Genomic DNA, 144179 nt, shown 5'->3' with positions numbered 1-144179 from the left:
CATTCTGCTCCACCCTGTCTTTCCTAGCCTGTGCTGTCCTTCAGACTGTTTCACCACCTCCTCCTTTCTCTATTTGGAAAACTCTGACGTTTAAAATCCATCTGTTTTTTTTTTTTTAAAGACTTTCACCTCTTTTGAGGACTTAGAGAATTATTCCACTGCAAGTGAGATCACTTGATTCCTAGGAGACCCCTAAGTCCTTATCAGGTTGTGTTAGACATTTATATCGGTTTTGTTCTCACAGTCATATTGTTCCCCATTCATCTGCTTGTCTTAAGGAAAATAAACATTCATTTTCTTTCCCCATCATGACTTTGGCACTTCTCTGGATCACACACTGGGCCTTTTCACCTTTGTAGTCATCACACTTGGCATCACATATTGGTTCAGGGGATGAGGCAAACATTTGGTCAGGTTTAGTTAAATGGATGATCAGTGGAACAAATATGGCTCAAAATTTGAAACTCTGACCAGTAAACTAGACAAGAAGAGTTAGCCTGTTAGACAAACCATAGTCTTTAATAAGCCAAATGCCACCAAATGATAAGAATGAATCAGGATGAAATATTCTTGACAGAATGAGTCAAAAATAACTTGGGACTGTATTTTATACCTTACATATACACAGAGTCCTTATTTATACCATCTGGGCAAGAGAGATACTTCTGACTTTCATCATCAAAGAAAAAAAGGAGCCGATTAACTAGAAATAAAAAACATTTGTACAACACAGAGTCACATAAGGGAACAATTATCCTGCCAAACACAACTGATAAAAGCAAACCTTGTAGAGCACATTATTTTTAAAAACAGGAAGGTCAGGCTCCAGTCTTCTCAGGGGTCAGGAGACACGAACACACAGTTTACATTGGGAAAGTTTGGTGCCCAGATTCATTCATGTCCATTCAACAGTTTTATTATTTTTTATTTTTTTTCCAAGACAGGGTTTTTCTGTGTATCCCTAGCTGTCCTGTAACTCACTCTGTAGACCAGGCTGGCCTTGAACTCACAGACATACAGCTGCCTCTGCCTCCTGAGTGCTGGGATTAAAGTTGTGTGCTCCCACTGTCCGACTCAGAGTTTTATTCTTAGGTATATATTGCCAGTACCTAAAATTAGCAATTCTGTTGAGTGTGTCCTCTGAGACTTCACAGCAATAAGTCTTTGATATGAATTGTTTCATCCTGAATCCCAGAGACAGGCATTTGTTATTAGCCTTTTATGGATGATAAAAACTAAAGCTTGGAGAAGCTGGGCACTTCAGGATGTGAGTACAGGTTTGCCTGACTTCAAAAGCACAGTGGAACAAAGTGCTTAGTGGTTTAGAGAACTGACTGATCTTCCAGAGGACCTAGGTTCTATTCCCAGCACCCACATGGCAGCTCACAAACACCTGTAACTCCAGTTCTAGGGGCTCCAGTGCCTCTGCAGGCACCTGCATGCTTGTGGTACACATAAATGCATGCACACATACACATAAGTTTAAAAAATAGAATCCATTATACCAAAGGGAATGCTACTTGATGAGGGTACGTATTATGAACTAGACTGTGGTGCCGATTAAATGAATGCAACCTAAATCACTTTTTAGATGTCTCCGCATCTGTGTGTGGTGCCCCACACCTGTAATCCCAGCATTCAGGAAAACGCAGGAAGATTACTAGGAGTTTGAAGCCAGTCTGGGCTACTTAGTGAGTTCCAGGCTATTGTGGACTGCACAGTGAGGCACTGTCTCAAACAAAGACATGTCTATTAAGTCGTTAAAAATTTTAAATAAAAGGTACATGCCCGTTAGCCAGATGTAATTTACTATAAGCCACATCAGTTAATTCATTCTTCTTGGACCCATTGATTCAAGTTTTTTCTTCAACAGTTGACTTGCCCGGCGTTGGTGGCACACACCTTTAATCCCAACACTCAGGAGGCAGAGCCAGGCAGATCTCTGTGAGTTCGAGGCCAGCCTGGTCTACAGAGAGAGTGCCAGGATAGACTCCAAAGCTACATAGAGAAACCCAAGACAGGGTTTTCAAGACAGAAAAACAAAAACAAAAAAACAACAACAACAAAAAAAAAAAACCAAAAAACAAACAAACAAAAAAAAACCAACAAAAAAAACATGTTGACCATTATTTCAGGTGTTTTCTCCAGCACTGGGTTTCTTTTGGTCCATGAAATTCCCATTGCATGTCTTTGGTTCCTGCCATTGTGTCGCAGGTCACTGAGGCTATTGCTTTCAGAGTGTGGTACAGTGAGGTTGTATCTTTTCCAGTGTATGTGGCAGCTGCTGATAGCATTTTTTAAAATGTGTATTGGTGTTTTGCCTGCATGTGTGTCTGTGTGAAGGTTGTCAGATCCCCTGGAATTGGAGTTACAGACAGTTGTGAGCTGCCATGTGAGTTCTAGGATTTGAACCTGTGTCCTCTGGAGGAGCAGCCAATGCTCTTAACCACTGAGCAATCTCTCCATCCCTGCTGCTGCTGTCTTTAGTTGGCTTTCTATTCTAGTTTTAATTTTCAACTTTTGAAGCTTGCTCCCCTCTCGGGGATGGTGACTACAATGTCTACAAGGTCCATAGACTTCTGATACCTACAGATGGACTTGTGCAGGGGCTGGGAAGCACAACTAGTTTGGGACAAGTCTCTAGTCTCCCTTAGCTTTTATATTTTTCCAGACATTAGGCCTTCCCAGTCATCAATGGAAACATGGGAGTTACCTGATTCTGCCATATCATTTCATCCCTTTCCAGGCTCTCCCATTGAATTTCTAGGCTAGCCAAGTCTACATCCTCACATTAGCAAAATGAAGGAGTGATAGCATGCCCCAAATGTTTTTCCATTGCTCATCATATTTAGCTTAGAAAGCTGACTCTTCTCCCTGATCCAAGTTCTTTGTCCCTTCTGGAAGCTTGCAGCAGGCAGGAAGGCCACCGCTACAGCAATTGTTTGTTTGTTTTTAAATGTTTTAAATTTATTCTTTGATAATTTTATACATGCACACAGTATGTCTTAATCACATCCAGCAGATTTTTGGTTTGGTTTTTAGTTTCCTTTGGTACTTGGGATGGAACACACAACCCTAAACATCCCAGGCAAGCACTCTACCACTGAACAACAGCCTCAGCATTGTTTTTACTTTTTATTTTGAGACAGGGTCTCACTAAATTGCTCATGCTGGCTTTGAACTTGCAATCCTCCTGCCTTGGTCTCCTAAGTATATGAGACTACACTCTGCTATACTACAGAGCCCTACACTCCAGCAGGTTTTGACAAATGAATGCTTTTCAATTATTTTCCTTAATTTGTAAGTTCCTGATGCCCTAGGATAGTTTTTTTTTTTTGTCTGTTTTAACTTTTTTTGTATTTTACAATTATTGCGGGGGGGGGGGGGGGGGGGGGGCGACGACTCACTGGTCTCTTCATATTGTCATAGCTGAAAGTCCCTCAGGTTCTCTGGCCATGGAAAGTGATCTTTGAAGATGTAACAAGAATTAGAAAATTGTATAATTGACCTGGCTTGGAAAAATCTGTTTGGGGAATTGTGGGTCAGGGGAACACCCAATCCAAGCAGCAAACCAAAAAAATGTGTTCATGATTGTTATGGCGACATTGTTTGTATTGATGACAAATTAAAAATAAATGTCAGCATTTGGAAAGTAGCTGAGCAGATTGTAATATCAATATGACAAAAAATATCATGTGGATTTTATACGTAATTCTGTGCAGACTGCAACAGCTTAAATCTTTGGTTTCTATATGCTGCTTAGGACCCTAAGCAGCATATAGAAACACAGAGTGGGAATGTCAGTGTATCTTAGTAGTAGAGTACTTGCTCATCACACACAGGCCCTGGATTTGATCCCCAGAACCACAACAAGAGGGAGAGAGGGAGGGGGAGAAGGAGTCAATTTTCAGAGATGGTTTAGTAGAGATTTTAAGTAATTTCTACAAAATTACTTAAATTCTTGACTGAAAAATGGACAAAATTAGGTTCCCCTCTGCTTAAAATATCTGTATGTGCATGAGTTTCATGAACATAAAACGTCATAGACATGCCACTAGATTTTACATCAGTACTAGGTATTGTTTATGGAGTAGCTATTTTTAATGTGTACTATGTGCTGCTTTGTTCACTTGTTGCTTTCCAACTGTATGCTCGATATAGTACAGCTGCCTTCCTGGTTATTACTCCCTAGGATTGCTGGCATGAGCAACTATCCTCTCCCCCTCAATCATTTGTAAGATTTGCTTCATAGTCAAATCTGTCAAGATGAAAACCTCCCTTTAGTCAGTCTATAAGGGTACGGGGACCTGGCCATTTAGAATTATAGGTAACTTTGTTTTGTTACACTTGTGCACAGTCATTGAGAAGCCTGCTGTGAATTGTCCCTTCCATGGCTGATGAATACAGGGACAGAGTGATGCACACCCCTACTCCAGCTCTTGAGAGGGAGAGACAGGAGGATCATAAGTTGAAGATCAGTCTTGGTTAATCAGTGACTTTGAAGCCAGCCTGTGCTATGTGAGACTTTATCTCAAAATAACAAAATCAAAGCAAGGCTGTCCACTTGCCAAGAGAATAAACCCCTTGCTTCTCCTCCTCATGTATTTGGACACCCCCTGCACACCCCACACACATACACACTCCACACATACACACCCACACGCATACAACCCCCCCCCCACACACACACACTTCCTTTAGGAGCAAAACAGATGCTTCTTTTGGCTTGCTGTAGAAGTGTGTCCTGATAAGCCATTAGTAACTTGAAGATATGGTAGGTGGAAAATGCTTGGAACACACCCAACCTACTGAATACCAAGGCTCAGCAGCCCAGGCCTGTTAAATGTCTGTTGTTTCCCTTCATGATCATGGGATTGGATGAAAGCTCTGGTCCACTGTACTACAAGAGAGAAACATGCTGACCTAAAGACCAAAACTCCCCCAAATAAAGCCCTGTTTCCACTGGATGCATATCATCACTTCTGCACCATTTGGAGTCAGGAACTAATTATGTAATTGAAGTTGTACAAGATCAAGTGTTGGGAAAGAGAGAGCTTAGTATCTGACACATCTCAGAGAGGCAAAAATATGCATTTTTGGCCAATACTGTTTCTTCTGAACAGAAAAGGCAACTGTATTTCATTAAGCCTGTGATTGAAAAGAATGACTCATGCAATGACATGTTAAAATTACACGTCTTAAGTCATAGCACTCATAACCAGATTCCTTCTTTAAAAAATATAAAAGTAATGGAGCCAGGCATGGTGGCTCATACCTGAACTCCTGTACCCAGGAGGCTGAGGCAGGAGGATTCTGAGTTCCCTGCTGACCTGACTTTCATAGCTAGAATCTATCTCAAAAAGAAAAAGCAATAGAGCCACCCATTCAAACCAATGGCAACTCTCGACAGACTTTGTTTAATTCACAATTAGGAGATTTATTGAGTACTTCTTATGCACAAACTCTTAAATGCCTGGAGGTTTAAAAGTAGCCATTTGTCATTCAAATATGGATGTGTAGAACTCCAAGTATAGTACTTGTAAGCACACAATGAAATCAAATGGGATTTGAGAGCATGAAGATGACATCTTTGGGGGTGAATGGCTTATTTGTTCAACCACATGCATGGAACATTCCCATTCCGTGGTCCATTTTAAGTGTTGGAAAAACATGCTGAGCAGATACAGGACGGTTTTGGTGTCATGGAGCTTTCTTTCTTGTGGGGGAAGATTCATGATTAGCAAACATACATTGCAATGTAAGCTGTAAATACGATAAAGAGTCAAAAACAGAGTCTGCATCCTGGGATGTAGACTGGATTGGCATATCAGTTCCTTTACATCTTGCTGAGGCAAAGACACCTTACAAGAGCAACTCATGGGATAAAGGGCTTATTCTGGTTTATAGTTCAAGGGTGGAGTCCACTGTGGTGGCAGGAACTTTGAGGAGGCAGCCAATCACCTCAGTCCACAGTCAAGCAGCCGAGAGTGATGATGTCAGTTTCTCAATTAGCATTTCTATTTTCCTACAGTCTGATATTCAAGCTCAAAGAACAGTGCCATCCACTTTTAGGGTGGGTCTTTGCGATTCAATTAACCTAATCTAGAAGCTTGTCTCCTAGAGATTCTAGATTCTGTCAAGTTGGTAACCAATGCTAACCATCCCTGGTAGGAAGGTGTGGTGTGTCACACACATTTATCAGAAAAGATCTTGTTGGGAAGCAAACAGGCTAAACTGTTCTAATGCAATAAAAACACAGTAGTTTGTATATGACAGAAGGTGGTTTCTCACTGGCATTAACAATCTAAGAAGGGTGTTGCAAGTCTGTGAGAGGTTGGTTCTCTTCCATGCACTGCTTTAGGGAACCAGATTCCTTCGAAGATCTGAAGACACACAGACCCCAGGACCTTGCCATGCCAATGCCGTGGCTGAGTTACACCTTCACATCTCAGGCAGAGGAGAAACAAAAAAAGGCAAAGCCCTTGGCTCAGAAGTGACACTCTCCAGGGCTTTCCTCTCTTGGTGAGATCTTGGTCATATGGCCACATAACTGCAAACAACCCTTAGCATTAGGTAGCTGTGATGTCAACAGATTAAAGTGCTGTGTATCTTAGACCAGGAAGGCAGCCACGGGGATGGCAAGGAATGGGCATATTCAGAATCAACTGGACTGACCGCTGGAATGAGGTAGAAGTGGAAGAGAAGTCAGCGCAAATACTAGCTATTTGTGGAAATTGTATCATTGACTCAGTCTTCAATGAGTTTTGGGAAGGATAGATTTCTATTTTAGCCATGTTAAGTTTGAGGTGCTTAGCAACCTACCCAAAAGAAGTATTAGCAAGGCAATTAGATATTGAAAACTTAAGTTCAAAGATGATCCAGACTCAGAGTTCTCGTGTGGCTAGCACTTACAGCACAGGGCCAGATGAGCTCTCTTAGAAGTGGGCGCACAGGGGAAAGGAAGGGTGCTGAGGGCTGGACATGGCAGTGCTCCAGTGTTTTTGAAGGAGGAAAGGAAATAGCCAAGGGGACTGAGAAGGGGTGGAGAGGAAACCAGGAAGGTGGTGTCCACAGCAGAAGGAAGCATTTTTAAGGAGACCTAATGAGTCAAACATAATGAACAGGGCTTGAGTTAGATTCAGATCTTTGGCAAACTTGGTAAGAGTGCTTAGTGGAATCGGCTATCTCTAGAGTGGATGAGTGAAGCCCTATGTGATGGTACATGCCTATAATATCAGGCTTTGGAGGCTGAGGCAGGATGAGTGCAAGTTTGAGGCTAGCCTGGCTACACAGGCTGTTTTGAGGCTACCCTACCTCAAAAACAAATGAAGAATGGCTTGAAAAAAATAATGGGCTGTAGATACTGAACAGATAAAATTGTAAAGAAGGTTTGCCATAAGAGAAACAGAGGAACAGGGCAGTAACTAATGAGTAACCTGGTAGTATTTGTTTAGGTGAGAGAAATGGCATTGTAGTTGTATGAATTAGGACTGGTTTCCGAGGGGATAGATAAATTGACAACGTGAGAACAAAGCTCTGAACAGACCAGAAGCATGGGATCCAGGTTTTAGGTGGGGTGGGGCTGGGGTATGTGTCTGGGGTAAGAGAGGCACTGAGAATGTGCTGTAGAGAAAGGGCAGTAGAGAGGAGGGTTCGGACACAGGTGGGCTGGAGATCCCGTGATTGGAGGGCATGGAAGTTCTGTTTGCTCTTTCAGCACTCAGGAGAGTGAGTTGAGTGGACATAAGTTGGGAAAGCTAACATGGAAACAGATGTGTGTGCTAGGGAGCACCGGCAGTCTTAGACGAGTAACCTGTGTTAGTCAGTGTTGCCTTACTACAATACCGCATTACTCTAACACTGCACCGCTGTAACACACACCTGCACCGCTGTGACACACACACGGGCCAGGCCACAGGAGAGGAGGAGGCCAGGTCCCTTTTTTGTTTTTTTGTTTTTTTTGGTTTTTCGAGACAGGGTTTTTCTGTGGCTTTGGAGGCTGTCCTGAAACTATCTCTTGTAGACCAGGCTGGTCTCGAACTCACAGAGATCCGCTGCCCCTACCTCCCGAGTGCTGGGATTAAAGGCGTGCGCCACAGGGTCCCTTTTAAGAACATGCCTCAGTGACAAAAGACCTTGCACTAGAGTCCTCCTGATGCTTGTTATGTTGAGCTTTGGGAGCACTAAATGTCTAAACTATAGCTGCATCTGGGCTAGGTGAGCTAGTAGTGAAAACAGGAAGTGATAAATGGAAAGCAAAGTTATTCCAGGGTCCCTCTATGGACCAGGAGTGAAAGATGGCAGAAAAAGTGAACTGAAAAAATATGTGTATGATACAGCTTCTCTCTCTCTCTCTCTCCTGCACATGGGTGTATGTGTTCTCTCTCTCTCTCTCTCTCTCTCTCTCTCTCTCTCTCTCTCTCTCTCGGGCTGTGTGTGTGTGTGTGTGTGTGCGTGTGCGTGTGCGTGTGCGTGTGCGTGTGCGTGTGCGTGTGTGTGTGTGTGTGTGTGTGTAAAATGTTAGGTTACCTGTGCTGACAACCCTCAAGTGTGTGGCTAAGGGAGGAGAAATCAAAGTGAGGGAAAGAAGAAAGCTTTGCTGGAGCGAAGCTTTCAAGGAACTGAGAGAGGAGGGCGTTGAGTGTGTTGTTCGTTCATATAGAAGCCACCGAGTATGACGGCCGAGTGCTGACGGTGGAAGATGGCAAGGCACGGGCTGAAATCTTTACTCAGAGAAATGCAAGAGATAACCAGGAATATGGTAAAAAGAGAACGCAAAAAAAAAAAAAAAAAAAAAAAAAGGGCAAACTGTCGGACTTCCTGTGCTGTTACAAATACCCGAGGAAAGTGAGTGGGAGGAGTGAGTCTTTGCTCTTTGCTGTACCTTTTAATGCTTTCAGTCTCCAGGTGTCTGCTCTGTTGCTCTGGGCCCGTGGTGTTGCAGAATGCTGTGGTGGCAGGAGCATGTGGTCCAGGCTGCTCATCTTATAATGGATAGTAAGCAGTAAGAGAAAGAGAAGAAGGGACAAGGGACACCACACACCCCTCAGAGGCACACCCCCACCCAGGGACCTCCTTCCTCCCACCAAGAACCAGCTCTAATGGTTCTTTCACCTCCTAACAATGTTACCAAGTTCTGAAACCGTCAGTGGTTAATCCATTTATGACACCATAGTCCTCATGATTCAGTTTGAAAATCCATCAACAGGCAAATAGTTCTCCAGTACATGTCACACGCATGACATGGTGTGACATAATCTGATTAATCTGCCATACTTCGGAGGGGCTAGGTCTGTTTTGGTTTAGTCTGGTTTAATTTTTGCTTTTAAGTCATAGTCCCTTTGTGCAGCCCAGGTTGGCCTAGAATTTGTGGTCCTTCTTTCTGCCTTAGATTCTTGAGCACTGAGATTACGGATTCCACCACCAATGTGGTCCAGAGGGACCAGTTCTAAAAGGCACAGAGTCCAGAGAAGATAGCAGACTGGCACTGAAATGCATAGCGATTGCCAGCTGTAAGCCCTAGCCTCAAGACCCACCTGGATCCTGCCCCCAAGATGCATGTGCTCCAGGGGGCATAGGAAGATATAAATAGTACATCGGACTGCAGATGCAAATGATAGCAAATTCTGTGGCAGAAAGGAGGTAGGGCAAAGGAAATGTGAGTACTGTGAGGAATTAAATTGTTGTGGTAGGCATGAACTTTTGTGAGGCAGTGATATGGGCTGTGACCTGAGGAGTAGTTGACAGGCAAGCAGAGAGATACGGGATCTATGAGAAGCGGATCCTGGCAGGATTCCAGAGACCTACCCATCAGAAGCAGTCCAAGGAAAGAAGAAAATTGGGAGGAGACAGGCTCAGGACTCGGAGTAAAGAAGGAAGGGCTGGGCGTGGAGGATCCGGCACTTTCAAGTATTTTGGCTGAAGAATGAACTTGAGGCTGGGAAGTAAAGAGTTAAGGGGTTGGCATGTTTCCTGAGCAGCTAGCTATGAAAGTTTAGTGTCACAATGAGGCACAAGCACACAGCAAGGTTAATCCAACATTACCAGTTGTTTGAATCACCTTGCACAGCTGGGCTCATGGTGATTAGAACACACAGTGAAACCATCTATATATGCATTTTCGTGGTTAAATGAGCATGTCTGGAATCACGTAAACTGAGAAGGCAGAGAGCTAACTAAATCATGCAACTCCAAGAGGCTCCCATGTGCTGAAATCTGTGGTGAAGGGAGTGGAGCAAGTATGCCCTTGTGCTCAGATCTTTTTGTCCCCTCGGCCTCTTCAACAGCCAGGGGAAGAGGGAAGGGAGAGGGTTCTCCTCCCCTGTTGCCTTTGTCAGCTTCTGGTCCACATCTGAGACCAGGTTAACTTAAATGCCCAGACATTAGATGGTAGCAAAAACTATCCTGATGTAGACAAAAGCCTGCCTGGCCCATGAGTTCCAGTGGTCACATGGGGACCCAAACACCAGGGTCCAGCTCCTGGCTCCTGACCCCTCCATCTGAAAGAGAGGAAAGAATAGGACTTTGGGTGCCCCAGATGACAGATCTGGACAAATGTGCAGCAGGCGTGGGGCGGCTTCCATTCCTACTCTGGCCTTTCTTCCCATTCTTTTCAGGTCTGTGCGGGCATGAGGCCATAAGTCCTTCTCCGTTCCTGCTCCATGAGCAAGTGCTTGGAGCTAGTATTAGGCTAAATTTCGAAATCAGGGGACATGAGCTTGTAGATATTTCTTTATAAAAATAGAGATGGATTGGTAGTGAGTCAATAACAAAGGATTTGGCTAATTCATTTTTTTTAGATTTCTTTCTGAAATGCCAACTTCAGGAACAAGAGGTCCAGAGGAGACCCAGTGCTTTCTCCACTTGCATGTGTAACCCCTGGGTCTCCCTGTTTGGGGTGAGTAATTTCTTCTTGATCTCAGTGTCCTTAAGAAATGATTCAGATAAATGTATGTGTGTGAGAGAGATTTAAGGGAAGAAAAAGGTATTAATTACCATCAACATGATTGAATTGCTTGCTTTATTAGAATTAAGATGAGACCACTATGACAAGATTTACATTTAATCAACCACTCATTTTAATCAATTATCCACTATTTAAATAATCGTATCTGATCACTCTGGGTTACTAATTTCATGCTAATTTGTTGATTGTAGGGAGGAGTGTAAAACAGTGTGATAGTTAATCTCAAATGTCAACTTGATACCATGTAGAGTGGACAGGGGAGACAGGCTTTGGGGAGTGTCTATGGAGCTTATCTTGGTCAATTGGGCTGGGAAGAACTGCCCACTATGGGTGGTACCATTCCTTGGGCTGGGATCCCGGACTGAGAAGGTGAGCTGTGCAAGCATTCTTTACTCTGAGCTCTAAAGTGTGGATGCAGCGTGACTGGCTGCCTCAAGTTCCCACTGCTGTGACTTCCTACTATGATGGACCATGACTATGAGCCTCTGACTGTGAGGCAAAATAGACCCTTTCTCCCTTGAGTGGCTTTTGTCAGGATAGCATATCACAGCAACAGGGAAAGTAAATAAGACAGAGTGTCTTCTTGCTGGTGGCTTTGATTCAAGGGTTATCTTCAAAGGGTATTCCCCCACCCCCAAACTTGCTTGAGTAAGTATATAGTTACTCTTTTCATTCCAGAATCAGGATTCTAGATCCCAATTTTAATGGTGACAATTGACACTAACCAATCAGAATTCTACCTCTTGTCAGTTTAACAACCAAACCATTAACTTTTAAGCCATACTCTTTACCCCTTGTCCTCATGCCCATGGCCATTCATAATGCATGGTGTGTTTAGTTTACCTAGAGGCCCCCATATCCCTTAACAGTTTAAGCATTTAAAGCCCAACATTAAAGTCTCATCTGAGATGCAAGGCAGTCTCTTAACCATGAACTCATTAAAACAAGTTAGCATACTTCCAACATGCAATGACACAGAACACATAGTCTCATTTCAAAAGGGAGGAATGGAGGCATAGCAAAGAATGACCAGAATGAAGCAAGCCCAAAACTCGGTAAAGCAAACATCAAATCCTGCAGCTTCATGTCTACCATCTTGGGACTGTGGAATCATATGGGATCAAAAGGGTTTGATAGCCTACCCAGATAGCTCCTCTGTCTGTGGGAACATAGTCTTTTTTCTCAGGCCCCCTGTCCTTTATGCCTATAGCTTTTCTCAGCAGATATCCCATGGTCCAGGTATCACCAATATCCTGGGATCTTTATCATAATGTAGACTTCACCTCACAGTTCCACACCATGGCCTCTCAAGGCCTCCTTATGGGGGCTCCAACCTTGCAGTACATTGGCAGGTCTCAGTGACTCTCTGAAACTGTGATTCAAGATGCCACAACACCTTCAGCCTTGCATCTTGCATACAGAACCAGTACCACACTGATGATTCTTCCAAATCCTGCTGCCAGCTAGGGATGCAGCCTGGCCTCCTTGGACCATAGTTGTACCAGTTTTTGTGTGCTAATCCTGGGAAAATGTGTCTTTAGGCAGGTACCTCTGAGGAATGGGGAACACCTTTCAGTGGCAGTCTGTATTTCAATTTAGGCTCTCTCCTTTCCAATAAATTTCTGTTTTCAAAAAATGGACCCTTTAATGGGTAGGGTCTTGCCCTGGGAACATCTTTCCTGTTGTCCCATTACAAAGCAGAATGCTTCTCTTTAACAGCTATAGCCTCTTTTTCCGCATGCTCCTTGGTCTCATAGTTTAACTTGCCACTCTTATCCATGACAAACCATACTTTATTTCTACCTTTATGCTCAACTTTTTATACCTTTTCATTGAAGACCTGAACAAGTGCATCAGAAAGCCATCATACCATAGCCTGGATGCTCTCCTGTCCTGTAGTTCCTCTACCAAACAAATTAATCTATCATCTTTACATCAGCTTCATTTACTTAAGTCCTTAGGACATGGGCAGAATGGAGCCACAGTATTGTCCAAAATATCACACGAATGCCTTCTAGCCCAGTTTCTGACAGAGTCCTTGTTCCCATTGGAAACTTAAGGAGCTAGGTCTCCATTGTCTACATTTCTATTGGCATTCTTGTCTTCCACACTCATACCAGAGTGGTCCACTAATCTTTACTTGCTGTACTCAAGGGCTTTAGCATCACAAAGTTCCAAAGGCTTCTACATTCTGCCTGTAATACCAGTTCCAGAGTGCTAAGAGCCGTGTGGTCAGGTTCATTACAGCAACAACCCCACTTCTGGTACCAGTTTTCTGTCATAGTTAGGTTTCTTGTTACTCTGACAAAAGCAACTGAAGAGGAAAGAGGCTTATTTTGTCTCATTGTTTAAGGGTGTAATCTGTCATTACAGAGGAGTCCTTACAGCAGGAGCTTGAAGTATTTAGTCACATTGTATCCACAGTCAGAGAGCAGAGAAAGATGAATACCTGTGCTCAGCTTGTACTTCCTTGTAATGCCTGTACTTCTTCATTTCCATGCATCAAGGACCCAAGCTCAGGGGATGGTGTCACCTTCCATTGGGTCTTAACACCTCAATCTAACCAAAATCGACTCTCACAGCCATGCCTAGGGGCTAACCTAATCTAAATAAATTTCTCACAGATATGCCTAGAGGTTTGCCTCCTGGGTAATTCTTGATCCTGTCAAGTTAGCAACCATTCTACCTGTCTTAGTTGGCTTTCTATGTGATAAACACTGACCAAAGGTACCTTGGGAACAGCTTAGAGTCCACCATGAGAAGAAGTCAGGGCAAGAACTCAGGGCAGGAAATGGGATGCAGGAGCTGAAGCAGAGACCATGCTTACTGGCTTGCTCCCCATAGCTTACTCAACCTGCTTTCTTATACACTCCAGAGCCACCTGCCCACTGATGGGCAGTTGGATGGGCCTTTCTCCATCAATCAACAATAGTTTTAAAAAAAATGCCTAGAGGCCAGTCTGATGGGGGCATTTTCTCAAATGGATTCCCTATTCCCAGATGACCCTAGTAGAAGTTGACAAAAACAAAACAAACAAATTAAAACAAAACCTAACTAGCACCATACCAGTAAGTAAACTTTATCTATTATTTATTTAATGTAAGTAAACTTTAATTATTCAGACTTTTATTATAAGTATTTTTATTTATTTATTATTTATTTACTTTTATTATATTATTCAGAGCTCAGAGGCTGTTTAAAGATCACTGTCTCCTAAGGTCTTACTTAGTCCTGTGTTTTGATCACCTTGTACAAAGATGTTAGGTGACTTACTCTTCCTATCTATTTCTGTAGGCTGTTGCTTCCCTTCTCATCATGTTTGTGATCCAGTGGGTCTATACCCTATTTAGCATGGGTGTTGCTGTCATTGTGTATTTCTACATTGGCCAGGCCAGTCCAGGTCTTTACCTTGGTAAGTGACTAAATCATTGTGCTACTATTTCCCTTATTTTTTTTCTCACTCTCACTGAAGAATTTTGTGTTAAAAATATGACATACACATAAATAATAAATGAAATACACTAGCAATTAATTTGAGATTTATCAGACCTATAGAACTACACAATGGTGGTATAGTTCTACAACAATGGTGAAAGAGGCAAGAATAAAATAATATGTTGAAATAAAGTATACTGATGTAGCATAATATTATATATTTCCTATGCTATGGGTTAATGCTGTAATGTCATTTGACCAAGGCAACTTAGAGGAGGAAGGGTTTATTTGGGCTTAGGGTTCCAAAGGAGTAAGAGTCCATCACGGCAGCAAGCAGCAGGCATGGAGGCGGGAACTGAATGCTGAGAACTCACATCTTGAACAACCACAAAGTAGAAAGAGCACCAAGAACAGAGGGAGGCTTTAAAACCTCAAAGCCTGGCCCTAGCGACATACCCCTTCCAGCAAGGCCACATTTCCTAAACACTATCTGAGGACCAAGTGTTCAAACACTTGTGTGCATGGAGGATATTCTTGTCAGAAGGTCAGTAAAATCAGCAGGCTTCTGGCCAGAGCCATTAGAATAAGATAAGATACAAATGACAAGGAATAAAAAAAGATTATATCATTGGAGAACCTATACATACGAAGAAGAAAATAGCCCAGTATGATGGTGCACACCTTTAATCCCAGAACTCAAGAGACAGAAGTAGGCAGAGCTCTGTGAGTTCAAGGCCAGCCTGGACTATATAGCAAGTTATATAGTCTAGCCAAGGTAGCTTAATAAGACCCTGTCTTAAAAAATACAGAAAATGTCTTCTTTCTAACAGTAAAAACAGAATACCATAAACTGAACAATTTATAAGAAACAAAAATTTATTCAGTTAAGGATTCTGGAGACTGGGAAGCATAGGTTCAGAGGGTACTTAGGTTAAGGCCTAATTGATGCATTATAACATAGAGAAAGACATCCCGTGTGGATATGGAAATGGGGGCAGGGAAGAGAAGGAAGGAGAGGAAGAGATGAAATGATCTTTTAATCAGGAATCCACTCCCTAGACAACTAACCAACTCCCTAGATAACTAACCCGCTCCCTAGCTGACTCACCCACTCCCTAGATAACTCACTCACTCCCTAGATAACTCACCCCCTCCCTAGATAACTTACCTCCTCCCTAGATAACTTACCCACTCCCTAGATAACTTACCCACTCCCTAGATAACTCACCCACTCCCTAGATAACTCACCCACTCCCAGGATAGAGCTTTACTCCAGAGAACAGAGCCACCATGGCTGAACCATCTCAGCATCCTGTCTTTCAACAGTTACACCAGAGATTAAGTTCCCACACATGAACTTTGGGGGACACATTAAAACCACAGCACATAATTTACATTTTTCCTCAATAATAATAAGATGTTAATACATCTTAAAGATGTATTAACAGCAGAATAATACTCCATTGTGTAAATGTACCAAGTTTTCATTACCTATTCACCAGTTGATGGACATCTAGGCTGTTTCCATTTCCTGGTTATTGTACATTTACACAATGGAATATTAGTCAGCTATTAAAGATGAAATTATGGAATACACAGGTAAATGAATGAAACTAGAGTCATTGTAAGTAAGGTAACAGACTAAGAAAGACAAATGTTGCATGTTTTCTCTTGTATGTGGATGTTCCCTTGGAATCTTTAGATATGTATGACTCATTTTGAATACCCATAGAGACTAGGAAACTAGTAAGGGACCATTGGGAGTGTGCTTCTAAGAGGGACATAGAATACAGCAATATAATGGAGGAAGAGAGAATAATGGAATAAGGAAGATTAAATGGAGTGGGAGGTGGGGAGGTGGTAGAGGAGGCAAAATAGAGAGGGATTACTATCACTTTTGAAAAAAAACATTCTACTACTATAGAAGCTTCATAAAATATACACATATAAAAATAGTTTAAAATGGAGTTACCCTACAATGGGGGTATTATACTCCAACAAGATACCACATGCTAGCAAATACAAAACCCCAGAACCAGAAGGTGTTACCTCTTTTTGAATCCTTGGTCAGTGAGGTCCCATATAGAAAACCCTAAACATTACAGGTGATTTCCACTATTCTTGGTTACCTTCTAGAATCTGGCTAGCTTTCCTGGTGCTGGAAGGTGCTATGCATTCTACTGGAGGAGAAAAGCAATCATTGGTCCCACCCAGCTGTGAACACTAGGAGCTACAATAATAAGTGACCTGGCAGGATATATCCACTAGTGCAATAATGGTGCAAATGTTAAGGGAGTAACCGACCATTTTCTGATTGCTCTAAGGTCCATTCCATGAGATGGAACCCATGTGTGGCACTGTTAATGGGGCCAAGAACCTGTGCATAGATAGGTCATAAGCCCCAAGGGAGAACCTAATACTACTAAATAGACATAGCATTAAAACAACTCCTAATGACCTATTGCTACACCCATAGATTAGTGTATCTATCAGCCTTCATCAGAGAGACTTTTTCTTGAAATATATGGCAATGAACACAGAGATATTTAACATTAACCATTCCCTAGTTAACATCTAGGGAATAAGAGTCTGTGGAGTGCTCACCTCCAAAGGAGCCATACATACCACTTTCCTCACCCCAAGACTCATGATCTTCTCCAAACATGGGCAGGAAGACTGTAAGAGAGGAAGTTGAGAACTTTAAGAAAACAGTCTTTTCCAGACATGACAGGGCAGTCATAGGTATGTACTTATAATGATTGTGGCCGTGTACAAGACTTGTTGCAGTCTCAAGCCAGACAAAATCCCAACATGGAGAGAGGGAGGTAGGAACAAAATGCCACTGCTAGATGAGGAGCCATTGACATTCAAAAGCTACTGGGAGAGGGAAAGTCAATTTTATTTTTTATTTGTTTCTTTTTCTTTTGAGACAGGGTCTCACTGTATAGCCCTGGATGACCTGGAACTCACAATTCTTAGACAAGACTGGTCTTGAATTCAGAGATGTAACTGCCTCTGCTTCCCAAATTCTGGGATTAAAGGCGTGTGCCACCATGCCCAGTCTGAGGGTCAGTTTTCTTTAATGGTGTGAAGTCTAGTAGGTTAACCACACTCCAGGGTTGTTCCACTCCCAAGAGCATCTGGGCAACACAAATAGAACTCAATGGGTTTAGCTGGTTCCGCTGTGCAGCCCTGCTGCAAAGCTTCTGACGCTAGGGGTCTGCTTTCGGAATCCGGGCTCGGCAACAGGATCCAACACACCCTGACACTGCGGAGGCCCTGGTAGCACTTCCACCACCATCCACCTGCCCAGGTAGGCCATGGGCTGTTTCTGGTTCTACTTGTACAGACCTGCTTCGAAACATCTGATGCCAGGGGTCTGCTCACTGGATCCTAACTCGTCGGCGGGATCCAACACACCCAGACACTGCCAAGGCCCCAGTGAGAGTGCCACCTTCATCCACAAGAAGAGGACAGACATCAGAGTATTGGAACTGTTTGCATCTACCAGAAGGGAAACTTGGCCCCCTACCAACCAGGAGAGGAAGAGACTCCTGCTACACCCACCAGAAGAAAGGATAAGAGGACAATGTAAAAGCACATTCAACAACAGAAAACCCAATATGACACCACTGGAGACTAGGAACCATACACCAGCAAGACCTGAACATCCCAATGCAGATGAAGCAGAAGAGAATGACCTTAAATACGTCTTCATGAAAATGATAGAGGACCTCAAAGAGGACATGAGAAAATCCCTTAAAGAAATGGAAGAAAAAAAAAACCAAAAAATACAAGATATCTCTCAAGGAAACAGTTCAAGATGTAAGAACTGAAATAGAGACAATAAAGAAAGCACAATCTGAGGGAATGCTGGAAATAGAAAAGCTGGGAACTACAGACACAAGCATAACCAACAGAATACAAGCGATGGAAGAGAGAATCTCAGGGGTTGAAGATACACTAGGAGAAATAGACACACCAATCAAAGAAAATCTTAAGTCCAACAAATCCCTAACACAAAACATCCAGGAAATATGGGATACCGTGAAAAGACCAAACCTAAGAATAATAGGTATAGAAGAAGATGAAGAAATCCAACTCAAAGGCCCAGAAAACATATTCAACAAAATCATAGAAAACTTTCCCAATCTAAAGAAAGACATGCCAATGAAAATACAAGAAGCCTACAGAACACCAAATAGACTGAACCAAAAAAAAGGTCTCCTCACCACATAATAATCAAAACACCAAACATATAGAATAAAGAGAAAATATTAAAAGCAGCAAAGGAAAAAGGTCACGTAACATATAAAGGCAAACCTATCAGAATTACACCTGACTATTCCATGCAAACTCTGAAAGTCAGAAGGTCCTGGATAGATATTCTACCTACACTAAGAGACCATGGATGCCAGCCCAGACTACTATATCCAGCAAAGCTTTCAATCAATATAGATGGAGAAAATAAGATATTCCATGACAAAACCAGATTCAAACAATACATATTCACCAATCCAGCCCTAGAGAAAGTTCTGGAAGGAAAACTGCAACTCAAGGAAGTTAACCACAACAAGAAAAATATAGGCAATAGATAATCCCACTTTACCAACAGCCAAAAGGAAAAAGGGATAGAATCCCACAAATAATCTCACCACCATCACCAAATCAAAAACAAACAAGAATGAACAATCAGCAGTCATTGATATCCCTCAACATTAATGGTCTTAACTCCCCTATAAAAAGACACAGATTAGCAGAATGGATAAGAAGACAGAATCCATCCTTCTGCTGCATACAAGAATCACACCTCAACTTCAAAGACAGAAGATACCTAAGAATTAAAGGTTGGGAAAAGATTTTCCAATCAAATGGACCCAAGAAACAAGTGGGGGTAGCAATCCTAATATCCAACAAATTGGACTTTAAACTAAAATCAATCAAAAGAGATGAAGGAGGTCACTTCCTACTCATCACAGGAGAAATCCATCTGGATGAAGTCTCAATTCTGAACATTTATGCCCCAAATGAAAAGGCATCCATGTTTGTAAAAGAAACATTACTAAAATTCAAATCGTACATAAAACTGCACACACTTATAGTGGGAGACTTCAACACCATACTCTCACCACTGGACAGGAACACCAGACAGAAACTGAACAAAGAAACAAAGGAACTAATAGAAGTTATGGCACAATTGGACTTAACAGATATCTATAGAACATTCCATCCAAATACAAAACAATTTACCTTCTTCTCAGCGCCACATGGAACCTTCTCTAAAATCGACCACATACTTGGCAACATAGCAAATCTCAGCAGGTACAAAAAAATTGAAATAACCCCCTGTATCTTATCAGACCACCATGCTTTAAAGTTAGAATTCAACAACAACATGAATTACAGTAAACCCACAAACTCATGGAAATTAAGTAACACCCAAATTGCACAATTCCTGGGTTGAGGAAGAAATAAAAAAAGAAATTAAAGATTTCCTAGAATTCAATGAGAATGCGGACACAACATACCCAAACCTATGGTACACTTTGAAAGCAGTGCTAAGAGGAAAGTTCATAGCTCTAAGTGTCCACATGAAGAAACAGGAGAACAATCACACTAGAGCATTAACAGCACAACTGAAAGCTTTAGAACACAAAGAAGCCAATACACCCCTGAGGAGCAGACACCAGGAAATAATCAAATTGAGGGCTGAAATCAATAAAATAGAAACTAGGAGAACAATACAAAGAATCAATATAATGAAGAGTTGGTTCTTTGAGAAAATCAACAAGATAGACAAACCTTTATCCAAACTTACCAAACAGTAGAGAGTGAACATGCAAATTAATAAAATCAGGAATGAAAAGGGGGACATACCAACAGACACAGAGGAAATCCAGAGAATCATCAGGTCATACTTCAAAAACCTTTATTCTTCAAAATTCAAAAATCTAAAGGAAATGGACAATTTTCTGGACAGATTTCACTTATCAAAATTAAATCAAGAACAGATGAGCAACAAGCAGTCATCAGAAGTCTCCCAACCAAAAAAAGCCCAGGGCCAGATGGCTTCAGTGCAGAATTCTACCAGAAATTCAAGGAACAGCTAATACCAATTCTCCTCAAAGTATTCCACACAATAGAAACAGAAGAGTTATTGCCAAACTCTTTTTATGAGGCTTCAATAACCTTGATACCCAAGCCACACAAAGACACAACTAAGAAAGAAAACTACAGACCAATATCCCTCATGAACATTGATGCAAAAATTCTCAATAAAATACTGGCAAATCGAATCCAAGAACATATCAGAGAAATCATCCACCATGTAGGCTTCATCCCAGGGATGCAAGGATGGTTCAACATACGAAAATCCATCAATGTAATCCACCATATAAACAGACTGAGGGAAAAAAACCACATGATCATCTCACTAGATGCTGAAAAAACTTTTGACAAAATCCAACACCCCTTCATGATAAAGGTATTGGAGAAATCAGGGAAAACAGGAACATACCTCAACATAATAAAAGCAGTATACAGCAAGCGGACAGCCAACATCAAATTAAATGGAGAGAAACTCAATGCAATTTCTCTAAAATCAGGGACAAGACAAGGCTGTCCACTCTATCCATATCTCTTCAATATTGTCCTTGAAGTTCTAGCTAGAGCAATAAGACAACAAAAGGAGATCAAGGGAATACAAATCAGAAAGGAAGAAGTCAAGCTCTATTTGCAGATGATATGATAGTCTACATAAGTGACCTGAAAAACTCTACCAGCTGATAAACACCTTCAGCAAAGTGGCTGGATACAAGATTAACTAAAAAAAAAAAAAAAAAAAAAAAAAAAAAAAAAAAAAGTAGCCTTACAATATACTGATGACACATTGGTGGAGAAAGAAATCAGATAAACATCACCCTTTACAATTGCCACAAACAACATAAAATACCTTGGGGTAACACCAACCAAAAAAAGTGAAAGACCTGTACCATAAGAATTTTGAATCTCTAAAGAAAGAAATTAAAGAAGATACCAGAAAATGGAAAGATCTCCCATGCTCTTGGATAGGTAGGATCAACATAGTAAAAATGGCAATCTTGACAAAAGCAATCTACAGATTCAATGCAATCCCCATCAACATCCAAACACAATTCTTCACAGACCTTGAAAGAACAATTCTCAACTTTATATGGAGAAACAAAAGACCCAGGATAGCCAAACATCCCTGTACAATAGAGGAACTTCTGGAGGCATCACCATCCCTGACTTCAAGTTTGATTACAGGGCTATAGTCCTGAAAACAGCTTGGTATTGGCACAAAAATAGACAGGTAGACCAATGGAATAGAGTTTAAAACCCTGATATTAACCCACACACCTATGAACACCTGATTTTTGACAATCAAAATTTATACTATGGAACAAAGAGAACATCTTCAACAAATGGTGCTGGCATAACTGGATATAGACATGTAGAAGACTGCAGATAGATCCAAGCCTATCACTATGCACAAAACTTAAGACAAAAAGGATCAAAGACCTCAACATAAATCCAGCCACACTGAACTTATTAGAAGACAAGGTGGGAACTACCCTTGAATTAATTGGTACAGGAGACCACTTCCTGAACATTATACCAGTAGCACAGACACTGAGATCAACAATTGATAAATGGGACCTCCTGAAACTGAGAAGCTTCTATAAAGCAAAGGAGACAGTCAGCAAGACAAAACAGCAGCCCACAGACTAGGAAAAGATATTCACCAACCCCACATCTGACAGAGGGCTAATCTCCAAAATATACAAAGAACTCAAGAAGCTTGTCTCCAAAACACCAAACAACCCAGTTAAAATGTGAGGTTCAGAACTAAATAGATAGTTCTCAATAGAGGAATCTAAAATGGCTGAAAGACTCATAAGAAAGTGTTCAACATCCTTAACCATCAGGGAAATGCAAATCAAAACAACTCTGAGAAACTTACTCCTGTCAGAATGGCCAAAATCAAAAACACCAATGACAGTTCATGCTGGAGAGGATGTGGAGAAAGGGGAACACTCCTCCACTGCTGGTGGGAGTGCCAATTTATACAGCCATTTTGGAAATCAGTATGGCAACTCCTCAAGAAAATGGGAATCAGTCTACCACAAGGTCCAGCAATTCCACTCTTAGCCATATACCCAAAAGAAGCTCATTCATACATGTGTTCAACTATGTTCATAGCAGCACTATTTGTAATAGTCAGAAACTGGAAGCAGCCTAGATGCCCCTCATCTGAAGAATGGATAGAGAAAATGTGATACATTTACACAATGGAGTACTACTCAGTGGGAAAAAGCAATGGAATCTTGAAATTTGCAGGAAAATGGATGGAACTAGAAGAAACCATTCTGAGTGAGGTAACCCAATCACAAAAAGACAAACATGATATGTACTCAGTCTTATGTGGATTTTAGACATAGAGTAAAGGAATACCAGCCTACAATCCACACTGCCAGAGAAGCTAGGAAACAAGGTGGACCCTAAGAGAGACATTCATGGTCCCTTGGAGAAGGGGAAAGGGACAAGATCTCCTGAGCAAATTGGGAGCATGGGAGGAGGGGAGAGGGAGCTAGGAGAATGAGAAGGGGAGAAGAGGAGGGGTGAGAAGGACATGAGGGAGCAGAAAGGTTGAGTCAGGGGAAGAATAGAAGATAACAAGAATGGAGATACCATAATAGAGGGAGACATTTTAGGTTTACAGAGAAATCAGGCACTAGGGAAATGTCTGGAGATCTACAAGGATGACACCAGCTAATAATCTAAGCAACAGAGGAGCGGCTACCTTAAATGCCCTCCCATGATAATGAGATTGATGACTGACTTATATACCACCTGATAGCCCTCATCCAGCAGCTGGTGGAAGTAGAAGCAGACACCCACAATTAATCACTGAACTGAACTGGAATCCAGATGCAGAGAAGGACGAGTGAAGAGCAAAGGGGTCCAGATCAGGCTGGTGAATCCCACAGAAACAGCTGACCTGAACATCGGGGAGCTCTTGGTCCCCAGACTGATAGCTGGGATAGCAGCATGGGACTGATCCAGGCCCCAGGAACATGGGTTTCAGCGAGGAAACCTCAGAAATCTACAGGACCTCCTGTAGTAGTTCAGTACTTATCCCTAGCATCGGTGAGGACTTTGGGAGCCCATTCCACATAGAGGGATACTGCCTTAGCTAAGACACACGGGCGTGGGCCTAGGCCTTGTCCCAAAAGATATGATAGACTCTGATGACCCCCTATGGAAGGCCTCACCATCCAGGAAGCAGAAAGGATATGTGATAGGTAGGGTTTTAGTTGGGGGGGGGTGGTTGGGGAGGAAGGGAGGGGGAAGGGAACTGGGATTGTCGTGTAAAACAATCTTGTTTTTAATTCAAATAAAAATGTAAAAAAACAAAAAGAACTTAATGGGTTTAAAGAAGAAAATTGGAAGTCTAGTGGGTAGGGAGAGACAGAATAGTGAAATGATAAAAATTCATTGTATGAAACTCTCAATTAATAAAAACATATTTTTTAAAAGATACATTGAAGGGAGACTAGGGAGATGGCCTGGCAGTTTAAAGCACCTTCAGTGCTTGCAGAGGACTCAAATTCATCTCCCAGAACCCACATGGGGTAGTTCACAACCTCCTACAACTCTAGTTCCAGGGGGATTCAGTGTCCTCTCCTAGCCAGAAATATGAACATACCCACACACATAGACAGTTAAAAATTTAAAAATAATAATTTTTAAAAAATGAGGTGGAGGTTACGAATGTAACTCAGAGATGGAGTGCTGGCACAGTATGCCCAAGCCCAAGGTTCTGAGTTTATCCCTGGCAACACACACACACACACACACACAACACACACACACACCACACACACACACACACACACACACATACACACACACATACATACACACACACATACACACACACACACGCACACACACACACACACATACACACACACACATACATACACACACACACACACACACACACACACACACACTGGGGGGGGGCGCTTTCCAGAAAACTCTATGATGCTCCAATTTAAAATAAAGCAATTAATATTACCAGGTGTGGAACACCCAGGAGGCAGAGATAGGTAGATCTCTATGAGTTCAGGGTCAGTCTAGTCTACATAGTGAGTTCTTGGCCAGATAGAGCTACACAGTAACAACCTGTCTCAAAAACAAAAAGTAATTACTATCAAGTCCTAACTAAATCAGATGGGCAAGAACAATCTAGACATACTGAAAAAAAAAAAAAGATCTCCAGAATTTCAGTAATTTGGTATATATATTTTTACAGAAATTTAGAATGAAAACATGTACTAAAAATAATGTCTTAGAAAAACAGTAATGCTATGAAGAGGTCCTATATCATCTAATTTTACAGATAGAATGTATTTTAATTAACATAATGATTACATCAATGATTGCTTCATCTTAGGAAATCTAAATATTTTCCCAGAAATCCAGTCACAGGAAAGTATGAAATAAAATTTCAGGCCAGTATCTATAATTTAGATAATTTAGAATTTAAATGATCACATATAAGAAGGATAATTAATAACTTTTATTTTGTATCTTTTTATAGAATACATATTGATCACCTGAATTCATTAGGATTCTTTTCTCTGCGATTGCATATACTATTGCAGATCTATAATGTTCGCTCTGCTTTACCCCAGGAACTCTACAAGATACCAAGACAAGATTGTAACATAAGCATCTTAAGACACTGCTGATTTCTTGAGCATGTATTAAACATGATCTCACTAGTCTATTTCAACTATATCTGTTCATGTAATTGAGGAATGCCTTTTCTAAAATTATGCTTGATTAATTTTCCAAAGTCATACATAATTTGAGCTGGACAGGGTGGTGTGTGCCTATACTTCTAGCACTTGGAATGCAGAGAAAGGAAGACCTTTAAGTTCAAGGCCAGCCTGGACTAGAGTGAACCCCTGTCTTGGAGGTGGGTTGTATATAACTTATCATGCCAAGGTTGTGTTGGTTTGAAGGAAATGTCCCTCATAGTCTTGGGCATCTGAATACATGGTCCCACCTGGTGGTGCTGTTCCAGTAGCCTTAGGAGATGTAGCCTTACTGGGGGAAATATGCCACTAGGCATATGCTCTGAGGTTTCAGAAACCACACAAGGTTTTAAAGGCACATGCTGGTCCTGGTTTGATTTCCTGGCTTCCTGATTGCGGTTTAAGATGTGAGCAGCACTCAGCTTGCTGTTCCAGAGACCCTGAAATGTTTTCCTATGGTAATGGTGACAGACTCTAACTCCCTGGAACCATAGGCCCAAATAAATCCTTCCTTCTGTAAGTTGTCTTGGGCATAGTATTTTATGCCAACAACAGAAAGGTGACCAAGACAAATCATCAACAAAGGGATTTTGTTTTTTTTAGACAAGACCTTACTATGTAACCCAGTCTGGCCTAGAGTTGTCTATGTAGACTAGGTTACTCTCCAAATCATAGAAATCTGCCTGCCTCTACCTCCCAGTACTGGGACTAGAGGTGTTTACCACCACAGCCAGCCTAGATAAGGTGTTATTATTTGTTTGATTGAGATGGGGTCTCTCTTGGCAGCCTGTACTGGCCTGAAATTCAATATATATTTAATAGTACACATATATAATGTATAGTATATAACATGTATTATATGTAATATAATAATATAGTATATAATTATTATATAACCACACAAATATGTTATATATTTATAAATATATGCTCATATATTATATACTATAGTAATATTAACATGATAATTAAATATTATTTAATATATAATTTAGAATGTATAATTATATGAAATAATATATTTATATTGTAAGTAATAATATAAATATATTTTATACATAAACATACATAGTGTGTTATATGTGTATAATAAAGATACATGATATATGTTATGTAACTATATATTTCACTCCATATGTATATTTAAGGTTGAACTTTACTCAGATCAGTGTGTCATACACAAAAGTTATTTGACTAATTTAAAAATAAACACCTCACTTCAAACATTTCTGCATACTGAGCTGTGTTGTACACTTAACACCTGTTAGAAACTTCCTAAGTGCCAGATTCTACGAAGTTATGAGGACAAAAAAGCCATGTTCTCTTTCTCAGAGTATGTGGTCCTAGTGGAGGGATGCATTCAACACACACATTGGGAAAATGTGTTTTATTTCATAAGGCAGAAACAGCAAGTGTCCTTCCCCTTTCTTTACACCAGGCTCCACCCAGTCTCCTCCGAAGGGATCTGGAGCTTAGAAATGAGTTTTTGGGAACTGTCCATGAGCATGAGGCAGCCTGCTGCCAGGCTGTGTGACAGTGAGCACTCTTTGGTTTGAGTGGGAAAGTGTGCTCCTTCTGTGTATGTGCACACACATGAAAGGTGTGTGTGAGTGTGTTAAGGGGTGAAGCCCCTGTGAAGCTTGGGTTCAAGTTGTTGTGAAAAATCCTCAAAGCCTATCTATGCCCATTCTTCCTTACAGGATCCGCCTCAAACTTCAGCTTTTTCCGATGGATGAAGTCCCTCCTGACGCCCTCCTGCAGGTCGGTGCCCACTGGGCTGGTGCGAGGATGGATGGGTGTCCCAGGCTTGGGGGGTGCTGGGGGGTCTTGTTCCTGGCTGTGTTTGGGCCTGGACTGTGGTGCAGAACTCAGCAATGGGGAAGCTCCATGAGGCCAGCGTTTGCACCTCACTGTCTTCACACTCAGTGCTCACACTCATTCTCACTGTCCTCACACTCAGTACCCAGCACTTGTTCTCACTGTCCTCACACTCACACTCACACTCAGTACCCAGCACTCGTTCCCACTGTCCTCACACTCACACTCAGTACCCAGCACTCGTTCCCACTGTCCTCACACTCACACTCAGTACCCAGCACTCATTCTCACTGTCCTCACACTCACACTCAGTACCCACACTCTTTCCCACTGTCCTCACACTCACACTCACACTCACACTCAGTAGCCAGCACTTGTTCTCACTGTCCTCACACTCACACTCAGTACCCAGCACTCGTTCCCACTGTCCTCACACTCACACTCAGTACCCAGCACTCATTCCCACTGTCCTCACACTCACACTCAGTACCCAGCACTCGTTCCCACTGTCCTCACACTCACACTCAGTACCCAGCACTCATTCTCACTGTCCTCACACTCACACTCAGTACCCACACTCTTTCCCACTGTCCTCACACTCACACTCACACTCAGTACCCAGCACTTGTTCTCACTGTCCTCACACTCACACTCAGTACCCAGCACTCGTTCCCACTGTCCTCACACTCACACTCAGTACCCAGCACTCATTCCCACTGTCCTCACACTCACACTCAGTACCCAGCACTCGTTCCCACTGTCCTCACACTCACACTCAGTACCCAGCACTCATTCTCACTGTCCTCACACTCACACTCAGTACCCACACTCTTTCCCACTGTCCTCACACTCACACTCACACTCAGTACCCAGCACTTGTTCTCACTGTCCTCACACTCACACTCAGTACCCAGCACTCGTTCCCACTGTCCTCACACTCACACTCAGTACCCAGCACTCATTCCCACTGTCCTCACACTCACACTCAGTACCCAGCACTCGTTCCCACTGTCCTCACACTCACACTCAGTACCCAGCACTCATTCTCACTGTCCTCACACTCACACTCAGTACCCACACTCTTTCCCACTGTCCTCACACTCACACTCAGTACCCAGCACTTGTTCTCACTGTCCTCACACTCACACTCAGTACCCAGCACTCGTTCCCACTGTCCTCACACTCACACTCAGTACCCAGCACTCATTCTCACTGTCCTCACACTCACACTCAGTACCCACACTCTTTCCCACTGTCCTCATACTCACACTCACACTCAGTACCCAGCACTTGTTCTCACTGTCCTCACACTCACACTCAGTACCCACACTCTTTCCCACTGTCCTCACACTCACACTCACACTCAGTACCTAGCACTGGTTCTCACTGTCCTCCACTGGCTCCAGCTCATCAGAACCTCCTATAGGCCCATGTCCTCTTCCCTTCATATCCTTAGTCTGGGTGTCAGATCACTAAAGCTGATCTCAGCCAGTTTACAGTCTAAGTCACATTCCCACCAATACTTAATCATGCCCAAGACCAAAGCTTGAGGAAATGTGAAATTGGATCTCATGTTTCTCATCTCAGGCCTAAGGTAGTTGGTGTCACTATGCTTTTTGACAGACACTCTATAAGCCAAGTATGGACAGGGATGAGAGGCTGTGAAGGCCTGCTGTGAGCCTGCCTGCCATTCTCTCTCTCTGTCTCTCTCTGTCTCTGTCTCTCTGTCTCTGTCTCTGTCTCTCTCTGTCTCTCTGTCTCTCTCTCTCTCTCTCTCTCTCTCTCTCTCACACACACACACACACACACACATACACACACACACACACACAGAAGGGGGGCTTGTCTTGAAGGGAATGTTCCCTGTTGCCCCTTCTCTCTGGCTCCTTCCCACCCTAGTGGAAGCCTAAATTTGCTCATACTTTAAGGCCTCAGGGTTCTGGAACTACTTCTGCCTTGTGCCCCCTTTCAATGTCAGTCAGAAGCAAAGAGATGCAGGCAAGGCAAGTCCAAGCAAAATGCAGCCCAGGGATTATTTGGTTTCATTTTGATGGTTTGATTTTGAAACTCTGGATGTGTGGTTTGTGTTTGCCAATATCTGCACCTTCCACGCCCAGACATTGCTAATGAAGTTTAGGACCTGATCCCATTGATTCCAGATGTAAGGGTAGAATCCTTTTTTTCTCTCTCTCTTTGTGTTTCCTTCTTAGGTTTTTTTGTGTGTGTGTGTGTGTTTGTGTGGATTTTGAGTGTGTGTATGTGTGTGTTAAACACACATAACATAAAATTTGTCATCTTAATCATCTGTAAATGCACATTCATGGTATTAAATACAACCATATTGTCATATAGCCATTGTCACTACTCATCTGCAGAACCAAAGTTCCATGAACATCCCTCTGCATTCTCTGGCATTCTTTCTGTTGTTGTTCTAATTATGTGTATTGGAGAGGGTAGTATATGCACATGAATGTAGGTGCCCTAGGAGGCTAGAGTTATTAGATTCCTCTGGAGTTGGGAGTTACAGGCAGTTATAAGCTGCCCAACCTGAGTGCTGGGAACAGAACTCGGGTCCTCTACAGAAGCAGTGCTTTCTCTTAACCACTGAGCCTACCCCATCATCCTTTTTGAGATAGCTCTCTGGAAATACTGTGCCAATCTGTTCAATTGGCACAAGAAGTGAGAATTTGGTGCTATTGCTTAGGATGACAAAGACAAAGGTGTAGGGGTAGGAAACCAAGTGGACAGTCAAAGATTTGAGGGTCCGGGAGCACAGGATGGGAACAGAATGAGAACTCTCTATCAGATGCATTTACTGGCTGTTTTATGTTCTCCCTGGAGCTGTGCTAAATGTGGGGTAACCTCTGCCCCTCTTCCTGTCTGAGGCATGAGGTCACAACACACCTACACAGATCTCTTTCCCCATCACCTAGTACTGAGAGAAAATAGATTAAGTGGAAATAGGTTTGGTATAGAAACTGCCTACAAAATTTTGAGCTTCAAATGTGTGGGTGGGGATATTTGGTGTTATCTGATTTACAAGAATATATATAGCCATTTCTGGCTTGAAATCCTAAACGATGGCCACGGGGTTCATTATGGTTCCTTTAGCTGTACTCTGAATTCCTGGGATGTCACCTCCAAGGTCATGGTATTAGGAGAGTGTTCCTAGGAAAAGATAGCCCTTTGGTTGGAACAGAAATTAGTTCACACAGCTCCTCTCTCACAGCTCTGGACTAGTGAAGTGAGCTGTGGAGCCCTGGCCAAGTCAGCATCTAACTTGCTGGCCTCACCACAGCTCCTGGGTGTGTTTTTGTGATGATTTAGAGGAGGGAAGGGCCAAGAAGTGGCTTAAAAATAGAAATTGGTAGCCGTGCTTTCTACTCTGTAGTTTTGACTTTTTCCAAAATGTCCTTCAAAACCGAAGGCAAGTCACCGTTAAGTATTCTGGATGGAAGGACTTGCTATGTTCTTCCCTCTGTTGTACCTGTAGCTCACAGTTACTCTGGGAGGTTAACCCTGACCTTTAGAAGACTTTCTTTCAGGAGCCCTAGCGACTGTCCTGATAGAGTCTGCAAGCAGTTCTAGGAAGCTGATTTCCCTGAGTCCAGAGGAATTCGTGGCTTTCACCTGCTCAACAAAAAATCAACAAAACAGCTATAATTGTCTAGTGTGGCATTTTGGCCACTTCTGTTTTGCAGATTCCAGCCTTATAGAAGCAAATTCAGTTTTCAGGAATTTTTTTTTTATAAATTTTATTTAAGTTAGAAACAATCTTATTTTACATATCAATCCCAGTTCCCTCTCCCTCCCATCCTCCCATACCCCCCACTGACCCCCCCCATCCCATCCCCCATCCACTCCCCAGGGAGGGTGAGGCCTTCCGTGAGGGATCATCAAAATCTGTCAAGTCATTTGGGGCAGGGCCTGGGCCCTCCCCTGTGTATTTAGGCTAAGAGCGTATCCCTCTGTGGAAATGGGCTCCCAAAGTCCGTTCGTGCACAAGGGATACATCCTGGTTCCACTGACAGAAGCCCCAGAGAGTTCCTGGTGCTCCTAGAGAGGGGGGAGGAGTGAGAACAAAAGGGTCAAGACCATGCTGGGAAAACCCACAGAAACAGCTGACCTGAGCAAGTGGGAGCTCACGGACCCCAGTCTGACAGCTGGGGAACCAACATAGGACCAAAACAGGCCCCCTGAACGTGGGTGTCAGCTAGGAGCCCTGGGCAGTTTTCAGGAATTCTTAACCGAACTAATTTAGGTACATTCTTAACGAATGGCTGTAGTGCCTGGATCATGTAATCGGACACTTTCCAGAGTTGGCTGACACTCCTGCTGCTAACTTCTACAGACTCATGTCCTTAGACATGCCTCTATCTTTTTTACATCGCTCTTTGCATCTCATTTTACATTGCCAGTTTGAGCACTTGAACGTTACTCTGAGTAAAGTAGCTGATTCTTTTGGGGGGCGGGGAGATGTTCAGAGGAAATCTGTGCCTCTCGGAGAACTCAGCAACCTGACAGGCTATAGACCTGGAAGGGCCATGGAGGGGAGAAAAAACAGAGGCCTGTGGTAATGGAGGTATCCTGAGGCCACTAGCTGATGAGGAACAGAGCTAGGAGCAGCAATACCTTCTCCAGCCTCTAACACCTTCCTCGAAGCAGCCTGGTACATGGCCTTCACTAGTGTATCCACCTGCATGTGCAGAGGCTGCTGCCCTACACTCTAAATCTGGGCTTCTCTTTGTCTTTACCACTTTGTACCCAAAGCCTGGGCCTATTTTACCTACCTGCTTGCTGCTAAGTAACTGGAAACACTCCTTACTTCCTCCTCCTCCCTCCCTCCCTTCCCCCTCCTCCCTCCTCTCCCTCCCTCCCTCCCTCCCTCCCTTCTTTCCTTCTTTCTTACAGAGTATCTTTTGTTTATTTATCCTTTGGTCATCTTCTTGCTCACATGCACCAAACCCCCCTTCCCATTTCATGTCCTCTCCTTTTTTGTAGTAGCACTGAGCCCAGTAAGTGCTGCCTGCTGGAATGTCCATTGATCTTGTTGACTTGATTGTGTGTGAGTCCTCCCAGCTGCAATGAGTTCATGAATGTACTCCATGTCCAAAGGACAGCATTTCACAGCACCCCTCCCTTCCCTGGTTCCTTCATTCTGCCCCTCTTCCTTATGTCTCCTCAGCCTTGGTGACAAGGATTCATACAGATGTCTCATTTAGGGCTTAGTGCTCAATGGACACTTATTCTCAGCATGTTGAGCAGTTATGTGTCTTTGTATTAACTGATGCCCACTACAGAGAGAAGCTTCTCTGGCTAAGGTTGAGGGCAGCATTGATCTGCTTACTGTATATAAGCAATAGACTTACAAGGCAGATTGCCACCATGTTCTTTAGCAAAACAACAGTGGTAGGTTCCTCCCTGGGTCCTGTAACCTCCTAAGCCACGACCTTTGAGCCGGTTTATGGTACTAAGCCTTAATTCCTTTCTGTGGAGTAGGCCCCAAATCCAATCCAAAAGCAGTTGGTTACACCCACAACCTTCCTGCCACTATTGCAGCCATAGGCACATCTTGCAATGAAAGGTGGTATTGTAGTAGGCAAGGTTGGCTGTAGGGATACCATTGATACCTTTTCTCCCCGGCAGCCTGTGTAACACCTCAACTTCCTTCCTAATGAATCAATTTAGTTTCTTTCCCCACTCTTCTCCATTCTGCAGATTTGTCGTTCCATTGTCTCATTTGACAAGGGAACAAAGAAAAGTTACGGAACCCTCATAACACTGTCTTTAGTGTGGGCGTCTCTTATTAGAGAGTACAGTTTTCTACTGTTCCACTTAAGAGCAGTTAATGTTACTCATGTCACTTGACACTGTATCTCCTACTTTGAGTTCACAGACTGTTGTAGTTCTCAACAGTTATGTTTTAAACATTTAAATACATGCTACATGTCAGGACAGCTGGCATTGGCACAGCGTCTGTATCCAGGGAAGACTGGCTTCCAGTGTTCATCTCCACTGCTTCTTCTCTCTTGGTTTCCTATGTCCCTCACTGAAGGAGCCTGAGGTCCACCGGGGAGCAGATCATCTTGGCACCATCCCCAGCCAAGGTAGACATGGCAATGACTCAGCTTACCCAGGAGAACACAGACTTTGCCACCCGGGATCGCTACCACCATTCCTCCCTCGTGAGTCGGGAACAGCTGATGCCTCCCTTCTAGAACTTTGATGGACCCCCACTTCCTAGAAGCTGCTCTGGAGATGGGGACCCAAACCTCAGAACCTTTGGAAACTTATTCCACCAATGAGAAACCCCAACACTGGTCTTTCCACCACAGCCTTGGACGCCAAAAATCACATTCTGGTCTGAAGTGACATGTCTGCGGAGACACTAGGTGTGACCATGGCTTCCACATGTACCCAACCTGAACCCACAGGCCACCAGGGTGATCAGGTGACACTAAGACACTCAGACGTGGAAAACCAAAACCAGATTTCTTATTGTAAGGGCCACAGTAAACATTTATTTTATGTACTACACTCACATGGTTCCAAGTCACAAAGTATAATTATATGCAGGGTTAAAAATCTCCTCCTCCTTGGTCCTCATCGGCTTGGTGCCCATCCCCCACCACAGAGGTAACCACTTCTCTCTCACACACACACACCTCAAGAATCTCTTTACAATTAGGAAAGGGGTTCTTATCCCTTCTCATCCACAAATGCAGCTCTGTATACACACACTCCACAGCATCTTGCCTTCTCCCTTAATCTGCCTTGGAAGCATTTCCATGATGGTGCTTACACAGTTTCCTCATTATGTCTTGATGTCTGAATGTGCCATAATTTATTTAATCAGTCTCACGATGACAGCATTTTGATATACTTCTGCAATGAGTCATTCTGTTTGTATGCACAGCCATGAAGCATACCTGCAGATAAGTTCTCAGTAGGAGAGTGCAGGACCAGTGGTGATGTGCACGTGTAAGCTGGTACTGTTTGGAGAAATGCTTTTTAGTTAATGAGTCAAATAACTGTCCAGGCATGGAAGTCACCTGGACTTGAGAAATGAGACAGGAGGATCAAAAGTTTGAAGCCAATCTAGGCTGTACAACAGGACTCTTTATCAAAATAGGTGGGGAGAAGAGAAGGAAATAAATTATTATGAATTGCCTAACCGAGACTAGTGTTGTCAAAAATACGTGTAGTCCCCGGCTCCCTGACACCTTTGTATCTGTTTTGTGACACAAATAGTGTGAGGTGACAGGACTCTGGGTTCCTCTGTGAGCTGGGCCTGGCACTCATCATGAGCATCCAGCATTGGGGACCAGGCTTCCTGGTAAGTTCAGCTCCTGGCCCAGGCTCCAGTTCCACCACTGAGCATGGAGGGATGGGCTACTGGGTCTCTTTAGACTCTTCCGCACATTCTCCTGAGAGGCTGTGCTGACCTTGCCCGCGGCATGGGCTTCACATCTTTAACAAGTGCCACCCAGGATTCAGCGTCGGACGTGCTGTGAACACATTTTATAAAGCACTTGTATGCTAGACGGGAAAAGCTTAGAGTAGGTGAGGGCTGAGAAGGGCCTGAGGGGTCAGCTTAAAACCTTCCCTTCTGGAAAACAAGATCTCATGTGTGATGTTTGCAAACAATACCTACCTGTGCTTAAAGAACAAATGTCCAAGCATCTTTAGACGCTTTTACAGAATGCAGACTTTGGGTTGGAAAAAACGTGGGAATAGAAACACCACATAAAGGGCTAGCAAGATGACCCAGGAAGGGCACTTGCTGCCAAGCCTGGCCACCTGAGTGCTAGTCCCAGAATCCATATGGTAGAAGGGGAGAACCTATTCTTACAAGTTGTCCTCTGACCTCCACAGGTGTGCTCTGATTTACATCACACACGAGCATGCATGCAGTGCATATAACCTCATTTAGGCACACATATTCACATAAAATTTAAGATGTATTTAAAGGACACAGGCTGGAGAGGTTGTTCAGTAGTTCAGAACACTTCTTGCCCTTCTCAAGGACTAGGGATTAACTCTGTGACTCCAATTCTAGGAGAAACTCTCTCCTAGCCCCCAGAGAATGTGGTATACAGCCATACATGCAGGCAAATACACATGAAACAAAGTACATAAAGGGCAGGCTAAGCTGGGCATGGTTTATTAACAGCACTTAGGAAACTGAGGCAGGGGATGGTGAAATGAAGCCAATTATTCATGTAAAGCCAAAGGCAGTGATCCCTGGGGACCTGTTTTGTTTTTGTTTTGTTGACAGGATCTTAATGTGGTTTTAGGCTAGCCTGGTACTCACTCTGTAGCCCAGGCTAGCCTTGAACATGTAGTCCTCTGGTCTCAGCTGTCATATATGAAGGTCCTTTTAAAGAAGAACTTTATTCATGAAGTTTCCTGTGGCCACTGCAATTCATCACACAGATCAGATACCTTTAAAACAGCAGAAGTACTTTTTTTTTTTTCCCATGGCTTTGGAGTACAGAAATCTCAAATCAGTCTTACTGAGTCAAAAACCAAGGCCAAGAAACAAAACTTAACGCCCCCACAAGCTCTGGCGGAATTTGTTTTGTGCCTTCTCTAGCTTTGTCAGTTGCCAGCATTCCTGGATCTGTGAACACATCACTACAATTCAAAGCCAACACCACAGGTCACAGCTACCATGCATTGCCTTCTGGGGACGTGTGAAGTCTGTCTTCATTTTTATCATCTAAGGAGGCGTTCGATTATACTGAGGCCCAAGATAACCTAAAGTGAGCCCTAGCTCTGGAGCCTTGATTTAATCACATTTGCAAATGCATTTATTTTAAAGTGAGGAGATACTGGCAGGGCCTGAAAAACAGGACATAGGCATCTTTGGAACCTTTTTTTTTTTTTTTGCCCAGCACAGAAGACTTGCCTGCATCTACTTTTGCTGTTTTGAATTCTGCACACAAGGCTAAAAGAGCTACCACTCAGAAGAAGAAGGCAGTGAGCCTGATTATCCACAGAGCTTGAATAAAATGATACCAAGGCCAGAACTAATATACAGAAGACTCAGGAAGGGCATCTTGGACAGGAAGTCCAACAAGAAAGGCATCCTCTGCCAAGGAGGGTATCCTTGGACAAGAAGGGCATCCTCCACTAAGAAGGGCATCCTCCAATGGGATTCATCTTATAGAGAAGAGTAAGAAGACTGAGTTACTACGAAAATCAGAAACTCGGTGTTGGGGACACCAAAATGAATAGCTCAGTGTTGTGGGGTGGGGGCAGGTGATAAGCAGGCTGAACATCTAATAGGATCTAAAGTTCTTGTATTTAACCCCAGCTAGATCATAGGTTCAGCCTAGGTTCCTTGGAAAGTAAATGTTTACAAGCTACCTCTTTAGTCAGGAGTGAGAAGCAGAAGGAGAGGAGAGAGGTCCCAGGCAGTGAGGATGGATTCACAGTCACACAGGAGCACACGGCCTCTAGATGCCTCCTTTGGAAGGACTCATGAGTGCAGAACACCTGTCTCAAGACCCGCTTCCAGACAGGGGAGTCAGACTTTAACTCCTGGTTCCTGTTTCCCCAAACTAAAGGGGGAGCCGGGAGACATTAGCCACCTGCACTTGTAATGTGCACATGTGTGAGTGACTAACAGTTCTGCAAGGAGAGAACCTGACTGGAGTCCACCTAGAAGGAGTCAACCCAGCTGAGATGGAACCAGTAGCCTGACCAGAGACAGGTGGTGCAGGTGGCACCTGAGGTGACACATTAACAAGTGTCATATGAAACCCATATATTGTAGGTCACTACGACAGCTAAAAATGCCTGTCAATCTGGCAGTTGTTCCATCCATGAGTCTGGATGTCTCAGCAGGTCTTCTGTCTACACTGGAATTCCAAAGAACTAAGTTCTAATACCACAAGTTCTAATACCAGGCTGCTAAGGAATGTCTTAGTAGCAGGGAAGATGAACTTACCAATGAAAATCAGAGCAAGCAGGTGTCTCCAACGGTCATGCTAATCTGCCCTCTACTTTGCATAATCAGATGCAGCATACATAAACTATTTAAATTGGTTGGAGTCTAAGGCTCAGGATTCAATCATTCCCTTCAGGTTTCTGACCCAGAGTGTTTAAAGATGGGACACAGTTTATGTGTTAAATATTATTGTTTATTTGTATGCAAGTGTCTGTGCATGCATGCAAGGAGGTCAGAGAGATGTCAAAGTATCAAATGGAGTTAGAGGCAGCTGTGAGCTGCCTGATAACGGGTACTGGGACTTGAACTGAGGTCCTTTGCAAGAGTGGAGTAGCTCTCTTAGCCACTGAGCCACTTCCCCAGCCCGGTTTCTGTATTAATTCTCTGAAGGGGTGCAAAGCTTCTGTTGGCAGCTGTAGTAGATAAATGCAGCTGACGTTAGCAGTTTGAATCAAGGCCCCTGGTGTCTAATGTATTTTCTCCTGAGTCTAAGCTCTAACCCCAGAGTCCCTTCAATGAGGAACCAGCGCCAAGACCCAGCCTGCCTTGTCATCAGTAGCATAGGAAAAGAGAGGTGACAACTTCACATTCCTTACCTTTCAACTTAGTGAACTAATGAACTAATGGACGTGGGGACTGTTGACTAATGAACTAACTAATTGAACCCAGGACCTCATGCATGTTAGGCAAGCATTCTTCCAACCGAGCTACATCAACAGCCCAACTTTCTATTGCTGTTGCAACAAATTCAGTAGCTTAAAACAAGAAAAATATATTATCTTACAGTTATAGAGGTCAGAAGCCCAAAAAGGGTCTTGAAATAAAATGATGGCACAAACCAGAGCCATAGTCCCTAGTCAACCTGTGGGCCTTGACCCCCTTGGCAAAACTCTACCTCCAAAAATATTTGCATTATGATTCATAACAGTAGGAAAATTGTAGTTATGAAGTAGCAATGAAAATAATTTTGTGGTGGGGGTCACCACAACACGAGGAACTGGATTAAAGGGTCGCAGCATTAGGAAGGTGAGAACCCCTGCTCTAGAGGCTCTAGAGGAACTCATTTGTTTGGTTCCTCCAGTTTCTAAGAGCTGCCTTTATTCCTTGCTCTTGTGCCTTCCACCTTTTCCCCAGCTGTCAGCAAGCACACCCTCTCCAGCCCCTGCTTCTCCATCACAGCTCTTTTTCTGACTCCCCTGCCTCCCTCTTCTGTTTTTAGGAACCCTAATTGATTATTCTGGACCCATCTAGTAACCCAGAATAATCTTCTCATCTCAGAATCTGTAGGCATATGTGCCCAGGTCTCTTTGCTATGTCAGTCACATAGCCACAGGTTCTCAGGATAAGGATGCAGCCGTCTTTCAGGGCATCCTTTATCTACCATATCTGACAGGCTCAGTTGCAGAGGAGAATAAAGCGTCACTTAGCAAATGGCTAGATTTATGTCCAAGGTACTCAGCAGACAGCCAAGCCCATTGCTACAAGAGGACCTCAGGATTGCTGTGGAGACAAAGGAGGCAGGAACCCAGATTCTGAAGTGAATTTGAAACCATGTTTGTTAGAACATATGGGAAGAAAGGCTGAGAAGTTGGCTTAGTGTGTAGAGGGCTTGCTGTGCAAGCATGAGGACCTGAGTTCAAATCCCCCACATCCACATAAAAGCCAGGTGAAGCCTCACACATGCATAGATGTATACACACACATATGTGTATCATGTATACCACGCACACAAAGTTTAAAGTTTTGAATAATAATAAAAGAATGTGGGGGAAATGGAAGGATGGGAGGGAGAGGGAACTGGGATTGGTATGTAAAATAAGATTGTTTTTAACTTAAATAAGAATTTTTTTTAAAGAATGTATAAACCTTAAAACAGAAAAGAAGATGCAAAAAAGTTTTTGAACCAAGGAACAAGGTGCGTAGGAATAAATGAGATGCCAGTTAGAGACAACAGGTTCACTTCAGTCTACCAACTGGTCTACCTCTTTCTTTTAGATGGACTTACTGGTCTACCTCTTTTTTTTAGGTGAGTTTACTAATGCAGACTTTATGTTGCCCTGGCTCTAGTACAATTACTAGCTTTGTGACCTTGGGCATGCTTTTGTCACTTATCTCTATGAAATGGGAATGGAAATTCCTACCAGCTAGTGCATGGAGTTCTGAATACTAATGAAATGAGACTTTTATAAGAAAAATTTTTTTGAAGAGACAAAGATGGGGGAGTGGGTAGTAGTGTACAGAGCCACCCCCACTAATTATGTCAGTTACTGTAGGCAGTGCAGGAAGAATAAAAGCCTCACACAAACTGCAATGCTTTTTGGCACTAGCTACCCTGGAATTTCAGAGCCAAGTGGAGCCCTGCTGCTTCAGGAGGCCATGTGGCATTTTTGTGAGCCACAGACCTAGCAGGACACCTTCTTCAGCCAACAGCACAGATCTGGGGCATGTCCAAGTCAGAGCAGGGAGAGCCACAAAGCTCTGCCCTTACTCTGTCTTCGGCCTGTCAAGTTCTTTTGGTTCCCTCCCATCTCCTACATTACCTCTCTCAGCCTTCTCTCTGATCTGCCTAGAGCCTTGAGATTTTTTTCTTTCTCATTCTTCTGAACCAGGGTGGATTCCAGAGCAAGTATCCATCTCCTGGCCTGTCTTAACCCCTTTAAGCCTTGTCTCCTTGGAGTCCACACAAGTGCCTGGAAGGAGAGGCTTGGTGTAGTGGTGGCATGCCCAGGGGTTCCTTACTCCTCCAGAGGCAGGGGAACCAAAGAAGTCTCACTAAAGCTGCCCAGCACACACATATCTTGGAAGCATACTTGGGCTCCTTCAGGAAAACTTATCAGTAGTAGAAATAGTTGTCAGTTCTCAGCTAAGGCTTATAATTGTTTTTTTTGGGGGGGCACTACCTGGTTCCCAAATTAATACATGGAGACTGATTCTTACTTATGAATGCCTGGTCTTAGCTAGGCTTGTTTCTATCCAGCTTTTCTTAAATTATCCCATCTACCTTTTGCCCCTGCGCTTTCACCTTTCTCTGATCTATATATCTTGCTTTCCTTCTTACTCCACAGCTGGCTGTGTAACTGGGTGGCTGGCCCCTGGTGTCCTCCTCTCCTTCTCCTTTCTTTTTCTTGATTCGCCCTCTTTTCTTCCAAGCCTAGATTTCTCCTCTTAAATAACACCCCCACTTTGCCCTCTCCTGCCTAGCTATTGGCTGTTCCGCTCTTTATTAGACCAATCAGGAGTTTTAGGCAGGCAAAGAAACACAGCTTCACAGAGTTAAACAAACACAACATAAAAGAATGCAACACATCTTTGCATCATTAAATATTCCACAACATAAATGAATGTAACACATCTTAAGCTAATATCCCACAACAAAGGCCTAATCCCCCAACTCTTGCTGAGGTATTCTTAGGAAGCTCAATTCCAGGAAAAAGAGCAGATAGCAAGGAAAATCACCCCCACTCAGAAGTTCCTAGCTGGCTGTGCTCCTGGAAAAATATCCCATCTCATAATATTAAGGCTGGTTCCTTCTCTCTATGTCCTAGATCTGACAGACTGAACTGAGTGAATGACAGTGAATACTCCCATCATTCATCAAGTGACAGGGCACAGTCTCCTTTTAAGAGAGGGAGGGTGATTTCCTAAATGGGGCCTAAAATAATGGGCAGCCTGAATTTCTTTCTCTTTCAGAGACTTTATTTTGGGCCCAAAGAGATGGCTTAGTGGTTAAAAGCATGTTTGCTCTTGCAGAGGACCAGAGTTTGGTTCCCAGGACCCACATGGCACTCAGAATCTTCTGTAACCCCAGCTCAAGAGGATCCAACACCCTCCTATGGCTCCTTTGGGCACCTGCCTACATGTACACACACACACACACACACACACACACACACACACACACACACACACACGTTTATAATGTTTAATTTTATTTTTAGTTGAAGGGAATATACCCATGCGATGCCATACATATCAGCCTGTGCCAAGGCTAGAGGACAATTTTGTGTTGTGGGTCCCAGGGATTAAACTCTCTGGTCATCAGACTTGACTGCAAGCACCTTTGCCTGTTGAGCCATAGAGCCATCTTAAAGTCACTTTCTCTTTTATTTGCTAATCCAATAACGACAACTGTATGTGTGTGTACACATGTATGCACCCACCTGTGTTCCTGGCTATTTTTGTTGAAGAAGGCACCATATTCAAAGCTAGACTCACCAAGTGTGGAGACTGCCTTAAAGTATGGGCCATGTGGCATACATCAGAGTCACTTGGGGAAGCCCTATGAGCAGATGACATCTCAGTCATTCCCCAGCAACCAGCAGGAGGGCTGATTAGTGAGACATGACAGAAAGCATGTATATTAAGAAACTGGATGGAGAAACAGTACTGGTTTCAAATACAGCCCCCAAACTGAATGTCGCAAAGGCTGGTACCCCAGATGGCAGTATCAATTTGTAGTTGAACTCTTCTGACATGGGCGACTCTATGGTTCTGTATCAGTCAGGGCCTATTTCCTGCTATAATAAAGATCCGGGAACCTCAGTGACTTGACACTGTAAATGTATTCCAGCCCATGTTACAGTCTGATACAGGTCAGAGGGAGAGCAGGACTCTGCACTGGCACGGGAGACTAGGCTTCTTCAACATCTCTGCCCTCGGCTGGCAGGTACCAGGAGGGTGTCAGGGAGGTGAGGGAATCAGGACTGGAAGTGCCAGTGTTACCCCCTCCTGTATTCATTGCTCAGGCACATCATATCTGACTGAAAGAAAGGCTAGGAAACGCAGGCCTGCTGGGTGCTGAGGACATGGAGACTAGCTTGAGAGGACATCGGGCCTGTCCTGTCACTGTGCTTCAGGACAAGAACAGATGGACCATGGTCTTTCCTGATATGACTCTCCCCATCTGCCCTGAGTGGGTTTGTGCCTTTACTCAGTCATCCAGTGACACAACTGTCTTCGCATCATGCTTGGAACTCCATTTCCAGGACTCTCCATTTCCAGTGTTAGGGTCAGGCAGTGGTGGCACATGCCTTTAATCCCAGCACTCGGGAGGCAGAGGTAGGCAGATCTCTGTGAGTTCAAGGCCAGCCTGGTCTACAGAGAGAGTTCCAGGACAGCCTCCAAAGCAATACAGAGAAACTCTGTCTGGAAAAAACAAAACAAACAAAAAACAAAAGCAAAAAGCAAAAGCAAAACAAACAAAAAACCCCAGTGATATGATCTGTGCTGATAGTCGCAGTCACTCACTTGAGCCCAGGAGGATCTTAGGACAAGCCTGGGATAATACAATTTCATCCCAAAACTAAAATGAAGCCTGTGAACATTCTAATTTGTTCCTGAGAGAGCCTGAAATTATTTGGAACCAAATCTGGGCATACAGGGATTCATGAAGCTAAATTGTCTTCGAGTATGAAAAAAATGAAGCAGACTCAGCACATTTGGAAGCTGACAGTGTTGCTGGAACGACTGCACAAGCCTCCCAAGGTACTGATTTTGAAGGAATGCCCGTCATTTATTTAGACAGAAGAATTTCAGTAAATTGAGTACGTAATTGACTTTGTAACTTTAGTTTACATGCTATTGTTTATTCATGTATAAATTGGCTTTTTGCCTCATTGAAAATTATCACAATGTATAATTTTAAGTATTCTTTTTTTCTTGTTATGTGTATGTGGCGTTGTTGTATTATAAAACTTTTCCTAGGGAGACACAACACACTTATCTATTCACCCCAGACAGGGATCCCATGACAGTACAGATACCACCAAAGTCCAACTTGATGAACCAATGAGTTTATTGGGTTCCTTACATAAATGTGGGTGAAGGGTTACTTAGAGGAGCAGAAATGACTCAAAGACAGCTGCATCACCAAAGCCCACCCCAAGTATGGGTGACGGCTCACAAAGCTGGGAACCTGCAGCACACTGCACAGCCTGCAGGCAGCTCAACAGGTTGGACAGTGTCCTTTCCAAGTGACTCAGTTGGTCTAAGCCTCTTCCAGGCAGCTCAACTAGCTTCTGTTTCCTCCAGGCCCATGGTCTGGTCTGAGTCTTCTTTGCAGCTTGGCTTATACCAGAGGAACTCTCATGCAGTCTTTATTGCTTACTCTGTTAGGGAGGGACCTAGTAAATCTGGTCAGTTTCAGGGACTTCCTGAACCTGACTTTAATTGTTTACCTTCCAGCTTAAGGAGCTTCATTGCAGGATGGAATGTTTCAATCTCTAAGGAAACTGTTATACAGCAGGTATGTGTGCATGTATGATTGCATATTCATATGTGTGTGTGTACTTGTAGAGGCCTGAAGATGATTCAGGGAATGCTCCAGGTTTTCTACCTTACTTATTAGGCAGAGTCTGTCAGTCAAAGCCAGAGCTCATTCAAGTGACTGGCACCAGTTTGCTTTGAAGCTGGAATTACAGGCAAGCTGCCATGTCAACCCAGCATGTCCCTGTGTTCTGAGGACCCAAGTCCACTCTTCATGCTTGGCAGCAAAGCCACTGTGCCATGTCCACAGCCCATTTTTAATTATTCTTGATGTGCCTGTCAACCTGGCCAACCCATCAAGGATTCATTCAGTCACTCAGTATTTACTGAGTGTCACACACGCCACAATGTTTCTTTCTTCACCTCTGATACTTGATGACCTACACTGCTTTGATGGTTGCCTGAGGCTCCACATATGGGTCTCGGAAACAGAGTGTTCTAGGATGAAGAGGCAAGGATTGAGTGCAGCTCTCCCGTGGCCAGCTGGCAATAGAATAGGCTGTACTTGGGCTGTGCTACCAGAACCTTCTTCTGAGAATAGTCACTATAGTGACTAGTGACTGATCTCCCTACCCCGCTCCCCAGCTCCGTTTTCTAATCTGTCCTCTATTCCTTAGCTTTTAAACACTGAGAGACCAATGGAGTCCAAGCCCTTGCTGTTGCTCTTGTCATTTTCCCAAGACTTTTGTTCTCCTTCCTTCCAAATAGATCTTTTCCCTGTCTAAATTCTGCACTAAAAACAGCACAGCTCCCTCACGCCTCACCCACATAGTTACTGGTCCGACTCACTCTGTCCACCCAACCCAAACCGCTTGAGAAATTCAGCCAGCCGGGGCTTCCCCTCTCCCTCGCTCCCTCTCCTCTCCCAACACTGTCTGGATCACCCCGTAGGATGCAGCACCTCTATGTTAGTCCTCCACTAGAATTTCTATTCTAGCTGGATGCGATAGCTCATGCCTATAATTCCAGAAGTCAGGAAGCTGAAGCAGGAGGATTGCTAAGAGTTTAAGGCTAACCTGGTCTCATAGCAGGTACCAAGCCAATAAAGGTTTCATAGCAAGACCCTGTTTCAAAATTAAAGAAAAAAAAAAAAGAATTCTGTTTGCTTTGCTTGGGAAACCCTGAAGTGTCCTTAAGCAAAGCAGTCTAATGTCTAAAGCTAAATCTCAGAATTAGAGCACTTGGTATATATGTAAAATAACTCACAGTAAACAGACTGACTCCATCCTTTCTCCTATTCTGCTAGCTTGTCAAGGCTAGGGACTATCTCTTTCTTTTGATTATATTTTATATGTATGGGTGTTTTGCCTGTGTGTGTGTCTATGTACTATATGTGTGCAGTACCCATAGAGGCCAGAAGAGGGAGAGCATCAAATCCCTGTCACTGGAGTTATATATAGTTGTAACAGCCCCATGGGTGCTGGGAATCAAATACAAAAATTTTGCATGAACAGCAAGTGCTCTTAACCCTGAGCCATCTCTCCAGCCACACACACACACACACATACACACACACACACACACACAACACACACACAGAGAGAGAGAGAGAGAGAGAGAGAGAGAGAGAGAGAGAGAGAGAGAGAGATCTTGCTCATCTTTTAATAGCCATAGCCTAGCATAATGCCTACTGGTGCAGGGTGGATGTACAGCAACTGCTTCTCCAATGGCCATACTGATGTGACTCTGCATTGTTGGAAGTAGCACACAGTCTCTGTTTCTTTACACATCCAGTACAAGTGGTTTCAGCTGTGGATGCATGTTAGAATTGCTGGGGGAGCTTGTAAGAAATGCTGATGCCCAAGCCCCATTGATGCCCAAGCCCCATGGCTGGGGAGTCTGGTTTAGTAGAAGAATCCTATGCAGTAGAATTTTGTAAAAAAGCCAATCCCCCATCCACAAGTCTACTGTCCAGACATTGGTCTGATGTCCAATCTTCAAGCTCTGCCTAGTTCCTCCATCTCTCAAGGCTCTTGGAGTTCTTCCCCAGAACACTCCTGTACATGTGGCTTATCCTTGGGGCCTTCCCAAATGGCTCTCTGTCATCAGGCCACACCATCAGAGGCTGTGGAAACATATTCCACAGCCCCAGGAGAAATGCATTTAATTCTGTGTCAACCGGCAGTTAAGGAGAAGAGCTAGAAAGGGAAGGGGTGAAATATGGGGGAGTTGGTTGGAAAATGGCATAAACAGAGGAAAGAGGCTGAGGAAGAGGCATCAAAGAGGATGGTCCAGAGGCCATTGAACAAAATGATAAAGTTGAGATGTCCAGAAACTGACTTGCAGGCAAAACACCCATGAACAGACAGCAACACTTGGCTAGGATCCAGCAGGATTTGGGGAGGATGGAAACTTCCAGGCTCATGTTGAGTGGGATGGAGAAGAGTGGCCAGGGGAGCAACAGACCTGAGCTACAGGAAGGTATGTGAGCAGCACTAATGTGAGCCTGAGCCGAGTGAGTGGAGAAAGTGTTGTAAATACAGTTTGTTGTAGCTTTGGAGACTGGTCCCAGATCTGGCTCTTGAGAAATGCACAACTATTGTTGATGGTTGAACGCTCTAATCTCTGCCCACAATGGGACTCTGGACTTTCTGCTCCTTCCCTGGGGCCCTGGCCACTTTGCCCAGTGTCCTGGCATCCCAGGAATTTCCCTGCTGTTCCAGGGAGGATGTTTCATGCTGCAAGGTTTTGCAAAATAGAGGTTTATCAGAATCCTATTGCACCAGAGGAGAATGTTCCAGGCTCCTTGACGTTTACAGTGTGTAACTGATTTTATCGGAGGAATGTTGTTTGGGGTGGAATGGCCTTCTCCAATGGGTAGAGGAGAAACGGAAGGTCACTTGAGGATCCACCCCAAGCTAGGCAAGTTGGTGCTCAGCATTGCTGTACATAAGGCTTGGGACTGGGGCCAAACCATGAGCAACCCTTCCTCCCTGGAGGAGGTCCCAGCCAGTTTCCAGAGGGACTGGGTGTTTACATTCTCACCTTGGCCCTGAAGGGCGAAAGCCCTGAGCCTAGCCCTGATCTGCAGAGAAACAGCAGGGAAAGGCTCTCTAGCCATAGCTTGACTCTGTCTGGACAAAAGCAGACCATTCCTGACATTCCAGAAAGGGGACAATAAGGCTTCTCCCAGGGGGGATTAAAAATACAGAAGGGGTCTTATTCCTTTAGTTCTTCAGTCAGAATTGCAAAGTCCCTTTGCTTCCTGGAACTCTGAGAAAAACAGCATAGAAGCTGCATGTGTTCCATGAGAGGCTGGGGTTCTGCCTCTTCTGGTTCAGTTCCTGGGAGGTTGGTTCAGCTCTGCAGCTGGCCTACAGTGGGCCTTTTGAACAGTAGATCTTTGGGCAGAGGAAGGTGTCAAAAGGCATGCAGAGACCCAGCCTGGGATGGGAAGGGAGGAGTAGACAAGAGAGGCTGGAAGTCTTTGTCCCTGTTGGGGGGGAAGAAGGGCTCTTTGCGGTGCATAGGGTTAAGCTGCTTCAAGAGCAGCTGCTGACCAGCTGAGGAACAAGTTGGGTAACCACTGAGCAGCAGGACATTCTTCCAAGACCCCACCACACCAGTCTGGGTGGGTCCCTGACAGGTCTAAGTCATGTCATTACAACTATTTTTAGATTGGACAGAGTAGTATCCTTTGTGTTCTAACTCCTAGAATACGTACATGTGATCTTACTTCAAAATAGTCTTTGTTGACGTAATCAAGTTAAAACAGAAATTCAGACCCTTGGCTGGACGCTGCTCTCTCGCTCCATCCTCCCTTCCTGTCCTTCCACCGGCTGCAGCCGGCATCCCCTCCTGCATCGTCTCCTGCACCCTCTGCCTTGCTGTCACCATCTCTATTCCTCCACCTTTATCCTTCTCCCTTCTAAGTAGATCTTATCCCTGCCTAAATTGTGCACCAAAACCAACACAGCTCCCTCACTCCTCACCCCTGTAGCTGCAGGTTTAACTCACTCTGTCCACTGAACCCAACCCTCTTGAGGCATTCTCTCAGCCAGCTGGGCGTCACCTCTCACTACTCTGCATGCCTACCATGTGGCTTTGGTTCCAGGCACCATTCTTGCTATGATTCCTGGCCACAAACGTTGCCAAAGCCATGGATTCTGTCTTTGCCTTACTTGACCTTCTTTGGGGTTATACACTGTTGACCACACCCTCCTTCCCTTGACTCTGGTGACACTACCACCACCCACTCTCTGAACCTCCACCCCCTACCCTGACTCTCTTATACTCTCTTCATGGATCCTTTCCAGTCTCCTTTCTGGCAGGGCCTTCTCTCTAGGGCATGCCATGTCGGGCTCTCTAGAGCTCATGTTTGGGTCTCTTTGACTACAATTCTCTTTTAGTGTTCTCATCCCTTTCTACTTCGATTGAGACCTCAGACTTGGACTTCTTCTCTCCAAGTTCGCAGGCTCAGAGGCATACTTGACACTTTTACGTGGATGTCTCCAAGTCAACTGGGACCAAATGCTCCAAACCCAATCAATGGTCTTGATGTCAAAGACCTACTACTTCTCTCTTGTGTGCTTGTGGAGTTTTACTTCCTATGACCTCTCCAATGCATAGCAACCTTGGAACTTGCTGCTGTCACTCTTGTCTGAGAACTGTCATTTCCTCACTTGAACTTTAGAAGTCTACATACCAGCTCTCATTTCTGGATCATCCCTCTCATCACTAAACGGTGATGTCCAATTGTATATCATGTCACCCCTCGCCCTTCTCCGTCCACCCCACTGTACCCCATCTCTCTGAGCTAAAATCTGGTAGTGACTTCCTACTATTTTAAGGCACAGATTCTTCAAGGGTGCTGCTGGCCATCCCTGGTCTAAGTAGTCTCACAGTCTTTAGGCTGGGTTACCTCCCCGCTCTTCTTCATTCACTGGGCTCCAGCCATCCTGGATTTCTTCTCTCACTCTTTTTTTTAATTTAAATTATTATTTTATGTGATTGGGTATTTCACCTGCATGTATGTCTGTGCATCACATTCATGAAGTATTTGTGAGGCCAGAAGAGGGTGTCAGAGGGTGTCCAGAGAAACTGGAGTTATAGTCAGTTGTGAGCTGCCATGTGGATGATGGGAAATGAACCCAGGTCCTCTGGAAGAACAGCCAATGCTCTTAACTGCTGAGCCATCTCTCCAGCTCCTGGATTTCTTTTTTCCTTTATACTTATCTTATTCCAAGTCTTCTTGCCTTCAGGGCCCATACATATTCTCCCAACTCTCTTTGGACCTGGCCAACCTAGACAGTGACCAGATCATGGTTCAACCTCGTTTTCCAGAGAGATGCTATGATCTCCCGAGTGCTCTTCTTCAGGGCCCTCCCATAGACACAGGCTTCTAATGATGCTCTTTGATGCTGTCTCTTTCAAACCCTTAAGCTCTGAGCCTAGAGGCTTGTCCCACCCCCAGCACAAAGCCAGGGACAGGGTAGTCCCTGCAGAAATATCTACTGAATGACTAAATGAAAGAAGGCATTGTGTCGGGTTCTATTGGTAAAATATGAGTGAAGTGCAGACGTTCCAAGAAAGCAGCTCATAAATCGAGTGGGAGGAGAGACAAGCAGATGAGAGGATGAATAAACAAGACCCAGGATGGCTTAGCATGAGAAACTGGCCAGTCTCCCACAGTGTTGCCTAAAGCCGGCTCCCCACCTCCAGGCTAAGCTCAATTCGGGTGTCTGTTGACTAACTTGCTAACCTCTGGAACCCCGAGTCACCAAAATCTGGGCATCCCAGAAATGGTCTGCCACGCAGTCACCACTGGGTCCCAGCCACGGCAATGCTGTCCCATACTGCCACATATGCTCAGGAGCAGAGTGGGCACACTTGACAGGCCCTGCTGGTAAGAGTGTTATGTGGAGAGCAGATGGCGTTCAGAAGAGCTCCTGGTGACCTCATCATATCCTCAGACCAGCCCTGGTGAGGCATCCAAAGGTAATGGATTTCTTCTCAATGGACAGTTGGGGGACGCTGAAGTCAATAACGATCACTTGACTTGGCTGAGGAATGGGAACAGCTTAGGGACAGAACTTGGAGAAAACCCAAGGTCCTCTCTACTGACCAATGGGCAGAGAGCATGCTGCTCTGGAGCCTGCCCTGCTTGTTCACTTTGGGGCATCTTATGCGACTACAGAATGTTCGAGTAGCTGGGCTGCAGAAATACCTGATTCACTCCCCTTTTTGTACAAAGAAGGAGACTTTAGTGCTGCCTTCCATTCCAGGCACCCTGCTGTTGGGTGGTAGACACTGTTAGCAGCCTACCCAGACCTCTCCTCTCCTCTTTGCCTCTGTGTCTAGGCTACGTTTCCCAGTTTCCTTCCCAGTTGGGTGAAGCCTATTGTCGTGTTCTCTGTAGTGGACTGTGAGAGGAAGTGAGGCATGCCCCTCCCAGGCCTGGCTCATCAAAGTTTCTCCTGCTTACCTCAGTGTTCTTTTCACCTCTGGCTCATGGGACCACTGAATCCCAAAGCAGAGTTGGAAGCCATGGATTGTAGAATGGCCGAGCCAGCAGATTGCACACCCTAAAAGATTGTGAGAAAGAGCCACCTGGCAGACCTCACATCAGTTAAGTGAACAGGGGCGAAACATTATGGGGTTACACTGCCTAATGAAGGAGTCCTTTTTGTTACTGCAAACCAAGGTGTGAATGCTTCTGTAAACACTTTGACCCTGTGTAGTGTCTGGAGGCAGAGGCACTGGATTCCTGCTGACTTCTCTGACAGCCACATGGTGCACCCTCCCAGCTCCCTCTGCAGCCCTAACAAGCAGACTCCCAATGCTGGACTACATCTGTGAGGCCATCTTATTTATACTTCTGGCTCCAAGGAGATGCTCTTCTAAGTCATCTGAGATGATTGGGACTCTTGTATGTATTGTCACATGCCTGGGGAAGCGACACCAAGCCACTAGGATTGCTGGTGGCATTCTTCAGATACCTGCCTGCCAGGAAGGACCATTTCCCTTGGTGTAAAGCTGTGGTTAAATACCAAAGTCCACACTAACCTCCAGGCTCCTCTAGTCCCTAGTAACAGGTACCTGTTGTGAATATCAAAGCCCCCACATTGGCCTTCTGGCCCTTCCTGCCTCCCCCTCCACAATGCTAGCTCCCAGGCTCTTCCAAGCCCTCCTCCCACCCGCAGCTTCCTATTCTTGGTGAGGTTTTCCCACTCAGGCTTCACTACCTGATGTCTTTCCTGCTTTTTCCTTCTGCTCCCAAGGCCAGTGTTCTCTTCCTTTACCCCTCCATCCCTGAGAGGGAGCCTTGGCTGCTTTGGACTTCCCAACTGCCTCTGGCTATTCTTTCTTTCACATTTACAATACACCTTTCTTTCAACTGCACCCACAAAGTGGTCCGGTTTGGTGGCTTCACTGCACCCCCACTTATATGTCCTTAGGCACCTATTTCAACAGCCTTGCACCTTAAAACATGGGGACAGAACACTTCTTAGCAATCATCTAGGACAATCTGCTTTAGAGATAAAGTATGGCACAGATCAGTTAAACAGTGGTAAAATCGGGAAAAGGAGCAGTTTCTAAGACCAGACTGACTGCTGTTTGCAAGTTTCTGTTCTCAGCGTGGAGATGAAAAGGTTCTAGGACCCATCTGCACTGCCGTCAACCTTCACAGGTTTCCTGTGTCTTCCCCTTTATCCACTGGCTATGCTGGCAGTTACTCTGAGTGTTCGTTGATTTAGATGGTGGAGATTACAGAGATAAACCTGATGCTTAAGGGGAGGGGCAGGTGGCAGGTTCGATGCCCTGAGGCGTTAGCAGGAAAGGAAAGATTCCCAAGTGAGCTGTCTGAATGCACACGAGAAGCCTGGACAGACCTTTAAGCCCTTAAACCTTCCTGCTTGCCTGACAGGGTGACCTGGTCTTTGGCTAGTCTTCCTTTCAGTTGAAGGGAGGGAGCTGCAATGACCAGAGCCCCTGAGCACAGTGTACTGGCCTCTTGGAGCTTGTCTAGCTGGATCTGGGCTGCTGCTACATGGTCCTGCTGTTAACCGGAGCTGTGTCCAGAGATGTTGAGCTCCGTCCATGCTCGGATTTATTGATTTATTGATTGATTGATTGAGAGGTCTGAACACTTCTTGAAACTTAGGTGTCTTTTGTGGCTCATGTGTTTAAGGTAAGCTTGTTTATAGGGAGCATCCTTTGTTTTTTGCCAAATGACTCACTTGTACTGAGTCACCAGAAATGGGTCTAGGCCCATCTGCCCTGGACATTATGATCTGTTCCTTTCCCTGGAGGTGGGTCATGGAGGCTTGGAGACAGAGAGAGGCGGGGAAATGGGGAAAGAGACAAGCCCGTTTTCCTGAGCATTTGGTAAGCAGACAAAGGACCCCAGCACATATGAGAGCATCCCAAGGGATCTGTGGTTTTCATTTTGGTTAAGACATTGTCTGAATTATTGACAACTCTAAACTATGAAGTAAGAATGAAGCCACATGGTCATTCAGTGAGAAATCCTTTAATTGCTGGTTCTCCTACAGACTTAAGCAAGTTGTTTCCCCATTTTGAGCTGTTCTTTCTTTACTTACAAACGAAGAGAGCTGGGTCCTAAATTTTGGACATTGTATCATTTGTCTTCTGGGGGCGGGGAATAAGGACACACAGACCTCTACTTACCAAGCAAATTTATTGACACCCAGTCCTGGAAGATCTCCCCTAAAGGTTTCGTTTTAACTTCAGTGTAGGCTATGTATCATTTTTGTTTAATTTGCAAATTGCTGTCCTTTTCCTAGCTATGTGTTTGCCCTTCCCCCAGCCTCAATTCGCTTATACTGGAAAGTTTTCTTTTCCCTGTGCCCTGTGTCCCAGCGGCGACATCTCTGCAGAACTCTGGTGTAAGCCAAAGACAGTGACAGCATGAGAAGGGAATCAGGCTTATGAAACTTAAAGAAGATGAGGATTCCCTCCTCAGACACCTAGTGTGGCTGACACAACCTCATCACTAGCACTGGGGACCCAAAAGGGCAGTGGTGGGCTAGGGCCTCTTCAGATCTTTAAGGGCAATGCGGGCGCATGGTGCCGGGCAGAGTCTAGGCTCCACTTCTCTGTTCTCTGAAAGCATGTTATATACTCACCTGGTATCAATTACATAGCCAGGACCTACTTTTCACAGACCTACTGTGTGGCTAAGGAGCTGGGAAAGTGTCCCCACCTCCCACCCCATTCTATTTCTCTAAAATCCAAAGCGATGCTCTAGGGCGTGGACCCATGACAAAAGTTGTGCAGGGGCTCCGTGAGCTCACCCCAGGGACCCAGACCGCCCCCGCCCTCTTCCTGCCCTCTCCCCGCCCCCGGGCCCCTGCGCGGGGCCGGTGATGTCAACCAAGGAGGAGCCGCCCGCCCCGCGACCCGCCCGGGTTGATTGGCGTGTGGTGGCGCCGGGGCCGCCTCCGCCCTCCCGCGGCTCGCACAACTTTTGCGGCTGGGAGCGCGCTCGCACCCCTGCTCCTCTCGCGCGCCGCCCTCCGCCGGCCCCGGCATGTGAGCGCGGGCGGCCGCCGCCACCATGGCCTCGCTGCGCGCCCCGCGGTGGCCGCCGCCGCGCCGCCGTTGCTGCTGCTGCTACTGCTGCTGCTGCTGCCACCGCCCGCCACCCCCAGGACGCGGGGCCCCCTTCCTTCCCCGACCAACCGCGCGCTCCTCCCGGCCGCGGGGCCGCCTTCACTGCCTGGTCCCGGACACACGGCCCCCGGGCCCGGCGTCACGACCCGGCGGGGACGTTCTGGTCGGGTCCCCAGAGGCGTGAGAGCGGGTGAGTGAGAGCCACTAGCGTGGGGCAGGGGGCGTGGGCGCTTCGGGGATAACCCATCCGGGCCGCGGATCTGTGGACCCACGCGGGTGGAACTGTGAGAGTAGCCCAGGAGGGAGAGACGCTGTCCCTGGCCACTGGACTAAGAGGTGTACCCATGCGTCCCCTCCCTGAGCTTTGGAAAAAAACTCTCTCATGGGGTAGCCCACAGCCTTGTCCCATTTACAAGAAGAGAAACCCTTAAAGCTCCTCTCGCACCTCGTGGGGTGGTAACTTCTGGCTACTGTCCCTCGTTCGTTTCAGCCTTTTCTCCCCGGACAGATGGAGAACTGGTCTCTCCAGGACCAGACTCTTTACTTTCCAGTATAAGTAAATAACGGATTTCGGAGTTTGAAAGGCTTCTAGCACTTAGGATATCGTAAAGGACAAAGGGTGAACTTTAAAACAAAACGAGATACCTAGTCAACCTTAACAGTGGGGGTACGAGGAGTGGGGGGCTGCGAGGTTGAACTCCTACAAGACACTAGGGACTGTCCCAGAGCCCTTCCCTCCCCAGCCAGCTGCTCTGCAGGCAGACACTGCTTGTCCTGGTCACAGAATGGGAGCCCAACTACTGTCCCTGCTGTCTTTGTTTCTAGTTCCTTTTTCTGGTGGAAGAAAATGCCAAGGCCTGGGTAGGATTCTAATGTAGTGTCCATATGACCTTGGCAGTCCCATGCCTTTGGATCTCAGTTTACCCATCTGTGAAATGGAAGGGTCCCATTCCTCCTAGCCTTCTTGGTGATGATGTGACAAAATGAAAGTAAAAATACGAGAAAGTGCTATTAGCTTTTCATCTTTCCGTGGGAGGTGCACGGCACACACTGGGCTCTGTTGTTGCTACAGGGCTGGGATTGGCAAGATTTTTATCCACTTTTCACTTCTCTTGTCTATCTTGCGTGTTTCACAAACTTTCCTCCAACTTGATCATCCTTGGAACATAGAGGTATTTCCTAGAGTTAAATAAGAAAAGATTTTTTACCCTCATAAAACCTCACGTGCAAGTTCAGTGGTAGGTACTCTTGCCTTTGCAGACTGCCTAGTCTTTGTGAACTTCTGGGTCACCAGCCCAAGACAGGGAAACTGAGGGACTGTGAGCCAAGGAAGGGAAAAGCAACTTTGAAGGTCTGTACAGACACGTGCTGCGCAGCCCCTTGTTTAATTGAGTTCCAGAGAAAGGAATTAAGAGCTTAGAAGACATTCCCTGACTTTCTCAGTGTACAAAAGCAACTGGAAGATCCTGGAGGGCTTTGTGTGGGGTGAACTAGATACAGTGGTGTGTAGGGGCCACTTGGGAACCCAAGGCAGGTGTCAGTAGCTGGTGCTCAGGCTGAGGACTCCATCTTGTGAAGGGGATATGAGGGAGGGGTGCTGTCTTGTGAGTTCCAGCTTGAGGAGGCTGACACAGGACTCTCCTTCCTAAGGTAGGAATCTCCCCGGCTCACGTGGAGGTGAGTGTAGCAAAGGGACTATAGTGGCAACTGAATTAGGGAAAATAAGGTAAGAACTGAGGCTTTAAAGAGCCATGCTTTCATGCTTCCCCTGTGGCCATGGCCTTGGCTTTGCAGCCTTCTCTGTTTCGTTTGGTTTTGGGGTGAGCAGGATGGAGGCGTCAGGGAGAGAAGGAACTGGAATAATCCGATTTTCCTGAGGCAGTCTTCCGATCTCCTGGTGCCCAGCAGACCTTTGTCCACACGATGCTTACCCTCTGTTGCCCAGCCTGGGTCGGGGATGTTTGGAGAGTAAGATTAGAAGAGGTGAAATCTATGGCCTGTTGAAAACTGCTAAAAGTTACCAGTGTGGCTGAGGATCCAGGCATGGCCTCTGTCTGGTTTCTACTAATGCCTCAAAGGATGTCACTTTGAAGAAAAAGGAAGCAACAAACAAGCAAACAAGCAAAACAACACAACAGCGATTGACTAGTGATTCGGAGAGCCAGCTTTTTACAACAACCACCTCCGAAGATTTTCCTGGCCCACTCTGCTTGGCCACCACACATCACTCAGCAAGGCCTCACATCTGCAGAGATCCCAGAGTCCTTTGCAGACATCCAGCATCCCTGGCACTGGGACAGATGGTCACCCATGCTCTGTGTCCACATGGTTTGTGGGGAAGTGGGGGTTCCTCCTGGCAATGAGCCTTGAGTCACACAAATAATGCCCTTAATCTCATACTGGGAGAAACTGTTCTGAGCCGCTTTCTGGGGTGCTGGTGACCAATGCCTAGCCATCTTGGTCTGAACTTCCAAATATAAATATTCCCCCTTGAGCAGCAGGGCCTAGAGATTTTTTTTTTCCTTCCTAGAGGGTCATTCTAGCTCTTCCCACAGAGTTCAAGGTTCTCACTGCTGGGTGGCTGTGTTTGCATTCCATTTGTGGGCTGTTTGCCTATGTGACTCTGTCCTCCAAGGAGAGCAGCCCCCTGTTTGGATAGCCATTGTTTGGTTTTTGCTCCCACCTGTCACTCTGTTCCGCTGTGTTTGTTGCTTCAGCCATCAGTGAAAGGGGGCTGAGAGCTACACGTTTCCTTTCTGTCTCCTTTCCTACCATCTAAGCCCGAGAGACACAGCTCTGAGCTGAATCCAACGTTTGACTTTTCAGTTCAGAGGCCATGCTTTCGTAAGATCTGTGGATGGTGGAGGGGGCAGGAAGGTGGGAACAGAGCCTGGAATCATCATGAGAACCCTTGCAGAAGGAAAGAGTTTTCCCACCCAAAGGGGAAAAGATGCTAAGTAATTAAGTAACCAGTCCAAGGAATACTAATCTTAGAAAAATGTGGCTCCCTGAAGGAAGGGCTATGAGCCCAGCCCCTTCTGAGCTGTTAAATGGCTATTCACAGATCTCTCTGAACCTCCTGGTCCAACTTCGTCATTTAGCTTGGCTGCCACAGGCACCATTGCAAGGTGCTATGAAGGCTGCCTGGGGAAAAGATAGCCCTCTCAGGGACAGGAGAGTGTCTTTCCCCCAGGAATGTGACCCTACTGGCAGAGGCTAAGTAAGAGGTGATTCTGGACATCAAAAAGCCTGCTTCTTTGACAGAGGTTGTCACATGTATACAGAAGGACTTGATGTGTGCAGGGTACCAAAAAGCTGCATCCTTTTTGGCCTTTTAACCTCTCTCCTGGTGCATGCAGATGCTGATCTCATGTTTTCTGCACACCCTCTGACTTGTGTGGACAAGGGGAGACTTCACTGTGCCCATGCCAGCTGGGCAGTTACTGCCTACTAAGCCCAAGAACAAGGATGGGACCCTCTGCCCTCCCAGTGATCTGTTTTCCATTGGCACTGGCCAGCAGTCTGAGTGTCCTTATTCAGAGTCAGAAAGAAGGGACAGCAGATGGCAGTTGCTGTGTCCTTAGCTACGTATTGTCTTGCACAGTGTCTTCCCTCTGCCCCAGCATCTTCTCTGTCTGAGCTGTAATCAGTGCCTTTCTTTGAAGAATCCCAAGGAGCCAACAGGGAAAGAGACTAACTAACCCCTAAGCTTGGAGCACCTATGTGAGGGTCTGTGCATTTCTTATTCCATTTCACCCTCCAAACAGTTCTGCCACGGGTATTGCTTCCCATTTATTTTCCCTTTATGGGAAATGAAGCCTAGTGAGGTTAGGTTGTAGGGGAAAGGAAGGAGGCTGGTTTTAAGCTGATTTCAACCAAATTCATTAGCTCATCCCACTATGTTATAAGGTCTGTTTCTCACCTGTTGGATAGGACAACCTTGTTATAGATTTTTAGGGCCATTCCAGCTTAACCATTCTTGTTCTTGCCTTTGCCTAAGATTGGGGACCATGAAGTGGCCATCAGAATGCTCACAGATAATTTAAAATTATTTGTTTTTAGTGTGTGTGTGTGTGTGTGTGTGTGAGTGTACATGCATATATGTTTGCACATGAGTGCGAGTGTCTGTGGAGACCAAAGATATCAGATAATCTGGAACTGGAGTTATAGGTGGTTATGAACTGCCCAGTGTAGGTTCTGGGATCAGAACTCAGGTCCTCTAAAAGAGCATTATACACTCTGAACCTCTGAAACCATCTCTCCAGCCCCAAGAGGGTAGATTTTAATTTTAGTTTTAGAGCCAAGAGGTGGTGATACATGCCTTTAATCCCAGTACTAGGGAGGCAGAGGCAGGTGGATCTCTGAGTTCGAGGCCAGCCTGGTCTACAGAGTGAGTTCCAGAACAGCTCCCAGGAACCCTGTCTTGAGAATAAAAGTTATTTTTTAGGAGTGGGATTGGGGGGTGTAGGGGTAGGGGATTGCCCATAAAAGGACTTATGTCTATACATGTATAGGATATGTTATATTATTATGATGTATGACACACACAGGTATATGACAATCCATAGGCTATGGGCTCCTGAAGTAGCTTTTATTCATTACCAACTGAACTGAAATGAACTGTTGACTTTCTGTGGGCTCTTGGCTGGGAACATGGGACAGTGACTAATGTGGCGTTTGTCAGTTGCTATCAGTACCTGTTCGGTTAAATGGAAAAGCGTTCAGCAGTTGTCAAATCACTTTCATTTTAATGTCTCTGCTCCCTCTGGCCACTCACTTTTCATTTTCCTATAGACATAAACAAAGGCATTCCTGTCCAGTCTTTCCTCCCCTTCTTTTGTCAGAGTATGACAGATGCCCCTCTCCTAAAAATAATCTTAAAATCTCCCCTCTCAGGGCTGGAGAGTGACTCAGTGGTTCAGAAGGCACACTGCTCTTTCAGAGGACCTGAGTTCAGTTCCCAGAATCTCACTGGGCAGCTCACAACCATCTGTAACTCTGGCTCCAGAGGACCTGATGCCTCTGGACTCCACAGTCACCTGTCCTCATGAGAAAACACACACACACACACACACACACACACACACACACACACACACACACACACCTCCACTAAAAATAACTAATTTAAATTTTTTTAAAATTCTCTGCAGGTTGTCATTATCTTGATTGCCACCTCATTCTAATCATGGTCACCAACCTTGTGAAAAGGCGAGAGCAAGCAATCCATGTCTTATTGGGTTGGTTTATAAATCAGAAAATATTAACTGAAGCCTTAGCATGTGTGGACAGCTATGTCAGGTGTTGTGGAGGTCATAGGCACATTGACACCCCACCCCCAGGGATTATATTGTTGGAGCACAGTGGTTAAAGATGTAAAACATGGAGCAATGATAAATGACTCATAACCTAAAAAAGACCCAAGATGGTACCGACAGGAGGAGCAGGCTGTGGTGGGGAAGTGGAGACTGGATGGACTGGAGGGTGAGGGAAGCCTCCTGAGGAAGGAGCGAGTGGATTGAGCTTTGGGAGGTTGATGGGGATGCAGACGGACAGATGTGGAGAGGCCTTTGGCATCAGGAGAATCCCACATGTTGAAAAGCTCAAGCCTGGCGTCTCTCTCTCTCTCTCTTCCTCTCTCTCTCTCTCTCTCTCTCTCTCTCTCTCTCTCTCTCTCTCTCGTTGTTTTTCGAGACAGGGTTTCTCTGTGTAGCTTTGGAGTCTGTCCTGGAACTTGCTCTTGTAGACCAGGCTGGCTTTGAATTCACGGAGATCCACCTGCCTCTGCCTCCCAAGTGCTGGGATTAAAGACATGCACCACCAACACCTGGCTCAAGACTGGTTTCTTGTTTATGCTTTTGATCTTATTTGTAGTTAGTGTATAAAATGGTGGGTTTCATTGTGACATTTTCATACATGTATGCTATTATGCATTGCTCATGTTACCTCCTTGCTTCCCTCCCACTAGTCCCTTTTCTACCATCAGCTAGTGCTCATTCTATTTTCATGTCCCCCCTCCCGTGTGTGTGTCTGTATCTGTATGTATATCTGTGTGTGTGTGTGTGTGTGTGTGTGTGTGTGTGCCTGTATCCATGTGTGTCTGTTTCCGTGCGTGTATGTATCCATGTGTGTCTGTATCTGTCTGTATCTGTGTGTGTGTGTGTGTGTGTGTGTGTGTGTGTCTGTATCCGTGTGTGTCTGTATCTGTGTGTGTCTGTATCCATGTGTGTATCTGTGTGTGTGTATCTGGTGTGTCTTTCTCTGTGTGTGTATCATGTGTGTGTGTCTGTATCTGTGTGTCTGTGTGTGTGTGTATCTGGTGTGTCTCTCTGTGTGTGTGTCCGTGTGTGTGTGTGTGTGTGTGTGTGTGTGTGTGTGTATCCATGTGTGTCTGTGTGTGTCTGTGTGTGTGTGTATCTGGTGTGTCTCTCTGTGTGTGTGTCCGTGTGTGTGTGTGTGTGTGTGTGTGTGTGTGTGTGTGTGTATCCATGTGTGTCTGTGTGTCTGTGTGTGTGTGTATCTGGTGTCTCTCTCTGTGTGTGTGTCCGTGTGTGTGTCCGTGTGTGTGTCCGTGTGTGTGTGTGTGTGTGTGTGTGTGTGTGTGTGTGTGTGTGTGTGTGTGTGTGTGTGTGTGTGTGTGTATCCATGTGTGTCTGTGTGTGTGTGTCTGTGTGTGTCTTTGTATGTATATACATAGGTACATACACATGAGAGAAGATATTTGGCCTTTGTCTTTCTGAGTCTGACTTACTTCACTCTGTATGATCTCCAGTTCCATGCGTTTCCCTGACATAATTTCATTCATTCTTCGTGGCTGAATAAAAGTTAATTTATACACCATATTTTCTTTATGTCTTCATATATTGACAGCTGTTTGGGCTGGTTGCATTAGCTCAGGACTTTCTGCATAGATGTGGTTAACAGCCAAGAAGGCCAGAGGAGGAGACTTGGGGTGTGAATTGGGATTGAGAATAATTAGTCATTGAACACAGCCTGGAAAGGGGACTATGGCCCATTACAGAGGGCCTTAGAATCCTGTTATTTGTCTTGTCCTATCCACGTAATGCCCTGTGAGGTATTGGAGGAGAGAGCGGTGTCTTTTGTGTGTTCATGCTCATTTGTGCTGGGGATGGGGGGTGGTTGGGTGGGGAGTGTTGTAGATGAACCCTGGCAGGTCTGCCTCACTCCAGCCCAGAAGGTATTTTGGAACTTGTGGAAGGCTAACAAGCATTAAATTCGTGAGTTGGGAGGAAAAGACTCAAAACAGGGCATGGGCTGGAGTAGGGGCTGTGGGAATTGGTGGGGGGAGCTACAAAGGCCTTTTAGGGAACTGCAAGAGGGACAGGGGCTGCCAGCCAAGGAGAAGCTGTGTGTGTGTGTGTGTGTGTGTGTGTGTGTGTGTGTGTGTGTGTGTGCCTGTATCCATGTGTGTCATGGGGAGGGGAGGGAGGGGAGAGAGGGGAGAGAGGCTATGGAGTAGGGAGGGGAGGGGGATCGAGAGAGGTTGTGGAGAGGGAGAGGGAGGAGAAATGAGAGTATAGAGAAGGAAGGGGAGGGGAGGCTGTGGACAGGGGAGGGGAGGGAAGAGGAGACTGTGGAGAAGGAAGGGGAGGGGAGGCTCCTAAGGAGGTGTCTCTTCTGCAGCTATATTGTAAAGACCCTCCGCAGGTCCCAGTGGAAGAACTCTGCGGTCAGTCCTTCGATAGGGCCTGACCTAGAGAGGCCAGGGTCAGTTTCTGCCCTGGAGGGGCAGTTGTTGAAGCCACAGGGGAAGAGGAAACTCTGTCCTGCCTGGGTGGAGAGCATCCAGTCTAGATGACAAGAGGAAGAGGCAGTGGCCTAGGCGCTAGCTAGGGTGTGGAGGCACAGTGGGAGGGGGGTGGTTTGAAGGCTAGCTGTGGATCAGAACACTTGAATACAGTACCCAGTTTAGCCATGAAACCCAGCGGCCTGTCTACTTCTGATAGTAAGTTAGATATTTCTGCTGGATGTGTGCCCCCACCACCACCACACACACACCCGTAATCCAGGTTAATGAGAACGGGGAGCCTGGGGTGACCCAGGCTGAGGAATGCCACTCTGTCTGTAGTGGGGACTGGGTGGCGTACAAGGTGAAGAAGCCTGTGTGCAGAATGGTGATCATGGATGACATCACAAGTGGCATCCCTGCGGCAGAATTGGTCAGTGACAGAGAGATCCAGGATCCCCGGTTCTCCCCTCCAAACCTGCCATCCATTCCCAGTTCTTCCCATGTCAGGGGCAGACTTCAGCATCCACCTACTTAACCCAGAAGCCTGAATGTCACCCTCCACCTGTCTCTATCCTTCACCTTCTACACCCCTCGGGGGAGAACAATTCAGCTTGAGTTTGCCTCCAAAATACACCAGGAGTCTGCCTTCTACATCTTCCTTGCTCATCCATTCTTTCCCACTAATTGATGCTCAGAAAAGCCACCGTCATCTTAAGATGTGATTCAGGTCACCCAGTTCTTACCTTAAAACCTCTAAGAGCTCTGTGGGGCCAACTCTTATTCCAATCCCACTTGCTACTCAAAGCAGACAGTATTTTGTTTTGCTTTGTTCTTTTTGAGGCAGGTTTCCACCATGTAGCCCAGACTGGCCTTAAACTTGAGATCCCATTCCCTTAGCCTCCCAAGTACTGGGATCACACATGAGCACCACCACAACCAGTAGTGAGGATGTGTGTGTGTGTGTGTGTGTGAGTGTGTGAAAATGCTGAATTTACTCCTGTATTGGAGGATTGACACAAGGAACCCCCTGTCTATAACATAAAGCTTTCCATGCAGAGGGGACAGCCATTACAAGTGCCATGCAGGACCAAGGTCAGCTGCCTCAGGATCGGAAGGAAGGCACGTTGGCTGGCTATGGGGACTGGCTGTGGGGACTGGACCCTGTAGGGCCAGGAAAACTGGAAGAAGGTCACATTTCCTTCTGAATGCCCTAGAGTGACTGTAGCAGGGGCTGTACCACATGTTGTAGGGCTATGGCTACCAGATCCCTTGGGACCTGAAAGACCAGCTGCTAAGTCTACAGAGGCTGCTAAAAACAGACATATTCTTTCTGCTTTACATTTTAGTTCTGGGGTATTTGAGCTTCATAGCATTGTTAACCTTTATCGTGTAGAGTTTTGGGGAAAGCATACAGGTGAGACAGCATGGCAGTTGGGCAAGATCCTGTGTTTCTCTCTCCTGGAGCTGTTGAGGTTGGGAGGCAAGGCATGAAAGAGGCTCTGTTTTTGCTCAGAAATCTCCATCTCCATGAGGAAGGAGCCGGGCTTTAGGAGGAAGAAGGGTGGCTGTGGTGAGCTTACATGTTTCTCCTCAGTGTTTCTGGTAAGTTGAGAGGTAACTGTAATCACCTCAAACAGTAATCAAAAGCATGGCCCCACCAGACTTGCCTATCGGCTAGTCTGATAGAGGCTGTTCTTTTGAAATTTCCTTCTCCAAGATATGTTTAGGTTTATGTCAGGCTGATTAGAAAAACAAACAAACAAACAAAAACAGCACAGTCACTGTGTTAATATCCAGCCGCTCACACACCTGTCTTCTGGGTGTTTTATTGGGCAGGGTACCAGTTTTAAAAGTAGGGAGCTCAAGTCTGCGTTCTACAGACCTCTGTTACCTGGCCTTCCTCCTTGCCGGAGCCCTACTTTCCTTATCCATCCTTAGCTTTAAACAGAGTGAAAAGAGCCAGACTGAAAGTCAGAAGAGCTCAATGTGGCCACCCTGAGACCCAATGACTCCATTTGAAGCCTGTGAGAGGACACAAGTGACGAAAGGTGTGACTACAAAGTGATAAGGGCAGCTTTGCACCTGTGTACGCAAGGAGCATCCTCCTTAGGTCAGAACCTCTGGAGGTCCTTTTTAAAAAGGTTTAGTTTAATTATGTGTGTATGCGTATGTCTGTGTGGGCGCGTGCACACATTAAACATCAGCAGACTTGAAAACAGTTTGAGCAAGAACAGCGGGATTGGGAGAGGCATTGTCCCAGTGGGACCTCTTTGAAGAGTGCACACTTTGTAGGTGAGGTCTGTGGGTTGGTGGGAATTATTTATAGTATAGTCTGGCCTTGTGGTCACAGAGGGCTGCTGTCTGGTAGAGTTATGGCAGAGAGATGCCAGTGCCAATGGTGGCTCAGGAGCTCTGATGTGGGTCAGAGAACTTTTGGTCTTAGTCCCCTCTACTTGTAGCTATGTGGCAGGAGGCTGCTTCCTAGAGTCTTGGGGTTATGTTAAAAATGGGGCTATTAATGTCTCCCCTGCTTCTTTTTTTTGTTTTTGGTTTCTTCGAGACAGGGTTTCTCTGTCGCTTTGGAGCCTGTCCTGGAACTAGCTCTTGTAGACCAGGTTGGTCTTGAACTCACAGAGATCCACCTGCCTCTGCCTCCCGAGTGCTGGGATTAAAGGCGTGCGCCACCGACTCCCCTGCTTCTTAACAATTGTGACTGTAAAGGCACCCGTAAACATGGTGAGTGATTTTAGTCATGATACAGTGAACTAAGACCTTGGGTATAGCCTTTGCTCTGGAGCTGTCTCTGTAACCCAGAGATAACAGAACCAGTCCTGTTGACTTCATGGTTGTAGGCATGATATAAAGCCACATGATGTGCTTTGTGAACATGTACATGCTATGTTTTTACTAATGCTATAATTGGCCTGTAAGTCTAAGGCAGGGCTTCCTGAAGGGAAGATGGGAAGAATGTTAGAGAGGAAAAGCATGGCATTTGTAGTCAACATCAGTGGCTTTTTTCAACCCCCTGTCTTCTGTCCTTTGACTTGTCTCTGGCTGGGCTGATGTGATCAGTCCTCCCATCCCTTCTCTCCCTCTAAGAGAAACACTCTTCACTGCTCCTCAGCCTTAGGTCTCCAACTCAGCCTAGGAGTTGCTTGCGCAGTACCTCCTGTGAGCTAGTCTCTCAAAAGAGACAGGAATGTGACCAGATAGTAAGAATGTGATCAAGCAGACAAAAATTGTTGCACAAGAAACAACCAGGTTTTGCTAGACGACTGGAGGAAAGGGAATAAGACATGCTGGCGGGGGCGGGCGTGGTGGTGGATTCTATAGGTCTACAGTCCTAAAGGACTCTATAAGACAGAGGTATGGTGGGAAGCCAGCTTGGCTTCATCTAAGTGGATGATTCCTGGAGGTACTTTGCTCCTGTCAGCAGCTCGGCTGTCTGTCAGATGGCCACGTGTTTAAACCCATAGGTTTAACTCACCGGTGGCAGTTGTAGACGCAGTGTGGCTTCCCTTCTCCCCTGTTCTCTTTGTGAAAGCTCTTGATGGCCCTTCCTCTCCAGTCCACACTTCACCTCCAGCATTTCTGCTCTTGACTTCTCTCATCTGCCAGTACTTACTGCCAACTCTTCCTCCCTCTTTGCTGGCACCCTCCCTTCCTCCCAAGTCCCAGTAGAACCCTGAGGCTCTTCTCAGGTGTGGGCTTTGTAGGGCAGCAAGAGATAGCATCTTCCTTTGTGCTATAAAACCTGTCTGGATCCATGTCTTTGGTAAGCCATCCTTGGAGCCCAACCGGGGGTAGGACTGTTGCTTCTAGAAAGGGAATGAACACCTTTTAAAGAAACTTCTTAGTAAGCTGTGCGTGGTGGCACATGCAATTTAATCCCTGCACTCTGCAGTTTGTAAAAGCAGGAGGGTCTCTGTGAGTTCAAGGCCAGCCTGGTCTACATAGTGAGTTCCAGGAACAGCCAGGGCTACATAGAAAGAACTTGTCTCAAAAAACAAAACAAAACAAAAACCTATCAACAAGAACTTCTTGGCAGCCTTTTTCTCTCTCTTTAACTGGTCCCACTCACACCTGGCTGAACCCCACAGTGACACCCCACCCAGGGAGATCCACTGACCCTGCTCCCCTCCTCCTGCCTGAGCCCTGTGCCCACCAGAATCTGCTACATTCACTTTCCATCAGGCGTAAACAAATTATATTTCTATGATTCTCTTGGGGCCAGGTCCACTTTACAGAAGCCTAGGAATAGATTAGCTGCAGAACTTGTAAAAGTCCCCCACAGGGCTCTGTAAACGCTTGAGGCCCAAGTCACAGGTCCTGCTCACACCCACGGACCCAGGCAGTGTCTTCCTGCCCCTTCTCAGCCCTCCTCTCCCCCCTTCCTCCTCAGAACCAGGATGTTTTTCCTTGCCTCTTTATTGTTTCACTAACCTGGCAGGTCTCCTTTGGTGGAGCTCTGCCACAGCTTCCTCTCTGGGTGTGAGCGAATGCTCTGAGCTGGAGCTGGAGGCCTGCACTTGCCCTGTGCCCTCCTCAGCTCTTGGCCAGGCATGGCTCAGCCTGCCAGTGTCAGTTTCCTTCCAGAGGCCCCCCTTGGCTGAGGAGCCTCCTCCGCAACCTTTTTATTTGTTTGTCAAAGGATGAGAGAGGCAAAGAAAAAGCAGGCTGCAAGGTTAGGTATGCACCCCCCCCAAAACAAAACAAAACAAAACAAGGTACACTACCCATTGCTGAAAGCTTTGTGTATACTTATTCAGCTGAGTGGGAATCTTCCGATCCTTGTCCCTGAGACTTTCCCTCAAGGTCAAAAAAAAAAAAAAAAAAAAAAAAAAAAAAAGCTCTGTGAGTTGCTTTTAAAGCAAAAACCCTGAGGTAGCATCAAGGCTTTTCAGTCTTTCCTCCTGCCTGGGTAGGCTATATCCCTCCATAGTGGTCCTCAAGACCCTCTCCTGGCCAGCTCTGTTTCTGGGAGGCTGATCTCAGGCTTAGGGCTCCAGGCTAGCCCTTGTTGTAGCCTAGTTGAGCTCAGACCTGCTGCCTCTTCCTGAGAGGAAAGGAAGCTGTGGTGAACAGCTGACAAAGGCTGTCTCTCCTGGGCGGAGGGTGGTATGCCTTGTCAACTTGACACTTCAGTCACTAGAGCCTGTCCCAAGGGACTCATTTTTTTGTTTTTGTCTTTTTTTTTTTTTTAAATGTCATCCTCAGACCTTATGTCCAAAGGCTTTGCAAAGTGTATGGTTTTTCTAAGGGCTCCTCCTTTTAGGATAAGAACAAGGAAGGAAGCAAAAGTCCCGGAGAGCCCTGGACTGTCCACATTGACGGCCAGAGTCTTTTGTTCACACAAACTCGTTTGGCTCCTAAACGTCCTCCACCCAAAATCATTACATCCGCAGCAGCAGTTCAAAACACAGCCTGGAGCGGCCGAGCAGGGCAGGGCCTGCCTTTCTGGGGAGATTCAACCACTTTCCCCTTACACCCCCAGGTTCCTGCCTGCCCTAGAATATCCCACTCCTGGCCATCTGGTCTTAAATGTTCCTTATTTGGAGTGTTCCTGGGAGGGGGCAGGCTGTGCTCCCCCATTCTGGGGGAGGGCCCGGTAGCTCTGGGTGGAAGGAAGACTTTTCAGTCCCAGTTTTGCCTCTCAGACTCCCAGGGTACAGGCTCTGCTGCTCTGGGCAGCTTCTCACACCACAGAGGGACCGGGCTGGTTTATTGACACAGCTCAGCCCCTGAGGCAACATCTCTGTTTGAGTCATCCTTGCAGCCCTCATTGTCTTGCCTATGGCTGGTGCGCAATAAAAATATATGTTCTGGTTTTTATTGTGGCTAAAAATACCTAACATAAAGTTGCCATTTTAACTGTTTCTAAGTGCCATTCAACAATCATGGTGTTATAGCAACTATCACATTCATTGCCAGAAGCTTTTTACCCCAAATAGAAACTCTTAAGTAATACTCCCTGACCTGAAGCCCCAAGTAACCTCTGGTCCACTTGTCATCTTGATGAAGTTCTTATTCCGAGTACTTCATGAGTGGACTCATGGTATTTGTCCTTTTGAATCTGGCTTGTCTGACATTTTCGGGGTTGCTTCATATTGGTAGCTGTATACTATCCCACTGTCTGTCTGCACACACCACGTCTTGTTATCCCAGTCACCCACCGGCTGCCTGCTGGGAATCCTGCTGCCATGAAAGTGTGTGAAAGGTTATCACTCCAGGCTCTGCTGTCAGTCCCTTGAGCTACAAACCCAGAAGAGGGATTTCTGGAACATATTCGAACTCTACGTTTACGTTTTCCAGGGACTGCCATACTGTTTCCATGGTGGCTGAACCACTTTATTTCCCTGCTGGCAGTAAGTGCAACTCTAGGCTCGTCACATCCTTACAGGCCCTTGCCTTCCTTCCTTCCTTCCTTCCTTCCTTCCTTCCTTCCTTCCTTCCTCCCTCCCTCCCTCCCTCCTTCCATCCCTCCCTCTCTTTTTCTTAATTGTAGCCATCCTCAAGGGTGTGATAGTAGATTATTTGATTGAACTCATTGGCTAGATAGTGGGTTTAGAGCTGTAATTCTCCCTCCTGAGCCTCCATCCCCAAAGAACCTGGTCACCTTTGGAGAGGAATGGGGCAATGTCAATGACAACCCAGTCAACATTGGCCAGTATGAATGGTGCAAAGCCATGGTGTAGCAAGTGACTTGTCCACACACTGTGAATTAATTCAGGAGGAGCTAGCTGGACTTCTCTTCCGAGCCCCCACTGGTTTCATCTGTAATTCATTGAGAAAGGCATTAGACAGAAAGCGCTGGGCTTTGGTCTCTGCTCTACTACCATGTTCTGAGTTATCCTGGCCAGTGACTTCAGTACCATGCTTTGGTTTCCTCTTCCATCAAAGAGGGAAGAATTACCCTTATGCCTGTCTGCTCAGAATGCTGGAATCTAAAAGGATAATTTAGGGCTCTTAAATTTTCCTGTAAAAAGTGCGTTGTGGGTAGGGAACTGTGTGGGATTCATGATTGGCTCTCTCAGTATAGAAGCATAATTGTATTCCTGTGGGAAGTGCCTGTGAGCTGTGTTCTGCTCCTCTTCGGTCTGTGGCAGTCCACACACTAAAAGGAACCAAAGGAAGGGAGAAAGAAAGCCCCACCCCCGACTTTTCTCTCCTCCCTATGTGAGCAATCGGATTTTAGGAAAACCATTAAAATTATAAAGAAACTCATAAGCATGAGACCCCATTGCTGGAATCTGTAATAATTAAGGGCAAAGTGTCAAACCTACAGCTCAAAGGGGGCTTTCAAGTTCAGGATCTGGGGAAAGCTCTAAGCTCCAGGATGGGGCTAGGGATGCGGGTGGTACTGCTGCAGACCATGTCCAGCCCCAACCCTGGCCATGTGACCTTCTCCAGTAGACAACCGAATGGCCTTTCTGCAGTGCCAGCAGCCCTTTAGTATATGCCATTGTCCTGTTTTAATTTCATCCTGTCTTCCCCTTGTGTCTGTGTCCCTGTCACTGGCTCTGTCGCTCCTGGCGTTGTGAGATTGAAATCCATCAGACCCCAATCCTCAATTGCATCCTTCTTCCTTATAAACAGTCTTAGACATTAACCAGAGGTTTGTGGTTGGAAGTCACAACATCACCCCAACTTCATGTCTTAGAAAAGCAGACTTTTCTTGTTCCCCGAAAGCTCCGTCTCCACGCCCACTCCACTCTCTTTATTGCCATCCCTTCCAGCACCCACAGACATCATCTCTGCTGGAAGCTGATTTGGACATCCTCTTGCTTAGTCTTCCAGAGAATAATCTCAGCTCTTGCCACACGGAGTCTGGTTTCAAAGCCCATGCAATAGGCACCATTTCCCCCCCTCTTAGGGACAAACAAGGTCGGCCAAGTTGTGTTAACACTTGGTTTGAAGGCCAAGGGGATTTTGTTTTGTTTTGTTTTGTTTTGTTTTTGTTTTTCCCTTTAGCTCTACCGGCCAGTGATCCAAAGCCTTAAGGAATAAGCTGGTGTAGGACACGAGAGCTAGGTTCAGATCATGTCTGCAGCTAACTGACCAATCACTTCATCTTTTTGCTTCCCACTTGCCCCATGTGCCAAATAAAGAATAATGCCTACCTGCCAGGACTGTCCCAATCCTTATATGAGGCAATGCAAGTGAAAACATCTAACACACAGCAGTGTTGGACTGAAGCTAGTGAAACTGGAATTGGAAAGATGGGGAGATAAAGGGCTCATTGTTCAACTCTGCCCCCCACCCCCACCCAATCACAAGCTGGTACCAGACTGTGCTTGACATTTGGATTTCTGTGGGGCTGGATGGTGAGGGTAAGGGTGAGACCTCCAGGAGGAAATGGCCCAGGCCTATCATTGCTCAGGAACAACACTAGCCGAACATGTACACGTTCATTCACTGCGATGGGGGATGAGGTAGGGGGTGGGGGTGTGGGATTGGAGGAGTTGCTGCTGAAGCAGCTGCTAATTAGGAAATCGGATTCCAGGCTGTGCCAGCTTCCCTCATGGACGCTGGTTCCGAAACAGATGTTTGAGAACATTAAGATGCTACAGAAGTGGGAGTTGCCAACTTGAGGGGGAAAATATACAAGCAAAGCAATATAACTCTCTTGTTAATTTCAACTCTATTCATGGTCCGGGGGGATGTTCTGGCCTGACACAGGTGGCTGAGTACAAAAGGGATAGAGTCCTTGTTCAAGGATGGCCGAGTCCAGACACGCCAGCTTCGATGCTTGGTGTGACTCAGTAGTCATGGGCTTGAAGGTAGTTTGGATGATTGTCTCTGACACAAAGAAATCTGGGCTGGCAAGGCAAATGGGACAGCTTTGGTCAAGCTTCCTGGAGGCCACCTCTGACCTTAAAGTGGGAAAAAGCTAGAACACAAGGCAGAAAGAGACACTACTGACTTCTTACAAAACTAGGCAGCGTTGATACCTACTAAAGGTGGAGGGCAACCATGGCTAGCAGGTCTTAGGCTACTGGTGCAGCAATGCTGACCTAGGGTGTTTCTTGTCTCTGGATGCTCTGGAGAGATGTTCACTGGCCTCGTCTCTTTGGCTAGGCCACTAGTTATATCCACAGGTGGCACTGACAGAGGCTGGTCATCCAGGGACTGAGCAGTCCCAAAATCAAGTAATCTCATGAGGCTTTCAGCCACAGAGTCACAAGACACTCACATGCTTTATAAATGTTCCTGGGGTCCCAACTCATGGCACTACTTACGAGTTTCAGGAATCAACTTTGCATTTACGGGCTACAGACCACCTACCAAGGGGGCATTTGGGGGTCAGTGAAAGTCATTACGAAATAACTTCTCCAGGTCTCCAGCCTTTCTATCTTGATACAGGCTGTATTAATTGCTTTTCTGTTGCTCTAATAAAACACATGACTAAGACAATTTGGAGAAGAAAGAGTTTGTTTTGTTTTGGGTTCCAGAAGTTTGAGTCCTTAATGGTGGGGTCAGCATGGCAGGAGGTAGCAGGCATGGCAGCAGGTAGCAGGAAGCAGCTTGATTCCTTTCTATAAGTGCAAAGCAGAGAACAAACCAGAAATGGCAAGAGGGTTTTAGAAAGCCCACCCCCAGTGATGACTTCCTCTAGCAAGACTGTGCTCCTAAACCTCCCCAAACACCACCAACAGCTGGGAACCAGATCTTAAAATAGGGGAAGTCTATAAGGCCGAATTGTGAGTTCCAGGCTGGACGAGGCTACTGGTATACTGTGTCTTAATAGTCCCTCATTAGTGTTTTTTTTTTTTAATTAAGCCTACATATAATTTAATAATTAAATGGATTTTTCAAAGCCGGAGCAGAATTTCTGATCACTTTCACCCCTTCTAGTTGATCCGTTTATAATTTTGTCATTATCTATTTTATTTTGGTTTTGAGTGATGCCCACTAATTTCTCTCTATGGAAATTTTATGTCTCCCAGGCTGGACATGACATAGTCTAACTCTGCTTAGGGTTAGCTTTAGGTACTGTCAGTGGAGTTACCCTTCTGCACGCCCTGCACGCCCCTGTTAGCCGGGATTTGTTGTACTGTAGTAATCCCATTAATTTAAAAACATGACTTTTTTAAAAAAATAAATTCACTGTTTCTTAAGATATATACCCACATTTACCTTGTATGTTGGCTCTCCTTGAATCTGATGTCTAGGATTGCCTTCTTGTTTAAAATCAAAGCCTCTACTTTCTTTTAGTGGAGTTCCAGACAGCCAAGGCTAGGTCTCTAACCCAGGACAAAGAGCTGAGATGCCTATTAACAGATCAAAGCCGAAGCTCACTGGCCTCCAGGTTCTCCCAACATCCTTCAGTCCCTACCTGTTACTCGGCCTCTGTCTGAACTCTTCAGCCCAGGGGCTGGGCTGCTCTTCCCTATATAACCCTATATAACATTTTGGTTACCTGGTTTTTAGGTGGCCCCTTTTACCTCTTGGCCCAGGCCACCCCTCTTGGTCAGCAGCTCCTCTCTTCTCTCCTTCCCCTCTCCTCCTTTTTTCATTCAGGAGGGAAATAAGTTAGTTTACTTTTGAGTGAAAACTCATTTTACCTCATTATTTTGCCATGTAGGCAATTCCAATTGTTTTCTCTTAGCACACTGCAAAAGTTGGTCTGCTGTCTTTTTGTGGGTTTCCATTGTTGTTGTGGCTTTTTTACTTCTTCTTGTAGATAATTTTCTGTTTTTTTTTTTTTTTTCTGGTTGAATTTAAGTTAAAAACTTCTGTGGGTTTTTGCTAGTCTACTACAATATCAATATATATCAACTAACACACACACACACAGAGAGAGAGAGAGAGAGAGAGAGAGAGAGAGAGAGAGAGAGAGAGAGAGAGAGATCCTCTAGGATTTGGTTAGAATTCCTTAGTTTGAAGATTTATGCTTGCCATTGGTTCTGGAAAATTCTCAGCCGTTATCTTTGTGAATATTGGCCTTTGACCTTCCCTTCTCTTCTTCTAGAATTCTAATGAGGGACTGGAGACGTGGCTCATACATTCAGAGAGATTGATGTTCTTTCAGAGGATCTGAGTTTGGTCCCCAGCATCTATAAGTGGCTCACAGCTACCTGTAACTCTAGCTCCAGGAGATCCTAGCACTCTTCTGGCTTCCGGGCACACCCTCCCAGCCACCTGCCCACCCCCACATAAATAAAAAAATAATTTAAAAATAAAACTCCAATTAGATATGTTTTCAGTTTCTTTTTCATTTAATTTATTTTGGGGGTTTTGAGACAGGGTTTCTCGGTGTAGCCTTGGCTGTCTGGAACTCGCTTTATAGTTCAGGCTGGCCTTGAACTCACAGAGATCTACCTGCCTCTGCCTCCCCAGTGCTGGGATTAAAGGGGTGGGCCACCACCGCCTGGCTTTGGCTTCTTTTTTCTAATTTGCTAATTTTTTGTTTATAATTTCTTTCTTTTTACCTGATTCTTAACATTCTCTTATCTTTTTTTATTTTAATTACCTGTGTGCCCGTGTGTCTGTGCAGGAGTACAAGTGAGTTCAGGTGTCCATTTATGTACACATCTTCCTAGATGATTCTAGTATTTGAAATCTTATTTGACTTGCTGACTTTTGTTCATGAATGACTTGTTTTCTGGTATGTTTGTGATTTTCTTGTTTTACTGCAATGTCTTATTAATAAGAATTTTTTATTAGTAAGTGACAGAAATTGATCTGAAAGTATTTCATACAGAGAGTGTTTGCATAGTTTTGCCAGGATCCTCAAGGCAGTATCGGGGTCACTCCTCAGCTTCCCATTATTCACGGGTATGTGGAGGGGGGCTGCATACCTCTTTAAATCACTTTTTAAAGATACAGTCTTTTTTAGTGAATTCACAAGACCACTCATGAGGTTTGGATCATGTGGGGAATGGAAATCATGCTGCACACTTACAGAAGATTGGCTTTGTGCTTATAGACTTTAGGTTGTGATTGCTTTAGCTTTCATCTTAAACCAAGCTTGAAGAGCCAGGTTTCCTTGCTGTCCCTCTGTGGGTTAGTCTCTATTTGTCTTTTGTCCAGGGTCTAGTCCTTCCGATTCCAACGCTGCACAGTGGCTTCCCTTTAGCCCCCTGGAGAGTTTACACTGTCTACATCCTGCAGTCCTGTGGCCATCAGAAAGTTAAGGTTACAGATGTTGAAAAAGTGTCACCTTCAGTCTTTGCTCACTTTTCTCTGATCCTAGTCTGATTCTTTCCTTATTTACTAGCTCAAAAGTACATTTAGGACGTATGTATGTATGTATGTATGTATGTATGTATGTATGTATGTATATGTATACACACACATACACACACAGTTATTCTATTCAGCATTTTTAGCTGTTGATCATGGCAGGGATTATTGAGGACACTGCAGGGGACTATTGTCAGCCTTGTGGTTTTATTTATAGCATGCATTTTTCCATTCTTACATCTTTCTTTAGTCTGCTCTCAGAGAGATAGCATGGTTCAGTGTGAGCAGTGTTCTGTCTGCCTGTGGCCACTCTTCCTGCAGTGGAACTCCTACGGCTGCTTAGGGTCTGAGATTTCCACTCCTATTCTCCCAAGAAGGGACTATCACTGCCTTCTCTGAGGCCAGCCACACTTACCAGTGACTGAGCCTCTGCCTATTTTTTAAGGCTGGAATGGAGCTAAATTTATTGTCTTCCTTTTGCTCCTGGCCTCCTAGCCTTGGGGCATCCTTCTGCCTTCCTGAAACTCCTGGTTTTTTCTCATTTCCTTTCAGAGTAATTTTTGTTACTGTGCCCAATTAATCAAGAGCGCAGAGAAAGCACCTTTATGCCTCTGGCAACTTCACCTTTTCTGGGAAAGCCAACTGCCTCTGGAGCAGAGCAAGAATAAGACAAGCCTTTAATCCCAGCACTTGGGAGGCAGAGGCAGGCAGATCTCTGTGAGTTCTAGACCAGTCTGGTCTACAAGAACTAGTTCCTGGACAGCCTCCAAAGCCACAGAAAAACCCTGTCTCAAAAATAAAAACAAAACAACAAAAAAAGATGGAATAAGACAAACATACTCTGTGGATTACTGCCATTCATAACCTTAGGGACTGTGTGCCTGCCTCTGGCAACACCCTCCCACATCCAGCTTGTAGCTTACTATGGGCCTTGCCTGGCAGGCTGGGCCCCCAGAGGAGCCCATGTGCCCTGGTGACTACCCTCTCCTCCAGGAGGCCTCTGTTAATTATCACCTCCAGGAAGGAGAATCAGGGCATGAGCAGTAATTCTCAAAGAAATGGCAGAGGAAATAACTAACTCCCTTAGAAAGCTTTCAGAATCTCCACCCAACCCACCTCAAATAACTGAGCCATTGGCCACTGCAGTGTAGCTGCAGCCACACCCCTTGTTATTGAACTTTTGAAACATGGCCAGTAAGGACCTGGACATTTGGCTCAGTGGTTATGAGCATTGGCCACTTTTCCAGGGGACCTGGGTTTGATTCCCAGCACCCACATGGCAGATCACAACCATCTGTAACTCCTGTCCCAGGGGATCCTATGCCTTCTTCTGGCCTCCAAGTGCGCCATATGTGAACATGATATACAGACACACATGCAGGCAAAGCACCCACACACATGAAGAGAGGGGGCAGTAAAATATTAACTGAACTTAAAGGTTTACTACAAAAATGTAATTACCATCTTGATACTTCTTATATTAAGTTCACATTGAAATTATATTTTGAATATGTTGAATAAAATAAAATATTATACACACACATACATACACACACATATGTTTTAAAGTGGCTACCAAAGTTAATTTTACAAATTGTGGCTTTTTTCTCCCTCCTGTGGGCAGTACTAATCTAAAAGATAATTTGTTCTTTTTGCTTGTTTGTTATATTTAGATACAAATGATAGTTCTGCCTGCCTGCGGTCTCTGCTTATCAGATGGTGTGACATTTTTGCCTTGGCTTATAAAGATAGAAATGACTTCATTCACTCCCCACTGAGAATTTTCCATGGTTCCACAGGCTCTAATCCTGAGAACAAAGAGAAATATTCTTAAATCAGGAAAGTAAAAATGGGGGGTTATAAAGATTTCATTTTTCAATTAGTATGTGTGTACATGCAATGCATGTGTGTACAGGTACCCTAAGAGGCCAGAAGAGGGCGTCAGCATCCCTGAATCGAGAGAGCTAGGATTTATGAGCCCTTCTTTGTGGATGCTGGGGTGGGCTCCAGTAATCTTTGCAAGAGAAATGAGTGCTCTTAACTGCGGAGCCATCACCCCAGTCCCCCTAAATGGAGTTTTTAAGAAGTTATGAAGTTGGCAGTAACCTCCAGAATTCCATTTGGGGTGCTAAGTTTCTTTGTGTTTACTTTTCAGAAGCCATTAAGTTCTCACTGGTGCATTTACTTGTTATTGCAGCCACTGCAAGGAGCCATTGGACAGAAAGTAACAACACTGAACCCCACATAGGAAATACCCCCTTTTATCCCAGTCAAGAGGACCATTCAGGTTCCAGAAAGGGAGTGACAGCTCAGACTGCCAGGATGAGCCACAGTTCTTCAGGAGCCCCAGGAAACCCCTCTTTCCTACCTGAGACAAATGCGGACGGGAGAAACACATCTTCCAGAAAAGCAAACATCACTGTTCTGCAGGCTGGACACTCACCTGAGATCACCACGGCCCTGACCGCCCACGGCAGCTCCTTGTGTGAGTGTCATGATGTTCATTTACATATGCCCTATCCTAGAAAACAAATTTTGTGCTCCCTTCCCACATCCAGAGCAACTGTGCCCATTTAGGGATTCTGCACTGGGGCGGATCAGGCAAGTCCTCCTCAGAGCCATGCTTGTAAAGTCAGACCAGGGGAGGATGAAGACTTGCTGAGCATCTTGGTGTGTCCTTTGACGTCTATGCTCCGTGGCAGTCTAAATCACCCCCCTGCTTCCTCGCTCCTGCCATGCAGTCACACGTCCCTGGGGTTGGGAAGGATGGCTAGGCTCTGTGTCGATGGAGTTTGACTGGTTCTTGCTGCTCCTGTCTGCACAGTTGGTAACTTAGTATTTCCAGCGAAGGGCTTCACAAAGAGGCAGCAATTCTGAGAGTATGGCTCAACCTAAGAAACAAGACAAAGAAAAGTAGTGCTAATTAGGCACACACCTACATAGCAACCAGCCTGCTCTCCCTAGCCTTCCAGCAGCCCGCTGAGGCTGCGTTGTTCTAGCTTTAAGGTTTTGGAAACTGAAGCTCAGAGACTAATTAACCCAGTATGTGGAGAGCAGGCAGCTGGTTCCCAAGTGAAGAGAACTGAAGTCTGTGTGTTGAGTGAGTGGGCACTACAGCTCAGGAATGGGGTGCCCAGTGTGAAGGAAGAGAGAAGGCAGAGAAAAACGTGTATGGCTTCCTGTGGGGCATCAGTGCCCCAGTCGTCCCTGGAAGAGTTACAGAGCAGTGGGCAGAACAACTAGCTCTATGGAGAGGGTGGGGACAATGATGGAATACTTTGCTAGCCAGGCAGTTTCTACTTGGTGTGGTGGGAAGACTCACTGAAGGGTTTTGCACAGTTTGAGATCTGGCAGCCAGCCTAAAAGATGTCTACTATGGGAGTAAAGGGGACCTGAAGTGAGCTGGACCATCCAGGTAGACATCTGGGTGGCAGGCGTTGACCAGGTGAAGATGCTGAAGAATTGCTCAGTAAAGAGTCTTAACACAGGAGGGGCTGGGACCTCCCCAAACAGGCACAAAGCCCTGGATTCGATCCCCTGAACCATATAAACCACATATGTAATCCCAGCATTCAGAAGGTGGAGGCAAGAGGATCAGAAGTTCAAGCTTGGATTGGAGAGATGGCTCAGCCGCTAAAATCATTTCTCTACCAGACCCAACTTTATAGCACTCACATTGGATGGCTCTAGCTCCAGGGGACTGGGTGCCCTTCTGGCTACCATAGGCACATACACACCTAAAAATATATCTTTAAAAAAGTTGTTAAAAGTCATCCTTGAGTTTGAGACCAGCATGTGCTTCATGAGAACCCCCACCTCAAAAATTAAAACTAAAAAAGTGAGTTCAAGGCCAGCCATCCTAGTCTACATAGTGAGTTCCAGGACAGCCAGAGCAACATAGTGAGACCCTATCTCCAAAAACAAAAAACAAAACGAGATTCAGATCAACAGAAGGAAGGTTGATAGTTAGCGAGGACCTCACAGTAGAGGCTGAAGCCATCGAAGGTGACGTCCTGGTTTCATACCCTTGTGACAGGTCTGACTGGGGCACTCAGTTCTGTAAAGAAAATGTATGAAAATGTATGTAAAGAAAATTCTGTGTACATCTGTGAATGAGGTTGCAGAGCTCAGTAGTCCTGTTCCTGATGCTCTCTGGTTTGGGAATTCTGCATACACTGACTCCTGGGACATTCTGGGGCCCTGTGTGGAAGGTCAGGATAAGTCTTTCATAGTCCAACACTGATCTCTAATTCTATATAGTCTAAGGGAGTGTCACCGGTGAGGTCAAAAGATGCTCTTTGGCTGGTGGTTTCCCTTGCAGTTCATTTTTCCTAGAATGAATGGTTCTTCCTGCCTTCTCCTCACATCTGCGTATTTCATGGAGGCCGAAGTTGGATCCGCTAGAGATAATGAGACATTTGGAAGCCCACTGGTGGGATTTTAATTGTTGTTGTCTGGCTTTCAGCCTTGGACAGCCTTCCCCAGTCACCCAGCAGTTCCAGGTTAGAAGGAAGAATCACCTCTCCTCAAAACCAGAGTGGAATATCCCCAAGCTTCCTGGAGAGGGTGAGGGAGCACCCAGAAGAAGGGACTGTGCACACACACGTGGCTGGCACTTGGGTTTCCAGCCAAGCCTCCCTTCCTGCTTTGAAACTTGGGGAGCCAACCGTGCTCTCCCAGAAGAGAAATTCATCAGGCCAGGAGCGTTCCAGGCAGCAATCCTCTTGGACCCAGAGCCGACTGCCTCCCTCAGACCATCCTTCGTGTAAGTACTCCTGTCCGCGTTCACCGCTCCAATTTTAAAATAACCCCAAAATGATGTATATAACTAGCTGGGTAAGTATGTGCCAGACTAAGAGTGGAAGCGAAGGAAGATTTAAAATCCATTCCTTCCATGCCAAGTGCTTTGGGTGGAAGTACAGTTTGTGCAGTCTATCTCAACATTGAGGTTCATGCTCAAAATATGTTTGAACTGTATATGGAGGAAAATATCAGCCAGTCTGATGGCTGCTGTGTTCCCCACCTCATGTCTCCCCTTTTCTTTTCCTGCCCTCCTCTATACACAAAGATTAAGTGTGACTAATATGTGCTTGCAGGAGAGAGCATGTGCCAGGGTGCTTGAATGAAATGCGAGCCAGACACCGTTGTATCTTTTGATTAGCAGTTTGAGGGTTTTTTTGTTTGTTTGTTTATTTTTGCAAAGGCAATTTCTTTAATGACAGAGAAAATAGGTTCGTAATTTTCTTCCTGGCATTGTTTCAGAAGAAATAGCCTGTACAGTACAGGTATTTGCATGGCTTTGGTTAGGCCCTGTGGCTGTAGAGAACTTCTCTGTCCCATTCTGTCATCCTGCTTCCTACACACCAGCCTCAGCTAAGCTGTTATGTTCCACAAGCATTTCTTCATTCTTCTAGACCTCTATGCCACCCACTTGTCATTGCCGTCCATCCTCTTGAGGACACTTCTGGGACAATGTTCAGTAGCTAAGAACTGGGGGCATGTGCCCAGATCCCCTCAGGGTGCTCATCCCGTCACGAGCCAAAGAGATGCTGTAAACTACCCCTCTGCATGCTCTTCAGGTTGTTCTTAGCCTTGGGCTGTGGGAAGCAAGACAGAGTGGCAGGATTTGCACTTTTACATTGTTCTAAGTTTTATTTTTATTTTTAAAAATAGCATTTTTCTTATTCTTTGAGAATTTCATGCATGCATACAGTGTATTTCTATCATGTTTACCCCCCTCCCATAATTACTACCCCACTCCACCAGACTCCTCCTAAAGTAGTTCCCCTCCCTCCTTCCTTCCTTCCCTCCCCCTTTCCATTCATCCAGCCCTCCTTCCCTATGGATTAAGACTTGCTGTCCATAAATGCATGGGTGCACACCCATCCATTGGAGCATGGTCAGCCTACCAGGGACCACACCTCTTAAAGAAAACTGACCCTCCTCCCTAAGCAACCATCTATCAATAGCGCCCCAGCTTGAGGTGGGGATTTATGTGCCACTTCCCCAACCATGAAGTTAGAGGTTTCTTAAAGTATTCTGCAAGACTGGGAGTTTGGGTCTATGTCATCAAAGGAAAAACTGAGCCCAGAGGTCTTCTCTGGAATACCCATTTAAAGGGCCAGACTTCTTGCATAAGCTTGGTATGCAGTTCCCTACTGTCGGGTGTGGACAGAATTCATGGTTCATGTTTGCAGGAGATAGCTTTTTTTAAGATTATTCATAAATGGCCTGGAGAGATGACTTAGTGGTTAAGAGTCCTTCCTGCTTTTCCAGAGAACCCAAGTTTGGTCCCTAGCACCCACATTGGGTGACACTGGAGTTACAGCTGTCTGTAACTTGAGTCCAGAGGCACCCACAGGTACATTCACACAAACACATGCATCTGCATAAATAAAAAAATCTATTAAAAAAAGATTATTCAGGGGCTGGAGAGATGGCTCAGAGGTTAGGAGCACCGACTGCTCTTCCAGAGGACCTGAGTTCAATTCCCAGCAACCACATGGTGGCTCACAACCATCCCTTATGAGGTCTGGTGCCCTCTTCTGGTGTGCAGATATACATGGAAGCAGAATGCTGTATGTATAATAAATAAATAAAATCTTTTAAAAAAAGATTATTCATAAGTGCTAGTTGGATTAGACAAAAGCTATAATCCTGTGCAGCCTGAATTTTGTGGCTTGGTGATTTACAACTAGCTTTGTTAAAAGGAAAAGAGGTATTGCCGAGGAATCTCCATTCTGGTGAAGGTCATTTAATATTAACAGTACACATTAAAACCTAGTTCTGTGGTGTATTTGAAATGAGACTACATTTCCAACTTTACTGGATCATATTCTCTCTTTATCTATACTAAAAGGCTGACCCTTTTTTCTGCACCCCCTCCCAGCGTCTTACTGTATAGTCCTAGCTGTCCTGGAACTCGCCATGTAGACTAGGCTGGCCTCAAACTCACAGAGATCTGCCTGCCTCTGCCTCCAAAGTTCTGAGATTAAAGGCATGAGCCACCATGCCTACCTCTGACCCTCATTCTTCAAGTAGTTGTCCTTCTAGGACAGTGGTTCTCAACCTTCCTAAGGCTTCGATTCTGTAATTCAGTTCTTCATATTGTGGTGACCCCCCTAACCATAAAATTATTTTTGTTGCTACTTCATAGCTGCAATTTTGCTATCTTTATGAATCATAATGTAAATATCTGTGTTTTCCAATGGTCTTAGGTGACCCCTGTGAAAGGGTGTTTAGTCCCCTAAAGGGTCCCAGCCTGCAAGTTGAGAACTACTGTTCTAGAATCTTCCATTTCTAATATTTGGAATTTCACTATTTTTCACAATCCTTGAGTCTCACTGAGGATTTCTCTGTTGTAAGTAGAGTCATGCCACTCTCTAAAGAGGTTACTGGTGAGGACTTGGTGCAGAGGACATACCCCAGCACCTGAGGCCAAAAGAGGAAACAAACTTCCAGCTCTGTTTTTAAAGTTAGCTGGCCCCTCCCAGCCTACCAAGCAAGCTCTATACCTCTCCTCCTGAATGGAAATCTTGAGGTTCTACCGTCCCTTTCTGAGTCCATGCCAAAGGGGGGACAGCAGGACCTGCCAAAGCAGACTTGGAGTCAACCTGCCTGGCTGGCTGGCCAGCTCAAGGAATGAAGACAAGCAATGGAATACTGGGGTAGGGTGGGGGTCGGAACTTTTCTAGCAATGTGACCCAGGGGAAAGCCCAATACTCAGACCAGTCAGGTTAGTAATAACCTTCACAGGTTGTGCACATAGCTGACAAGCTAAGGGCATTGCTGCAAGGAATCAGATGATCTGATAGGTGGCAGCATTTGGTGACCCATACCAAGTCTGTCATCTGGACCTCCTTTACTGCCACTGTCGTGCTGGTTGGGTTTTTGTCAACTTGACATAAACTAGGGTTATGTGGGAAGAGGGAACCTCAATTGAGAAAATACCTCCATCAGATTGGCCTGTAGGCAAATCTGTGGGGCATTTTTTTTTAATGATTGATGTAGAAGGGACCAGCCCACTGTGGGTAGTGTCACCCATGGACAAGTGGTCCTGGGTTCTGTAAGAAAGAAAGCAGGCTGAACCATTCATGAGGAGCAAACCAGAAAGCAGCACACCTCCTATTTGAAATAGAAATGGTTCTATTTCAGATCTAGCCTCAGTAACGAACTTTTGCATAGAAGTTTAAAATAAACTAAACTGTTTCTTTCCTGATTTTTGTTTTTTCTAGACAGGGTTTCTCTGTGGCTTTGGAGGCTGTCCTGGAACTAGCTCTTGTAGACCAGGATGGTCTCAGACTCACAGAGATCCGCCTGCCCCTGCCTCCCGAGGGCTGGGATTAAAGGTATGTGCCTCCACCGCCCGGCTCTTGGCCAGCGTTTTATTATAGCAACAGAGCACAAACTACAACACACTGTTCAATACAGCCTCTTCCACACCCCAGACATCCTGGAGTTAATCAGTTTCTGAATAGAAACTGTATCTTTCAGCACCAAAGCAGGCCCAGGAAGATGAGACAGGGGTTACAAGAAAGCCCAGAAGGCATTGCTCTCCGCCCTCTCCAGCTTCTGCCTCTCTAGACTTTCCATAGTCTCTTTGATGATCATGCACTGCTGTTTGTTCATGGGGTGGGGGTGGGGCTGTCAGCAAAGCAACTCATGGCAGGGGTGAGGAGGGGAGGAAGCGCTTCTGAAGGAAGAAATGTGTATGTTGAATTGTGTGAGAACAACCACAATTGAGCACTAAATTTAGTGTGAGCTTCCTGGAAATGGGGGCACAAAGGGAAGCTGGGTGGAGCGTTGGATTGTTGTCAGACAAAGTAAGCATCCAGTTTAATCCATAGGCATGAATGTTTCAGCGATTCCAAGAGGAATATTTATGTAAGGAATGCTTTCAATTGCCGGTTTGTGAGAATTGCACTAATGTTCTTTGAAGGTGACATTTGCAGAGCCTCAGTAAGAGCTGGGGCATAATAATGGGTCTTGACTTATGGAAGGAAGTCTTTCTTGTGGGCAGCCGAGCTAATGTGGTCCAGGTAAATTGCTTTGTGGTGATTTCACTTTGTGACGGGAGAGAACATTAGTAACTTGAAAGATTGTGCATTTAGTCTGTCTTGTTATAACATCAGCTGCCTCAGCTATGCTTCTGGGAAGTTCTGGATAGCAGTCAAGGGTAAGCAATGTGATGGATGGTACCTGAGGCTCTGGGGTCTTGTCCCATACCAGGTGAGCAGGCTTTCTCTCCACAGCCTGTTAGAAAGACTAGGAACTTAGCTCAGGCCTTGTCCCGGTGGGTGGTGTTGTAGTTTTTACATTTTATTTAATGTTTTTATTAGATTTTTTTTGTTTGTTTGTTTTGTGTAGGGGAGTGCACACACTACAGTGTGTTGGGGCCAGAGAACCACTTGTAGGAGACAATTATTCTTTTTCCATCACGTAAGACACAGGGTTTGAACTCTTGTCAGGTTTGATGGCAAGTGTCATTACTTGCTGAACCATCTCACCGGCTGGGTTTTCCTTCCTCCCCCAACCCCCTCCCCCTCCCTTTTTTCCTTTCTCCTTTTCCGGTTCAAACTCAGAAGGTTTTCCCTTTTTGAATGACTGCTTCAGGGTGGCCACCTAAGAATGATCACAAATGCTAGCTTGCTGATTAGAAGCGTGTGTCCCTGCAGGCCAGAAGAGGGTACCGGATCTCATTATGGATGGTTGTGAGCCATCATGTGGTTGCTGGGAATTGAACTCAGGACCTCTGGAAGAGCAGCCAGTGCTCTTAACCTCTGAGCCGTCTCTCCAGCCCCACAGTACACACTCTGAATGGCCAAGTCTTCTCTATTCCCCCACCACTGTGTTTTAATGGGAATAGTGAACAAATAGCATAATATAATTGATTTGAAATAAAAATGGTTTTAAAGTAATTTGGAGACCAGTTTATGGACATATCCATATCTATATCACATCTTTCTTATATAATAGTGGCTTCTGTTTTTTTGTTTGTGTTGCAACAAAGCCAGATGCCTTTGTACTCACATCTATCTAGTCCCTTGTCCATGTGGATACCCTGTACCTGTGTCTGTTCCAATTATGGTCCAGTAACCAGAGCAGCAGGCTGTGCTCCTGGTGTCAGAGGGTCTATGGTTTTGCAGGAGAATATAAGGAACCCTTTCTTTCCTGTACTTTCTTTCTATGTCTAAAGTCTGTTTGTGCTTTTGGCCACAACTGCATGTAAGAATGATCTTCAGAGAATGGTTTATAATGGCAGCTTCCTTTTCTCCCTTTTTGGAGCCATGATTGACAGCTGGCTTCATGATTGATGGCTTCAGGTGGAAAAGAAAACAAAGTGCCTTCTTCCCTTGCCCCATTGTTTTGCTCCCCAGGCTTTCTGCACCAAGCTCTTGCCTTATTTAATAAGGGTATCTTGTGGAGCTAGGGTTTAAACTCAGGGCCTCAGGCATGGTAAGTGAGCTCTTTACTACTGAGCTGTATCCTCAGCCCCTTGGGGGCTTTAAGGTACCTTCTAAAGGTCAGGTCTTAAGTACCTCTGGAAAGTTTTCCTGTGATAGGAAGCTCTCAACAGACATCTATGAGGAGGAGCAGACCATATGTTCTGACCAACGGTATATAACTGAATTCTTGAGGCTCTGACAGTTATCCAAGGGCAGCCATCTGTTTCATTGATCAGAAAAAAAAAAGAAAGAAAAAAGAAAAAAACTGTTCCCAGCCTAGAGTCTTTGTTCTCCTAGAGTGCCCACTGGAGTATTACAATGGTTTGAAAACATCTCTCTAAAGCTTAGTGAGATGAAATAACTACAATAATGAAGTCTGTCTGCTTCTAGGTGAAATTAAATAAAATCCCTGGGGCGATAATGCATTTTCCTGTTGGCTAGTAGTTCTGTCAATGAATGTAGTTGGATGGCTTTTCAAAGCATAAGCTTTATGGTGACCACATTTGGGGACTAATAAAGAGGCTTTGGTGCTGACCATGTTGGGAACTACTGTCCTAGGCTGTGTCTTGACTGTGTTCTGCAGAGCCCCGGTGCTGACTGAGTGGCTGCACACCTTCTACTGGCTCAAACTTAGTTCATGGTGTGGACTGGATTTTAATCTATAATAGCATTTGAACAAAAGGGTTGCAGTGCTAAAAGCAAACCAGCAGCAACAGCCTTATGGCGGTGGCCTATGTTGTGGAATTCCTTCCACCGGGGAATGCAGTTCCTCTGCGGAAAACAAGACAGATTATTTCTTTGTCTGGGTTTCTCCTATCTTCCTTTTAGCTTGCATAGAAAGCTTGTTGTGCATGGTGAGTGATCTGACTGTGTCTCTAGCCAGCTCTGTGAGACTGAGAACTGGTGAAGAGAAATTGAAGGAGGGCCTCCTAGTTGCACTTGCATGCATGAACATGTTATAAAGTGTCTGCTTTCTATTATATCCATGGTATTCAGATGCATGTATCAAATGTAATCAGCATATTTGTACCTAGATAGAACCCTGATTTTCTTAGCCATTCAAGTAGTTTTGAAGGATATTTTCTTCTGTTTTAGCTTCTGAAAGTATAAAGAATGTTAACAACTCCACTGATCTCCAGAGCCCATCAGTCACCCAGACCAAGAGTACACATGTCACCAACACATTCACTAATGGTGTCCCAAGAATGCTCCGGTCTTTGACTGTCAGTGTGGAACCTATAAATGAGACAGAGGGTTTCCCTGAGCATTCCAGAATTGCCATAACTTCAGCCTCAGTCCATTCTTCACCCTCTGTGGTTGACTCAAGGACAAACAGCAGACTAACTGAGAGTCTGGGAGATGGAGAAGGCCTTGAGCCATCTACAGAAAATGGACTTGGACTTCCATCCCTACACTGGCAAAGTGATTCCCCCAGTAAGTGGTTTGCCTTTTTTGACTTGTGGGCATTTTATATAGTTGGGTGTTCTTCAGGGAGGTCTCTTCAAGACCATTTGCAGTCTCTGAAGAAAAGTGTGTCCTTGATGACATCAGGTCCTTCTCTGCTGTATCACACGATTGCGTTTTTATCTTTGGATGCAGACAAGTGCCATGCCCGAGATGAGAACACCAAGACCTGGAGGGCTTAAGTAAAGCAAACGCAGCTTACTCAGCAGAGTGCAGATCTCAGCCTTGGTGCTCTCATGGTTCTGTCTGTCTTTATTCTATAATGTCACCTTCAAAGTGAGCCCCTGACCTGCTCCTTACAGATGGCTTTAGTGATTTTGTGTATAGATCATCTTTATAAATAAGATGTCAGATGTAAATATATTCCCCAAATTCATAGCTCAGTTTACTCCTTATAGTTTATTTTACTATACATCAGAAGTAGAAGAATGTTTATCAGTGTTCCAGCTGGTTTTTAGGGAAACGCTCAACCTACAGTATTTATGCACATTGAACTTGTTAGATATAACCACTCCTCCCTTGAGCTACTTTTCAAGGTACAGAGAGAAGCACTCAAGCCTGTAAATTACTATTTGAGCATGCTGCTCTCAAGTCTCCCGTCTACAACTTTTGTTTTTGATATTACTGTATTGCTGACATCCAATAATTTTAGAAAAATTTATAACATGGTGAAGCTTGTAGGGTGACCCATATAAACACTGTCCAAGATCCCTTGGCAGAGGGAAGCTTGCCTTAGAAGGGATGCCATCTTAGTTGTTAAGCATCTTTTCTGGGTCCACTAATGACCTCCCCCAACCCCCACTCCCTCTATCTTACAGCCTTTGGAGGCCATCAGCTTGCCAGCAGCTCGGAACCGGGAGACGGAAGTGCCATGCCTCTGACTAAGACGGTGCTTAGGTCAGTCCCCTCCATTGGTGGTGGAGCGAGCACAGGACAGTGGTTCCCCAGCGAGAGCAGAACATCTACAGATACAGCAGAAAGCTCAGCTTTGCATCTAGACGCCGGCAGCACCCGGGGTTTGACTCAGTTGGCACAAACTGCACAACAGCCCCGAGATGGTGGCTCGGGGTTGGGTGGGAAGAGTTACTCAGAATCTTCATCTACATCTTCCTCAGAAAGTCTGGATTCCTCAGCACCACATGGAGGACATTCAAGTGAGTTCTTACTTCGTGGAAGTATACCACAGGGACTCAGGGTATGTCTGGTCCTGTGATCTTCTGAAGTCTGCATTAGGAAAGTAATTTTATTGGTCCCGGGTCATTCTCTTAGCTGGTTAGTACAAAATGCCTACATTTCCCATCCTTTCACCCAATTCTTTTTCTTGGGTGTATGTATATGGATATATATGTGCTGGTGCACAGTGCACACAGGCAAATGGAGGCCATCGGTCAGCCTCCGGTGTGTAACTCAAAAGCTTTCCACTATTTTTTAGACAAGTCTCTCACTTAGGCTCGGGACTCACTAATTAAATAAGGCTGTTCCATGTTTCTAGTGTGGAGCTTACAGGAACGTTTGGCCATGCTCAGCTTTTTAACTGGGTGCTAAGGATTTGAACTCAGGTCCTCATGCTTGCACAGCAAATGCTTTACTGACTGAGCCATCTCCCCAGCCCCACATCTAAGGAGCTTTTGGTGCTACCTCCCTTCTCTCATATAGAACTTGGGGGCTTCTGTGTCCGTACCCTCCCGTGGTGTATAACCTGCCTCAAACCCCAATACCTCCTAATCACAGAACTTCTGGACATTTCCTATGAAAGCAGTCATATCATATGTGGCCTTCTGTGTATTTAACTTTACATGGCCTCAAGATTCATCAAGCATGTTTCTGTCCTTCTGCATAATATTCCATCAGGGATGCACCAGTATTAATAGTGTCCCTATGATTGTTGGGGGACACATTTTATGTGGAGACATGCCGTCTTGGAATTACCAAGTTATATAGTACTGTCTTGTTGCTGTTGTTGATGTTTTTCAAGACAGTGTTTCTCTGTGTAGAAGCCCTAGATGTCTTGGATCTCACTCTGTAGACCAAGCTGGCCTCGAACTCAGAGATCCACCTCCTGGGATTAAAGGTATCTGTCTCTATTGCCTGGCACATCCTGAGTACTGGGATTAAAGGTGTGAGCCACCACCACCTGGATAGTAGCATCCTTTTTAAACGTTTGAGAAACTCCCAAACTATTTCCAAAGTAAATGTGTGTGTGTGTGTGAGTGCGTGCATATGTAGAGAGTGGTGTGTGTGTTGTGTGTGTGTGTGTGTGTGTGCGTGCATGCGCGCACATATGTAAAGAGTGGTATAAATGTGTGTGTGTGTGTGTGTGCACATATGTAGAGAGTGGTATAAATGTATGTATGTGTGTGTGTGTACACACATATGTAGAGAGTGGTATAAATGCATATGTGTGTGTACACACATATGTAGGGAGTGGTATAAATGTATGTATGTGTGTGTGTATACACACGTATGTAGAGAGTGGTATAAATGCATGTGTGTGTGTGTACACACATATGTAGAGAGTGGTATAAATGCATGTGTGTGTGTGTACACACATATGTAGAGAGTGGTATAAATGCATGTGTGTGTGTGTGTACACACATATGTAGAGAGTGGTATAAATGCATGTGTGTGTGTACACACATATGTAGAGAGTGGTATAAATGCATGTGTGTGTGTGTACACACATATGTAGAGAGTGGTATAAGTTGCATTTCCCAGTTCATTGTCCTGGTGATAATGAACATCTGTTCATACAGTCATTCCTATGGGTTCATCTTCTTTGAAGATGCCTATTTGAATATTTTGACTATTTTAAAAATTAAGCTATCATTTATTTCATTGAGTATAAAAGGCTTTTGTATATTCTAGACTCTTTTCCCTTTTGATTTGTATAATTTATGGGCACTTTCTCTCATTCTGTGATTTGTCATTTTTTTACTTTTTTATTTTTATTTTTTTATTTTTTTTTGTTTTTCCAGACAGGGTTTCTCTGTGTAGCTTTGGAGCCTATCCTGGCACTCGCTCTGGAGACCAGGCTGGCCTCGAACTCACAGAGATCCGCCTGCCTCTGCCTCCCTAGTGCTGGGATTAAAGGTGTGCGCTGCCACCAACGCCCGGCTTTTTTACTTTTTTAAAACCTTTATTTTTATTTTATGTGCATTTGGGTTTTGCCTGGATTTGTGTTTATGTGAGGTGGTCAGATGGCCTGGGACGGAGGTTACAACAGTTGTGAGCTGCCATGTGGGAGCTGGAAGATCAGCCAGCGCTCTTAACCATTGAGCCATTCTCTCTAGCCTGTCATTTTTTACTTTATGATGATATTATTGGAGCATGAAAGTTTTTAATTTTGGTGAAGTCTAATATGAACATTTTAGAACATTTGGCTTTTTGTTTTGTGGCTTTTTGTTGCTGATTTATTTCCTTTAAATAGTGATTTTGAGTAATTTTTGAAAACATGTCCCAGTGGTTTTATCATTAAGTAGGTGCTAGTTAAAGCAAACATGCTTGTTAAGACATTTCTGACAGATTTAAATTCTTACTTCCCCAACACTGCTGCTAACTCCCCATTTCCTCCAAATGAGAAGCCTCATTGATGAATAATAATCACTACTTATTATTACAACTGTAACAAGCAAAAGTGTCTGATCATGAAAGAATCAGGCACATGTGTAAGCCCGATGTGGTGGTACATGCCTTTTAAATCTAGTACTCAGGAGGCAGAGGCAGGTGGATCTCTTGAGTTCAAGGCCTGCCTGGTCAAACAGCAATAGGACAGCCAGGGCTACACAGAGAAGCCCTGTCTTGAAAAAGAAAAGGAAAAAAAGAAAGAGCAAATGTGTAGGGAGATGATGTTCATAGTCTCTTATTTCTTGCCTGAGAAATACCATTTTCTACCCTCACCACTACAGGCCCAGGATTTTTTCCTTCTCAAAGTGAGGCCATAGGTTCCTTCTCCCAGGGCTTGAATTCAGGGCCTTGTGGCCACGAGGCAACGCCCATGCTCATATAACCCATAGCTCCCAACCTCATATAACCAACTCCAAAATATCTAACTGCTGCCCTCTTCTGGCCTCCATAGGTACCTGCACCCATATGCACATACCCACACATGCACATACACGTAATTTAAAATTTTAAATTCTTTGCTAAAGCTAGATAAGGATTAACCTCATTCCTGAAATGACCTCAGTATGGATTAGTATACTGCTTTCTCTCTTTGCCTCTGAATCAGCCCAAAGCTGACTAATTATGACACCAGCCTTGGGTAACTCTGTCTGCCCCTTCCTTGGTTCAGACTCAGTTGTTTCAGGCTATGATCTGTCACTTTGTTGAGTGATTGTTTGCCTGCCTCCATTTCACTTCTAGAATATACAAGATCTCTCAGCCAATATCTTTTCCTCTTTGTTCACAAAATTATTTCAGAGGTTGGGACTCTTGCAACCATGTGTCTCCCAAGTCCTTCAGAAAGCCTTGTGTCACCTTGTGGTTCCTGGCTTACTGTTGTTCTGAAACTGTGTATGTGCTCATTTCTGAGCCAGGATAGAAAGACTGGGGAGCAAGAGCTCTTCAAACCTGGTCTCCAGTAGCTTTTGTTTCTCTCGGTGTTTGCCAGCATCAAGCAGTGACAAATGGGACCCTCTAATGTCACAATCCTGGTGCAGGTCCCAGGCATCAGGACCCTTGGTGATGGCGCTTGTAATAGCTCTCAGCCTGGGTCCTGAGGGTCTTACCTTGAAGACTTGACTCTCTTTCCAGAAATTCGGTGTCCAGGGCCTTTGGAGCCTCTTCATTGGCTCTTTACAACTTTTATTAGAACCTCATTCTCTTTTGTGGTCTGCCTCTCTTCTTCTTGCTGTGGCTACTCTAATCCAGGTGTCTACCTGTCAGGATCATATGTGGGGATCCTGGGTACAATTGTAGGCACCTAGTAGGAACTGGGTGCTGGGTGCTGCCAGGATTACTCAGGCACAGGAATCTCCACCCACTAACTGGTAGGTGGGATCCCGCAGACAGGTGGACCTGCTGGCAGTCTGCTGCTATGCATACCTGTCACCATGCGTGCTACCAGGAGTTCCAAGGCTTCCCACTTTTATGAAACTAAAACAGCAGTTGCAGAGGGATGCTGAATCTGTGCACCAGGAAGCCAGGCCTGGGGCTCGAGAATCTGAATGGAGGCACAAGCTGTACAGATCATTTCCAAAGCCAGTGGGGCCTCTTCAGTGACTGCCCAGTAGTATTGAGTGTATGCACTCAAGTGGCTGCTGGCAATGCTGGGTAGTGTGCCCAGCCCCTGCACTGTGTCTCTCTGAGATCTTCAGCTGTCCAGATTCAGCCTTACAACTGCCACTGTCTTCACCTCGACTACCCTCCATTCTCTGTGGCCTATGCTACTTCTTTCTTCTGTGCTTCTGAAAGTAGCAAGAAAAGAGGAGAAGCCTTTCGGGGTATCTTCTGTTACGACACAGGAGAATTGAGAGAGTCTAAGCAACCTGTGTATGTAGCCCAAGAAGAGATGCGCAGACCAGTCACAGCCATTTGCTTAGCACTCAGCCTTGCTCTTGGCACTAATCACTGACTGATGTTTTGGACTAGTCACAGTCCTTCCACTTGGCACCAGTCTGGGCACTCCCTCTGGGAAGTACTCCCCTTCTAGCCGAGATAGAAACAGTCCATACAGTTTTGGGAAAACAGAAAGTCTGGCTCAAACTGTGTCAAAAAGCTCTGCCTGGGGCTGTGCCCTCAGGAGCCAGGGCAGTCAGCTGTGATCTTTATATAGTTTTCATGTGATTGGTGCCACCACAGGGAAGTCTGTTTGCCTGTTAGACTCATAGTCCTTTTGCTCAAGGAAAGAGAGAGTTTTGGGTAGAGAGTTCTTGGGCATCAAGAGAGAGTTCAGGAATTGAATCTAATGTGTCAACTGCCTTGATCCCGTGTTTTTGCTGATTTACAGACAAACAAAGGAGTGCTTACAATTAACCCAAACTTACCATCAACCCTTATGGTGATTTTAAGATTTGTTAATGGAGCCGCCGAGATGGCACTCAGTAGTTGAGTGTATTCTTACAGAGGACATGAGTTTTATTCACATCACCTCAGTCAAAGGGCTCACAACCACTTGTAAGTCTGGTTCCAGGGGATATGACGCCCTCTTCTGACCCCCATGGGAACTGCACTCATGTTTACAAACACACACTCATAATCTAAAAATACTCATAGTCTAAGAATAAAGAGCCCGGAGCCATGGCTCAATGGCTAAGGGCACTTACTGCTCTTTTAGAGGATCTGGGTTCCTTTCCAGAACCCACATGGTGGCTCACAACTGCCTGTAACTCCAGTTCCAACGAATCCAATGCTCTCTTCTCGCCTCTGCTGGGGCATTAGATACACAAGGTACACATTTATACATGTAGGCAAAACACTCATACACACCAAAAAAGTTAAAACATAGAAATTTAAATTTAAATAGTGTTTTTTAAGGATTCATTTTATTTATGTGTATATATACATAGCTACATGAGTTTGGACTTATGTTCATCTTTTCTGAAAAGGATTTACTTGGTAATCTAATAATATACACTAGTTCTAAGTTTAGCATTCAACATATACCCCTCCAAAGGAGAGAAGGGTATTTATTTATGTGGTGCCTTCCCTATTCCAATAAAAAAACAAGTGCATTCAAAATAAAAACAGGACTGGGAATTGGTGGTGACACCTTTAATCCCAGCACTTGGGAGGCAGAGGCAGGCAGATCTCTGTGAGTTTAAGGTCAGCCTGGTCTACAGAGAGAGTTCCAGGACAGCCAAGACTACAAGGAAAAACCCTGTCTCAAAAAACAAAACAAAACAAAACAAATAGATAGATAAATACATAAATGAAAGTAAAAGCAAGGCTGGCAAGATGACCCCATGGGTAAAGGCACTTGGCACAAAGCTTAATGATAGGAGGTCGATCCCCAGATCACAAATGGTGGAAGGAGAGAACAGACTTTACAAAATCCTCTTAAGTTCCCCACTCCTGCTATGGCATGTGCACTCCCCACATAAATGCATAAATATAAAATAAGGAGTAAACAAGCACCAACTAAGCCTACCCTCAACCTCCATGCTATTTTCTTTTTTTTCTTTTTGGTCTTTTTGTTTGTTTTTTTTCGAGACAGGGTTTCTCTGTGTAGCCTTGGCTGTCCTAGAACTCACTTTGTAGACCAGGCTGGCCTCAAACTCATAATGATCTGCCTGCCTGCCTCTGCCTGGGATAAAAGGCAAGCATCGCCACCGCCTAGCATCCATGCTATTTTTTGCCCCATGGTAACTGACACTCCACAGGCCAGGCCCTGAAGTTGCTACCAACTTCACTGATAAAACTCTGATTGTTATAATGTATCACTAAGCAGAAATCCATTATTCTGGCTCCTTTGGCTGGAATAACACTCCTTATGGTGAATTCAGGACACCCAAACAGAGAGGTGTCAGCCCTTTGGTTGCAGGAAAAGTCTCAGGGAAGCCTCTGGGCTCCAGTGGCCCAGAATGTGAGGCTAAATGTCCTGCCCCTGCATTTACCTGCCCTCTCTTTCCTGCAGCTCCAGAAGATGGTGCACTGCTGAGTGATAGCTCAGACCTGGCAGAAAGCACTTCTGGGGCACGTGCCCCGCACACGCACACGTCTGCGATGCTCACCCGGAGCGGGGAACGCACACTGCGGTCCCTTGACCTCTCGCGCACCGCGACCGGCCCCGCACACCCCACTCCTCGTGGAAACGTGACAGAGCACGCAGGCCTGCTGTCCCGGGCACCTACCCTTGGAGGTGTGTCTTCCCACAGCCGCCTTCCCTGGCTGTCTGTAGATTGCCTCACAGTCCTGGGATGGTTACGTTGGCTAGCAACCCAAAAAGTAGCTTACCGCTCATTAGGAAAAGAACCTTCTGGCTTCTCCACCGCAGGAAGCACTCCCACCCCCATCGCCTCGTGCTTGCTTGGGGTATAAGGGTTGACATCTGCCCGAGAGGTTTAAAATAAAGCAGAGTGGTAACTGTGGTTAAGGCCATCTCCCGGGAAGAAATACCTCATTACAGAATGGAAAGTTGGGAGCGATTTCCTTTTTCCATTCGATAATGGCAATTACTGTTTAGGATCTTGGGAGCTTTTCCATGGCAATTTGCTTTTATTAAAAAAGGGCATGAAGAAAGTCTTTGGAAATAGTTGGTTTTTGTTTTTTTTAAGGCTCCCGCTTCTCTGTTATTCCCACTTATGTTTCTATCACCACGCCTCACAGGAGGGATCTACTCTGAGCTGCCCCTGACTGTTTTAGCCTTCCAGTATCATCCTCACTGAGAGTGCTTCCCAGGAGAAATCACCTCTGAGAGATAGTATCCTCCCTCACTTAAGTTCAGGATAAGACATGAAGAATAATTTCCAGTGCCCATCTCAAAGATTTCTTGTTTACTTGACCCCGCTTTGTCTTTTCTCTTTGTAGTCACTGGACTTAGCGATAGTCAAGAGCGTGGCTCAGAAGCTGAACAAAGGACCTCCAGTGGCCACACAGACCACGCCTATGTTTCATCTGCCTTCACCAAAGGAGAACGGGCGTTACTGTCCATTACAGAAAACTCTTCCTCCTCAGACACCAGCGAGAGCTCAACCTCTTCCATTAAGATCTCAGACTCTCCACACTTAGACCTTTCTTCTTCTCAGGCTGAAGGAAGTAACGTGTCCTCCTATGATGGCGAACCTGCTCGCTCTTCCACTGAATCACTGGTTCTGCATACATCCAGCCTTCCATCCTATACATCCACCATTAATGTTCCAGACAATGTGGTTCTTGATGCCAGTACTGTTGAGGACCCATCTGATTCAGGGGCTCCATCACCTGTCCCCTCAGTGTCACAACCCTACCAGTTTTCATCAACCTTAACATCAACCAGGTCTCCCAAACAGCAGCTAAAGTCTACCTCTGAGACAGCCATGCCTTCGTCATCCTCACTGTCACCTTTACCCATCTCCTTAATGGTGTCAACCCTTGCCCCACCCTCTGTCGCACAAACAGACTTCCCACACTCATCTTCCACCCTAGTCCCACACAGGGCAAGGGAGCCACGTGTAACATCAGTCCAGATGTCAACAATGGAATCAGCCATAGCAGTGTTCCCCAGGAACCAAACAGCAGGCACCAAGAATCAGAGTGCCCCACAGCAAGAGAAAACCATCACAGAAACCAAGTCACCAAGCCTGGCGTCTCTGCCCACAGACCCTCCCAAAGCAGTAACGATGAGCCTTCCTCCAGGAACCCCCTGGTCCCCAGCCTTGATGGGGGTCTCCACAGAGCCAGCCCTTCCAGCCACAAGTACCATCTTAGCCCAGATGTCTCCAGCTTTGACGTCTTCCATTCCCCAGACTACTCACGCTCCTGTGACCAGTCCCAGCACCCTGTCAAGCACAGAAGCTTTGACCACAGGCACCACCGTCATTGTGCACACCACCCCTGAGAAACAGCACCAGCCAACCAACCCTGAAATTCTAGTGCTGCCAACCTCATCAGAAGGGGCCGTCACCACAGAAGGGAACCGGGTGCATGTGGCTCCTACCACTCCTTCTATTCCTCTGTCTACTACACTCACATCAGCAGAAATGACCACAAAGCTCAGCCAGACAGACGAGGCCAGCCCGGTTTCACATTTTCTCAGAACACCTTCACCTCAAACTACAGATGTTTCTACAGCTGAAATACTGACTTCCAAATACACCACCTTCGCTGCTCAGAGCACCCCACAGTCACCAGCAGCGTTGTCCCCTCCAACCCCAGGTAAGTGCACCTTACAAACACACATCAACTGCTAGGCACCATCCAGCACCGAAGCTGCAAAGGGCCTGGGTCTGTGTGAATATGTTGACATGGCTAGTATTTGAAAGTGTCTGTTAGTTGGCCTAGAATGGCTCCCATTGAAATACAAAGCATGAAATATGGGCAGTGTGGGTCTAATGCTCTCCCGATACCCTCCTCCCAAGTTACATGATTCTTTCTGAAGAAAGAGAAGACAGGACACTTTGGCCCTGTGTGACATGCATAGAGGATATAACTGTAGCCTTTCATGCCCTATTATTGTGCAAGTTTTTCAAGCATGTCTTTGACTCATGTAAGGTCAGAGCTAGGCATAGATGTAGGTTTGGACAGCAGAGAAACTGCAAAAGCAGTGTTAGCAGGGCTAGGATGCAGAAAGGGGGTCAAGCACTGGCCTAGCATATGCACAGTCTCCAGCAAGTTCTCCACCAAAGAAAAAAGCTTTAGGTGGTCTGTTAGAGGTAGGGATGGGCTGAATGCCTGCTCTCCAGAGAGAGTCCTGAGCTTCTGAGTCAGTAAGCTCAGGGTCTTTCAGGGTCAAAGACTGCTCTCCATTCAGGGAGGCCCAGAGTTCTTTGTCTCCATAATGCTCCTTGGTAAGCAGGGGACATGTAAACAAAAGGATGTTCAGCAAACCTCTTCCCAGTGGCTGTTTGACCAATTTCTTTGCCTTGTACATAAGGTTATCTGTACAGCTGTGGTGAAGGTGCCAGTGTAAGAAAAAGAAAGCCAACCCAGGGGAAAGAACGGTACAGGTACACCAGGATGTAGTGCTCACGGTGCACTTGTAGCTGATCCAGACTCAGTAAGGGAGAAGTGCTGTTGAAGAAGGCAGATGCCATCCTAAGTAGGAGGGAAAGGGGGAAATGCTGAGTCGTGGCTACAGCCGAGGTCTCAGTGGTACAATTTCAGTTTGTCAGTGAAGATGAACCTGGGGGTTCAGGGCCATAAACCATCCCCACTGCTAGTCTACAGTGCCCCCTTCTCAGCAATCTGAGTGTGCCTTAAGAAGTAAAAGATGATTGCTTCTCCAGAAAAATCTTCATTTCTACTGACAATGCATTCAGTACCAGGTTCACCAGACTCCCTTAAAGCTGGTACAGTCCCCGTGGGTGGGTGTTTGCAGCATATTCACTGGCAACTATAGAACTATATAATGGGCACCATGCTTAATTATATAGGTGCTCTGCTCATATGGGTGATGCTAGGTAACACTTGAAGTATGGGGCTGGAGGGGTGATTCAGTTCTGTCTAGAGTGTGTACTTTTCTTCTAGTGCCCCTGAGTTTCGTTCCCAGCACCCACACGGAGCAACTCCAACTCCAGGGGATGCCACGCCTCCTCCTGGCTGCCAAAAGCAGTGCGCCCACGTTCTCATACCCATCCCCCACACACACATAATTTCCGAATAGTAAGTTTCAACAATAGCCATGAAGAGTGAGATTGCCATGTTTACACGGCCCATCTGTTTCAGGTTATTCTTTTGAAGGCCCTGGCTTCTGTTTCCTTTCCCTTGTTCCCTAGTGGTTTCCTCCCTGCAAATGATGACTCTGTTTTTAGGCTTCAGGCTTTTCTAAGAGTGTTTCAAAACCCCCATATGAGACAGGCATTTCACAACTGGAGCATGACCTTTCTAATTATATAGAGTCAAACAGAGTGTGGGCATTCTGGGGCAGCGGATGAGCAAGGTGCCAAGGCAACATTAAAGTTTACCCATAAAGGCCCTCCTGACTCGAGATGGGGCCCGTTTTTGTATATGGAGAGAAAGGGCTGACCATGTGGCATCTATAATCTTAGCACATGGGAGGCGGAGACAAGAGAATCAGTTCACTGCCATTCCTTTCTACCTAGGAGTCTGAGACCAGTACAGGCTACATGAGACTCTGCCTCAAAAACTAAAGAAAAAGGAGAAGCCATTGCGATGTTTAACTGATAATTCTCTCAATGGCATACAATCTGTAGAGGCTAGGTTAAATTTCAAGACATATGGAAACTGAACATGGTGGTGAATGTGTATTATCCCAGCACTTGGGAGGTAGTTAGGTGGATCAGGGGTTCAAGGACAGCCTGAGCTACATAATTAATTTGAGGCCATCCTGGACTACATGAGACCATCTCAAGGTAAAACAAAACAACAAAACGCATAGCAACTACAAGTATGTATGTTTGAAGATTTTCAGATAAAGGTTTCTATAGTTGGAACAAAATCCAAGAGAAAAAGTAAGCCATGTGTATGTGTGCATTTGTCTGCACATAGAGTGAATCTTAGAGTAGGCAGGATACATTGACCATGAATTCTTTCCACCTTAAAATGTGCTTTAACTTGACATTCATTGAGTCTAGTAGAATTTTCTCAGTGTCACAAAGGCAATATAATTGTCAGTCCTGAGTAGAGTGGCCTGTAAGAAGCCTTTAATAGCCATACTTGTATTTGGGGATCTAATTATCTAACAATATGAACACAAACTAGTATCAGTGCCCAGTTTCATCACCTCTGTCTTCACACCTCTTGGGACCCTGTTCTATTTTAGGAGTGTGATTTTCCAGGGCAAGCAAACAAACATAGGCGAGAACCAAACATCATCTGTAAAAATGAGATGTTTCCCAGGGTTTCTCTGACATTGTCTGTGTTATTCCTGCCATGTGTTCAGTCAACAGCTGTACCGTGAACCCTTGTCTTCATGATGGTGAATGCATCGTGGACCTCACCAGTCATGGGTATAGATGCGCATGCCCACCTGCCTGGCAAGGGGACAACTGCAGTGTGGGTAAGAAACAGGAACATTTATTATAATGTGACCTTGGGTTGTCGGGCTATTCAATAAGATCCCTTTTCCGGGGTTGAGAGCACATACTTGCAGAGGGCCAAAGTTTGGATCCTGTCGCCCATATCAGGCAGTTCATAACCGCCTGTCATTTTAGCTCCAAATGAATAGAACACCTCTAGCCTCTGCAGCACCTGCATTTGTGTGTTCACACATACACACACATAATTCAAAACCAATCATTTCTAAAAGAACCTTTTCCTTCCTTAGTGTGCAAGGGTAAGATTTTTAGTTTCGTAGTCTTCTTGCTTGAGTGTTAGCATGTTGGTGTGTTGTATATGATGAAGGACTACAGCATGATACAGACCTGGTTCTGTTCCATAGCTTCTCTACACCCCTGCAACACCGGACCATCTATAGCTCCCTAAAGACGCCTATACTCTGCTGGCTCCTCAGCTTGGAACATAGCCTCCTCCCAAATATCTGCTTGTTGATGTCCCTTTAGTCTTATTTATATTTAAATAGTATTTAAAACAGTCTTTAATTCTCCCCTGCATCAAAGTCTACTGTTTCTGCTAGGCATGTCTTTCATCCCAGCACCCAGGAGCCAGAAATAGTGGGTTCTCTGTGAGTTCAAGGCCACCTGGTCTACATGGTGAGTTCCAGGCCCATTAGGGATAAAAGGATGGGACCTTGTCTCAAAACAACAACAACAAAATCCAGCAACAAACAAACTAGGTCTATGTACAGCTCTGCACATTCAAATCCTGCCTTGTATTCTAGTTAACGCTTCATATGGCTGCCTCTGCCTGACAGGACGACGGTGGTTTCCTGCTCTTCTTTTGTACCACACTCCACAGCGTGCCACTAGGTTCTCAGGACGCACTGGATTATAATTCTTTGTCTGCCACCTCATCAACATGCTCTTGTTTGTCCTCCTCTGCAGATGTGGATGAATGCCTCTCGAGCCCCTGTCCGCCCCTAGCCATGTGCAACAATACTCAGGGATCTTTCACCTGCAGATGCCCAGTCGGGTATCAGTTGGAGAAAGGAATATGCAATCTGGGTAAGAGAGTTAAGTCTGTCTCAGAACTTCCAAATCAAAAGGCAGTCTTTTTTTCCAAGACATAAAATTCAGGACAATGGAAGGAAGTGAAACATGGTGCTTATTATTCTTACACTTGGAGACACAATACGTTGCTTCACAATTTGTTTATGTGCTTTCTATTGAAATTCAAGATATATCCATAAGTATATCCCTGTTACTAAACAGTACAAATATCTTTTTTTTTTTTTTTTTTTTTTGGTTTTTCGAGACAGGGTTTCTCTATGTGGCTTTGGAGCCTATCCTGGCACTCGCTCTGGAGACCAGGCTGGCCTCGAACTCACAGAGATCTGCCTGCCGAGTGCTGGGATTAAAAGTGTGCGCCACCAACGCCCGGCCAGTACAAATATCTTAATGACTGCATAATATGCTTATTTGCAGATAACATCACTTGCTCAACCATTCTACCCTGTAGTTAAGGAAAAAAAGTCAAAAGGATATTCTGACTATGTAGTTGTTTTGTTTTGCAAGCTTAGAGTGAGAAAGAGTAGAATTCTGATGGCCCTCTCTGTGCACACATTCTTCTTGTTTCTACAAGTGGTCATCAAGTTGTTAGCCATAGACAGACACACTTGGACACAGCTGCGGCCGGGATCTGGCCACCATCTTGGCCATATTTCGTTCCTCATTTGGCAGGTCTGTGAAGCTCATTGGTTTCAAATTCATTCTTCATCTTACAGACTAAAAAGCAAATCAACAAACCCAGTGAGAACTAAGGCTCTGAAGAGAGGCTCAGCAGCCAGGCTTGGGTCACCGCTGATGAGTCCTGGTTCCCAGCCCAAAGTTCTTTCTGTTACACAAGAATTTGTACATTGTAAGAGCATTCTTGCACACAGGGCATGGCCCATTTTGGTTGCTGAATTTAATACATTACTTGCTGGAGAAATTAGAATGAGAAATACTGTTTCAAAGCTGTGGAAGGAAGCTGTCTGGTAAAAATGACTTGTCTTTGAATTGGCCTCAGTTCCTCAGTGTGACACTCTAGGCACATGTGCTCAGTCAGTGTTTTTGAGAGAATGAATGTCTGTTTTCTGCAAGTATTGTCCACATGAATTCCTATTACCTGTAAGCAGAAGGGGTTTCTTAAGCCTGGGACTTTCCTAAAGTAAGAATTTTGAAAATTGTTCAAAATACAAGAATTGGGTGTTATTTTTAGAAAGAAAAATCTATAGATGTAGACATGAGTCAAAATCAAGAATTTCTCTTATTGTAATAGTTTGTACGCATCTGGGTAACTAATGTGTTTCCTGTAGCCATACCCTATATGGAACTAGATGAGAGTGTGCAGTTGAAGGATGAAGGAAATGAGAATATTTTCACTTTTGTTTGTGTTTTGAAGCCCCGTGGAAAGTACAGTTGCCAGCAGGTTTCAAACGCCTGGCTTCAGGCTCTCAGCTACCACTTGCAACACATAGCTAGGACCTCTGTTTCCTCATCTGTAAAATCAGATTACAGTCTGCTCCACTTCTCACTCAAGGTTTTGGGAATGTCGAATTAAATGACCTGTTTGAGCAAGCTCTGAGTGTGGTAAAGAGCAGTCCAGATGGGAGGCAGCATTCGCCAGACTGGATGCTATGAAAACAAACTGCTCTCAATGCAGACTAGTTGTTATAGGTCACAAGTGAAATCAGTAGTTAAATTGAAATAAAAAAAAAAAATCTGTCTTGAGCCAGTGAGAGGGTTCAACAGGTAAAGTCACCTGCTGACAAATTTGACCACCTGAATTCGATTCCTGGGACCTACATGGTAGAAAGAGAGAACCAGTTCCTGTAAGCTGTTCTCTGACTTTCACACAAGTACTTTGGCACATGAACACACACACACACACATGCATGCACACATGCACAAAGCACATTCAAAGTAAATAAGTGTAATAATGTTTTTAAATACCTGTCTTAAAGCTAGATGATGTAACTGCAGCCATGGAAGAAGTCTTGAATACACTAACTATATTAGAAACACAGACACATCTGTGTCTTTCCACAATGTCAGAATTTATTGAGTAACAATAAATTTACAGACTACTTCAATTTCATTTGCTATAATTTGCCAAGTTATTCTGATTTCCCTTGATAACTGGCCATTGGCAAGCATAGATTCTTTTTATTCCAAATTTAATTACCGATATTAACTCTGAGATCACACATTATACATCTGTGTGTGTGTGTGTGGGGGGGTGTGTGTGTGTAGATAGTGGTGGTGCACACCTTTAATCCCAGCACTTGGGAGGCAGAGGCAGGCAGATCTCTGAGTTTGAGGCCAGCCTGGTCTACAGAGTGAGTTCCAGGACAGCCAGGCCTCTACAGAGAAACCCTGTCTCAAAAAATCTAAATAAATAAATGCCTTCAGCAAATTCCTTCTCAGAAAGAGGCCAGGATTTGGGAGAAGGCAGGCAATATTTCTCATACTAAAAACAGAAAGCACATTCATAAAACTTGGGTGTGTCTACCCCTTATCCTGTGCATATTTCTATATGGAGAGTCTGGATTTGAACCTGGGCATTTGAGAAGTGAAGATGACGGGTCATGTGACTGTCCTGAAAGCTTGTGTGCAGAGTGTCCCACAGGTAGCACAGATGGGAGGAATGAGGTTCAATTGTGCTAACAGCCATCTTTCCCTTTTCAAATCATTTGGCTTCATTGTTCGTAAACATCACAGGAACATGCAAATTAGAGCATGCTGAAATGCCTTCCCTTGGCCAAGAGTGTTTTCAAAGAGCTGCCTGCTGTTCAGAAAGAGTCCTAAGCAGCTGGCTTCACTGAACTGTAGAATAAGCAAAAGGATGTTAAATAAGGATTAAGGGGCTTTAGGACAGTTAACTCTAAGATGTTAGATGTTTTCCCTGGCTCATTTGCTGGCCTTTCCTCTTAATTCATCATGCAGGCTTTCCATTTTAGAAAGGCTCACAGGCTCTGTGTTTTGGGTTATTCTTCTTCCATCCAGAGGGAAAGATATGACTTTAATATAATGAAAGATAAGAGCCAGCTCTAAAAACAGGCTGTGAAGGCGGGGTTTAAATGAGTCCACCAGTGCTAATTTTTGGTTGTCTGCCATTTTCGAGTCCCATTCCCCTCAGAGCCAATCAGCACGAATTGGTGTTAACTAGAATTTTATTTTATGAGTGAAATGGGCCTTAAAAATGGAATGTTTGCCCCATTTCTGGACCCAGCGGTGTTTCTAATGTGGGTTGTTTTCATTGTGTGGCTGGTAATTTTAGAATCTTTAGCACCTTGGGATCTACACCTACTACAAATGTTTGCCCTGCTCCTTTGTCACCCCTCGGTTACCTTCTAGAACAGGAAGGTGTGGTTTTCACCCTCAAGAAGACTCACACAGATTGTCCTGTATGGGAATAAAGCTGGCCATCACAGAGGTTTACAAATACATAGCTTTGTGTTGGTCTCTCTGTTGTATGGCTTAACAGGCAACATTTTCCTCTTCAGTTAGAACCTTCGTGACTGAGTTTAAATTAAAGAAGACTTTTCTCAATACTACTGTGGAAAACCATTCTGACATTCACGAGGTTGAAAACGAGATCGTTCAAACAGTAAGTTTCCCGAAAGGACTCTTCACACTCACCCTTTGTTTTCTAGACCAGATTTTGTTCAGAATTGGACAGTAGTCAGGGTCATTTATATCCCCCAGACTTGCTTTTGTACTTAGAAGAGAAAGTTCAAGGTGAAGTGAAAAGTACCCTGGAAACAGAAGGTGTTGGGATCTGCGGTGTCCAGGATGAGTGCTGGCTTCAAGCACAGTCCCTGTCTACTAAGCTGTTTCTTTTTCATGTGCAAACACACCGATAACAGACATGGTGATGCCATGCACCGGTGTGGGCTTCCGGTAATAAAGAAGGGTCCAGAAAACCCTGGTGTCCCATCTGTTGTTGACACCCAAAATGACCTTCTCTCCCTGTGCTTTCAGAGCTTAGAAAGGTCACTCTCCTTGAGGGATGCCAGTGGCCTGCTACTAATTCCAATTAACTGGGCTTATGAACTCACAATGAAAATTATCTAAGGGCCTTGGATGCTGCTCTTTCCCTCTTTGCTATTATTTCTAAAAAGAAAAATGGAGAGAAAGAAATAAAAACAAAACTCAAACAATGTATTTTGTTCTCCACTGCTGCCCAAGTCAAAGATTTGGTGTTTGGGAACTGAAATTTGCCACTATGCTAAATTGGAGATGAAATTAAATTAAATTAGATTAGCTATTACATTAAATTGGAGTTCATATATTAGCCAGGAATTAGGTGTTCTTACAGGACTGTGGATTTTATTTGTATTTTAATTCCATTTCTTTGTCTACTGAGCATTTAATGTATGACAGGGACTATGTCAGATACTCAGTCCTGTAAGAGGGTAGGCAGACTGGGAGGCTCTGGAAGTTGACGCATTGTCTGAGTCCACACCAAGTGAAAGCAGAGTTGAATGCACTCCCCTAGGTCACCTGTGTTACTCACACTACCTGCAAGTGTGGGGTTTCTAAGAGCACTCTAAATTTCATTAATTTACTAGGAGGACTCACAGAACTTATTGAAGGCCAATATCTTCATATATGTGGTTCATCGCACTGAAAGGACTTAAATTAAAATTAGCTAAGGGGCAATATGCATGGGGCAGAGTCTGGGGATCCCAAATGTAAAGCTTCTAGTTGCTCTGCCCCTGTGGTGTTATTGACATTGTTGGTACCTCTTGGCAACAGTGTGTGACTTATATGGAGTACTGCCAACCACAACGCTCACCTGAGCCTTGTGTCTGAAGCATTTATTTGCACTTTGCCATGTACAGACATGGTTGACTGCCCGTATGGCTGACTTTAGTCCCTAGACCCAGAGTTCTCTCCATTGTTCACACTATTAGTGTGATTGCATGGCTAGTGATAGGGACTATGCCAGATACATGGGCATGGCCCAGGAATCCTAGCTCAATAAAATTGTTATTATCAAGGACACTGTGAGGCTTAGAAACTGCCTTGTAAGGGCAGAGGCATGATCTCTGTAGCCAAAAGTAGATTCATTGCTCTACCATTGTTGCTTCCTGGTTATCCCGTAGGTAGCTATTCTCTTCTTACATAGTGTAGGGGATTAGAGCCCTGTGCAAAAGTACAGTCCTTCATGTTACACTGTACTAAGCAACTTGGCTAAATATTTCTTGTTTGTTTGGCCAGATATCACCATATAATACACCGAGTCATGACATACCTGACCCCAACTAACATAAAGAATTAAACAGCCATTGGGGACTCCACTAACATGGGCTTTCCTAAGATGGCATTCTGTTCATACCTGGATAAAAGGTTAATAATAAAGCAACAATGATAAACCATTGCTCTTAGACTATAAAGTAATGATGTACAAAGCTGCAAACCATTTGATAACATCCCCCTCTTGACCTCATCTTCCCAAGTCAGGGGGCTCTGGAACATTGACTTTGAAGACAGGTGGGTCATCTGAGATGAGATATTGAGACTCCCTGCTCCATTAAAGGGATCTCCAGGCTGGGGAGGGCAGCTAAGGAGGGCCAGCTTGGCTGTGGGGGGCTACTGAGGAGGCCCAGCTTGGCTGTGGAGGCTGCTAAGGAGGCAGGCACAATGCTTCATGTGGCCGAGGTCTTTCTGTTCTCTCTGGGGCACAAGGTAAACACATAGCTCTTAATTTGTTCTCAACAAAAGAGCTCTTGACCCACGTCATGTAACTTCCCACAGAGAGCCTTTCTGAGGAAAACCTATCTTCGAGTGAGGTCAACTCATTGTAGGTTATGAGGAGCCTGTGGGGCCCATCAGACCTGGGGAGCTGAGAGGAGCTGAGCCTTTCCAGCAAGCTTGCTCGATATGCAGAGTCCAAATAAACAGTTGCCTGGGTTTTTTGAAACCCTGGATCTTACATGGGATTTTCTCCTTTGAAGATGTTTTGTTTCCGAGGGTGCTTCTCTGAACATCATTTCCTGCCAAGATTTCTCCACTGTCTGCCCTACTCCCTTTGTTCTCAGGGAACAACAGAAAGATACTCGGGAGGGGAACACAAGGCTACAATACTTTGGGTAAAGCTGCCTGCTGATAACTTGATGGCTAGAAACTACCTATTTTATCCTGAAAATAGGAAATTGATTCTTGGTTCAGGGATTTTTGTCTGACAGCCCTGTTCTTCGTTTGTTTCAGTTAAACTTGTGTTTTTCAACGTTGCCTGGTTATATACGCTCTACGGTTGGTGTGTCTAGGTAAGAAACAATTCCTTTTGCTTGTAAATCGGTCGATGGAATAGGGGGGCTGTTCCCACATGGGTGATCAAAATGAAGGCAGTCTCTGTTTTATGACCAATCCACTGTGTAACCCAAGGCCAAGGTCACTGGACCTTTGTGTTCTCCTATTCTTTCATGGAAGAATGGCAGTAACATTTACTTGCAAGCTGCCTGGGACCCACATGTTAACTTTGGTCAGTTAAGGCCTTACTTACTAACTTTGCCCACAGAGAGCCCAGTACACTGGCAATCTCACTGCAGTCCACCTTTGCCCTGGCCTCCAATGTGACACTATTTGACCTGGCTGATGGAATCCAGAAATATGTCAACTCCTGCAGGTCCTCTGCTGAAGTCTGCCAGCTCTTGGGGTCTCAAAGGAGAATCTTTAGAGGTAAGGAGGGATTCCTCTAGGACTCCCATAGAACGGGGAGACATGGGAGGTGTTTAGGGCTCAGGCAAACTCCTGCACAGAGCCTTCCTTTAGAATGTCAGAAGCACAGGCCTTTACCATATTCAGATGCACACAGTTCTGTCTGTGCATGGCCTTTAGGCATCTAGTCTTTGGCTTCCAGCTGCTTCTGTTTCTTCTATACAGTGCTTGGGTGAGAAGATGCCACAAGAGCTGATGGAACCAAAAGCTATTACCCCTGTTTCCTAGGGAGACAGAAATTGACAAATAGAGTGGGTAGACTTGTCAGTGATCCATCAAACTTCATGGGGTGATTACTAAGAAAAAACAAAGACCTGTGTGCAGTATTACCTGTTTTTTGTTTCCTATCATTAAAAACATATGATTATCCAAAGAATGCACATCAGGATGCTCCCAGGAATGCCATAATGATGAGGGTCTCCCTTCCTTGCTTCTTGTTTTGTCAGAGGCTCTTGCCCTGTGTTAGAGTAAGGCCAATGAAGAAGGTGATTAAAGACAATTCTGAAAGGCACATTTGCATCTTGTGGGGATAGTTTTACATTTGGGAGAAGAAAACTTGCTGGAATCAGAAGTACCTCTAGGCAAAGAGAGCTAGTTCCTGCTGGCACATTGTAAGTGATCAAAGTGGACTCTGGTTAGTTTGCTGTACCACTGGATGAGGGCTGGCAAAGGAAAGAGAGCCTAAGCTAAGCCTCCCCATCTGGCATGCAGATGTTAGACATAAATTGAAGGTATCGGGTTTTGATGCCATATCCGCTGGTCGGTCTAGGATATTCCCAGTAGGTCAGGATTTCGTAACTGCTGGTCCAGGGGCTTTCCTTGCGTGAGCAAGTGCACCGCAGAGCTTGGGAGTTGGCAGTTACGCTTCCATTGTCAGATAAGCTCTTGGGGGTTGGCTGCTTAGTAATTGGGGGAAAAAATGGACTAAACATAGTCGAGTCGGAGTGTCTTGTTCCAAAGTTCATGCCCTGTTACAGTGTCCTGGAAACTTTGAGGCACTCTGGTTTTATGATATTATTTCTCTTGCCAAGGACCCAAGGGTACCATTTTTTTTTCTCCCACTGAGGTAGGTACTATTCAGTTTGCTAACCATTTCTGGACTGCACATTGTGTGGTCAGCATGGAGCCAGGATACTTTCTGTTGCCAGCACATGCATCTGTGTCTTGCAGATCAAGTGGCTGGATTATGTGGATTTGTAAGAGCCTGTTCCTAGCTGTGCCTACTCAGTCAGCTGCCTTGTTTGGACTGCCCCCGTGTGGTTTATGGGAAGACTCCTGTGAGGCCATCCTCACTGCTCCTCTCCTATTCCTTGAGGATAAAGACAGCCATGCATATGGGCCAAAATTGGGTTCACATCCCTGTTTTTCCTCCAGACCTTCTCTGGGTTTGGTCAAGGGGTCCAGTTCTGATAGTTTTTTCTGGAGCTAGAGAGGTAGGCTAGACCAACAGGTGCTATACACCTGGGTCTCCAGCATCTGGGCAGTGAGGCGATAGCATTGACAAGCATGGTTTTCTACCTCAGTTCACTGAATGTCCGCCTCCCTCCTCTCAAAGCACTTTAGTTCTCATGGTCTCCTGAGGTTTAGGGACTGTGGAAATCCCCTGTGGAATGCCTCCACCTTAGACTCATGTGTGTGCCCATTGTCTATTTTGATGGATGCTATGGCCAGGAAGGACCATGGGAATTGTGAATGCCGAAGACTCACATCACCAGGGATCGATTTAAGTGAGACTCTGAAAGGTCCTGTTGGGTGGCTTTATGAACAATGTTTTTGAGAAGGCTCACGAAAGTGGCTCCTCGTGGCAGGGGTGAAACCTGCCCTCCCTGTTCAAACAGGAATCTGATGCTGGGAGGAAATGGTTGCTTTGGCATGGCAATGCTAGCAGCCCAGATCAGTAGACAGGATGGAAGGAAAACTTAACATTGACTTCCAGAAAATACCTAATGAGACCGGGCATTTCAAAGGCTAGGATGGCCTGGACATCGCTTTATCAAGAGGTGTTACTCTCTGTTAACTAGTTGACTGGCAGAGCCTTCAAAGAAGTCAGACGAGAGGTTGTGGAGGCCAAGGTCCTCCCCGGTGCCAGCTCTGTAGAGTTGTTTTTTTTTTTTTTCTGAGATTTTTTTTTTTCCATTTAAAAGTTTCCCCTTAAATACAAACTTTTTACAATGAACAAAGGAACTCAGACTTAATACGTCAGCTTCCAATGATAAAGGCAGGAAATTCGGCACTGAGAATTGAAGCTGGACCCTAACTCACCCCACTGGGACCAGGTTGTCTCTCAGCCTCAGTTCTCAGGACTCTCAAAGGGGTGGAGGCTGGGGATTCCATGAGGGTTGTCAAGCCCTGGCATCATCTCATCACTAGAACTTGCCCAGACAAGGGTTAATCTTGCAGTGATAATCACTGGAACCTTCTGAAGAGCTCTGGTCTTTTCGTTGAGATGGAAGAGGGGAGACTATGCCTACAAAGTTGACCCCCAACTTTCATTGTGCCAGGCACATACCGCCCATCTCATTGCAGCTCTCCTCCCACTCTGAGCTTGCTCTTGACCTCCAACAGCAGCCGCAGCACACGTCTGCCTTACTTTACCTTGTGCATGTGTAGATAAGTTATTAGTCACTAATGAGGTGGTTTCATAATGGTTTTTTATGTACACCCATTTACTTGTGCCTCTTTGCTTATCTTGGGTGATAAACTGTATCCTTCATTTTGTTTGCTGTATGAAACCTCATAAAGGAGGTGCCCATCAGTGAATATTTTTGATACTAATAAGCTGATTCTTCATCCTCCATGCGGTGAATAAAGCCCACAAATGAACATGGAAGTGGCCTCAAAGCTGGCCTCCTTCTTGCTTGTTTCTGTTTCTCCTGGTGATGGTTTAATGACTGATGGGCCACTATGACTCCCCCCCCCCCCGCCACCTCCACCCCTGCACATGCTCACTTGCTGGTCTCTGTGCTGAAGACCCAGTGCTGAATAAACCTCAAGAAATCACCCCTGTAGTGGGAAGACAGCCAGACAAACAGCTTCCTGCCAACCCTGGGAAACCAGACTACCATTCAAACCTGTCCCTGTAATAAATCCTACAAAGGCAGCGCACTGGGGACAAAGCAAGCTGCTCTACCACAAGGAATTGTCCTGGGGACCCTGAGGACACACAGAGCCCAGGCACGCTTCCATTTGAGACTGGTCTGGCCCAAACTGGTTGTTTTTGGTCCAAGCTCTTAACTCCCTAAGAACAAGGTCACATTTTCTGGGTCTGTTCCAGCAAACCTACCTGCCCCAACACCCAGTGAAGGTACAGAATATACCACAGTGAGGCTGCCTTTGTAGGTTGGGCAGAGCCCTTGCCTTCCTCAGCTTGGTTTCTCCGTAGGGAATGCTTGTGATATTTATTTACTAGTGTGACCCAGAAGCAAGTGGCAGAGGCTGTTGCCTCTGAGAGGAGGAATGTGGCTCCACAGAGACTCTTAGCCTCTTGAAATAACAAGTTCGTACATTGTAAGGTGTGAAGATGAGGTTTGGTTTGGTTTCACTGTCTTGTTTTCACATCCCAGCCGGCAGCTTGTGCAAGCGGAAGAGTCCAGAATGTGACAGAGAGACCTCCATCTGCACCGACCTGGATGGCGTCGCGCTGTGTCAGTGCAAGTCGGGCTACTTTCAGTTCAACAAGATGGATCACTCTTGCCGAGGTAGCGACGGGTTCCCAGCAGTTCTAGATGCCTTCCTGAGATAGGCGGGTGCAGTGCATGCCATGCTGGTAGTCTCTGCTCTGGGGGTGACACTTCTAAATTGGGGGTAACTGGTTCTTGCTATTGGGCCAGCAGCAGGAGTGGATACAGTATATCCTTGCATGTATCTCCCGGTGCATGCTGGTTTAGCCAGTCCTGTTCAAAAGAAAAGAGAATGAAAGCTGTCACAAGGGTCCCCTTCTCTCCCTTCCAGTTGGAAGAAGTTAGAAAAGGTGTTTTTATCCCCAAAGCTTTGTGTGTTGCTTGTTAACCTGTAGGGGACACTGTAGCCATGCCTGCGAGGGCGTGGTCAGGGTGATTTAGGGAAGCAGGTGTGCCCTACATTAACCACTAATGGTAAAAATGCAGGCACAGAGCAGAGCCTGGGTTTTTCAGAGGCCACTGTGACTCAGTACTTACTGATGCCTGGGACATCAGGACATTAGGTAGGACACCAGGTCAGAACCACCGTCCACCTCATCAGTTAGGTTTCATCTTAAGCAGGCACTTGGTTTCTCTGAGCCTCAGTTTCCTCTTCTTTGAAATGAATGTGGTGACACTTCATCCTGAGAATAACAGAAAGCTGTGTCTAAAGCTGTGCTTTGTAACCCTTGGGGACTTGCTCTTGTATTTATCTAGGTTGTTGTTGTCTTGATGGATTGTTATTTAAAAGATTTCTTGGTGTGTTGGAGACTAGAAATCTAATTCTGCCAGCCTTTTTATAATGTTTGTTTGTTTGTATTTTATGTATGAGTGCTCTGCATGTACACCTGCATCCCAGAAGAGGGCATCAGATCCCACTGTAGATGGTTGTGAGCCACCATGTGGTTGCTGGGAGTTGAACTCAGGACCTCTGGAAGAGCAGCTGGTGCTCTTCACCTCTGAGCCATCTCTCCAGCCCCATTCTGCCAGTCTTTTAGAAGCTGAAGAGATTCACTCCATTGAAGATGAAGTCCACACTCAATGAGTGTGGTCCAAAAAGTTTGCCTTGAAATCAATTTTATTCCGGTCCAGAGTGCCGAGTTCCCTGGCTCCACAGTCTGTGATGATCAGCCAGGCTGGCAATACAGAGGCTACTTTTTCAGAGTCACAGTGTCACAGCACAGATTTCCTACTCAGTCAACACCTTGCTGGTGGCAGACGTACTGGGATTCTAGATAAAAATCACATACAAGGGCAAGGTGACATGCCACTTGGGTCAGGACTTTCCTTAGAGGACTCATTTCATCAAAAGAGTATAGAAACATGTTTCAGGCAGCACATTCATCTTGAACCTTCGACCTTCTGACGGTGTTAGATTCAGATAGAAAATTCTTTTGAGGTCCCATGTGGAAGGCTCACCCACTTTCCGATAGGAACACCCACTCTCCGAGTTGAGCTTCAGAACTGATGTGATTGGTCCCCAGCATCGCATGGCCATGCCAAAACTGTTGCTTTGCCTCAAAGACAATGCTCCTAACCCCTTCTTATCTGCTTTTCTGCCCTTCTTAGAGGTGGGGGCTGGAGCTCAGCTGCATTGGGAAAGTGGTGGTGTTGAAGTTGGTGTGTTGTGGTGTTGTGCTGTGTGCTATGGACCTGTGATAAAGATGAGCAGGACCAGGGTGTGCAGAGGAGCTGGCCTCGTGAACACTACTTCAAGAATGGCCCTGGCTACCACCCTTGCTCCTGACTGGCTTGGGTCACTTCTTTCTACTCCAAGTCAGCAATGTCCTAACTGTCACTTACAGGCAACCTTGGTCAGAGGTGGCATTGGGTAAGCCTCTGTAAGAAGGTCATCTGCTTCAGTTTTATATGTAGCTTTGAAAGTATGGCAAAGACAGTATAGTGATGTCTGTGTGCGACAGTAAGAGGCATGCGTGTATGCCACATAAAAACTTGGCAACCGATAGCTTGAATGACAGCATTTTAGGTAGCTCCGCTGTCCTCGAGCTCACGATCTTCCTGTCTCAGCTTCCCAAAGATTCCAGGCATATGTCACCATGATCCTTTTTAGGTTGTCATTTTCAGTATGTGTGCTTTAAGTGACACAGGTGCCACCAACCTTATGTTTAACTGGTAATGACCAAGAAACAGCATGGGAAGACCCTGACTAGCCTTGGGCCTTGTTGTTGAACACCGGTGAGGCCCTGTCTCAAGCAGTGGCCATAGGTCTCTAATGAATGGATACTGGAAGTTTTGTGGACTCTAGCTCTGTCATATGGGTTAGCAGTGACATCTTCTGGTCATTCATGCTAGCACAGACATTTAAAATTAAAATGTGTCCTTCCTGGGCTTCTTAGTTTCCTTCCAGCATACAGGCATCAATTCTAGGAACCTATTTACCCCTTATGACTAGATTGAGACTAGCATTTTTAAAGGTTTGGGGTTTTTTTGGGGGGGGGTGTGATTTGTTTTTTAAAACAGGGTCTCACTCTGTAGTCCTGGTGGGCCTTGAACAGAGATCCTCCTGCCTCTGCCCCCTTAGTGCTGGAATTAAAGGCATGCACCATCACACCTGACAAAATTTTATTTTTTATTAGTCATTTATTTATGGATTTATTTATTTATTTTGGTTTGGTTTGGTTTGGGTGGGTGGATTTTAGAGACAGGGTTTCTCTGTGTAGCTTTGGAGCCTGTCCTGGAACTTGTTCTGTAGGCCAGGCTGGCCTTGAACTCACAGAGATCCTACTGCCTCTGCCTCCCAGGTGCTGGGATTAAAGCCGGGAGCCACCACAGCCTGGCTAAAATTTTTATTTTAATTTTATGTGTTGTTTATGTGCTACACATGTGCAAGTAGTCTAGGAGTCCAGTAGAGGGCATCATATCCTCCAAAGTGAGAGTTACAGGTGGTTGGGAGCCAACCGCCTGTCTCTTGGCATAGCAGTAAGTGCTCTTAGTCACTGAGCTGTCTCTGCAGCCTAGATTCTAACAGTCTTCATCTCTTTAATGACAACCACTTTAGGATTGTATCTAGGATAGGGCTTAAGAATGTTGTAAGTAGGGTTCAAGTGTCTATTGAAGTGACCATAGGGCAACAAATGTGTCTTAGGACTGGGATGTCTGGACTTAGTGTCCTGCAAAGGGGTTAAGCTTCCGCCATGTACTTTAAACTTGATTTTGAAACCTTACCAGTAGGAGAAACCCATTGAGGCCATATATGCAAATTCTTGCCACATTCGTTCTGTCTCTAGTGCTCTGGGGTCAGAGTCCCTCTGGGATATGTGAGGAACTGGGAGTGTCTTTACCAGCAAGGTTTTCCCTGAGAGTCCCGAGAGCAACACCAGGTACACAGGAACACTCAGTCTTTGACAAATGGTGGATACACCCTTTAAAAAAATATTTCATGTGTGTATATTTGTTCATTTGTTTGTTGTAAGTACATGTGGTGATCAGAGGACAACTTGATGGAATCACTTCCCTTTCCACCATGTGGGTCCTGGGGCTTAAACTCAGGTCATCATGCTTGGTGGCAAATGTCTTTCTTTGCCCACTGAGCGACCTCGCCGTCTCATGCCCTCTTGATTAGAGAAATGTTGTACATCAGGGAGTCAGGATACCTTTGATGCTAAATGAAAATAGCACAAGCCACCAGCTGGAGCTCACAGGCAGGACAACAGATGGCCCTTGCACATGGCTGGATGACAGCGAGGAGTGGAGAGCTCCCACCCAGCAGATGAGGGTTGGGTGTGTAGATGGATGTAACAGTGTTTTCAGGAAGAAGTGTTCAGAATAGAATATACTGGTGACATCAGCCCACCTCAGTGCTGAGGTGGAGAGGTGAGCTTTCCCCACGGAGTGTTCTTGTGGTGTGAGCCAGAAATTGTCCCTCAGGGGCTTCCCTCACTCCCACAGCACCACTGTAGCATGACAGAGCCACAGGGTAGGAGGGGAAGCATGAGAGAGGAAGTGATGCTTTCTACCCGGGCCAGGAAAAGGCAGGTGCCCTCTGTTCCATAGAGGAGGCCTTGCGTTCCTAAGGTCGGCAGAGACTCAAGGTGTCAAAGAAGGGGGATACAGCCTCATCTCCTCTCAGAATAGGATACGATTACACTCTCTCGTTAAATAGAGGATTTGAAACACCTATTGAAAATCCATATAATGAGCCAGATGGTAGAGACAGATACCTTGAATCCTAGCAGGTGGATCTCTGAGTTAGAAGCCAGCCTGGTCTACAGAGTGAGTTCCAAAACCAGCCAGGGTACACAGAGAAACCCTGTCTCAAAAACAAAACAAAAAAAAAGGAAAAAAATTCATATAAAGAAACAAAATTTTTAGATATTAAAAGGGGGCCCTCAGGATGACTAAGTGGACAGAGACATGGGCCTGAATTCAATTCCCACATCCCCTCAAAATAGCAGAAAAGAGCTGACTTGTTCTCTAACCTCTGTTTGTGCCCATGGCATGCAAGCAGGGCACTCACACATAAAAATTAAATAAGTAAATAAATGCTCGAAATGCGCACTGACTGGCCAGGGAGAATGAAATTAACAAGTAATTTACAAAAGAAGAAACACAAAGAGCAGTAACTATTTTTCAATAGTGCTCAACATCCCTGGTCATCAGGGCAAAGCAAATCAAAGCTACTTTGAGATAGCACCGCACCCCGCTGGGAATGCACATCAGCAGATCTGACAACAGATGTCAGAGGATGTGGGGACAGGAGCCCCTGTTCGCTGCCGATGGGGGTGCAAATCAATACATCAGCATGGAAGTCAGTTTGGAAGATTCTTAAAAGATTAAAAATAGAACTACGTAAGTCAGCTGTATCACCCTAGTATCTACCCAGAGAACCCCATGCCCTACCAGAAAGGTATTTACATACCATGTTTATTGCTGCTCTGTTTATGATAGCAAGGAAACGAAACCGACTTTGATGTCCATCAACAGATAAGTAGTGAAAATGTAGCACATATACAAAATGAAATGGAGTATTATTCAGCTGTAAAGAAATATAGAGAGTGTGAAATAATTTTCAGAAAATACAGGGAACCAGAAGGTATAATATTAAGCAAGCTCATCTGAGTTCTGAGAGAAAAGAAAATAAAACCACATGTTCTCCCTTATGTGCAGACCCTGACCTGTAATGTAGACATGTATATATGCAAACAGCCTTTAAGTGTGGGTACAGTGTAACATTTAGAAAGGAGACCTAGTAAGGCTAATACCAGATAATGAAGAGATCCGAATGAAGGCAAAAGGACATGAGTCTTGAAAAAGAATATAAAGCTAATTATTTTTCTAGTTTCAACTGTGTTGTAAGGTGGTTTTTTTTGTGATGGATAACACAAATGTGGTGGATAAAAAATGCAATTGAGAGTTAAAGTGTAGCACCCTGAGTGAAGCTAGGTGGTGGTGGCGAACGCCTCTTGTCCCAGCACTTGGGAGGCAGAAGCAAGTGGATTTCCGAGTTTGAGACCAGCCTGGTCTTCAGAGCGAGTTCCAGGACAGCCAGAGCTACAGAGAGAAACCCTGTCTCAAACAAACAAAACAACAAAAACCCTAAGTGAAGCTCTATGGCTTTAGCATAGTCATTCTAACTGTATAGAAGTTTGTTGAAACGTATAGAATTTGGGACAGGATAAGTGTGTATTTGTGTGGATAGATGAGTGATGTTTTTGTTTGTGAATTCATTATAATAATAAAGTGGTTTTCTGTTCAAGATAGGGTCTCACTATGTAGCTCTGGCTGGCCTGGAACTCCTATAGCTCAGGCTAACCTCAAACTCACAAAGACCTGCTTCTGCCTCCCAAATGCTGGGATTAAAAGCATGCATCACCACAATCTGCGAAAGTGATGGTTTTTTATTATTATTATAAGATCACAGATTTGGCTGGTTAGGTATGGCATGGAAGGGAAAAAAAAAAGGAAAGATAATGGGCATAGTGTCACATGCCAGTGACCTCAGCTTTGGGAAGCTGAAGCAGGAGAGCTGTGAGTTGAAAGACAGCAAAGAGCAGAAAAGAGCTGACTTGTACATATTTAGGGCGTAAGTCAGGTTGAAGGAAATCTGGTTGCTTTGTTGAGGCTGGAAGGAAAGTGAACATGCAGAAAGCTAAAGCGTGTATCTGCTAAGGTAAGCCGTACATCGAAGGTCTAAGCTCAGATACTAATTCGGAACCAGCAAGATGATGACTTTGAAAGGAGGCAGAGCCCATAAAGCAAAGCACGCTTGTGGTCCAGGAGACACCCTATCATTTGGGCATTGAGACCCACAAGAAGTTTCTCTGGACATGCTCACTAAGAGGTTACTGTGGTATTGTAGCATTGCGGTCCATGGCATCCTGCAATAGATGGTTCTTTGGGGATCTCTTGTGGCTGCTGCTTAAGGTAAACAGCCCGGAGTGTGTGAGTCTGTAGCTCAGGAAGTGCGTCTTCAGAGCCCATTGTGTGTTCGAGACTCTTTAATGATCTGTGATGAGACCAATTTCAGGTGATTTGGAATAGTGTTTGTCAAACTGTATTCCACAAAACTGTTGCAATTAATAGATGGTGTATGACAGTAAAATGAATGCTAGGAATATTTAGCTTCTAGCATTAAGACATAAAGAAGAAAAATATTAAGCACTTCTACACAGATGATACTGTTATGTACAAATTCATGGCAGAACATGGAGGCCTCCTGTCCCAGCCTGCAGGGTGTGTACCTGCCACCCCATCCCCAGCCCTTGCTTGCCCTGGCCACTCACAACTCCCCACTACTGTGTCTGATCCCTGCTGGCAGCTCTACATTCTGTGATTTTATTTTTTTTTTAGTATGATCTCTTATTCGATGTGTATTAGGCATTATCATGAATCAAATTTTTATCATTCCTTGCATCAAGGAATTTGTGTGCAGGGCCATTTTTCATTGTCTGCTTTGATCCAGGCAAGAGTTACCATTCGTGATGTTTGGTTGAGTTATTGTAATATTGAACGTATCCTGTGATCAAACAAGCTTGAGAGTTACCGAGCCAGGTGAAGAGCTGGGCCTTAGCCTATTCAGTGGTCCCAGAAGGGTCAAAGCTATGTTACGGTCAGGTGAAAATTAGGGCACTTCTAGAAATGTCTAGACTCTCTGGCACAGATTATAGGGTAAGCATTCACTTATGAAAACCTGGGCATCAACCAGGACTGGGTTCCAGAGGGTGTCACCCACAACTTCTTCCTCCTCATGGAAGAGGGCTAAGGTGTATCACCTCCTCTGAGAAACCATTATTATTACTATTTTCTCATAATCCTCTCTTTACTGATGGGAAACTGAGCCACAAGGAGGTCAAGAAAAGTTTCTTGATCACTTGAAGAGTTGAGATGACAACAGTGTTCTGGTCAGGATATAGATAACTTAAAAACTTGTGTTTGCTTCTAGAATATTCTTGTGGGCTGGTGTTTAATAAATGTGAGCTCTGATCCCGTGGACCCTCATGGCTTTTCCTTTTCTCTTTCAGCGTGTGAAGATGGATATAGGCTAGAAAATGAAACCTGTATGAGGTGGGTTTCCTATTCGCTTTTTGGGATCAACTTGTTAAAAATGGTTTTTAAAAACTACCCTAAAAGACAGACCATCCAGGCAGATAGTGGTGGCACACTCCTTTAATCCCAGCACGTGGGAGGCAGAGGCAGGTGGATCTCAGAGTTCTAGGTCAGCCTGGTCTACAGAGTGAGTTCCAGGAAGGCCAGGGCAACACAGAAAAACAAAAACAAACAAAACAAAGACAGACCGTCCTAATAAAGAACCTATCCTAAGTAAAAAAAATTTTCTCCCATCCATCGCCCCCTTATAGCTTTTGAGATTTGAACCTGAGTCGTCTTTTGTCTTTCTTGACTTACAGTTGCCCATTCGGCCTTGGTGGTCTCAACTGTGGAAACCGTAAGTATCCTGAAGTGGAGAAAGGTGACTGGGTGGGGCCGGGCCTGCTGACAGCTTCCTCCCCTCTCCACTGTATGCTTAAGGCCTGGCTGGGTGCGTGAGAAAAACAGAGAGTAAGCCCTGCACAGTGCTTTCCCAATCTCAAATTCTAGGGGAAGAAATAAACACCTGTGCACAGCTCCGCCTGTGCCGTGAGCATGCTGTGGGAGGCACGGAGCAGAGTCCTCGCCTCAAGGAGAATCCAAGACACTCAGGAGTGTTTCTTGGAAATACTGGAATTGGAGGGGGGTTTAGAGAGACTGTGCAGATGGAGGGATGGAGTGAGTGTAAGAAGGATGTCTGGGGGTGGTGAGGGAATCATTTAGGGCCCATTTAGAGTCTTGGGGAGCCACAGATCCATGGTGTTTTAGGAACAGTTTGTAAGTGGGTGTGCCCAAATTATTAAAGGAAAAAAAGAGGAAAGTCCAACATTAGGTTTGCAAAGTACACAGGAAGGGAGCTGTCGGGCAGGTGTGTTCCTAGGCTGTGGTGGGTAACTGCTAGGAAGCTAGCAATCGCAGCACAGGAGAGACAGATGATTGGGGGAAGCCATTGAGACTACAGTGAGCAAGAGACAGTATAAGAGTCAGGAGACTTCCAATGTAGTGCAGACTAGGGACAAAGGCCAGCCTCAGAAGTCGCCTGCCATGAGGAGAGTCTTACTTGCAAAGCTCAAGGTGGTCGGTGCTGCTGATGGTGTGGCAGGCATGATCCAGTCCCTTCTGAAGAATAGTTTGAGCCATTTTAGAGTTGCTTGCCCTGGCATTTTTCGAGATGGAAGTTACCTTCAAAATTATGAAATAAAATTTGTGATACAGGATATGGTAGAGTATAAAAAGAATAATAGCAATCAAGACAGTTCCGGGTAGCTTTGCCCCTGTTGTACAGGTAATGTGTGAATGGTAAATATGTAAGTTTACCAGGTTGGAAGTAGACATGATTTTATTCCCTGTGTGTTAAGACTCTCCCACCCCAATTGCTATTTCCTACTGTATGGACCACTTTTTCTTTTTCTTTCTTTCTTCTCTTTCTTTATTTCTTTTCCTTTTCTTTCTTTTTTTTTATTTCTTTCTTTTTTCTTTTTTGACAAGGTCTCTTGATGTAGCCCTGGCTGTCCTCTATAGACCTCTGCCTCCTGAGTGTTAGGTTCTAGATCCTTCTGTTTTTGTGCTCAGGAGACTAGATGTCATTCTGAAAGGTAGATTGCATGTGTTCTGGGTTATATACCCTGAATCCATTTATTCTCTAAGCTCTTACAGTGAGAAAATAGTTGAGTCTATTTGTTTGTGGGGAGTCTTAAAAATAACCAGAATTTTTCCAGGTGCCCGAGACCTCTTTTCCCTCCCCATTTATCCATGTGACCCTCATTATGTCCAGCAGACACTTGCCTGGATTGTTGGCCTCAGCCTGCTTTGGGAATGGATACTGGCAGTTTACCATTAAACTGTAGTGACTTTGATATCTACTTCAAGTTAGTATTATAAAACATTTTATGGTGACTGATAAAAATGTTACGACTTGTGATAATATGTGCAGTGACACTTGTACATGCCTCAGCAGCATACCCTGAGAAACACTGGCCACCTGTCTCTTTATCTGAGGTCTGGGCCCAGCCCTGGGTGTTGGTTATGGCACTGGGGGCACCTGGACATCTCCCATTGGTGATGAAAGCCCCTGAGGAGGGCATGGCTCATCGTTCAGTGTTTTATACCACCCATCCTGGGGACTGTCACTCAACGTGATTTCTGTTTTCAAACTCTTAGTTTTGAGATGTGATCTTACTATCTATAGCCCAGGCTAGCCTCAAACTCACTATCCACCTGCCTCCATCTCTTGAGTGCAGAGGTTACAAGTGTGCTCTACCATGCCCAGTCTATTGATTTCCTGTAGGCAGGAAATGTCCCTTGATAGATTTCTTGGCACATTCTGTTCTCGAGTCCAGTGAGACAAATAAGCCAGTGTTTCCCAGTCACATGCATGACCTTGAAATTCCTACATCCCTGGCTGTCTTCCAATCCCAGGATATTCTAGGCATGGGCATAGTCTGTGCTCTACCTTTTTAAAGGGTCTTGCTAGCTTTCTAGTGCTGCCCAGGTTCCACTCCTTGCTTCTCCTAGAGTATATCCTTCAAAGGGGTAGGGTGAGTCTTTCTCAAGGCTTTAGTTCCAAAGGACATGCAGGTCACCCACACCCAAGGCACAGGGCTTCTACTGGTTTGACCCTTTTCTCTTTCCATGGAACATTTGTCTTTGTTTATACTCATGTTCCAACAATTGTGTCTTCTCCCATTGTCCAGAATTCTTTCCTAAATGTGTGATCAGACCTGTCCCTGTCCTCTGCTGTCCCCTCAGGCTTGCATAGCTCCTTTATTGCTTGACCTTTATGTTGGTTCCTCTGCACAGGTACACAACTTTGCCCCTCTCATTCCTGCGTGTTTGTGTGTGTGCATGTAGGATGTATGTATGTCCATGCATGTGTATATGTGCATGTATGTATTATGTGTGCATGCATGTGTATGCATGTGTGTGTATGTATGTATGTGTTTATATGTATGCATGTATGTGAATATGTTTATATGTATGTGTATATGTATGTATCTGTTTATTAAGTTAGGGTCTAACATATCTCCTATAGAAGCCTAAAACTTACTTTGTAACCTGAGATGGCCTCAAACTCATGATATTCCTGCCTCAGCCTTCCAAGTGCTGGGATTATAGGCATGTGCTACCATGCCAGCCATTTTGTTCTCTTTTTAAAATTTTTAACTTGTCAAAGCATAGGACAATATAAAATCATCGACTTTCCCTTTTCAAACCCCCAAATCAATTATAGTATAGATATAAGGTAAGGAAAGAGGATGTACATTGTCCATCACCCATTATATACCACGCACTGTCTGTGTGAGGACCAGCAGCTCCAGTTACCAGGGAAAGAGGAGGATGTATATTATCCATCACCCATTATGTGCCATACACCGACTGTGTGAGGACCAGAAGCTCCAGTTACCAAACACCTACTAGGCACAGTTTCAGGCCTCCTCGCTCCATACCTATAAAATCAGAATCTGGAAATTTACCAAACTCAGCAACTAGCTTGTATGCTGCCCTGCACATATCCTACAGCATGAAGAACCCAAGAGTCATCTGTGAATGTGTGTCTCTAGGAATTGGACTTCACTGAATATGTAACATTCCCACCTGACCCCCTTTTTTTTGGCTTTTTGAGACAGGGTTTCTCTGTGGCTTTGGAGCCTATCCTGGCACTAGCTCTGCAGACCAGGCTGGCCTCAAACTCACAGAGATCCTCCTGCCTCTGCCTCTGCCTCTGCCTCTGCCTCTGCGCCTCTGCCCTCTGCCTCTGCCTCTGCCTCTGCCTCTGCCTCTGCCTCTGCCTCTCTGCCTCTGCCTCTGCCTCTGCCTCTGCTCTGCCTCTGCCTCTGCCTCTGCCTCTGCCTCTGCCTCTGCCTCTGCCTCTGCCTCTGCCTCTGCCTCTGCCTCTGCCTCTGCCTCTGCCTCTGCCTCTGCCTCTGCCTCTGCCTCTGCCTCTGCCTCCCGAGTGCTGGGATTAAAGGCTAAAGGCATGCAGCCTGTAACCTATTTTTCTAAACTTTAGAAATTAAGATTATATTTTATGTGAATGAGTATTTTCCCACATGTATATGTGTGTACAGTGTGCATACCCGGTGCCCACAGAAGCCAGAAGAGGGTGTGGGAGCCTCTAGAACTGTAGTTACAGATGATTGTGAGCCACCATGTGGGTGTTGGGATTTGAACCCAGGTCCTCTGGAAGAGCAGCTGGTGCTGAGCCATCTCTCCAGCCTTGTAACCTGTTTATAACTGCAGTGTTTTCATTTCTGTCCTCTTACTATGTCACTTTCGATAGTGCCACACTATTCTATGCTATGATATACTTAAGTGCATCCCTCTGGTGACCTTTTTTTATGGGCTCATCCTCTAAGCCATTTCTCTGGTTTATGGCCACTGTCATTTCATGGCTGTAAAACTCACTGTTGCTCCAGATTCGTTTCTTCTTACCATGGTCAGACATTTTTGTCCATCCGTCTCTCCTGCCCATTCCACATGCCCTTTTCTTCAAAGCCTCGGAAAGCTAAAGTCAGCACCTGTGTCCAAAAGATCAGTTAAAATGATACCGTAAGACAGCGCCCTTGGTAGAGATGGTAAAGGGTATGTGAGATCTCTTCATTCTGTTTTATTATGTTATTATTATTATTTCCTTTATTTAAAATTTTAATTAGTATATACACTTTTAGGTTTCACTGTGGCATTTTCAAGCGTAATTCCTTTATGTCAATTCTTCTTACCCCACCTTCCCCCTCAGTACCCTTCCACCTCCCCATAGCCTCCTTTCCTCATGTCACGTGTGTCCTGTGGCCTCCCCCTCAACTCCTTTCCCCCTTGTAGTCTCACGCTCACCCCGCTCATATACGGGCGTGTAAATATTACAAGCTAGGTCCCAGACAGCAGAGTCTGGGTCATTCCACTTAGTCCGCAGTGATGTCTCTACAAGGAAAAGAAAAAGTAGTGTGTGACAGTTGGTCCCTAAAGGGACAGAAGGGGATGATGACACACACTTGTAATTCTGGTACTTGGAAAGGTGGAGCAGGAGGAACGTTGGGTTTGAGGTTCACCTGGACTACATAGTGAGTTCCAAGTCACCCTAGGCTATTTAACCAGAGTTATTCCTGCCCACCTCACTGTCTGCTACTTTCATGCCATTGATATATATATATCAATTGGGAATATATATATCAATTCCCAACACCCACATGGTGGCTCACAATCATCTGTAACTACAGTTCTAGAGGCTCCCACACCCTCTTCTGGCTTCTGTGGGCACAGGTTATGCACCGTACACACATATACATGTGGGGAAACATATGCGTGTGTGTTGTGTGTGTGTGTGTGTGTGTGTGTGTGTGTGTTTCTCAGTATGAGAGAAAGCCAACAATATTCATATTTCTGAGTTGGCTTATTTTACTTAAAATGATGTTATCCAGTTCCAACCATTTTCCTGCAAAGTATGTTGTTTTTCATACAAAACCGTTTGTTTCTGAGAGGAAGGAGCTGTAAACTGCAGCCATTTACAGGGGTCGAATAGTGGATATTCGGTTGTTTTGCTGGAATTGAGAAAATTTAGTGTGATGTATGGGATAAAAGTTAAAAAAAAAAGTTAAAAGTTAAACTTTTTTGCTTTTTGAGACAGGTCCTCACTCTGTAGCCCTGGCTGTCCTACAACTTGCTGGGTAGACCAGTCTGGCCTTGAACCACAGAGATGCCTGTCTCTGCCTCCTGAGTGCTGGGATCAAAGATGTGCTCCACTAAGCCTGGATTAGACTTTGGTTTTTACAAACAGAAGAAGCCAGGCTTTGCAGCACATGACTGTAATCCCAGGTTCAGACAGGAAGATTATTTCAACTTTTCGGTCAGTGTGGGCTACCTGTAATCCCAGAACTCTGGTGTAGAGGCTAGCAGCAGTTCAAGGGCATCCTTGGCTACTTAGCAAGTTAGAGGGGTTCTTGGGCTACATGAGACTTCATCTCAAAAATTAAATAAGTAAGTAAATAAATAAGTAGAGCATAGGGAGCCGTTGAAGTTTCTTAAAACAGGGAAATACCATGCTCAGGCTTGCTGTCCAGATAAGAGATGACAGGAGCTCAGGGCAGACCTGGTAGGGGTGAAGAATACAGATGTGGGGCTGGAAAGAGGGCTCAGGGGTTAAGAACACTACCTGCTCTTCCAGAGTACAGTTCAGTCCCCAGCACCCACATTGAGTTGCTCACAACTACCTATAACACCAGCTCCATGGGATCTGCCACCCTCTTGTGTCACATACATGTGAGGGATACACACACACACACACACACACACACACACACACACACACACACACACACAAATACACAAATGATAAATTTAATTCTTTAAAAAAATATTGGGGGGGGGAGGCTAGAGAAATCATACAGTGGTTAAGAGCACTTGTTGCTCTCCCAGAGGACCCGGGTTCCATTACCAGCTCTTATACCGTAACTTACAGCCATTTGCCATTCCAGTTCCAAGGGGTCCAAAGCCTGATTTTGACCTCTGTGGGCATGCACATGGCATATATACACACTCTCAGTGTGTAGACACACTCTCATACACATACCATAAAATGAATGCAATCCTAGAGGTTTGTTTTGCCTTCACTTTTAGGAGAACCTCTGAAAGCATGCATTGAGAGGCAAGGAAGATGAGGTTATGTAATGTGATTGGCGCTTCCTGTATATTGCAGTGCTAATCCTTTTCATAAGAGTCTGGCCTCCTTGCTATTTAGTAAAAGGCTATGTAAAGGGTCCATAGCTCGTCATTAACTCTTCCACTCATAACCCTTAATGTAGGAGTCCATCCAGGCAGGGTGAGAGCTGTGGCACTATGCTGTAGCCTTGACTTTATGAAAATGGCTACAGACCATTATTTTAGTCTTAATTTACTTCAAAAGTCTGGTCATTTGGGGCTGGAGAGATGGCTCGGTGGTTAAGAGCACTGTCTGCTCTTGCAGAGGACCTGGGTTCTGCTCCCAGGACAGTTTACAACCCTCTGTGACTCCTGTCCCAGGGGGTCTCATGTCCTCTCCTGGCCAGTTTGGTCATGCCATAGATAAATAATTGAGTAGAACATTAGCAATGAGATTTTTTTTTCCTTTTCGTGATAGGTTTTCTCTGTGTAGTGCTGGATGTCCTGGAACCTGCTCTGTAGACCAGGCTGGCCTCAAACCTACAGAGCTTCAACTACCTCTCTCTCCTGAGTGCTGGGATTAAAGGCACAGCCACCATACCCGCTAAAAGAAATACCTTTTTTAAAAAAGAAAATTTAGTTATCGGCCTGTCATAGTAAATCTTGCAACCTGAGAAACCAATTTTAATTGTATTTCCACAAGAAAGAAATGGAAAACTACATATAATTTATAAGAAATAATTTTGCTACAAATATACAGATATAAAACCCAATTAATTATACCTTCCAGCATTGTTATATATGGTATACGCTTCTATCGGGGCTAGTTTCTGGTAATTAAATTCATGTGTAAGGAGCCTTCTGGGTCCCTAGCATAGTTTATGCAATGACCCCAAACCCTAGACTTAACAGATCAGTAATATTCCTTCAGAAATTGGAGAGTTTAACCTGTCTCAGTTCTGTTTTACCAAGTAAGGCCCTAAAACTGAATCTAGCATCTAATTTTTTTGTTTGGTTTTGAGACAGGGTTTCTCTGTATAGCCCTGACTGTCCTGGAACCTGCTCTGCAGACCAGGCTGGCCTTGAACTCATAGAGATCTGTCTACTTCTGCCTCCAGTGTGAATTACGCATCTTTATCTTTACTGTCACCAGCAAGATAACAAGTTAAATTTCCTGACGTATAATTTTCACATGATAGAAGGCACCCATCTTAAATGAGAGAGAGAAAAATGTAAGAGTAAAATCTCTCAGAATAGTTTGGGGAAACTTAATGCTTGCCTGTCTCTTTCTCTTTTGTGGCTCAGTGACATCATTAGGGCTGTCCTATAGGAAGAATTTCAGGGCCATCACCCTTGAAGGGGGATGAACAGTGAAATTCTAGCCTTTGAGATTTCTGGGCCAGAGACCAGGCAGTGGGAAAGAGCAGCCAGGGTCATGTTGACAGAGGTAGGGGTGAGGCGGAGGTCTGCTTATTACTCATGACCTCCTGTTTGATGTGTTCCTTTGTTTGATGTGTTTAGCCTATCAGCTCATCACCGTGGTGATAGCGGCAGCAGGAGGTGGCCTTCTACTCATCCTGGGCATCGCACTCATTGTTACCTGTTGCAGGTGAGTGATGAGAACTCAAATTTAAATCCCTTTTTATCCACTGTGCTATTCAGAGGGTTAATTTTTAACCTTGAATAAACCCAGTGCTGGGGAGACTGAGGCAGAAGGAATATGACTTTGAGAATGAGAACAGCCTGGATTCATAGCAAATTCTAAGCAAGCCTGGGATACATAATAAAATCCTGTCTCCAAAGAACCAAAGATAAATAAATAACACAACCAACTAGGTAAAAAGGTGAACTGGACTTTATCAAAATCCAAAACTTTCAAACTCTAGAGCTGAGGATGTGACTCCATTGGTAGAATGCTTGCCTAGCATGCATGAAGCATTTGCTCGCCAAATGCAAAACTAAGCATGGTGTTGTCCTCTTATGATCCCAGCCCAGAAGATAAAGGCAGGAGGAATAAATAATTCAAAGTTATCCTTAGCTATAAAGCAAGTGCAAGGTCAGTCAGGGATACAGGAGGCTGTTTTGAAAATACGAAGCAACCGGATCTGGTGACACTCGCCTTTAATCCCAGCACTCTGGAGGCAGAGACACCCGGATCTCCTGGAGTTAAAGGCCGACCTGATGAAATACCTCCACACAAGAACCTGTCCTGCTGTATTCACAGCAATTCTCTTCCTAAGAGTCAAAAGGGGTAACGGTCCCAGTGCCTGTGAGCTGATGAATCCAAAAACGAATGTGACAGAGCAGTACCCCAGAGCCACATTCAGCCATTGACTGACACATAAGCAGACCTTCAAAATCTTATTCTAAATGAAAGAAGGCATCTAAAGGTCATCCGGGGTGTGATATGAATATGAGTTACTGAAGTAGTCTGTGTCTAATAGAGACAGAAAGTAGACTGGTTGGAATCTAGGGCAGAGGTCAGGTTAGAGAAGTTAGAAGACTGGGGATGGTTGCTAAGGGGTAGGTGACGATGTGGTTTTAAAATTGTGATGATGGTCGCACCACTATGAATATGTTAAAAACCATTAAAAGAGTAAATCGTATGGTTGCGTCAGTCGTCTCTCAGAACTGTGTATATATAGAGATGAAGACTGAGATGCAGGGAGAGAAGGGGGCTGCCTGAACTGTTTTAGCACTTAAGAAGGTGGAGCCACAGTTTGGATGAATAGTGATGAGCACAGTTTGTATGGGAAGGGAAGAAAAAGGGGAGGCTAGATCCCCCTTGTCTAGGATTTCCTGTTCAAGTAAAGGAAAATTACAGTCATTGATTTAGACGATATCAAATGGAAAGAATTATTTTTATTTGGAGGAACCTTACCAAAATAGTTCTTTATCTTTTTGTCCCATGAGATAAGGGCATTTTAAGGCATCCTATACCACCAGGAAGGCCACCATGAATAACTTAACTGTAAGCACCCCCTCCCTCAGGCGTGTAGACCGCATGGGATAGCCCCTTCTCATATTGCCATCAGAGATAAGTATGAGTGAAAGAAGCCAGTGAAGAGCAGTTCCGTAGAGAAATAAAGCATGGCAACTGAGAGGACATAAGCTGTGTATTGACTACATTCTTTATCACACAATGTAGTCATCTTTGGAGGGAGCCTGGACTCTTGGTTACTGAAAGGGGAAGACAGCAATGGGGGTCACTGAAGGAAGGGCTGGTACTGAAGCCATGCGATGGAACTTTTACAATGCTGAGTCATTTCTGTGCCTTTCCCAGAAACTTAAAGTGCAGAGGGAACAATGGGCTTCAGATAGTCTTACTCAGAGCAAATATAACTAAATATTTCTGATCCTCCGCCCACAAGACAGACAGCTGTCCTGACCGTTTCTAGGTAGTGAAACCTCCCGGTAGGGCTTCTGGGCCTGCTAAAATGAGAATGTGGACATCTGTAAGCAGGCGGCCCCCATTGAGGTTTTGTGGTTTGTGAAGTTGTAAGTAAAACACTGGCTGGGGAGTAGAGAGGCCAGCCCCATCCCAGGTCCCTGGTAGCTGCAGGTGAGCCATGGGCTAAATCTTCATGAGCCAGAGCTGCCTGAGACCTGGCTCCCCATGCTGGAAACCAAGAACAGTGTTGATCTTTCTCACCGACAGCCACCTGTGAACCTTGATTTCTTGTGCCCCTGGCTACCCCAGGGCACAGTGCCCTTTGCTCCCAGAGGACACTAGTAGCTCCTTTGGGACTGTCTTCATGCTCCATTTAGGCTCTTGAAGTTGGGAAATCTTTTCAAATCCTTTTTTTTTTTCTTTTTTGGATGGCAGAGGGGACACCTAATCTCAGCTTTAGTTTTTTACTCAAATATTAAATTATACTAGCATTTCTGGTGGGCAGCCACACAGAAATACGGGGAGGGGGGCAGTTCCCAGTCTATCCCAGTCTAATTTCTGTTTCGAAACACACTCATCAGTCTTATCACAGAGGCCATTTCCTGACACAACGTATTGATAGAATTTGTCGCACATTTCTTTAAAATCTCACAGAAAGAGTAAAAATGACATAAGTAAACTCATCTTCAAAAGTGGGGACTTCCAAATGTCCCCATACGCCGAGTACCCCAAGAATCCTCGCTCACAAGAATGGGGCCGAGAAGCCATTGAAATGCACGAGAATGGGAGCACCAAAAACCTTCTGCAGATGACAGACCTGTACTACTCGGTAGGTGTCTGTGCCCAGCCCCTCGGGGACCCAGCTCAGGGCTCCTCGTGGAAGTATCAAACTCAATTAAGGCTTCCAGAGAGGAGTGACACAAAAGCTCTCAGATACAGTTCATTTACCATTTGGTTTAACAATGGCCTGGCTGCATCACATTTATTGGTTTGAGTATAAGGGACACTGCACAGAGTAAATTACTTTTCGAGAGTGGTGGTCGAAAGTCCTAAACTTGCTTTTCAGAATAGAAACAGAAACTTCAAAGAAAGAAAGAATGTGGTTTTAGCCCTTTGCCCTCTCCTTTTTTGTTTGCTATCTTGTATCTCATCTCCTGTGGTTTGTCAGTCAAAACTGGGGGCTGGGAAAGACACAGCAAGAATAACTCAATGGCATCTTCACTGTGGAGGTTTTGGAGACTCAGTAGGTCTTTCACAATTGACTCTGTCCAGCCCTAGACTACATCACTGGGAAAGCTGGGAGCATACCTTAAGCCAGCGGTTCTCAGCCTTCCTAATGTTGTGACCCTTTAACCCAGTTCTTCATGTGGTGGTGACCCCAACCATAAAATTATTTCCAGTGCTACTTCAAAACAGTAATATTGCTGCTGTTATGAATCATGATATAACTATCTGATATGCGGGATATCTGATATGTGACCCCTGTGAATGGGTAGTTTGACCCACCTACCCCAGGGGTCTCGACACACCAGTTGAGAACCTCCGCCTTAAGCCGCTTTTCCTGTCCCACACTGAAGACAATAGAGCTTTTACTTGCTCAGTTCACCTCAGCACCCACCGGGTCAGCTGTAAGCAGACACAAATGGAGATATCGGGACAGAAAAGTAAACATGTCAGGAGGACTTCTCATCAGTTTGCTGTGTAGCAATAAACAGAGACCTTGCCCTGTGGGGACTTAATGGTGCTAGACATTTCTCGATAGAAACCGAAATCCCTCTGGTTGCTAGGGGATGAACCGGGAGGATCAGACTTTGGATGGGAGGGGCCGGTTTCTTCCAGTGTGCTCTTTGAAAAATTTCAGCCAGGAGGAAGAACAAGAAAGGTGGAGAAAATAAAGATGGATGTGTACTCCAGTTCGACGTCCTGTTTCCAAACAGGCATTGGTCTTTCGGCTTCTATCAGGAATGCTTCTCCGTCCCTAACTGATACTGTACTAAGTGTATCTTAACCCCACATCCTTTGCTAAGGACGCGGAAGCCCTGGTGTGGTGTGATAATTATAACAAACAAGCAGGCAGTATCCTGGGACCCCACCTCTCTGAACAGTCCCATAGCATTGTCTTAAATCTACTTAGGGGCTCAGATGAGCATCTTATTCAGGATAGGTCTTCCCCATAAATCACTAATTAAGAAAATGTCCGACAGCTGGATCTTATGGAGGCATTTTCTCTGTTGAGGCTCCCTCCTTTCAGATGACTCTAGTTTGTGTGTCAAGTTGACATGAAAGTGGCCAGGACAGGCCCTATCTTCTCTTTATAGAAACAGAATCTGAGTTTACAGCATGATGCTGTCACCTGAGTGCCACTGTCCCCCACAGTGGGTACAAAGTGGTGCAGGCAGAACCGCGTTGGCTCTCATAGGCGTCATGTTTATAATGCACACTCTCTAGTACTTTATTTCCACCGAAAGCATTGACCTCTGATGTTGCTCTCAGCTCTTTCTCCCGGAACCTTTATTGTAGTTTCAGATACCTGGCCTGACCAGAGCTTCTTTTTTGTTTTGTGTTTTGTTTTTTGTTTTTTGTTTTTCGAGACAGGGTTTCTCTGTGTAGCTTTGGAGCCTATCCTGGCACTCGCTCTGGAGACCAGGCTGGCCTCGAACTCACAGAGATCCACCTGCTTCTGCCTCCCGAGTGCTGGGATTAAAGGCGTGCGCCACCAACGCCCAGCCCTTACCAGTGTTTCTTAACCCCCTTTTAAAATAAAGTGAAATGTATCCCACATTCACAAAGAGATTAACTTGTCCGCCAGGTGGAGTGACACATGCCTGTAATCCCAGCACAAGGTAAAAAGAGGCAAGAAGATTGTGTGGAGAGCTAGACAGATGTCTCAGCTGTTAAGTCCCAGCACCCACATGGCAGCTCTCAACTGTCTGTAACTCCAGTCCCAGGGAATCAGATGTGCTCTCCGGGCATCTGTGGGCACCAGGCCCATAGGTGGTACACAGACATACATGCAGGCAAAACACTCATATACAGAAGATACAATTTAGAAAAAGTAACTTAAAAAAAATTTTTTTAAAGAAAGATTGTGAGTTTTAGGAACAGATGGTACGACTCTGCCCACCCCACCCCCATCTAAATACATAAATAGACCTGTGGGAGTTGTGCTTCCAGGTGAGCCGGTGCTTTGAAATTTATAGCTAGCCCCATCTTAAGTTCATTAAAATGTAAGACCTTCTAATCTTATTTAAGTCCCGGAATAAGTAGCTTTTATTCTTTTCTCCTTGGCATCCAGCCCACAAACGTGAGGAACCCTGAACTTGAACGCAACGGACTCTACCCGGCCTACACTGGACTGCCCGGATCCAGGCACTCATGCATCTTCCCGGGACAGTATAACCCATCTTTCATCAGCGATGAGAGCAGGAGGCGAGACTACTTCTGAGTACGGGAGAGAGAGGGGCCCATTCCTCTGAGCCACTTCCGCAGACCTCTGGCTCGGAGGACTGTGCCAAAAGGGAGCACCATGCACTAGCCGCTCCTAGGACTTGTCAGAGCCACACTTGAGGGGCATGACCACAGTGGAAGGGACAGATGGATGCGGAACCGCAGGCCACTCATTCCGCACTGTTATTACTGTGAACTCGAGCATGGGCCAGAACAGAGTCTCTGAATGTCTGGCATGTAGACCTGGCTGATTTCCACGGGAGACCACTAGGCATCATTTCTGGGACCCAGTTTCCCCTTAATTTGCACTTTAATAGATTGGGCAGGGAGGTTTCATTTTTGACTCATTTCCAGACTATTCCAGAAAGCCTTCCTTTTCTAGGATACTTCTCAGTTTGGTGAATGATTGGCAGCCAGGTGCTGGCACATTTGTTTTCCCGCCCGGTGCCTCATGCTAAACAACAGATGGAGGTAAACATACCCCTATAATCTAGCGAGGCTGCATTCGGGGGCATGGTATTTTAAGTTGTCTGTGCTCATTTCCAAACCAACACCCTAAACGAGAACTTGACATTTACAAGGCACAGCACACAACTTCCATTTCTTTTGTAAGTCGGGGTGAAACATTTGCTTACGATTTATTAATTTTACTTCTCCAGGCAAGAATGAATCAGGGCAAAATAACTTTCATTTGGTATCATTTCATTAGAAGTATCCAGCTGAACCTTATTTAAGTCCCAGCAGGCAATATCAGACTGGTCCTCTATATGGTAGGCTGTCTTTGATCCACAAGGGGATATGGGGCCCCGAGTCTCTGACGCCCTACACCGTGGAGCCGGAGTCTACAGGGAGAGGCGATCATAGGTGCATCTGAGCGTCTCAGCACGGAAGGAAAAGCAGCCTGCTGAAGTCCCCACAGCAGGATATGACAGGAATAGACTCAATAACATGACATATTTCCTGCATCACCCAGTGTTTTTGAGAAGCTGCGTAGGGAACTATGAGGTAAGGGTGTGCCCGCTAATCTTTGAACCCATAATGTTGTCCACAAACTCATGGAAACTTTTTAACCACTCAAAGTTATTTACTCACTGAAGAGAAAACTTGGTCATTTCTCTCACCTGGTCATCATTATGTCTGTGTCCTTGTGCAGTGCCCCCTCGAGACTCAGCTATGGTCCAAGTTGGCGTTGGAGAACTAAAGACTGGCCAGCTAGGGGGTTGGGAGCTTGCTTTGGGGGAAGGGAGTGCTGTGTCTTGTTTATTGTATTGTGACGGGATCCTGGTGTGTTGTGGGGAGGGGAGCTCTGTCCCCTGTGGCACTTGCTCATTTATCAGTTTGTGGAATACCCTTGAAGCTGGGAATTCGTGGCATGTCTTTCTGGAAATGGGGCAGCTGTCGGAGATTGATCTGTGGGTGTTCGTTTGGGGTTCTCTGTTTCCTCCAAAATTTACGCAGGTCCCCATCCTGTTTTAAGTGTGCACTGTATTCCTTGGTGTCCACCACTCGGGACTATTAGCCAGGTGCAGTGGATTTCAATCATCAAACCACACTCATTAGTACCGAGAGAGTTCTGTTGCTGTTGGTTGTTGTTGACTTAAGGTTGCAAAGCATTGCCATGTAGAAGCCACGGGTCTTACCTCTGTCTGGCTGTGGAACCGATGGCTTCTGTGTCTTTGTGAGCCCCTGTGCTCAACTTGCCTGAGCCCAGATCCCTTGTGAGGTAGCCTGGTTCTAGCGCTTCCCTCAATATCCCTTGTCCTGGACCTTACTGCTGTGAAAAGAGCCAGTGTGGCAGCTGTTCCCAGACACACTTCTGAAGCCTTCAGCTGGCATCACAGCTGGTGAGCACCTGACGTAAGGGCCAAAATCTCAGAGCACCTGTACAAGGCCAGAAACCTCAAGCCCCACACAATGAAGATTCCTGGAAAAAGTCCTGTGAATTCCAAAAATGTTTGCTGACTCGTGAGTTTGTTCCAAATAGAGTCGATTAAGAGTGTTTTGTTTTGTTCTTTTTTACTGTGAAAAAAAAAAAAATGAGAGTGCCAAGCAAGGGTGAATTCATACTTAGTCACCATCTCGGGGGTCCAGGAAGTTTGAGGTAAAAAGGCTTGAAGCATTTGTAAAAAGTGACATGACTTGCCTGGGACTCTCTGCCCACTTTTGGGAGGAATGGAGTGACTAGGTCTCTCCGACTTGGGGTTATGTCCAGATGGAGCCTGGAGATAGGATGTCAGCAGCCCATGAGCAGGGCAGACAGGATGAACCAATGCTGGACACAGTGCTCAGAGTCTGTCCCTGTACCCAGAATGCATAATTCAGGTGCATAGACATGTCACAGTCTGGCACTAGGGTCCCATGATGGAGATGGGGAGAGAGAAAAAGCTACAGGGCCTAGGAGATGCATGTGTGCAGAAGAGACAGGCCAGGCAGAACTTGCTCCTGAGGGACTCAGGAACAGAAAAGAGAAAGGGGGCTTCTCAAACCCAGTCCGAGCTCTGTGTAAACTCCAAGGGGTCCTTTTTTTTTTTTCTATTTTATTTTTTGCTCCACAAGCCAGCTCATAACACTGGGACTTATCAATTAGGAGGATACATGTCTTCCTACAATGAGCATTCAGAGAGGGGCTGGGAATGTAGCTTAGATGGCAGAGTTCATACCTAGCAGGTACAAGCCCTGGGTTTGATCCTCAGTGTCACACAAACTGGGCATAGTGGTACAGGCCTGTAATCCCAGCCCTCAGAAGGTGGAGACCAGAGGACCGTGACATCAGCATTTCCTGGAGTACATAACGCCTGTCTCAAAAGGGAAAATATAGTCAGGTTTGTAGTTGGCGAGATGTATATTGGCATGTGCTTTGGGCTGCCAGAAGTGAAAGGGGGTGGTCTAGATAGGTTTTTGATGAGCACAACCAGGCTTAGGTGCCCATTTGAGGGCTGCCTGCTTTATTCTCAGAGTGAGGCCATGGCTCCCACACATTAGATGTGTGGACCTGTGGGAGCTGGGAACACAGTTGAGTGTCTGGGGTGCTGAAGGAGCTTCCTTATTGGGGAGGTTATTTTTAGAAGCATTGAAGTCATGTTGAAGCAGAACTGCTGTATGATTGGTGCAGTCAAGCTGCCTGGTGGCATTTGAGGTCAAAATTGACAATTATGGTCTAGAAGAGGAAGTTGTAAAAGCTGGCCCCTAGAAGAGAGCAGCATTGTTGGAAGGAGACTGGCTGACGACCAAGAGTAAAGTCTTCAAAGATGCTGTCTATCCAAGAGGGAAGTTCCAGAGTGGTCACATTAGTATCACCCCAGCACGTGTCTTCCGGGTGCCTCCTTATGCCACCTTGCCCAGTTGTGAGGTGCCAGGGTCTCTGTAACTGTGGGATGTGACCTAAAGCAGTAAAACTATACAGCCAGGTTGCCCTCAGCTAAGTGTCCCATAATACACTCAAAACTAGGGGCTTTATCCAGAGTTGTAAATTTATATTGATTTTTTTCTTTCAAGACCAAAGCACTTCCTTGGGAAGAACAATACAAAATTCTGTGTTTTAGTATTTTATTTAAAACAGCCTGTAACAACAAAGATACTGACATCTATACGAAAGCTATTTTTTTTTTTTTTAAGAAAAGGATGCACACATCCTCTCTCTTCTCCTTCCTTTTCCCTTCCTCTCCCTCCTCCTCCTCCTTTTGGAGGATAGGGCCAGGAATGGAACCCAGGGCCTTGCACACACCAGGCAAGTGCTTTGCCGTACTGTGTAGAGCTGCATCACACCTCAGCCCTGTTCCTTCTTCTCCCATAACATCATTCTCAAGGGCTCATTGGCATGTCTAGAGACAGAAATAGTTTTGTAGTTTGTCATTGGGGGCGGGGAACAAAAGGAACACTGAAGTTAAGATAGTAATTTTAAACTTTTTAAAATAACTGGTTAAAATAATAGGAACATTAAAATATTACATGCAGTCAATTCCTTGTACTTAAGTATCTCCACGAGGTTATACTCCTTTATGTCTGATGGAAACTTTAGTTCACAGAATAACCTATGAAACCAAAGGGGCACCCTCTAGGTCTGAAAAGAGGCATGTCCTGGACTGCACCTACCACATGGGCATTTTCAAAGAGGGCATTTCCAAGGGGCTGCCTGGTGGATTCTCCCATGTTTTAAATGATGGGCTTGATGCCCATGTCCTGAATTGTTGAGATTGGGGTGAGAATGGGAGTGGGGTGGAATTGGTTTGTAATGGGAACTGAACCCACTCACTTATCTTTGGGCATTACCTAGGCCTGTTCTACAGAGAAAATGACTGTTTCACCACAAGTTGCTGTGAGTTTTGGTGATATGTGTGTGTGTGTGTTGCTGGCCTTCCGGTTAAATGGAAATGAAGCTGCAATACGAACTCCATTTCCCATTGTCCTGGATTTTCTTCTGTACTCCTTGAAACCTGACACCCAGGTTGACTGTGTGAAACCCATCATGAGAATGTTATTTAAAGTTGTATTATAATGTCGCCTCCACTAATTATTCAGTACTGTAGCAGCAAAGTATTATTTGTAAGAATTTGGTTATTTTTATACTTATATCCACTCTAAGTCTGGCGTTCTAGTCAGCAAAAAAAAAAAAATATGCAATAAAATCAATACCATTCCCATTGGTTTTCTCTTAAAACAAATGTGTAAGAAGTTGTTTTTTTAAACTATGCTTACTTTATTTAAAACCAAGTGTTCTTTAGATCTCAGATTTCTAAAGCCAGCAAGTCTATCAACTTATAAAATTCAAAATTGTCAATTTCTAAAAATGCTTTTTCAAAACAGAATTAACAATTTGTTTGAAGAATTATGAAAAAACATATACTGCCCCACTCCCAAATAAGGAATGAGTGTAACTCTTGTGTGTTCCACTAAGACATACAAAAATGTACCTCTTAAGACAAATACCAATTCCTGTTCATGGGATGCTACACCATGATATTATAATCTTACAATTTAATCTTATTTCTCACCAGCGTCAAACAACTGATTTGGGTTGTGGTTAAATATTTCTTTCTAGCCTCCCCTAACCATATTCTGAAAACCACTTTCCAGTGGTACTGCACTGCAGGACTTATTATATATGATATTATAATTAATTTTCTACTGCAGATAACACTAAGGCCACATGTATGTGTTCTCACCTGAAGCTTTAAGTTACAACAGAGGACCCAGTTCAGAATAGGTCAACAAATTCCCTATCATTTATTTACAGCTGCATAAAATAGGTATCAGGAGATAATAGCCATCAATTGAAACATATTTAGGTTAGCAATACTTTTGTATAGTCACATAATATTCCCTAGTAGTTACTAAGAAATTATTGAATTCAAGTATTGGAATTTTTGAGATCCGGAACATATTATATGAGACTAAATATGTTGTCAGATTATTCTCAAATGAAGGAAGCCAAGGCACTTATTCACCCATTGCAGTAAGAAGCATTTTGAGATTTCTCCTACATGAAACATTGATCAGTAAAAGGAAGGGTTTCTCTGACGGGTTGATTTTGTACTTTAACAACAGCAAACAAATGGAGGGGGAATATAGAAGTACCTATTTCAGCCAAAAAGGATGCATTTGGAGTATAAAAACATGACTTGTTAGTATACAGACACATAACATATGCTTATATTGTAAACATACACAAGTTGTTTTTTTATCAGCACACAACTAAAAATAACTAAAGTGAACAGTGGCCTTCTGAATGGCAGATTGAGGCAGTGAGTCACCTCTCCATCCTCAGTGCCCAGAAGTTAGAAACACTGTTGAAGATGAATGAGTGGATGGGTGGGTGGGTGGGTGGACGGACTTCCCTAGCAATAGAGGCCTAATTCAGATATTGCATCCTCTCTGTCTCTAAATCAGAGGGTGTAACTAGGTCAGACACTGGGTGTTTGCTCCTGACTGCTGCCTGTGACCAACCACTCCATGCCAACTCCTCATGTCTTGGAGATGGGACAGTAAATAACATGTCTGAGATTCTGTGGAACTTTAAAATCAGGCCATGGAATGTGGCTACATGGCTAGATAAATGTTTACTAATGTATTCATTACTTGCTTCCATGGAAACAGCTCATATACTTTTTTGGGGGGGAGGGGATGCTTGACACTAGTGGAGGTCCATAACCACAGCTTGGGGCATGAGGGTATCTTGTCAGAAGGCTCAATCAGGCTGTAGCTCATCAAACATTCCTGGATGGCCCGTATCATCTCTCCCTTCACCCCCTCCTTCCACTCAGCCTCTAGGAAACAGTCCCCACTGAGATCTTAACTGGGTCCTGATGTTGGTCCTTTCCTATTCCTGCTCAGCTCAGCCAGACATTGGCAACCATAACAACTCCAGATCTCCCCTCCAATTGTATGCATTTAAGGGGTGCACTATGATGTTTGATGTATTCTCCCCAGTTCCACACAATCTCAAAATAGAGGATCCTGCTCCCCTTTGTTAATGCTAAATAATATTCATTGTATACATCTATACCAGTTTCTTTAGCCATTCATCGGTTGATACTTAGGTTATTTCTCCATCTTGGCTTCTGTGAATTAATGCTGCAGTTTGATAACTGTTTCAAAGCAGGCAAGATGGGGAGCCTTTTGCCCACACATCAGGCAGGGCTGCATGTTTAGCCCACTTGTGCCTCCGCCCTGGCTGAGCGTCTGTCCCAGAATTTGGTTTTCTGGGAAGAAAAGTTCTCCAAGTGTCTTCAGCACTCACAGTCATCTGTTTTCCAGCTTGGGGAGTGCAGCCTGGCTGTATGGTATGGTGATACCCCCTTCCCATACCCCCGGCAGAGTCCTCCCATGTTGGTAGTCAGTAGGTGAAGGTCAGGTCAGCTTTCAGCTGTGATAATGGCATTGAAACACAATGCAACCCTTGGCGTAATGAACAGAAACTTTAGGTTAGAAACACAGAACCATACCAGGAGCAAATGTTTATGCTGATTTTTACTGACTTTATTAGGTCATTCAGCACTATCAGTTGGGATAAGGCATTCTTCTGTACTTTCCTGCTATTTCTTCCCAAATCACCATGGCAGGCCTGAGTCTACCCCAGTGTCTGAACATCCGTATCCTGATTGGTAGAATAAGCTAACAATTTCTGCCTTAGGAAGTTGCAAAGATTAAAAGAACTCATATGAAATTATTTTAGAACTATCAAGAAGAGATGCATATTGGTTCAGGTGAACAAGAACTGCCTGTCACCAAAAGAAGGAAGGACGGAACACTGGATGTCACTGTTCACTGTCCCTGGAGGTTTGAGCTTGACTCCTTCACTTCCATAGCCTGCCCCAACACCACCACATAAAGGGACATATTAGCTCAGAATCATAACTGAGGACTGATAGTACTGTAGTCTTGTCTGATATTCTGTGCTCAGGGTCTGGCCCACGGCTAGTAAGCAGTTACTAAAGCAAGGACAGATTAGTGGACACCTGGATCATAAAAAAAGTACTTTAAAATCAAAGGCCCTAGGGGTGTTCTTTTTGGATTCTCCAAGAGAACCCCCAAGGAGCTATCCCTTCAGTCCCCAGGGTTATGTTGATGTGTAAAATAGACTATGCCTGTAAATTGAAGCCTGCTTCAATGTTAGCTAATAAATCTTTCTTACATTCTACTTTGAATCTTCTTTTAAAATAAAAACATTAATTAAAAAAAAAAAACAAAGGCCCTGGGCTGGGAGTGGTAGCTTATGCCTATAATCCTAGCACACTAAAGGCTGAGACAGAGGAATGTCAGAAAGTTCAAAGCCAGCTTGGACTACTGAGGTACCCAGCAAGGCTTTGTCTCAGAGAAGGAGAGACAAGAGACAGAGACTACCAGACATGTCTGACATGTGGTCCACAGACCACACACATCCCAGGATTGCTATGAATGTAGCTCAACACATTTGTAGATGAAGCATTGTATTCCAGTGTCCAAAGGACGACACCCTGTGGAGTTGTGGAATAACTATGCAATTTGAGTGTCACCAAGCAATTTAAAAGAACGGACTACCACAAGGCTGAGTCTCAAAAGCATCGTGTTAACTGAAAAAGAGAAGCAAGCTGGTGGGCTGGAGGCATGACTTAGCAGTCAAGAATGCTCACTGCTCTTGGACCTGGGTTCTATTCTCAGCACCCACGTGACAGCTCTCAGCTGCCTGTAACTCCAGTTCTAGGGGATTTGATGCCCTCTTCAGACCCATTTGGGCTCCTGCATACACGGACACAAAAATACACAAATAGATTTTTAAGCTGAACATAGAGTCTACACACAGAGTCCATTTTAGTACATTCTGGAAAAGATAAAACTACAGAAATTAGAAGAGTGATTGACCGGAGGGTAGAAAGGAGATTGCTTCCTTCCAGCCATGTGGTAGCATGCCCTTCCCCAGCCCCTCGAAGAGGCCTGCTCTGGCTAAAGACGTGAATGAAGGTGAAAGGTGTCACTTCTGAGAAAACACATTAAGAATTAGTATGTGGGGCTGGGTGTGGTGGCACATGGCTTTAATTCCAACACTTGGGAGGCAGAGGCAGGTGGGATTCAAAAGTTCAAAGTCAGGCTGAGTTACATACATAGCAAGTATCATGAGACCACTTAAGAAATACAGGATTGCTTAATGTCAGAAGCACATTGCAAAGGTGGCTGGGTTTCAATGAAAACTTCCAACAAGAAAAGAATTCAAATTAAAAAGCCAGGCCTGGTAGCATAGGCCTGTAATCCTCTCTGCCCAGAAGTCTGAGGCAGGAGGACCATTGTATAGCTAGCCTAGGGTACACAGTGAATTCAGGGCTGGCCCAGGCAACTTAGTGGAACCCTGTTTCAAAATTTAAAGAGTGAAAAAGATCTGGAGACAGCTTATTGGTTGTGTACTTGCGTAACATGCTCAAGGCCCTGGATTCAACCCCCAGCACTAGGCCTAGCACAGCAAAAGCAAACCAGAAACACACACTTCATAGTGTATGGTGCTTTGCCTCAGTTTGAACCTCACCAATACTTTTTTAGCATTGGGGTCTTAATGGATTTCTTAGCTAATCCAACCTTTCACTTCCCTGTGTTAATCCCAAGACCACTACTACAATTTTTGAGCCAAATTTGAAGCAAGCTTTATTAAATACTGGCTAGGACAATGGATACTGACCAGGTATTCTGGGACTCCCAGAGTATGGCCACGAATTACACCAGTGCAGTATAAAGGCAAAACCCCCAAGTCTACGTACTTTCCACCTTCGTCCAGTTGGGGGCAAGCATACATCCTGACATACTTTCTGCCCACAAACCTGCCTATGTGTGACCAAGCAAATCCTGTGCAGTTGGGGCAATCAAGCTTGTTTAGAGAAGTAATACATGAACAAGAGCCTCTAGCATTCCAGGAAGTTATCCATTATCCGTCCTTGGTGCTTACAGGTTTATCAGTCCTTGGGCAAGTTAAAAGTTAGAGGTATTTGTGTTTTATAGATCTCTTAAGATAGGTAATTTAAATTTAAAACGTAACTTTAGCCCTCACAGCCGATGTATCATAGAAGAAATGATACTACCTAGTTCAGACGTTAATTGAAGAATTAAGATGCCCTGCAGAGGCAGGAGGAACTTTGTGAGTTTGAGCCAGCTGAGCTACATAGAGAAACACTGACTCAAAAATAAATTAATTAATTAAAATTAATTAATTAATTAGATTTAAGTGACAGAATTCATTTGGTAAGACTCTGAATCAGGGATGAAGCAAATGCTGGGGGAAAAATGTGTATTAGACTTCATGGTAGATGTGCTCAAAGTAGCTGTCTCTTAGAAGAGAAAAAATTGCAGCTGGAGAGGCGGCTCAGAGGTGAAGAGCACTGGCTGCCCTTCCAGGGGTCCTGAGTTCAATTCCCACCAATGACATGGTGGCTCGCAACCATCTATAATGAGATCTGGTACCGTCTTCTGTTGTGCAGGCAAAACATTGTATGCATAATAATAAATAAATCTTTTAAAAGATAAATAAGTAGGCACAAAAATCACCTTTTAAAAAAAAGGAAAAAATCTAGCCAGGCAGTGGTGTCACACACCTTTAATAATCCCAGCACTCGGGAGGCAAAGTCAGGCAGATCTCTGTAAGTTCGAGGCCAGCCTGGTGTACTGACTAAATTCCAGGATAGGCTCCAAAGCTACAGAGAAACCCTGTCTCAACTCTGCCCCTCCACCCCCCAAAAAAGAGAAAAACCTAGAATGTTGACCCTTTCACTTCTACTTACGTCACAGCTGTGCAAACCCCACGTGTTGTTACTCTGATACAATGACCATCCTCAATAAAGTAGGACTCAGTCTATATTTAGCCTGGTGATGAAGATTAATCAGGAAACAGTGTCCTTCCTACCTCTCCAAATGCTCACACCCAGTATGAAGTATCTTGTTCCTCACAGTGATTGGTTGGTTCCTATCTTTTCCTTGACAGTTCCTTTCTAAATCCCTTTCTAAATCCTGTGATCTTTGTAACCCCTGTAACACATGACCATCACTCCACAGCCCCTCCCACACATCTCATGAGCAGTATCAGAGAGGCCATCTAGCCCTGCATTTGCAATCCTGCTTGAGCAAGAGAGGAAAGTGTTTTGTTTTGTTTTCAAAAGCAAAATTTGATAACTTTCAATGCTATCTTGTTGTAAGGAGATAATTTCCCTTCTATTTGTTTGATTATAGAAGTGACTGTATTTTAGCTGGGCGGTGGTGGCACACACCTTTAATCCCAGCACTCAGGAGACAGAGGCAGGTGGATCTCGAGTTCCAGGCCACCCTGGTTGACAGAGCAAGTGCCAGGACAGGCTCCAAAGCACAGAGAAACCCTGTCTCGAACCCTCACCCCCCAAAAGAAGTGCCTGTATTTTATGAATTGTTTCTATACCTGGGTTTGCATGATGGAAAAAGAGAACCAGTCCTACAAAGTGTCCTCTGACCTCCAGTTTTGAGCCATGGCATGTGTACCTCTCCACACACAAAATAAACAAATAAATACAATAAAAAGAAACACATTTTACATATATAGATACCATATAAGTATTTGCTACATGAAGACATTATAGTGTTCAAACTGTGGATGAAACAGTAGCAATGGGTCTTGGCTTCTATGAGAAAGTTGTTTTAAGTGTTAATTACTATGCCTTAGAGATTCATGTAACAAAAACGCCTCCGATCTACAAGCCCCTGGCCCAAGGACAGACAGTTCCTGAGATACTGATGGCTGTTTGTGGAAAATAACAAGTCACATGTTTTCACTCCCCTAAGCACCACATGTGCTTGATCACATGTGGGCCGTGAGGGGTGGGGTTACATGGGCAGGAAATATGTCAGGATGTATGCTTGCCCCTGATTGGACCTCGTGAGAAATGCAGTGAATTACAGTTTTTTGCCTTTTTAAGCCTCTGCAAACCATGACTCGGGGCCGTTTTCTGGGAAACTAGAGATGGACCTGGCAAGACAGTCCATCAACCTGGACTTTAATTAAGCTTGTTTCAAATTTGACTTTAAACAGAGGTAATGGTCTTATTCTCAACCAGTGGGATTAAGATTCTCCATACTGCCAATCTTTTAAAAATCACATTCCTGGGCTGGAGAGATGGCTCAGAGGTTAAGAGCACCGGCTGCTCTTCTGGAGGCCCTGAGTTCAATTCCCAGCAACCACATGGTGGCTCACAACCATCCGTTATGAGATCCGGTGCCCTTTTCTGGTGTGCAGATATACATGGAAGCAGACTGTTGTATACATAATAAATAAGTAAAATCTTAAAAAAAAAAAAATCACATTCCTGACAGCCTTGTAAGCTGTGAAACAAGTAGAGAGTCACATTATCAAGAGAGGAACATATTCCCAATGCAACTCAGATAGAGGGTTTGCCTAGGTTCAATTCCCAGTACACCATCCCCCGCTCCCAGGGCTGCATCAATAATTATTGATACAAGAAAGGTTTGTTCCTAACTGTAGGTTAACCTGACAGCTCTTTGGACACCTTGTTCAGTAACAACAGCGAAAGAATGGTCCATCCCTCTCATACTCTACCACGTGTCTCATCCCTTCAGTTTGAAGAGCAATGGGAAGTGGCTTGTGGTGGCGTATGAAATGCCCCTGGATGGACACACTCTGGTGACTTCTGCTTGCTAATGTATTCTCAAGCCTGGTATGGCAGTGCATGCCTGGAGTCCTAGCATTTGAGAAACCGAGACAGGACGATCATGTGCTCAAGTTAGTTCAGCCCAGGCTACACATTGAGATGACTCAAAAGAATAAGCCCAAACAAGAACAAATTATTGTTAGATGCCCTGTGAATATGTCTGCAAGTTGGATTTCCGTGTTTATGTCTATTAATAGAACAATGTGTTAATGTATCTCGAAGCAAGGTTCAGGGTCCAGGGCCTCCTGCCCCTATACACAACTTCCTGTTCCTTGTGTGAATAAAGGGATGTGGCAATCTAAAGGTAATAAAACATGACCGAATCAGTTGACGCATGGAGGCTAATGCTGGAAATGGCATCACTCACCCTCCCCCTACTCCTTTTTACCAACAAGGAAACTGAAAATCAGAGAGAAGGGATGGTACCCCAAGGTTATATAGCTATAAGAAATTTTAGGAAGACCCAGGGTTCAAATATCCTGTTTATTACACTTTCCAGGGCATATGTCATTTCTAAAACTATGTGCCGGAAGTGTATGAGAGTTACCAAGTTCAGGAAGAAGGCTGACCAGCCAGCTCAGCATGGCTGACAGATGAGGCCAAACTCCATAAGGAGGCAGGAGTCCCTGGTAATTCTTGAGAAAACCCAGATGGATGTTAGACAAATGTCTGGATGAGATGGAAATGATATGGTGTGTTGTGCCGTAGTATGGTAAGGAAAGCACAACCCTTGAAATCTGTGGTTAGTGCCAGCTTTGTCATACATCATGTTACTTACATTTCCAGGACCAGATTTTTTTTCTTTTTTTCTTTTCTTCTTCTTCTTCTTCTTCTTCTTCTTCTTCTTCTTCTTCTTCTTCTTCTTCTTCTTCTTCTTCTTCTTCTTCTTCTTCTTCTTCTTTTTTGCTATGAAATCTTGTCCTAGAACTGGCTTCTCAGAGTTAACTTACACAACAGACATCATCATATTTATGTCAGCACTGGAAAAGCACTCTGGAAGACCGTTTGTGAGCTCAATTGGAAGCCAGTTGTTTAGTTCATTCTAGAAGATACGGTGACCACTCACTCACTCCTCAACCAGTCTTCAAGATGCTTTCCAGGGCTGGAGAGATGGCTCAGAGGTTAAGAATACCAGCTGCTATTCCAGAGGTCCTGAGTTCAATTCCCAGCAACCACATGGTGGCTCACAACCATCCATTATGAGACCTGGTGCCTTCTTCTGGTGTACAGATATACATGGAAGCAGAATGATGTATACATAATAAATAAATAAAATCTTAAAGAAAAAGATGCTTTCCAGCAGGGGTAAGCTCACACTAGAGAGTGAGGATTAGTCTCCCTTGAGCCCATAGCCTAGCAGATCAAGGATTGACAAGTGATGACCCAGGGGTTAGTTCTTGTAAGGTTCACAAATTAAGATTTATTATTACATTTTAAATAGATAAATGAATAGAACCATGTTCAATAAGACATGAGAAACTGTATAGAAGCTAAATTTTCCTCTCTATAAGTGACATTAAATTGGGACACAGCCATGGGTTTGGTTGTGTGTGATTTATGGTTCCTTTTGTGCTCTCTGCTAGCATCCTGCAGTTGTTCCAGATGTATGCCATGCTCTGATCACTTTGCCCTGCTACTTGGCACACCACACATAGAGAAGTTATAGCACATTGTATATGTCCTGCTTATGGCTGTCACCATGACATTCCATTCTCTCTCTCTTTTTTTTTAAGCTGCTAATGTAGTACATCATGTCAAAACAAGAAGAAAAATAAACTTCAAATGTTTCACTTTTAAGTTACAGGATAGATTATTTGGGGATGAGGAGTATGGATACCAGCGTGTGAAGAGAAGGTGTTACTCTGTAGTAACACTTGGCTTGGAATTTACTATTGTAGACCAGGCTGGCCTCAAACTCACAGAACTCTGCTTGTCTCTACCTCCTGAGTACTGAGATTAAAAGTATGTACCACCACACCTAGCTGAATTATTCCATTAAACGAGGAAGCAAAGCATTGTGTGTAGGGGTAGGTTAAAAAGTAGATTGCATTAATATTGACATATCATGATACTCCCAACTCACAAGAAAACAACTGTCCGGGAAAAAAAAAAAAGAACAGTCAGAATGGAATATCTCGTCATAGCAGAATTCCTTCAAAAATTCAAATAATGAAAGTGAGGCTGAGCCAGGAGGTGGTGATGCATGCCTTTAATCCCAGCCCTCAGGAGGCAGAGGCAGGCGGGTGGATCTTTGTGAGTTTGAGACCAGCCTGGTCTACAGAGTGAGTTCCA

The 144179-nt window shown here is 44.9% G+C and overlaps 1 protein-coding gene and 1 long non-coding RNA gene across 2 annotated transcripts; both read left to right on the top strand.

Moving 5' to 3' along the window:
- Positions 1-26950: 26950 nt before the first annotated feature.
- On the top strand, positions 26951-34243 carry LOC118238750. The gene is made up of 2 exons (XR_004769812.1): positions 26951-27012; positions 33125-34243. It is a non-coding gene; the product is annotated as an uncharacterized LOC118238750 (long non-coding RNA).
- An 18550-nt stretch (positions 34244-52793) lies between these two features.
- Heg1 (heart development protein with EGF like domains 1) lies at positions 52794-134379 on the top strand. The gene is given in 19 exon segments (XM_027412797.2): positions 52794-52844; positions 52847-53054; positions 74998-75285; positions 77266-77565; positions 84341-84679; positions 85528-85863; positions 92283-92507; positions 93176-94501; positions 97188-97304; positions 98248-98367; positions 101850-101953; positions 104560-104618; positions 104870-105030; positions 108633-108767; positions 116210-116252; positions 116594-116631; positions 124425-124512; positions 126949-127123; positions 129590-134379. Coding segments are annotated over 19 exon segments (4248 nt in total). The 5' UTR covers positions 52794-52808; the 3' UTR covers positions 129740-134379.
- The last annotated feature ends 9800 nt before the right edge of the window (positions 134380-144179 follow it).

This window comes from Cricetulus griseus, chromosome 4, assembly GCF_003668045.3.
Source record: "Cricetulus griseus strain 17A/GY chromosome 4, alternate assembly CriGri-PICRH-1.0, whole genome shotgun sequence".
In the NCBI taxonomy this organism is placed as follows: domain Eukaryota; kingdom Metazoa; phylum Chordata; class Mammalia; order Rodentia; family Cricetidae; genus Cricetulus; species Cricetulus griseus.
Note: the sequence above shows the minus strand (reverse complement) of the source record. Positions and strands in the feature narration are given on the sequence as shown.